At 42.8% G+C, this 132,142-nt stretch overlaps 1 long non-coding RNA gene across 1 annotated transcript; it reads left to right on the forward strand.

Moving 5' to 3' along the window:
• Positions 1–33,660: 33,660 nt before the first annotated feature.
• Positions 33,661–98,008, forward strand: LOC142819173 (uncharacterized). Its single transcript, XR_012896973.1, has 3 exons — positions 33,661–33,823; positions 95,550–95,662; positions 97,644–98,008. It is a non-coding gene; the product is annotated as an uncharacterized LOC142819173 (long non-coding RNA).
• The last annotated feature ends 34,134 nt before the right edge of the window (positions 98,009–132,142 follow it).

The raw sequence follows: 132,142 nt of genomic DNA on the forward strand, positions 1-132,142 counted from the left end.
GTTGGATATATGGAAACTGACATTGTTCTTTTTGGGGTGGAACCACCAATGACCAGCTGTAGCACAGACAGGCACAACTGTGCATGTTCAATTTACTGGATTTGTTTTAACAATGCGTACTCCTGCATGGAAAATTTCAGCCCAAGCGGTTAGTGGGAAAGTTATAAATCGCTTAAAACAAGGTCTTAAAAGGAAAGTGTTACTCAACTTTAACTCTAGACAGCATTAGCAACTGCACATATAATAAACAGAAAGTATTTAACCTAACCAAAGGTATCTTCTTAACAGGCCTGAATTTTGACATTCAGTGCAGCCATTTTTGTGAACCTTGCACTTTTTCAGAAGTGCTGCTGTTGTGTGTAGACAAATGTAGCTGTCATGCATTGCCTAACAACTTGAACATGGGAATCTTGTAGTCAGGAATCTGGGAGTTCAATTAGCACCTCAAATAAACCCTGGCAAGGGTGTGTCTAGGCAGCACCCTTCTGTAGGTATAAACTACACAATTTGTGTTGCGCAAATTGCCTAGCTTATTCTGAGTCTAAATTGAAAGAACTTATTTTGAATTTGGCGCTGTCTACATAGCACAATATTTCAAAATAAGGCACTATTCTGGTATCCCAGAAAAACCGTGCAGTGTAGACATAGCCTTCCGGTATCGCAAAAAAACAATGCAGTCTAGACATATCCCAAGATATCAATAAATCTGACCGAAAACACAAAGGAGGCTGTTTCCAACTCTGATACTGACTCTCCGGGTGACCTCATGCATGCTTTTTAAGTTATCTGGTCTCAGCGTCTCATCCACACACATACTTCTCTTTTCAGAAAAAAGTGTGCATGGAAAATATGCCATTGCTTTGCTTTTTATAATTACTCTAAATGACGGGACTATATTGTACATGAATCTGACTATTGGATAATTTTCATCCTGAGTTGGACGTCATTCCTTTTTTCCCATCCTCAAAATAAAGCCTTGCAGTTGTTTTGTTTGTTAAGGAATTTAGTTTTGGGACCAAGTGCAAATGTAAAAAAGACAAGTTCCAGGTAAAAAAAATGATATATATATATATGACTACATGTTATGAATGTTAATACATCCTGCATACAGCCACAGTTAGAGGAAAGCAGAAATGCCTCATGACTAAAATTTAATGAACACAGGGGTAGGATAAATACTGATGTCCAAGGAAATTCATTAGCTAATCTGCTCTAAAGAGCATATCTAAATGTGTAGGTGATAAAAGGCTAGACCAGCTCACACTGGCTCTCTCTTAAAGATGCCTGCCTATTTGAGCCATGGAAAGAATGAAGATGCATGTACTGGATTATATGTCACCCAATCCATGTACAGGGCACATTAAACAGCAGGGAATAGAGGAAAGATGACAGAAACAGCAGATTGCATTTGACAAAAGTCTCAGACGCGTAGCAGATGGAACTGTCAAAAAGTCTCATGAGGTCTATTTCTTTCCCTTAGTGCAGTTTTGGATTAAGTGAATGATATTTCACATGGGAAACCAGTTAGAAGAAAACAATACTGCAGTACTTTGGAAGAAGCTAGTGTTTATTACAGAGTATGCAACTCTGAAATTGGTGGCATTGTGTGACCCTGCTGACATCAGTGAAATTGCTTGAGTTTAGTGCAAGGCAATATCTGGCTCTCTACATTCTGGGGCGTGTTATCATTACGGTTTGGGTTGGGAAAGTGCTCTGCAGCGCAGCTACTTTCCGACATAAATGTAGTTGACGCCTGATTACCAAGCCAACAGAGTGGACTCCTTCCTCCGCCCAATGCCCCTGTGAAAGCAATTCTCCACCGGGACACAGAGCTCTTCTGTCTGTGAGATTTCATGGGGGCTGTCATAGGGCAGATCTCACGGCTGCAGCGCCTCCTGCTGGTTGCTTTGGGGAGTTAGTTCTTACTCAGCAGGGCATCCCTTTCTGGCAGTGTCTTCACTCCATGCTCTCACTCTGGACCTGTGTCGCTCCTGGACCACGGGACCCTCTGCTAGTGTCCTCTACAGTGGTCTCTCGTCCCCCTTCCGGGGTTGTATCAACAGTTCTCAGCTTCTACTGCCTCTGTGACCAGCTGTGGCCTCCAAGCCCAGCCCCTTTGTCTCAGAGGCAAGCCACAGTTTGTGTGGGTCATGCCTCCCTTCAAAGGGGGAGAGGGAACAGCAGTTCCCAATTTCACCTGCCACTGTGGCTATCCATGGTCCTAAGGCCTAGCCCCTGTGTCTCAGGGGCAAGTCACAGTCTGTATTGGCTACGCCTTGGCACCAAAGTGTGGTGCAAGGGGGAAGGAGGAGACCCAGGCCTGTCTACTACTCCGGGTCCCGACCCAGGGATCCTCTAGCAGCAGCCTTGTCCTGCACTTCTCAACTCCCCTGTATTGACTCTTGTTCCCTGGGCCTTTGTGCCCTCCTGTCCCTTGTAGTAAGTATGGCAGCCTGGCAGCCTCCCTCTCTAGCCCCCCGAGCGTGCCTAGCACTGCTCTCCAGTGCTTCTCAAAGAACTAATCTTGTACCCTCCCTGGTCAGGACCCAACTTTCTCTGCTGGGCAGCTTCTTATATACAGGGCTGCCCCAGCAAGCTGCCCTTTGGTTGGCTTCTTAAAAGCCTCTCCCTGATTGGCCAGGGCTCTGCATAGGCTCCCTCAGGCCTGCTTTAACCCCTCCCAGCCAGTGGGGGGCAGCTGCCCCAGCACAAAGGCCTACACCAATTGAATTGCAGGCTTGGGGCCACAGATTGTGTGCTTTACTGAATATACTGGCAGGCACCTGGGAAGTTCAGCTGGGCCAAACTAATGATTTTTCAGTCCACGCACATTTCCCTTCGGTACCTAAGATGTTCACAGGGGCTCTCAAGAACTAGCAAATTTCGTAAAATGTCCATTTTCACAAGTGCACAGTTTTCTGTGGAATGAAATTAGGGATGGCAGCAAAAGGGTTGTCCAGAAGTGACAATAAAAACCTACGGACAATTATATGTCCTTTCTATAGGCTTCTTTGAGTCTATCATCCCATCTCCAGTTAAACTGAAGGAACGCACTCATGTTGACAGCCTTTGTTTAGCATTGTTTGTTTTGAAGTCACTTAGATGTGGCTAGTGTTTTGTCACTATCAAGTGCCTAGACTATCTTTTCAAGATGGCCATGTTATGTCTTCCAGAATGCATATACAATCATAGAATACTAGAACTGGAAGGGACAATGAAAAATCCTGAAGTCCAGTCACCAGCTCTAACGGCAGGACCAAGCACCATCTAGATCAGGGTGGCCAACCCATGGCTCTCGAGCTTCATGTGGCTTTTTGATTAAGGACATGCAGCTCCTGGGTTCTGAGCCGCAGGCCCAGACTGCTCATGGGCAGCCACTCTGAGCATGCAACCCAGCGCCTGGAGGGAGAAGCACATGGTAGCGGTGGTGGTGTTAGGTTAGAGTGGGGGGTGGGAGGGGATCTGGCTCTGGGGGAGGGGAGGGAGATTGGGTTAGAGCGAGGGGGGTGCCTGGATCTGGGGGAGAGAAGAGGGATTAGGTTAGAGCTGGGGGGATGGTAGGCTGAAGCATCTTAAACTCAAAGTCTTCATGGATGCAGAATAAGGCAGCCAACAAAGATGTCATATTTAAGTTCCAGGGCAAAAAAAGAATCAGCATGTACCTGGTTTACACTGTGTTTCTTTAAAGAAAATTCAAAGGCTATTGTTTGCCAGGCTGAAGCAATTAGACTTTTTATTAGTTTTGTCTGAAATGTCCTGTAATGTTATTTTTATCACTACATTTTGTGTACTATATCTATCTATCTATAGATATACAAAAATAAATATATAATACGTGGCTCTTTGCATTCTATCCACAGCTATTTTGGCTCTTCGTCTCTAACTGGTCGGCCACCCTGATCTAGACCATCCCTGATAGATATTTGTTTAACCTGCTCTTAAATATCTTTGGTGATGGAAATTCCACAAACTCAGGAGCGACATTCCAGATTTTGGTAGGAGGGGGCTGTCCTTTGCATGTCATGATGAGGGGAGGGAGAGTAACAGTACGGGGGGGGCGGGTAGACTGAGAACAGCCTCTTCAGCAGCGGTACTGAGCATGCTCTGTACAAACCAGGCAGCAAATGGGGGGGGAGGGGTGATACCATACACCGACCTCCCCACACTACTCCCAGGGGCTACTAAGGCACTGGAAAACTCTAGTTTTTTGGCAAATAACGTAACAATTAGCTGACAGGAGCACTGTATCTAATTCCTATGTAAAAGAAAGATAATTAAATAAATATTAGACCATTCAGCTCTAATACTAACACGTTCTGACATCGTGTGGCAAGTCACTTAAGCGACGCTGGTTAGCCTTAACATTTTAATATCTATATTCTTACTTTGTTGCTAACTCTGCAGGGAGAGGGGAAGACCATCCAGACTCCTGTGCTCGCTCTCAGCTCTGGAAGAGGAGTGAGGTGAAGTGGGTTACAGCAGGGGAAGATACATTTAGGCTCTATATAAGAACATCAAACGGCCAAACTGGGTCAGACTAAAGGTCCATCTAGCCCAGTATCCTGTCTGCCGACAGTGGCCAATACCAGGTGCTTAAGAAGGCATGAACAGAAGGGCAAATCATCAAATAATCCCTCCCCTGTCATCCATTTCCAGCCTCTGGCAAACAAGCTAGAAACACTATTCTTGCCCATTCTGGTTAGTAGCCATTAATGGAACTATCCTCCAAAAAAAGACTTATTTTGTTCCTTTTTGGACCCTTGTTAGGCTACGTCTACACTGTAATGCTATTTTGGGATACCAGAGTATCCCAAAATAGCTATCCCGTATCTTCAAAGGAGGCCGTTATTTCAAAATATAAGAGGCTCACTATTCCAACGTCCCTGTAAACCTCGTTCTCCGAGGAGTAATGGGCATTTCAGAATAGCGAGTTATTTTTAAATTTGGCACTGTGTTGACAGTGCCAGAGCACGAAATAAGCTATTTTGAAATAAGATCAAAAGAAGATATACAGTTTGCATACTTCAAATTGTGAATCTTATTTTGAGCTATTGTGCAGTGTAGTCACACCCTCACAGTTTGGGCCTTTCCATCATCCTCTGGCAAAGAGTTCCACAGGTAGACTGTGAAGATATAATTTCTTTTGTTTGTTTTAAATCTGCTGCCTATACATTTTCAGCGTCTTGTGTTATGTTAGTAAAGGGGGAAATAACATTTCCTTATTCTATTTTTCCACACCATGCATGGCTTTCTAGACCTCTAACATATCGTCTACCCTTTAGTCATTTCTTTTCTGAGCTGAAAAGTTCCAGTCTTGTTATTCTCGTCTTATATGGAAGATGTTCCGTACCTCTAATCATTTCTATTGCCCTTTCTGTACCTTTCTAAATCCAGTATATCTTTTTTTAGATGGGGTGACCAGATCTGCATCCACTATGCAAGCTGGGAGCATACCATGACTTTATATAGAGGCAATATGATATTTTCTGTCTTATTATCTATTCCTTTCCTAATGATTCCCAATAGTCTATTCACTTTTTATCTTTTAGATTGCCACTGCACACTGAGCAGATGTTTTCTGGGAACTATCTGTAATGATTCCAAGATCTCTTTCTTGAGTGGCAACAGCTATCTGAGACTCTATCAGTTTTGTATGGATAGTTGGGATTCAACTTTTCCATGGGCATTACTTTGCATTTATCAACACTGAATTGCCTCTGCCCTTGTGTTGCCTACTCACCCTGTATTGTGAGATCCCACTATAACTCTTTGCAGCCATCTTTGGACTTAACTATTTTGAATCATTTTGTAGCATCTGCAAATTTTGCCACCTTGTTGTTTACCCCTATTTCAAGAACACCCGCCTTCCTCACCCTCCTCAGGATTGGCATGTCCTCTTGATAGCTGGATTCTGCGTCACCAGCCACTCACCCACCAGCGGGGAGTGGATCCTCCAAGGCTGACGATGGGGGTGGGAGGGCATGGCTGATGGAGGGGCAACGCTACAGCCCATGGGGCTGGATTGCTCTCCCTTGTCTGCTTGTCTGTCAGTGCAGCCCCCACTGTGGGTCACACTGGAGTGGGAGGGGAAATGATTTCCAGCCTGTGCCCATCCTGAGCCTGAAGGCTCTACAGCCGTCCTTTGGGCTGTAGAGGCTTAGCACCCTCGTCCTCCACCAAACCTGCATCCTCAGTCACCCTGGGTACGTCTAGACTACAGGCTTTTGTCGACAGAAGTTTTGTTGACAGATATTGTCGACAAAACTTCTGTCGACAAAGAGCTTCTAGACTACATTCAGTTCTGTCGACAAAGCAAGCCTCTTTGTCGACATAACAGTGTGGACGCAAAGGACAGTTTAGATGCAATTATGCCTTCTATCGACAGAACTCTGTCAACAAAAGGCGTTATTCCTCGTAGAATGAGGTTTACCAGCGTCGACAAAACTGCTGAGTTTTGTCGACGTTATGTCGACATAACTCAAAGGCAGTGTGGACGCAGGTATAGTTTTGTCGACAAAAGTCCACTTTTGTCAACAAAACTCTGTAGTCTAGACACACCCCCTGAGTCTTGCTTTTAGGAAGCACAGGTTTACTCCATCTCATGGGCCCCACCTCTCTGGTCAGGCTCTGTGACCGCTGACGCCCCTGGAGTCAGGTCACCTTCTTGCACACTGTAGCTGAGGGACAGGAGGCATCTGAATTATTCCAGTGACCAGCAGCAGCCTGGAGGAGTTACCTGCATGTCTACACTGCAGTAAGGAAGGGGCAAGCTGCTTCTGGCCATGGAGGAATGGGGAGAAGGCATGAGGTCCCCTGTGTCTGGCAGCAGCTCCCATCCCTCTCACAGCGTCAAAAGGCTGTTCCAGGCCATGTTCTGGTGTAAATCCTGACAGAATTTTTTTTTTGGGGGGGAGGCGGGGGTCAGTAATCTGTAACCCCACATGCCCATCACCTCAGAAAGATGCAGTGGCAGGCACTGGGAGAGATGGGTCCATCTTAGGCGACTAGCTAGGCATGGCAGTTGGAGAACAACGGGCAGAAAGGTTTGGTCAGTTGGTCACCCACCCATGTGAGAGTGGTGAATGGGAGTGTGTGTCTCATCTCTCCCCATAAGTAGGAGTGAGGCGGGGGTATATCACTCTTCCCCAGGTGAGTGAGGCCGGGTGTGTCACTCCTCCTCATGTGAACCCTAAGGCCTTTAAGATAAGAAGGTAAATAAAAAGGCTCCAACTACATACTACAGCTTTTTAACAGGAGTTCAGTGAACTTCAGGTTAATTTGAACATTTGTACTGCACAGTTTTAATCAATTGCCTTTGAACTCACTTGAATAATTAGTAAATTTACTAGGTGTCCTATATTCAGTATAGGGAAATATGATTCTCGCTTGCTGGGCACCTTCATACTACATATGTAATATCTTGTTTTCCTCCTTAAGCAGTTGTCAGGAGTGTCTTTAAGTGCATCTACACAGCAGGGCTTAATTTGAAATAAGCTATGCAAATTGAGCTACGTCAACTAGCTTATTTTGAAATTGGAAGTCTCTAACACAGAACTTATTTCGAAATAGAGCACCTTTCCTTTGACTTCTCTTACTCCTCGTACAATGAGGGTTACAGGAGTTGGAGTAAGAAGTCCTCCAGCTTGACAGTATTTCGACATTATTTCAAAATAACTGCCTGCAGTGTAGGGGTACATTTAGACTACAGGCTTTTGTCGAAAGAAGTTTTGTCGACAGATACTGTCGACAAAGATTCTGTCGACAAAAGTGTCTAGACTACATCCAGTTCTGTCGACAAAGCAAGTCGCTTTGTCAACATGACAGTGTAGACGCAAAGGACAGTGTAGGTGCAACAACACCTTCTGTTGACAGCACTCTATTGACAGCTGATCAGCTGTTTGTCGGCTCAGCGCGGCAGCCATGTAAATTAAAATGAAGCGGCGATTATTTAAATCGCCGCTTCATTTTCCTATGCCTGGTAGCCTGATCTACATGCCTCTGGCAACAGAGGCATGTAGTCTAGATGTACCCTTAGTCTAAAGCAGCAATTTGCCTTGTTTTCACAACACTGTGGTACAAGGGGTTTGTCAACAAAAATGGTTTCTTTCCGGATCAGATGCCAGTCCCTATTTTATAGCTGATGGCTTGGTTGTGGACCTCGTGTGGGTACAGATTTTCTTGTAGGTGGATGCACGGTGGGGGAATGCAAGAAACACAAACATCTAGCCCAATGGTTACTCACCAGTAGATTGGGATCTACTGGGAGATCTTGGAGCCTCTGACAGGTGATCCTGATGGGTTTGGCCAAGATGCTATCAAATACCTGAACTTCAGCTTCCCTTCTCCACACTGCAGTGCACCTCCTGCCTTTGCTTGGAGCTGCCTCCCCCCGGAGCCTCCGGCTTGCTGTGCAAGGCAGGAGAGGGAGAAGAGGGGCACAGAAGTCAGAGCCCCCTCTCCTACCCTGTATCCTGTCCCCTCTCCCACCCTGTATCCTATCTCCACAGAGCAGAGTGGGGGGCACAACAGGACTTGGGATGGAGTTTGCTGTCTGCTTTGGGGAGTGCTGCAGGGCCTGGGTAGGGGTGAACCTGCCTTAGCCCCACTGCACCCCCACCCAGAAGCAGCCTGAGGTAAGCAGGCCCTGTCAGAGCCCACATCCTGAAACCCTACCCCAGTCATGAACCCCCTCCTGCACCTCATTGCCTCTGCACTAGCCCCGAGCACCTAGAACCCAAACACCCTCCCAGAGCCCCTGCACCTAGAACCCCCTCTGGCCCCTCAGCTGCCTCCCTCACTCTCAGCTCAGAGCCCCTCTCGCACGCCAAATCCCTTAATCCAAGACCAGAACCTGCACCCAACTATCTGCCCCTGCCTGGTGAAAGTGAGGGAGGATGGGGGAGGGAGGATGGAGTGAGTAGGTACAGGGCCTCAGAGATGGGGCAGGAAGGAGGCGGGCCCAGGGTATTTGGGTTTGAGGTAGATCTTGGATTGCACCTCAATTCAAAAAGTGATCTCATGCTCAAAAAGGTTGGAGACCTCTGATCTAGCCTTTGCATATCACAGAGAAAGCCTCAGGAGGGTGTTAGAAATAGAGCAGCCTTTTCCCCCCACAGATTGCCCATCCTTCTGGGGAGTTAATCTTTCGTTCAGTCTCTAGCTGCAAAACGCCCGGGTAGGTGTCTCAGAATAGCGCGCTGCCTGGCTATCAGGTCTCAGATGACCACACGTGTTTGCTGTCAGCTCTTTCCAACTAGGAGCAAGAGCCTATTTTAAGAGCTTCCTTCCCTCACGCACAAACTGTTGCCATAGTTGCAAAACTAATGCACATGGAAAGAAAGGTTCCTACACTATTGACTCAGCAGAGAGGTATGTTGCTGAATCTCTCCGTTTCTTAACGCGTGTAAGTGAAAAAGAGAGTGGGCCAGGCGCTCAGCTGATGTTCATTGGCATAACTCTGTTGACTTTCATGGAGCTGTGCTAATCTAGACCAGCTGAAGTACTGGCCATCTGTTTTTCCGTTCCTATGCCTTCCAGGTTTTTCTCCTTATACTTTATAGTTACGACTTTGGCTTCCATGTCTGTACCACCCAGTTTAAACTATCGCAGACTGGTGGGGATGAAAGTGCTTTTCCCTCTTTAACCATGCTACTTCCTAGCTACCTGAATATGCAGGGAGAAAATATAAATGTCAAGAGTCAGGTATATTTTGGCCCTTCACGTCCATCGTATGTACAGGGTCACAGAGAGAGGCGTGGCACATTTTTGATGGAAATGCCCTCACGGTCAACTTCAGTTCAAAACCTGGCCTAGGTCTGCACACCAGCAGCAGCTTGCATTCATTCCATTCACATCCATAGATTTTTCCTCAAGCCTAGTTTTAAAGAGGTTTACATTTGGAAATACATTTACGCGGTGGCTTGCCAATGTATTTCAAGATGGAATGCAAAGTCACCGTTCTGCACCTCATTTCAGATTTGGTTTTAATTTGGAGTGGATTTTTCTTTCAGGTGAAATTTCCAGCCCGTTCCTAATCTTAAACAGTGATCGAGACCCAAAGGGCTCACTGGATGCATGAGGAAATTGATGGAAGGGTTTGCATGCAGGTGTGTTATTTTTCCCTTGGTCACTAATGCCTGTATTTTTCTATGAGGACAGTATGTAAAGTCATTCCTTTGCAAATTCCATCTATTACTTGCTTTCACTGTCATATAGTTCCTGAAGTTTTACATTGCAAACTGGAGTATCCAGGAAGTCAGAGCTTGAAGGAAGGCATGTGTAAGCTATTGCAGAGACTTGACATGTCAGCACTGTTAGGAGCCGGACAGCAGGTCCCTGCTTCTGAAGAAGAGGTGCTGGACAGATGTCTCTCAGGCGTGTGCCAAAGACTTTGGATACTGCTCAAACACAGTAAGGCTTGGAAGCATGTGGGATGCAGAGGTTCAGAGCAATACAGCAGTGTTTGAACCCAAGGGAGATATCAGCCAGAGCGAGTGAGGTTCTGTGGTCCGCCCTGTGAAGGTCAGACTACCGCAGGTCCCCAAGTTATGAACGGGTTATGGACCAAACACTTGGCCGTAACTCGAAATGTTCATTGAGTCGGACCCCATTGAGTTACATTGTGACCATGCTGTTCATAAGTGTGGGTCACGTTCGTAACTCGGAGACTGCCTTTACGACCGCTTAATGGGAGGGTTGGTCGTAAATGCAAACGGTTGTAAATCGACTGTTCATAACTCGGGGACTGGCTGTAAATCCTTGGTCACCAACCAGTGACTCGGGATCTACTGGTAGATCGTGGAGCCTCTGACAGGGGATCCTGACTGGTTTGGCCAAGAGGCTATTATCAAGTGCAGCACTACAGCTGCCTCTCCTCCACTGCTGTGCATCTCCTGCCCTTTGCCTTGGAACTGCCCCTGCCCCTGCCCCCCGGCCAGGATCCTCCTGCTTGCTATGCAGAACAGGGAAGGAAGAGGAGGGGGCACTGATGTCAGGGTGCCCCCTCTCTCATCCTGTATTCTGTCTCCAGTGAATGGGGGGGGGGCAAAACAGGGCTTGGGATGGAGGGAGTTTGCTGGCTCCTTTGGAGAGTGGTGCAGGGCCAGGGCAGGACCGAGCCTGCCTTAGCCCCACTGCACCACCACCCAGGAGCCACCTGAGGTAAGCAGTGTCTAGCTGGAGCCAGAATCCCAAACCCCTGCTCTATTCATGAACCCCCTCCTGTACCCCAACTCCCTGCCCCAGCCCCAGCTCAGAGCCCCTCTCACACTCCAAATCCTTAAGCCCAAGTCCACAGCCTGTGCCCGGCGTGATGAAAGGGAGGAAAGATGAGAGGAGGGAGGATGCAGTGAGCAGGAGCAGAGCCTCAGAGAAGGGACACAAAGGAGGCGGGGCCAGGGTATTTGGGTTGAGGTACATCCTGGATTACACTTAAATTTAAAAAGTGATCTTGTGCTTAAAAAGGTTCGAGACCCCTGGCCTAGAAGGACCCTTCTAACCTTTAAGTCTATGAAATATAACTTATCACACAGAAAAGGGGTCTCGCAACCCCATGTTCACTGATGCCACCTCATTCACTGAGTGACTTGACTCCAGAGAAGCTGAATTACTGTTGCCTAGATATTTTGGAAAGTTGGTTGGGTAACATGGTGCGATGCGCCCCCGTGGGTCTCACTGGGAATTAGCTCAACTCATGGCTGAAGCGCCCTCTTCTAGCTGGTGTCTCACCTGCTGTTACTTGTTTTCAGTTAATGGCTCCAGTGCCTTATGTTAGGACCCGCATCCCTCCCAGACCTTTGCTTTGGGTACTGCCCGGCCACAGCACCCCCATGCTCTGCGGTCTTCCCCCTCAGGGAAACCCCCAGCATCCTATACCCATCTTGCCTCAGTGACCCTAATGCCAGTCATCATCTAGCCCCTTACCTCAGGGGCAAGCTGCAGTCTGACACAGCCACTCATACGGCAAAGGGATGTGGGCTTGCTGCCTTTGCCTGCCCTGGCTGCCTCCCTGCAGCCCTAGTATCTTCAGGACCCTGTCACTGGGCCCCAGCCTGGGACTACTCAGGCTGGAGCTCCCCTGGCTCACCCTGCCTTTCCCCAGCACTACTCTGTTGATAGCACCCTGGCTAGTAGGCAGCTAGGTCCTTCCCCCTCCAGGCTTGGAGCAAGAGTGTGCTCAGTCAGGCCAGCCCTCTCTTTTATACAGCCCTCCTGGGTTCTGATTGGCTGCCACAAGGCCTCTCATGATTGGCCCCTAGCTTCAGCCCTCTCCTGGGGCTCTTTACTCCTTTTTATGCCTGAAGCAGAGGGACCACCCCACTATAGTCTATCTTACCTATTTTTCAGCAACATGTGCCATTTTTCTAGGCCTCTGTTTAGTCCAGAGGATCCAGACCTGCAGACTGAAACAGACCCAAACTTTTTTTTAAATAAACATGGAAGTGAATTTGACAAATGGACATCACTGATGTAACAGGCTTTCCTCAAATTCCAAATCCAAATATTGACAAGAATGGCAGCCCAACTCTGATTCTAAGAGGTGTTGTGAGACAGATAGCAGTGGGAGACATTCTCCAGAAATCAAAGGAGATTATAAAATTATATATAGGAAAAATATTTTGAGGCAAACAGCTAGAATTAGTTACAGTTCATTCTCCAACTATTTCATTCCGAATGGAGACATTTTCCACCCTAGGCAGATGATCCGTGTCTTTATTCAGAATGTTTGCTTGTGTGTGTAAGAATAGAAGTGCATATATGGATTATTTGCTAAATAAACTATAATGATTACTGCTGAACTTAAAAAAAATCCCATGCATCTGGAATCACCAGCAGGCAGATTAGAACCTGGGACCTCAAGGTGGGAGCCTCTACAGCTTGACCTATAAAGCCAACTAGTGTTCAAGCTAGCCTGTAGAGCTCCTTTGTTCTTATGTGTTGCTGTTAGTGTTCTAAGTGCCACTACATGGGACAGCGAGCCACACTAGGGCTATGTCTACACTGGCAGGTTCTTGCACAAGAACATCTTGCACAAGGGTCCTTGTGCAAGAACTCTTGAGCAAGAACACATCCACACTGCCATTTGGCAGTGTGGATGCTCTCTTGTGCAAGAAAGCTCTCATGGCTATTTTAGCCATAGGGCTTTCTTGCACAAGAAACCCCTGCTGCACGTTCACACTGCCCTCTTGCACAAGAGCCCTGTCTTCCGACGCCGTACTATAAATCTTCTTGCACAGGAGCGGGAGGGCAGTGTGGATGCTCTGCGGGTTCTTGCGCAAGAACAGCCATTCTTGAGCAAGAACCGCCAGTGTAGACATAGCCTAGGGGCGCATCCACATAGCAGGGCTTAACTCAGAATACGTTATGCAAATTGAGCTACGCCAATTGCATAGCTTATTTCGAAATAGCGTATTTAGAGTTTTGGTGCTATCTACACGGCACTTATTTCGAAATAGAGCACTCTTCCTCTGACTTCCCTTACGCCTCATAAAATGAGGGCTACAGGAGTAAGAGTAAGAATTCCTCCAGCTTGATAGTATTTTGACATGATGTCCATTATTTCAAAATAAGGCTGCTGTGTAGACATAGCCTCCAGGTACAGGTTACATACGTCTCCTAACTGAGGAAGCATAGCTGCAGCTTCAGGGACTCAGTTGAGATCCCAGACAAACCCAACACAAGACAGCTTTGAATTTGGGACTTCAGGAGCTTAGCGGAGGAACGCCTACAACACGAGCTATAGAGCCAGCTGGCTCACAAAAAGTAGGAATAAGGGATCTTCCGGAAAAGGGCTTATTTTCCGCAAGATCCCGTCTAGACTGGCGCTTTTCTCCGGCAAAACCCCGAGCCGGAAAAAAGCGGCAGCCATGTTCATGCAAATGCCGCGGGGGATATTTAAATCCCCCGCGGAATTTGAAATTCCGAAGTGTCTCATTAGCATCCCTTTTCCGGAAAGGGGTGCCAATGTAGACACAGCCCTGTTGTCCATCCACACACTGTGCAAAAAGGCTGATTCCTTGTAGAAAGAGGAATAACTCTTGCACAAAAAGCCCTGTCTTCTGTCGATCTACTGTATTTTTTCTTGCACGAAAACATGCTTGTAGTGTGGACGCTCCACGAGTTTTTGCACAAAAACTCTGCAGTGTAGATGTAGCCTAGGTGTGTGTGTTACACATCCAAGTTTCCTGAAACCATCCACCAGGATTGGGAAGCTCCTGCCACAGGAATGAAGAGCAGAAAGCTAATCAAAATTGTGTTCCTCTTTTTTTGTTTTGGATTTTTTTGGGGTGTGTGTGTCTTTTGTTTTAGCACATGGATAAAAAGGTCTTTTGGAAGGCCATGTGTTTGTTACAGTACATTAGACAACAGGAGTCTATTGTACATGGGGCATATGCCATTTTTTGATAGTACACTTTGTGCTTTGTGATCTCGGGAATAATTCAAGAGTGAGATTGGTAAATGAGATCTGGAGGCAGATGTACCATCAATTATTATTTTAGCTGTACCATCAATTATTATGATTTATTAAAATCATAGGACCGAAATCAATAAATTACTTATATACCTGTTCCACGTTAGCACATACTTCTATCCACTCACATCAGGGAGACTTACACATGTGTTTTGTTGAATTAGGCCAGTAATAATTTGAAAAACTTTAACCAGCATCAGACCTTAGCCCTCATTAGGATTTGAACCCAACCACCAATGTTCCCTCTAATCTTTTCCATCCATGTGCAGAATAATTTTTCCCATGCACTGACGCATGTGTGAATGTGCACCACAAGTAGAAACACAAACCTAGCTGTGGGAGCTCTGCTAGTCAGCTGGGTGACATGTGAATCTCTCCTCACTGGCCACACAAGTGTGCAGCTTATAGGAAACACTGTCAGCTACTATACTTTAAATTCATTAGCATTGATCTAAATACCATCAGTAGAACTGAATCCTAGTTATTATTGATGTTAAAATTATCTGGCCTTTAAAAAATTAATTTCATGACTGTGCTAAAAATTCATTCCACGGGTCTTTTATGTAGGAAGGTGTTTTTCTTTTGGCATGCTTTAAATGTACTTGTTATTAAGTTTGATCTCTTGTCTGCTTCTGGAAGAACAATGAACTGAGTAGGCATCTGTCCCCTTTATAATATTTAACACCTTAATTAAATCCCCTTTCAAACTTTTTCACTTCTAATCTTTCTTGAACAGCCTAAGAGATATGATCTCAATTTTACATGAAAACACTGGAAATCATGGACAGATAACTGTGCCTAAATAACTCCTCTCCACCAAGGTGCATTAAAATCTAATTTCAGGAAGAATTAATCAGAGATCTGTTTATTTTTAATTAGTACTCTTTTTAAAGTTCCTTTGCTTTTGGCCTGACTTACCCAACTATTAACATAAGTGTAAGACTTCAGAAAGACGCTTGTAGGAGACTGAGTTTAAACGCTGCGTCTTCCATCCCTTAACAAGACAATGATCTTTATAACTTTAACTGACAAAAGCAGCTGATCTGCACCTATAATGACCTTTACATGAGAATGGTAACAGATTTGGCTCCTGGATTAAAATCTCCATCAGTTTATTATCCTCATCTCTTGTTTTATATCCAACCATTGGTGTTTGGTATTTACTGGCATGTATAGCAACTGTCAAAAATGTCAGTGAATTGGCAAATGGTAAATACCACTGACACAAGGAGTGGAAAAAATAATCTTCCACTGCCTCAGAGTTTCCATTAAGACACTGACATAAGCTAATGTCTTTCTTGACTCCCTAGCTTCTCTGAGTAAGGATTAAAACAGAATCTAGAAGGAAATAGACACGTTGTGAAATTGCCTTACATTATTTGTACTGTATATGTCAAGTGAGAGTTTCTGGTTTGGAGCTTCCTCTTATTCCAATTGAAGTTCATGGGAAAAAGGACTTCAGCGAGTGGTGGTATTAGGCACTTGATCTGTAGATTTATAAGTGCAGAACCAATTCATATCTCACATTTTGGATGCTTCCTTCTCCAAACTCTTTGAGCCTATCTGACTGGCTTTGGGTGTTGCTGCAAATTTGAAGTACAGATCAAGTGCGCTGAAAATCAACTAAGGTTTCTAACACTTTCCTGCCAACCTAGGGCAATTTATCATACTGTGTTGCAATTGCATGTTCACAGTTTCATATGCTGGTGTTGTGAAGCCAGGGAAAACAGAGTGGTTCCAGTTGGGTTTTGATGCAGGGTTTTTTTAGGGTCATTGCAACCAGGGCCAGCCCGAGCCATTTTGGCACTGTTTTAACCAATGCCGCTCAGTTTTAACCAATTCCGGCGCTGTTTTAACCAATGCCGCTCAGAAGCATCATGGTGGAATGCGAGTGGAGGGGGAAGAATTAGTATGTGAGTGAGAACAGCCAAGGGATGATGGCTGCAGCATGTTGGAGTCTCTTCACCTGTGATCTGACGGGGCAGCATGTTCTCTATTGCAAGAATGATCCATTCTGTTCTAAATCAGATGGGTGAATATTGCTGGGGTTGCAGGGTGTGGACAAGGATCTCATCCAAGAGAGCAGAGGCGGGAATAACATGGCTAGGGCAGGGAAGGAGAGGCAGAGATAAAATAAAATCCCTCAGAATGTCAGCACATGGTGATTTTATTTTCCCCTTTCATTATTTAGACTGGAGTGTTGCGAAACACCCTGTAGCTTAAAAAAACTGCTAATGGACAACAGCTGTGGGGATGAATTGAATGATCAATTTTAATGGCTGGGGGAGGCAATTCAGTGAATGTTTATGGGTCTAGTAGGAAGAGATGTTTGACAGTTGCAATTTGCCATAAAACTAGAGAGAATGTGCGTTACTGGGATTCCTAACTCAGTACTAAAGAAAAGTTATAAACGGGATGTCTGAAGGGATTCTGAACCCCCTTATTGACACAATTTGCCAGGTGACATTTGGGAAACTTACCTTGGGCTTGATATTTCCCTGCCTTGAACCTTATAATCATTTACACCCGTGGATAAGTCTGAATTCACATCTAAACCCATGACCGGGATCTGTTTTGTTATTGGCAAGAAATCTGATCGTTCAGACAAATTGATGAACCTGTAGCCAGCTACGGAATGTCTTTACTTTTTGGTGTGTAACTGATCTGATCCATATCCAGCTTATAACTGTCTTAAAATTGTACATTATATGATTTATGTAATTACTCATGCTAACTTGTATACTTGGCTATGTCTAGACTAGCATAATTTTCCGCAAATGCTTTTAACGGAAAAGTTTTTCTGTTAAAAGCATTTGCGGAAAAGAGCATCTAGATTGGCACAGATGCTTTTGCGCAAAAGCACTTTTTCCAGAAAAGCATCTGTGCCAATCTAGATGTGGTTTTGCGCAAGAAAGCCTCGATCGCCATTTTCGCCATCGGGGCTTTTTTGTGCAAAACAATACCGCATTGTCTACACTAGCCCTCTTGCACAAAAGCATTTGCACAAGAGGGCTTTTGCCCGAACGGGAGCAGCATAGCATTTCCGCAAGAACACTGACAATCTTACATCTTCAAGCGGCCAGTGTAGACAGCTGGCAAGTTTTCTGCAAAAGCACTTGCTTTTGCGAAAAAACTTGCCAGTCTAGATGAAGCTATGATGAATAGTCAAGGGATAAAGATTTTAAGAGCATGTGTGTAGCTGAGATGCTTTTGAAAATCCCAGGCTGTGTCTAGACTGGCAAGTTTTTCCGCAAAAGCAAGTGTTTTTGCGGAAAAACTTGCCAGCTGTCTACACTGACCATTTGAATTTCCACAAGGACACTGACGATCTCATGTAAGAAATCAGTGCTTCTTGCGGAAATACTATGCTGCTCCCATTCGGGGCTTTTTTGCGCAAAAGCGCGTCTAGATTGGACATGGATGCTTTTGCGCAAAAGTGCTTTTGCGGAAAAGTGTCCGTGCCAGTCTAGATGCTCTTTTCCACAAATGCTTTTAACGGAAAACTTTTCCGTTAAAAGCATTTGCGGAAAATCATGCCAGTCTAGACATAGCCCCCATGTTTGCCCATGGACATATATATGCCTAAATATATTTGAAAATATTGTCTCCGGGCACTTAGGCACTTAAATCTCATTGAAAATATATCACATTTGGGTTGCTAAATCTCTAGGTAACCTTTGGAAATAAGATTTAAGTTCCTAAATCAGTTAAGTGTTACAATGCTGAGCAAAGTAATACCTAATAACCTATAAACGTTAGGTCTAAAGGCTCCAGTGTCAATTAGGAAGTTTTGAAAACTGACATCTTGAATGCTGTTTACAGACATAATCACCTTATCTCAAAAAAGATATCTTAGCGAGGGGAAAAGTTCAGGAAAAGGACAACAGAAGTTGTTAGGGGTTTGGAATGGGTGCCATATGAAAAGAGATTAAAAAGACTGGGACTTTTCAGCTTAGAAAAGAAGAGACTAAAGGGAAATATGATAGAGGTCTATAAAATCATGACTGGTGTGGAGAAAGTGAATAAGGAAAAGTTATTTACCTCTTCCCATAACATAAGAACTAAAGGTCACCAAATAAAATTAATAGGTAGCAGGTTTAAAACAAATTAAAGGAAGTATTTCTTCATATGACTTACAGTCAACCTGTGGAACTCCTTGCCAGAGGATGTTGTGAAGGCCAGGATTTTAACAGGGTTAAAAAAAGAACTAGATAAATTCATGGAGGATAGCTCCATCAATGTCTATTAGCCAGGATGGGTACGAATGGTGCCCTAGTCTCTGTTTGTCAGAAGATGGGAATGAGTGACAGGGGTGGAATCACTAGATGGTTCCCTGGTCTGTTCATTCCCTCTGGGCTACCTGGCATTGGCCACTCTTGGATGACAGGATACTGGGCTAGATGGAGCTTTGGTCTGACCTAATATGGCTGCTCTTAGGTAAGTTGAGTCTCCAAAGGGTAGCCATGTTAGTCTGTACCTGCAAAAACAATGAGTCCTGTGGCGTCTTAGAAACTAACCGATTTATTAGGGCAGTAGCTTATGTGGGTAAAACCCACCTTATTAGATGAATGGGAGAGGGACTTACAGAAGCAGGAGTATAGATAACGAATAAGCTGCTTGTGTTAATGAAGCTAATTAAGTCATTTGGTGTGGAGATGTTATGAATGACCCACTTCCACTCTGCCTTAGCTTAACACAAGCAACTTCTTCCTTATCTATACTCCTGCTTCTTTAACCTCCACTCCCATTCGTCCGATGAAGTGGGTTTTACCTACGCAAGCTTCTGCCCTAGCAAGTCTGTTGGTTTCTAAGGTGCCACAGGGCTCCTCGTGGTTTTTGAAAGTGAGTGAAAATCTGAGCTGCGATGTTTTGTTGGCTGAGCCTGCAATGCCTCAACATCAGCGTAATGGCATTTTGCTATTTGCAAAGGCATAACAATTGAACCGTGCAGTCCAAATCCATAATATCAAGAGATTTTCTCAGCGGGAAAGAACCTTGTCGATTTTGGTGAGAACTGGAATCTCAGAAGGAGAAAATGGAGACCACAACAGTTTCTGACATCTGGTTACCATCTTTAATGAAGTCTACATTGTACATAAGTCAAGGGATCTGGAGATGGCAGCCATTAACACTTCTCAGCCTAACAATGAGAGCTGGCTGAGAAGTAGTTTCCATGTGCCAGGAAAAAAATTGAGATTTTGAAATTTTTTCCTGTCTCCAGTTGGGATGAAGAGTTGAAATCTTTGACAAATCAACATTTTTGAGGGAAAAAAAACATTTTAACAAGAAATTCCTAGCCCCCAAATCTACCCAGTCACTCACAGTGACCCTCAGAACAACTTATTTTCCCAACAACATCGAAAAAAAGGAGATGGAGTGGGGGTACCATGACAAGGACAAAGACCCCTTGGCACAGAGAGCGGGGGTGGGAAAATGAGGGTTACAAAGAGGCCTTGGCAATGGGGCAGACAGAACAAGGATTCCCATAGGATCCCTAGTGATGCAGGATCCTGGTTTGGAGATAAGGCTGAATGAGAGACACATAGACCATCGACATACGGCATGAGGAAATGGGGAGCACACATAACTCATGGTATAAGGGAAGATGGGTGTGCAGAGTCTGTGAAATAGAAGGGAATACGAGAGGGGCCATAGCTTGGTCAAGGGGGTTGGGAATGGAGGAATGAATGGAGCTTCCAATGTGAGCAATGAGCTTGACTAAAGTTTGCTTTTCTTTCGCTAGGAAATGCTCTTGTAAGTAACATAGGATGAAATCCAAGCTCTAAAGGCTGGGCACCACATTCCAGCAGCGCTGAGAGCCAGCTGCCCTTGACCCCACCCCTTCTGCCCTTGGCCACGCCCCTTCTTCCCTCAGCCCCATTCCTTCTGGGAGCATGGAGGCAGGGCCTCTCCAGCTAGGCCCGGGGCCCGTGGAGGTTGTCGGCTCCATTGCACCGCTGCCTTCAATGGGAGCAGGATTTCATCTGCTGTATTTTGTCTGCTCATTGGCTAGGTGATTGGGAGCTTGGTTTGGCGCCAGCACTGGAACTCACTTTGCAAGGCACAAGCATTTGTTCTAGCAAAACTGGCGCTATAGCCTATTTCCAGTAAACAGCTCCAAAGGAATGTGAGGAGCTGAGACAAACTCACTGAAAGAAAAAGCTTGAATACATATTGATGAGCTATGCCTTGTGTTTTTTGTTGAAATCAACAAAGGGCTTCTTCGTGGCTTTCAGATTCAGGTGCTAAACTGAGGCTCAGTGAGATCTACATTTAATTGCTGCCTCTGCCACCGATTTCCTGTGTGATCTTGGGCAAGTCATTTGATCTCTGTGTCTCTCCATTTCTGATCGATAAAATAAACATGGCTCATCCTTCCCTTTGTCTTTTCTGTCCAAATAGATAGTAAGCCCTTCAGCACAATAACCCTATCGTGTCATGTATAATACCTAGCAGTCAGGGGTCCCAATCTTGGCTGGGCTTTCTAGGCACTACAGAGAAATAACAAACAATGCACAGTTCTTATGCAAGGCTTCCATTAATAGGTGGGAAAACATTTAGAGAGGAGGTAGGTAGACATAATTATTCCTAATTTACAGTTGGGGAAACTGAGGCACAGGGGCTAAAGTGACATGTCCAAGATCAACCAGCAGGCCAGTGACAGAATAGAACCGGAGTCTTCTGAAGCTATGTCTATACTACAGGCTAGGGGTGAGATGTCCCTGCTCCTGTATACATACTCACATTAGCACTCATCAATTAGCGAGCATATAAATAGCAGTGCAGCCACAGTGGGCGGAGGTGCACAGTTAAACCATGTTGAGTACACACTCAACAGATATAGGTAGGATTCTTCTTGGCACAACTCAGACATGCATCTGCTGCCATACATCTGCAGTTACACCCGTATTTATACATTCACGAGTCTGATTCAGCATCTTACTGTTGGTGTACATGAGCAGGAGAATAATACCTCTAAATGGCCATATAGACATAATCTGAGTCCCATTCCTGTGCTCCACATTGAGCATTGTGATGTATTTAACTACCACTGTGATGGAAGCAGCAGCAGACCCCAAAACACATGGATGTGTCTACACAACAGCGTTATTTCGGGAAAACAGAGATTATTCCAAAATAACATAGTGCGCGATTACACTACAAGCCTTTATTTTGAAATAATGTCGAGCTGGAATACTTCTTACTCTGACTCCTGTAACCCTCATTTCACAAGGAACAAGGGAAGTTGAAGGAAGAGTGTTCTTCCTTCCACTTCCTGCTGTGTAGACAGCGCCAAAAGCCGAATTAAGTTATTTCGACTTCAACTATGGAAGTGATATAGCTGAAGCTGTGCAGCTGAATTCGACTTTTTCCCTGCTGTGTAGATGTACCCATGAAGAACAGTATTCCCTGTAAGCTAAGCTGAGTGCTTGTGTGGCCACTCAGGAGATTCGAGGCATGTCTACACTGGGGAGTTATTTTGGAATAACAAGGTGAGCATCCAGACTGTCAAACCTGTTGTTTTGGAATAATGGGCGTGTTCTTTCAAAATAATTACTCCTGCTTGTGAAGAGGAATAAGCTTATTTCTAAATAGTAATTTGGGGAGTTATGATTTTGAAATAACTTACTTTAAAATAACCTGGTAGTGTAGAATAGGAATAGAGATGTAGCCGTGTTAGTCTGGTCTTGCTGAAACAAAATACAGGACTATGCAGCACTTTAAAGACTAACAAGATGGTTTATTAGGTGATGAGCTTTCGTGGGCCAGACCCACTTCCTCAGATCAAATTGTGGAAGAAAATTGGCATGACCATATATACCAAAGGGATACAATCAAAAAAAGTGAACACATATAAAATTGACAAATCAGATTTTAGAATAGAGGGGAGGTTAGGGGGGCAGGTTAGTGTCTATGTGATAATGATATTAGGGGTGATAATTGGGGAAACTATCTTTGTAATGAATAAGGTAGTTAGCATCTTTGTTAAGGCCCTTTGTCAAATTTAAGCATGAATGACAGTTCTGAGGTTTCCCTTTGTAGTCCGGTGTTAAAGTCTCTTTGGAGTAATATATTTGTAGTGAGGTCATTGAGACAATGCCCAGTCTAGTTGAAATGACAGGAAACTGTTTTTTCTTTGTGAAACTGTCTGATGTCTGATTTATGGGCATTAATTCTTTGGCGAAGTGTCTGAGAAGTTTGTCCGATATACATAGCAGACGGACACTGTTGGCACATGATGGCATACATTATATTTCTGGATGAACAGGAATATGTGTTCAAATGCCTCCCATCTGATTAGCACAGCACCTACAGGACATCCCCCTGTACATCACTCCAGTATAAATCCATTCCACACTAGAGTAGTGTTTCTCAACATTTTTTTATAAAGTACCCCTTTAAAAAATTGTAAGTACCCCCAGTACTTACAGTTTTCAGATACACATTTTTTTTTTTAACCATTGCAACCCATTTGTTTAAACAACTTAATTGTAGCTGGGTGGACGATGAAATTTTTGGGTGTAAAACGTACGAAAATAATAAAGCGCTGTAAAACTTAAAACAAAAATTCAGTTTTCTCCAAATTTCAGTTGTGTTGATGTACCCCTCGACTTCTCTCAAGTACCCCTAAGGGTACTTGTACCACTGGTTGAGAAACACTGCACTAGAATCATTGACGCTTGTAGGAATTGATGCATTGTAAGTCCCCCTTTTCCCCTCTCTTAAGTTGTGTGGAAAAAAAAATAATTATGCAAATGGAAGTTAGCCACGGAGAAAAATGTCCCTGCTTTAAGTTGTTTTGTATAAGTCCAAGTTTTTTGAAACGTATCGTGGACTTATAGCAAGTTTCAACAGGTGGTGCACATTTGCACATGCCTCCGTGCATATAAAATTATTCCACCCCAGATGGAAAAAAAATGACTCGTGGCTGGAAAAGACTGGAGGAAACATTGTTGAGGAATGAAGAGTCAAAAGCTCTTGTCTCATATAAACTATGGGGTGACTTCCAGAGATAAAAAACAACAAATGATCTGGTAGCACTTTATAGACTAACAAAACATGTAGATAGTAACATGAGCTTTTGTGGGCACAGCCCACTTCTTCAGATGACCAGAGTGGGCTGTGCCCACGAAAGCTCATGATACCATCTACATGTTTTGTTAGTCTGTAAAGTGCTATCAGACCATTTGTTGTTGTTTTTTTCTGTAACAGACTAACTCGGCTATCCCCTGAAGCTTCCAGAGATAAATTAGGCAGAATTATACAGTCTGTGGGAATAATGCCTTTCAAAGATATTGGAGGAAATTGATAAACAATAAAGTATTCCTGCTAGCATTCACTTTCTGTTCTTTTTTCTGCACAAACTGGTTCGCACTTTAAAAGGCATGAACTCACTAACGGTGATTTTCACTTGCTAAAATATATCGGAAAGTTGACCTACTGTATTAGATAAACAGGTTTGTTCAATGATTACATTTTCCATCTGCAAAATGAAAACATATAAAACAGCACGATTCAAGAGCTTTGTATATACTTTTCCCCCCCAGAACAGCACAATGGAAATTGTTTGTACTCTTGGCCAAAACAGTAAGGCTCTGTAGCTTTGAGGTTGGCAGGAACCGTGTATTTCAAATCGCATTTCAGTGATGACTATAAGAGACAGTCTGATGACTTGTTTTTAAGCTTGTCATGTACAGCACAAATGGACCCTAACTATGTTTAACTAGCGATGTTCCTTCTGATGTCCCTTCATGAGTATTGGAAATAATAGAAGTTATTTGAATCAAGACTCATCCATAGCAACACAGTTAAAACACAGGCGTGAGTGAGCTGTGTTATAATGTAATCAGAAAGAGCACAATGATTGGATGGGGGGAGTAGAAGATGTGATATGTCTTGCATGGCCTTCTCATAAAGAAACTATAGAAATTGCAGATGGAATGGAAATAAAAAGAACCCAACCACACAATATTTCTTTTCAACAGTCAACTTGATGTTGACGGGAACGTTTGTACTGCAGAGTTCTGATTGCTTACCGTTGAACTTACTTGAATACAAGTAATTTTCCCAGGTGTCCCGTATACAGTATAGGGAATTATGGTCACCAAACATATGCAAACAGTATAAAATTCATAGATTCCAAGGCCAGAAGGAACCATTGTGGTGATCTAGTCTGATCTACTGCATTACCTAGAATGTCCCCAGAACAACTCCTAGTTCAGTGGTTTCCAGACTACAGGTTGTGACCTGCGACTGGGTGGTGGAATGTCAGGCACAGAGTCTCTTTGCTGCAGGGGGATCAGTTGACCCGTGGGGGTGCTAAGGCAGCTACCTACCTCTCCTGGCACCGCAGACTGTGCTGCATGCCAGAAGCAGCCAGCAGCAGGCCTGGCTGAGTGACTGACTGACTTCTTGTTGCCATGCACTTTAGAGTCGGTCATTTTCAAAAGCCGTTCCTTTCTGAAACTTGGTATTTTCCTGTAATGTTGAAGACAATCTGTTCTAGGTGGAGGGTAGGAAGGGGTAAGGGGAGAGCGCACAGGTCTCTGTGCACTGCCCCTGCCCTGAGAACTAGCTCCTCACTCCCATGGGTTGGGAACTTGCTGCTGGCTGCTTCTGGGGCGCAGCACAGTCTGCAGTGCCAGGAGAGGCAGGAAACTACCTTAGCCCCCCTGCTGTACCGCTACCCGAGAGCTGCTCAAGGTAAGTCCCTCCTGTACCAGCCCTGACTCTGCCCAAGCTGGAAGCCCCTCCTACAGCCCAAAGCTCTCATCCTCAGCCCCACTTCGGAGCCCACGCTCCAGTCAAAGTAGGTTGAGCATCAACAATTGTCTTCAACTGGGGCATGAGAAAAAAATGTTTGAAAACCGCTGGACTAGAGTGTAGAGTGATTCTGAGAGCATACGGGATATTTCCATTGTCATTGATTTGTTTTCTAGCCTCTATGATACTCCGTGATTATATTCGTTTGATTGTCCATTTCCTTTTGCTAACCAGACATATAGTAAATGATATGCAAAGTTGGTAGGTTTTTCTACCGAAACAATCTTACAGAGAGCACGTATGTTGGTTTGCTTTCAAGTTTCAAGTGTGGATCAAGACTTCGAATCCACACACTCTCAGGGCATGACTAGACTGCAGTTAAATACCCGTGGCTGGCTCCAGCAGCTGACTTGGGATCACCTTGGGTTACAGGTGCTCGAGTAAATCTTTTAGTCTATAAGGTGCCACAGGACTTGTTGTTTATGCAGATTCAGACTAACACAGCTACCTCTCTCATACTTGGGTTAAAGGTCTATTTAGTTAAGCTAAAGCCCAAGTTCTCAGATCCTGGGACCATCTGTCAGGGTCCTACAGATTGGGCTCCAGCCCCAGGTTCAAATATCTACACTGCAATTAAACAGGTCCATAGCCCAAGCTCTGTGGACCTAAGTCAGCTGGCATAGGCCAGCCTCAGGTTTCTAACTGCCGTGTAGACATACATGTTGGTACACACACGTGTTCTTAGTTAGACACATGCTTTTCAATTCCCCCTCCCACTCCTTTGGATGCATTATTTTCAACCACAGAAGTTGAACCCCTTTTTTAACAATTTTTTTTTCCAATCAAAATGAAATTTTGCGTGGGAATGGTAGGCTTTCTTCAAAAAAGTAGCAACTGTTTTTTTTCAACGGCAAAACTTCCACTGATTTCCAAAGGGGCTAGGATATCACTCATGAATCTAGACTGTTACAAATCATTAGTGATAGCTTACTTGTCACCATTTTTCTTCCATATACGTGCAAGAATAAAATTTAAATCAACTTATATTACAGCTAATTGCAAAATTGTCACCTGTCAAGCAATCGATCTTGCAAAAGCTTATTTATCATGGCAACAGCTACATTTCTCTAACCACAATCATTGACACCTATCAAGTGCGGCAAGAAAAGATTGCTCTTTATGGAAAATAAAGCGATTTTTATACACTGCAAGCACAGGTATGTAGGTTAAATACTGAGTGTGATTTTAGTTTACCAACTGGTAGCGTAGCTCAATAACATATTGAGCCTTGTAAAGTACTGAATTAGCAACTGTTGATGCACTTAACACCAAAATAGTTTATTGATGGTATTCTTTATGAGAGTACTGACTGAAATTATCATTTGGTGTACTGGAAATTCTGAAATAGCACCTAACAACAGTGCCCTAATAATAAACGGAGTGATTCTCAGAGACTTGAATGATGACCTTTGCCAGTGCCTATTGCTGGGAAGGAATTGTGTCGGATAGAATATTAGTGAGCTGGTTGGGGATTTTCCTATATTTGTTTTCCGTTGCTCATTATAATTACCAGCTCAGGCAGTTTGCTGCACTTCTAGACTGATTTTGGGGGGGATTTTTTTTTGTCACAATTCTGGGCAACTGCAACGGTATTCCCAGGCCTTCCAGCAGGGGGCACCAAGGGGGCAATTGCCTGGGGGCACAGCGATTTAGCAGTAATGGCTGGGGCCCCAGCCCTTTGAATCAGCATTTGCGGCACTGTAAGGGCTGCCTGGGTGGAGTGATGCGCTCTGGGTACTGTTGAGGACTAGGCCCACCCCTTCCAGGAGTGTGGTGCCACCCCCTCCACCTTGCCCAGGGGCCCACAAGTCTGTCTCAACCAGGCTGCTTCCCTTCTCGCCACAGAGACAGTACATAGTGTAATAACAGAGCTACATGAGCCCATGGGGGAGGGATAGCTCAGTGGTTTGAGCATTGGCTTGCTAAACTGAGGGTTGTGAGTTCAGTCCTTGAGGAGCCCATCCAGGGATCTGGGACAAAATCTTCCAGGGACAGTTCTTAGTCCTACTGTGAAGACAGGGGATTGGGCTCATTGACCTTTCAGGGTCCCTTCCAGTCCTAAGAAATAGGCATCTCCATTCAGGGCTCTTTCTGAGGAAAGCCCATTTCTTCCAAAGGTAAACCCATCACAGAGGAAATGTATTAGAAGAGCAAAAGAACCTACACATGCTTATAAGATAGCCAGGGTTCCCTCCCTTGCTCAAAGAAGGGCTGTGATTGGTCCTTCAAACACCACACAACATGTTTTCTTGTGATCACAAGTTCAGCGCAGCTTTCGCTCGGCAGCAGAAAGACCTTCCAGGTTTTCCCTAAGGATTGGGGCCCACCTTAGGCCATGAGCTCTTCCCATTAGATGGATCAGAAGGCGGATCAGAAGGCCCTGAGGCAGGTTTAACTCTGGCTATTTAGGCATCTATCTTTGGCTGGTCCTTGGAAAAATCCAGGTTGACTCATATGCAAGACCCTCTCCCCTCTCCCGTTGATGGTGGGAGCTCTCCAGGATGGTACAACCTGAGTGAATTTGCCTAACCAGCCCCACATGGTTCCTAGTTCGTGGACGTCTGTGATCACCCCTCCCTCTTGGAAACACAGGTAATCCCACAATAGTACCGAAACCACTTGTATTTTTTATACAAAGAACTCTTAAAATTCTTAAACTGAATTCAGCCAGGTTTGTCCAAGAGACTGTCCTGTCCCACTGACAACCTGCAGATATATTTCAATTCCATGGGAGCAGTCAATGCTCAGTACCTTTGAATATCATGCCCTTAATGGAACTGGTAATTGACTGTTACAGGTTTTCTAGAATGGTGTTTTCAATGAGAAATAGAAACTGACTAATGTCTGTGCCTTGCCCATTCCTAAAATCCACTTCTTTGTACCCGATGGTCAGGGCAATGTAGTTCCATGTGCATGAGGTTACGCTTGGAAGCAACGGGTTTCTATCCCTGGTTATGAAGCTTGGCGAATACCAATTTTTTGTTCAGTTCCTTGGCAATTCTAAAAAAGAAAAAAAAATGTTTTGGGTTGAATGAAATGACATGTGTAATTCAGACTTTCCACATTTTTATTGTATTTTATTTAGAATGAAATTAAAGGAAATTGCCAAATAAAAAGTAGTTTTGAAATAATAATTGAAATAGGGGATTTCAAAAATGTAAACGTGATCTGTTCAGGTTTTTTCAGGTTTCTCTTCTTACTGAAACTATTTGGTTGAACTGACATGCGTTCAACCAAATAGTGTGGTTTTGCCTATTCTGCAATTTATGCTGGGGTGGAGAGGAAACCAAATTTCAATGGGAAGATTTCTTCCAGCTGTACCTGGGTATAAATAAGGGTACCTCATTCTGGAGACATAGAACCTGACCGTGCAAATTCTGTGAGGTGCCTAGGCCCCTGCAACTTTCATTCACAAAGAACCACAAGTGGGGCCCTAAATTGTATTTTACGCCTTCTTCTTTTATGCCATCTGCACTACAGAGTTTTTTCAGAAAAACAGCCAATTTCCCGAAAAAAAACTTCAATTACGTCCACACTGCAATCGCGTACTTCTGGAAGAAAATCGAAAGAACAGAGATGTTTTCCCAACGTTATTAATCCTCATTCTATGAGGGACAAGCCTTTTTCCAAAAGAGCTCTTTCAGAAAACGGCATGTGTGGATGGGGAAGAGGGAGTTCTTTTGAAAGAAGAGGAAAGAGGAAAAAGCACAGGTGCCCTGGCGGCCTCTACATCCATATTAATCACAGCTGAAATACGAGATAGTGTCCATTCAGTGTAGATGCTATCTTTCGAAAAAGCAGATCGCTTTTTTTATGAGCTTTGACTGTGTGGACGCTCTCTTTCGGAAAAAGATTGTCCGGAAGATCTCTTCCGGAAAAGCTTCTTCCGAAAGAAGCCTGTAGTCTAGACATAGTCCGAAAGGGTGATCTATGAACAAGTGACAGCTTTGAGTATCTTTCCTCAGTTACACTCAATAGGAATGAAGCATCTACCACCCAAGCCCAAGAATGTGTAAATAGCTGCAGAAATTGACTACCAGGACTTCCGTTGGGGTCATTATTGTGGGTTATCATAGCTGCAAACCAATCAAAGCATAAACTTCTAATTTGACTTTAATGGGGTGTCCATTGATGGAGCACCTGGGTAAGTTTCCAATTTAACACAACACCACTCGCAAGACGAATATTTTCCACGAAAAACTAGCATGCTGCATTTTCTCCATTTTTCATTCAGTGAACAAAATTACTCTTGTTCCACCCATGCTGTGTTTTTAATGGTCAAAAGAAAAAAAACAACACATTGTGTTCCTGCCCTTTATTAAGGCTCCAGGCAAAAGTAATTTATTTTGCATTGTCTGGCCAAATTGATTATATGGCGGCAGCTTCATAAAAAAGGGATTCTGGTGCAAGAGGTGTGCAAAACCAAAGGATCCCATTCTTTCCATCATAATGCATAGGACTATAAAAATTCTGATAGCAAGATATTTTCATTTGAACAGCAATACAAGAGTGAGGGGGCACAACCAGAAAGTTTTGGTAAGTGCGGCAAGCTCATGAAACCTCTATAGATTACAGTGGGATCATTCAGAATAAGCCCACCCATAGGTTATTCTTACAAATGGTTATTTTCTTTGATTTCAGCATCATGTGTGAAGCAATAGAAAAGTAAAGAAGAAGCTTGGATCCTGTGAAGATTTGCCCTGTGCCTATCATCCTAGTCTAAAAATTATTTCCAACGTACAGAGAGAAAAGAAAAAAATGGTCCGCTGGAGTTGAAATTGGTCCTTGCCACCTTTCTAGCGATAAATGTTTATTTTAAAAAGCTTAACAACATTAATATTGGCCTCGGTTCAGTGGCTGTTCCTTTTTAATAAGACAACCTGCTTATGCATGTTTCAAACTTTAACCGCCTTCCTAAGTTCCAAAGAGACTTAAGCAAACGGTTATAGTTAAGCACGTACTTAAGTGCTGTTTGGGATGGGGATGAATTTATGAACATGCCTAAACATTTGGGGCCTTTGGGGAAGATTCTATTTTGTCAGTTAACAACCAAAGAACCCTCCCTCAACTATCATACGGTATTTGGAATCGGAATAAACACTTCTGCCCTGAAGGACAGGGTACTTTTGTCTCAACAGCTGCAATCAGGCAGCTGTTGTTCTAAAGAGAAATGACATTGTTCCTTTTCTAATCTTTGTTCTGAGCAATAGTATCACTTGCTCTCTATCCAGAACTCTGGTTTATTTGCGGTCCAGATGTCTAATGACCCACTTATGGAAAATACTTTACCAGGTTCAGTGCATGTATTCAGAGAAAAATGTTTCTGTTGTCTTATAGGGCCTAGTTCCCAAACCACTGAAGTCAATGTGAAGCCATGACATCACTCTGCAGAAGATCGATGCTGCTGTGATCGATCTTCCAGAGTTTGATTTGGTGAGTCTAGTTAAGACTTGCTAAATCAAACTCAGAGGGCACCCCCACCAGCGGCCTGTATGCCTGCTTTTGCCAGGAGAAGGGGAAGCCAACATGAATGCTTGCTCCCATCGGCTTCCCGTGATGGGGATGTGCCACGCTCAGCTTAAGCTAAGCCAACTCCAGTTACATATTCTATGTAAGTGAGCTGCCAGGTCTACTGTAGACCTGGCTTGAGTCTTTCCACTGATATCCCTGACTTTAGATTGAGCCCATAGGCCTTAAGCAAGCAAAACTGACTGCTTATGGGGTGAATAAAGACTGCAGTACAAATCCTTAAGGCCCAATCCTACAATTCTTATTTGGGCTAAGCTTCATTAATGGGTCATAAAGTGATTTGATAATACTTTAGCTAATTGTATCCAAAGTCCTGAAGCACCTGTTCAGCTGGAGAAAAGAAGTAAGGTGACGAATGACACTCGGCTGATACGGTGTCATGGCCTCACAGGACTATAAGCCACCCTTAGTTTTCATTCACAACTCAATCAGGCTTGTTCAGGAAGGATAGGTGAGAAAAAAGAGAGGAGGTGTTGCTTATATATTAAAAATGTGTATATTTGGACCGAGGTGGAAATGGACATAGGAAACAGACTTGTTGAGATTCTCTGGGTAAGGTTAAAGGGATAAAAAACAAGGGTGATATCATGGTAGGGGACTATTACAGACCACCTAACTAGGAAGAAGAGGTGGATGAAACTTTTTTTAAACAAGGAATAAAATCATCCAAAGCACAGGACTTGGTGGTGTCAACTATCCAGACATCTGTTGGGAAAATCACACAGCAGGGCACAGATTATCCATCAAGATCTTGGAATGTATTAGAGACAATTTTTTATTTTGGAAGGTGTCAACAGCTACTGGGGGGAGGATGTTCTAGATATGATTTTAACAAAAAGAGAAGAATTGGTTGAGAATTTGAAAAACAGCCATCTGTCTTCAATTGTTTTTCCTTTTAGTCTTGCTTTCTATGGGACTCTAACTACCAGATCTCTGAGTTTACTAAAGTCTGCCTTATGAAAACCCATTGTCTTTATTTTTCTATTCTCCCTTCTATACCATTCCTTAGAGTCATGAACTCTGTGATTTCATGATCACTTTCACCCAAGCTGCCTTCCACTTTCAAAGGGACTTTTTAGGGGTTCAAGAGCACACAATAATGACTAGAGACCACTCTGGCTTAACTAGGAGATTTTGAAGAGTACAGGATCTGCCAAAAAAGCTCCCCGCTGTCAGCAGAGCTGTGGCTACACACTTTACTTTCACTTTTGACATTGAGCCTGATCGGCACAGCGTCGGAATGTGAGTATGCAAATGAAGCCCGGGATATTTAAATCCCAGGCTCCTTTTCACTTTGGAAGTGCTTGATTTGCATCCCTCTGTCTGCAGAGGGATTCAGTCTAGACGCAGCCTATCTGTCTACATTGTCGTAGGCCATTTACCTACGTTACCCAACTTCAGCTACATGAATAACGTAGCTCAAGTCAATGTACTTAGGTCAATGAACTTAGGTCTCCTTTCTATGGCATTTTCACAGCAGTACGGTGACAGCTGACTCTCTCCTGTGGACTCCACTTACACTTTTCATTTTGGTGGAGTACAACAGTCAACAGGCGAGCATTCAGCAGTCAATTTATCACACATGGAACAGATGCGATAAATTAATCCCCATTGGATCGATCACTGCCCATTGATCCATCCTGTAGTGAAGACAAGCCCGATGTAATGGAGGACCTGGGACCTTGTCATGGAAAGCATGTCATGCCATATACAGAGTTATATAAGTGCTAAATATTTATCCCATATCTTGTCAAGTTGTCCATTGCAAGCTTTTCAGGATGGAGACCTTGGCTTCCTACTTGCGTGTCAAATGCCACACTCATCATATGATGAGTCCTTAATTCAGTTGTACTTGGTTGTGGTGGAGACACAACTCCTGTGTTCAGCTTGTCTGTTCCCATGACATTGCCCATTGTAGAGCACTCAGGTAACCTCTGCTTGTGGATAGAAAGGACATATGTGGCAGGGAAATGAAGGATGATTCAGTGGTTGGGATGGCAGTGTGGGGCTTAGATGACTCAGGTTCTATTGCAAACTGGGCCACAGCCTTTGTGTGACCTAAACAAATCACTTACTTTCTGTGCCTCAGTTTCCATTTATAAAATTAAAGAAGACACTTTCCTGTGTCTCTCAGAGCAGATGTCGGGAGACATGCATCCAATTTTGTGAAGTGCTCAGGACCCATGATAATGAAGGCTGAATAAGTGCCTCTGTTGGGTTACAACTGAAATTTGGACTCAAAATATTTTTAACAGAGAAAAGTCATGAATCAAAATTTTCAGACATAGGTACTCCACATCTAAACACCTAGGGCATATCTACACTGCGCAGAAGACTGATACTTTCATGGTTGATCTTCTGGGGTTCTATTTTGTGGGTCTAGTACAGACCTGCTAAATCGAACTAAGAGGGTGTACCCATTGGCACTGGTACTCCCGATCCTCATAAAGAGTAAGGGAAGCTGATGGGAGCATTTGCTCCCTTCAGCCTCTTGCTGTGTGGATAATATGGAAACATGATGTAAGATATGTCGACTCCAGCTATGTAATTTACCAAGCTAGAGTTGTGTATCTTACTTTGACCTTCTGATGTAGTGTAGACAAGGCCCTAAAGGAGTTCTCTGGCTCTTCTGGGAGTGTGAACACGCAGCAGCTATGAAAATCAGATCACTTATTTTGATAACTTTTGGATTATGTAGCATTTTGCATGGAACTTGGAGGGAGGAGCACAAAAAATTTCCATTAGCCCTGGTGATGCATGCTGTCCATGAAACAGATTTTCCACATAACAATAGGCAGATAAATCTGACTTTGTTTTTGGCCTTGCTATTTAGGAGTAGAAATGAAAGTCCAGCACCGGATTCCCTGCTTCCTAACCAAAGAAAGTCATTGGCTTGAAGAGTGCAGGGAGTGACCAACATGAACACGAGTCTGGAAAATTCCTGTCAGCAGAGAGTCACAGAAAACCATTGCGAAATCCAGTAAGGAAGAGTCGAATAAGGTATTTTGTGACAACTGGGCCTACAAAATGTAGCCTGATTGTGAGTTTAGCTGTAAAAAGTGAATGGAAGTTCATAAGGTGTTACGGTAGCCTTTAGTGACAAATGTTGATGGGAACGGACGCAAGAAAACCTGAGAGATAAACTGCATTAGTCTAAATCAAAAAAGCCACTTGGATTTAAAGCCAGGACTGTGGAAATTGTGCATGTTAAAAACTGATGATTTGGAGACCGGAATTAATGAACCAAAATTGTTTTTAGTGAACAAAATAATGAGAGGGTGGGGTATTTTAACCCAGAAAGGATAACGGTTACCACAGTGAGTTTCACTGTTGTGGCTGCCACCCCCACCATAACTCTTGTCTTCAGTGTGCTGACCCGGAGAGATGTCATCACCATCTCTACTAGCTAATGGCTGAATCCCTGACACCACCTGGGTTTTCACAGCAACAGCTGCGCCAGGTTCTCTCAACTAATTTATTTTATTCCCCCCACCCTCCACCGCAAAAGGCATCTACTAATGATAGTTTTATGTAATCCAGAGGCACTGAGACCACTGAGAAAGTGAGAGTGATGTTTGTTGGACTCTGAGAGTGAACCAGTTGGGAGAACTCAGAATTCAACTCATTTCTTTTCTCCCCGCCCATCTTTACTACCCTCTGTATCAGTGGTGGGCAACCTGCAACCCCTGGGACCCCTCAGAGTTCTGTTCGTGACCCATGAGACATTTTGCTTTCCATTGGCCATGCATAGGGTTGCCAGAGTCTGCTAGTTTCTATCCACATAGTTTTTTTCCTGCTGGAATTACAAAAGTGGCATGTACCTAAATAAAAAGCACGTGAAGTGAGGTGCATGCTGATTGCATAGAACGGTGGGAGTGAGAGCCAGGAACTCCCTCTGCATCCAATCACAGTGCTGCAAATTCTATGTACACAAGCGCAGTGAGCAAAACTACCCTATCCCAGGTGACCATCTTGGGATATATCTACACTGCATGCTTATTTCAGAATAAGTCCACATTACAGGGAAGCCTCAAAATTAATTTGAGGCAGACTTCCCTAACGAGAATGTGCTATTTCAATTTAGAGGCCCAGGAAGCACTGGGGACAAATTACTTAGAATGGCCCTGGTGAGGGGCTATTTTGGAATAGCAGCAGTGGATCATCCACACTGCAGCTATTTCGAAATAGCTATTTTGGGAGAGGAGTTATTCCTCATGGAATGAAGTTTGCAGAAGTCAGAATAAGCCACCCGTTATGTCGATAGTATTTTGCAAAAAACGGAATTCCTGTGTAGACGCTCGCATTGTTATTTTGGAATAACTCTGATTATTTCGAAATAACGGTGCAGTGTAGATGCACCTTTGGTTATGATAGACTTGCCGTCTAGATTGCTCGCCACATCTCTACAAAATGGTCAGACTAGCAGTTCTGCCTTCCAAACACATGCTCTAGAGAAAAGGCACCAGAAATGTTATGAAAGTGAAAGTCTTATGTCATACTTTCCCTTTCAAAAGGCTTTAACTCGTTCCCCTTCTTTTCTGGACTTTTAACTGAAGGTCAAATGAGTTTAATGATATTATGAAGCCTAAAGTCCTGGTATATCGACCCCTGGAGCTTAACATTGTTTCGTGTTGGACAGCGACTGGGTTATGTAAAAACCTTTCCTTCTAAATGAACACCACGGGGTTGATTCCAACCCCCCTGGCATGAGCCATTTGTACAGGGAAAAATCACTAGGAAAAACAAAATGCTGGAAATCGACACTGGAAGCCTCATTCCAAGCAGGTCTTTTGTATCTGTCTAGCTCTTTCCATTTGTTGTTACCAGGCCAATGTATTGCCGCTTAGTTGAAAGGTAGTTGCCCTCTAGGAAATATTTTTTGTGCTAGACACCTGACACAGCTGTTTCCAGTCCTCCTACTCATGGTAGTCTGTCCTTGAATGAAAGTATCTGCTCTCAGGCATTTAGCAGACAGAAATTGGAGCATACATGTGAAGCGTGCACAACTTTGACAGTTTTTCTTACATAGAATCTTAGAATCCTAGGGTTGGAAGAGAACTCCGGAGGTCATTGAGTCCAACCTTCTGCTAAAAGCAGGACCAATCCCAACTAAATCATTCCAGACAGGGCTTTGTGAAGCCAGGACTTCAAAACCGCTAGGGATTGAGATTCCACCACCTGCTTAGGGAACCCATTCTAGTGCTTCACCACCCTCCTAAGGAAATAGTTTTTCCTAATATCCCACCTAGACCTCCCTCGCTGTGACTTGAGACCATTGCTCCTCGTTCTGCTATCTCTCACCACTGAGAACAGGCATTTCCCTCCTCTTTGGAAGCCCCTTCAGCTAGTTGAAGGCTGCTATCAAATCCCCCCTCACTCTTCTCTTCTGTTGACTAAATAAGCCCAAGTCCCTCAGTCTCTTCTCAAAAGTCATGTGCTCCAGCCCCCTAATCATTTTTTGTTGCCCTCTGCTGGATTCTCTCCAATGCATCCACATTCTTTCTGTAATGGGGGGCTCAGAATTGGACACAGTCATTTCAAGGAATCCTGGAATGGAACATTCCATTGTATTTACCCCAGTGGAAAAATTGATCTCTGCGCTGTTAACCAGAGAAATGCATGACAGTTTGAAGTCTATGCATACATCTCATTATATTTAGACAGCTCCTAATCTTCCCCAGCTGCGATAGTCAAGGGTTATTAGACTCTGATAGAGGGAACCAGTCAGGGGAACTAAAAACTTTTGTAGCATTAGCGCAAATCAGCTGCATTCAAGTGGAAAATTCACTTAGGTCAAAAGTCGGAATCTTAAGATTCCAACTTTTGACCTATGTGAATTTTCCACTATATATATATATATATATATATATATATATATATATATATATATATATATATATATTAAGATTCCAACTTTTGATCTATGTGATTTTTCCACTTGAATGCAGCTGATTTGTGCTAATGCTCCAAAAGTTTTGAGTTCCCCTGTCTGGTTCACTTATATATATATATATCATGTAGAGCTGTACAAATTCATCCTGCGAGGTGCTAAATAGAACTGGGAGAAGATTTGGTTTTGGAGTTCAGTGGCAGTTCCAAAATGTAGTATGAGTAATAAACAAAATCATCTTGAATTAGAATCACAATGCTGTTGGTATTTTCTGGGAATTAAAAAAGTCTATTTGGGGTTGGTTACAGAGTGGAAGTTCAAAGCTGGTTTTTTTTACCTCCCTGGGTGAATGGCCTTCCTGGAGGGCTAAAACTCATGAAGGTGGCAAAAAATAGTACTATCATATCCTCCTTAATGTGAATGACCAAAAATACTTGTGTGAAGCTCACCACTAGTTTGGGATTGATCCAAACTGCATTTTTTTTGTCAAATAAACTATTTGTCCAAAACCATGTCACCCATCTGTAGGGACCATGAATTTCCTGAAATGTACAAAACACATTGTCATCAAATGACTTTGTTAGACTCCTAGGCTATGTCTACACTGGCATGATTTTCTGGAAATGCTTTTAATGGAAACGTTTTCCGTTAAAAGCATTTGCGGAAAAGCGTGTCTAGATTGGCAGGACGCTTTTCCGCAAAAGCACTTTTTGCGGAAAAGCGTCCGTGGCCAATCTAGATGCGCTTTTCCGCAAAAAAGCCCCAATCGCCATTTTCGCGATCGGGGTTTTTTTGCGGAAAACAGTACTGTGCTCTTTACACTGGCCCTCTTGCGCAAATGATTTGCGCAAGAGGGCTTTTGCCCGAACGGGAGCAACACAGTATTTACGTAAGAACACTGACGATCTTACATGAGATCGTCAGTGTTCTTGCGGAAATTCAAGTGGCCAGTGTAGACAGCTGGCAAGTTTTTCCACAAAAGCAGATGATTTTGCGGAAAAACTTGCCAGTCTAGACACAGCCCTACTGACTAGGAACCAGAAAGCACATGGGTAAATGTTCATAGGGGGTAAAGGCTGAAGTGTTCAATACATGGCAGAAATAGAACACTGATAGGGAGCATATCCCCTGTGCACAAGGCACATACTCTTGTAGTGCAGGGGAAAATCATGTTAATCAGAGTCTAACTCACTGGTTCCCTACCTTTTTGAGCATAGGGACCCCTTTTTAATCAATTAAAATTTCACGGACCCCCCTTCCTGTGGGAGAAAAAAAAGAAAAGGAAACGAAAATTAAGGAAAGAAAAAGAAAAGGATAGTGCCCATCACAGTGGGCCCAATCCTTATTTTAAAATTTTCCACGAACCCCATGCAGTACCATCACAGATAACCAAGGGTCAGCAGACCACAGGTTAGGAACCACTAGTCTAAATGCTTTTTATTTTGGGTTTTCTCTTCTTTTTCTCTGCCCAACCTGGTTCTTTGCAAAAACAGATTATGGCTAGAAATATCAAGGCATGAGTCAATTTTGTGGATAAACTAACCACAAACCTTAAAAAAAAAAGTTTTGGAATTGCAAACTATGTTTTGCAAAAGATTGTTACCTGAAAAAAAGAAAGCTCCTCCTGTCATCTCTTCATACCCTTTCAAAACACACTAGACATGTGGTTTTCATGAGATTTTTTTTGGGGGGGTGAGATATTATCCTTACAGACAAGTAAATTTATCTGGAAAAATTAAGGATACTCTCCCACCTGAACCTTCCCTCACTTTTACAAACATAACTTTCTCCACTTCTATTGTTGATTGGGACCAGAATTGATAGTTCCAGACTACTGTACTAAAGTCTTGAAAAATTCAAAAAGGGTCAGAAACAGAAATTACAGGCCATAGCTATACTTTCCACACCGGAGATCCATCTTCTGCATTCGATTTAGCAAGTCTAGTTAAGACCCACTAAATCAAATGCTGATGGAGGCTCCAGTCGGGGCTGGTACTCCTGGCAGTCATGAGGAGTAAGGGAAGTTGACGGGAACTTGGCTCAAGGTAAGCCAACTTCAGCTACACATTTTATGTAGCTTGAGTTGCATATCTTAACCCAGCCTTCCAGGTCTAGTAAAAACCCAGCCACAGAAGTATCAGGAAAAAAGCTTTTTATTTTGTTCTTGAGACTTCAAACCCAGTCTGGCAGACACAAGGGATTCAAAAAAGCAAGCAAAATGTTGAATCCTTCTCCAAATTGAAGCAAACTCTGATAACGTTGACATTAACTTGCAGCAGCTAGTAAAATACTGTTTTTCATCGTGTATCATTTAATGGGATCTGGTACCACTCTTAAAACAATGTACATTCTAATATGTGAGGATTGTGATGACAGGATGATTAAGATGAAGGAAGCCATATGATCTCACAAAGAAATTAAACAAAATATTAAATACAATTATTGTGATTATATTATCGCAGCACATATTATGTGCTAAGCACTTTCCAAAAATCAGAAAGGATGCTGCATGCTCCAAGGTAATCATGATCTAAGGGAAAATGAAAAATCCAACCTTCATCTTAGAAAACATTAATATTTAGAGATTGCATCTTAAATATCTACATATTAATGGTTAGATAAAAAATGAAAATACACCATTCTTCTAAAGTTACCTGAAGAAACCAAATATTTACAAAGTAACCCAACTATTGGCCATCTAAACATCTGTCTCTAGATCTAAATACCTGTCTTGCTATACATTACATTTATCTCAATATCTCTCTCTCTTATATGCAGCCAGTTACACTCAGGGCACAGCTACACTGCTGCGATCAATTTTCCCACTAAATCGAACTCAGTGGGTGCCCCCATCAGTGATAGTCCTGATGTAGGAGGAGTAAGGGAAGCTGATGGGAGCATTTACTCCCTTTGACCACCGCTGTGTGCGATTTAAGATACGTCGACTCCAGCTATACAATTTACTTGTTGTATCTCACTTCGACCTTCCGCTGTGGTGTAGACCAGGCCTCAGTGCACAAAAACTACACAGAGTTTTGCTGAAAATATGAAAACTTCTGTAAATGAGCAGAGAACGTGACCCAAAATAACCATCATATTGCTACGGAGACAAATTAAGATATGTAGCATCGTTAACACTTCTGAAAATCAGATTAGCTGGCTTGGTTCTTAGTATTTGTGCATATGTCGAATATGCCTTTCAATATCTGCCTGAATGGGAGGTTATTTTATTATGAGTACATTTCTAATGTTTGGTTCCACGACCTAACAACAATTTGGAAGTGAAATTAATCATTCACTTCGGATGTTTTACAAATAACTGGCATATTTTACCCCCTCCTTCCAAATAGGACTTATTTTTCATAGTTCATGGACCTATGCACTGATCTGAAAAAAACAAATGTACTTCCAGATTTCTGAAAGACAACCCCTGTTCTTAGACTGTCATTTTTCCATCCACTATTCCAAGATTTCTTTCTAAAATTATCCTGTTAGCTGCTAGTGGTAGCCAGCTTCCACTGTCTTTAGGTGGTGAGCATGTGCACTTCCCCTTCCAAAAACTTCTCTTGCATAGAAAATATAAAATCATACTGCAGCTGATGGGAACAGAAGATGTAACCTGTCCTGTGAGGGGAAAGCTGGATTAATGGTCTTCATTCCCTCTAATCCCTTGCTACTTTAACCCACCCTAGGCTTTACCAGAAGTCTAGAGACTTGAATTTGATATTGAGCTTGTGAGCCAGGTGGTTGGGAACTTTGCTTTTTTCCATTCCTATTTTTGCTAATGTGCCATTTTAAGTCTATTTGTAAATATAGATCAAAGAGTGAACAGTGATAAGATACAGAACACGCGTCGGGATTCAATTTCCAGCAACAATAGTTTTCGCCTCTCTTTTATACAAGCTTTGTTCTCTCTTTCAAATGGCGGACTAATAAACATTTCTCTATATTCTTGCCAAAGGCCAGAGTTCAGGGAGTAGAACTGTTTAGTTTTCACCTGCAGGCAAAATATACATGCACATGGGGATTTTATTTCCAAATCCAATTCATGTGAATCCAGGTGATGCATGTTAGATATACCAGTGCACATTATCATTAATTGTAATAAATTATAAGCAATACTCAGGTCCGCCTATAGGGAAGTCAAAGGGGGCAACTGCCCCAGGGGTTGCTAATACAGCAATGGAAGCAGCTGCGGCTCCAAGCCCTTGCAATCACCATCGGAGCCCCAAGTGGTACACTCCAGGAAGTAGTGAGGACTGCCGGGGGAGGGGGGGGGGAGGCTAGCCCCTGCCTCCTCTCTTCTACCTGAAGCCCCACCCCTTCCAGGGACATGGAGCTGGCCCCCTAGGGGCCCGGCACGTCTGTCGTCCCCTCTGGTACTAGTATTTGTATTTGAGGACAAAGGGCAAAATTTAGAAATCTACCCAAGTGATTTATGAGCCTAGGCCCCACTTTCAAAAGGGCTACGGCCTGGTCTGCACTAGAAAATTAGGTCTTACCTACACGAGACAGAAGATCGCCACTGCTGCAATCCATCTTGCAGAGTTCGATTTAGTGAGTGTAGTTAGAATCGCTAAATTGAACTCAGAGAGCACCCTTGCCGGCTACCGGTAATCCTGCTTTTGTGAGGAGTGAGAGACATTGATGGGGAAGTTGCCAAGCTTGGCTTCAGGTAAACCAGCTCCAGCTATGTATTCTGTATAGCTGGAGTTGTGTACCTTAAGCCAAACTGTCGGGTATAGTGTAGACCTAGCCTTAGACAAGTTTGACTATGCCTATTAAAGGTGTGAAAAATCCATACCCTGGAGGAACATGATCCAAATCCCTGTGGATAGTATTAAGTTGACCAGAAGAATTCTTCTGTGGACTACATATTGCCTCTCAGGAGGTGGCTTAACTACACTAGTAAGAAAAATCACTCCTGTTGGCACAGAGAGTGTCTACTTTGAAGCACCGCAGCAGCACATTTGTAACCCTCAGGCCCTACACAAGGCCCTGGATACAGAGGGACAGATTTTCAAAAGCATTGAAAGGAATTGAAAAATGCAGGTATGTGCTTTTGAAAACCCTATTAGACACCTAAGATCACTAGGGGTCTACATCCTATTGCAATCAATGAGATGATTAAAATAATTATGATTATTAATCATAGAATGTGTAGAAAGAAACAGTATTCAGACAGGGGTGAATTTTTTTAAGCAATACTTTGCTGCAGGACTATAATAAATGACTAGTTGCTTACATCTTTAGTAGAGCTAACTGAGAATTTTTCATTGAAACGCACTCCCATCCCTCCTCTCTTGAGAAAAGATGCTTGACTCAGCAATCATTTTTGACAAAAAAAAAATCTCATTCATCAAAATGTTGCAGGATTCATTAACCCCACCCCCCACAACACAAGAACTAAAACATTAAGAGAAACGTCAACAAAAAATGATGCTTTTGTTTTTCTGGGAACAAAACCACAATTCCTGGCAAGATCTAATGTTGGGCATTGAGGATGAGATTTTTCAAAACCCTTCAGCAATTATCTCAGTATGAGAGCAGTTAGGCTAATGATGAGTTTCCTTAAAGATCAATTTATTTAACATGCAAAACTCTCATGTTTGTGAACTGACAGCAACATCTGTAGCTCAGAATGGATTTTTACTTCCCTTTAGGAATTTCCGAGTACAGCACAAGCTTTCTTATCCGGCACTTTAAAATCTGGATAACTTGATTAAACAACATTTGTCACAGATGGCAACACAATTCCCCCTTCAGTTCACTTGAAAAATTCCGATAGCCATTCGGAAGCATTTTTCAACATTTTCCGGTGCTTGTGGAAGTCATTTCACACTGAGATTTGTAAACTTGCGACAGTGTAAAGTTTGTTTGTGTCATGCTTCTGTGCTTAATACCGTTATCGGATATAATCTAACCCATCCTGCAACTATGGCTAGTGCAAGGTGAAAAATTCATGAACCATTGATGTAAAGCTCAAGTAACTGACAAATTTGATTAACCGGAAACCCCCATTTTCAGTGAATGCTAGATAACAAAGCTTGGATTGTATTAGTTGTGAACATCTAAGAGCACAGCAACTTTTCACAGAGAATACTGCAATACTGGTGTGGATTTTCCATAGGATCTTTTGGCAAAAGAGGGAATATCATACTGGACCAAATTCACTTGCTGCAATTCTGCTGATGTTCAGTGCACCACCAGAGGTAAATTCAGCTCCTGCTTTTACCTTTGTTGTTGCATGTTTCTTGACTAGATGCAACTTGCCAAGGCAGTTTATGTCTATGGATCAGATGTCTCACATTCTGACTGATGTCCAGTATAAAGAATATAACCGTGTTCCTTTTTTAAATGAATGCTTTGTTCTACATGTTGCTATTTTCCTCCTAAACAAGAGGTTGAAGCTAAATGGCCAGCTAGTGCAAATCAATAGAACTCTAACAGAGGGCTCCATCTTCAATTGCTGTTTCATTTGTAGACCTCATCTCTGAATGTAGATCTCAAAATCTAGTCAAGATGAGTTCCATTTCAGTTCAGGAACAGCCCGATGCCCACCTTAGTAACAGTGACAACCAAGAACCAAATCTGATCTTCCTTACACTTTAAAAATAAAGAGCAGGCCTGAATTATGCATGGAATAGCGGGCATAACATGGTGTTAAGGATTGCATCTGGTGTGTGTGCATCAGAATGAACAGAATCAGCTTATTTATAAACTCCCAGGAAGATAAAAATAGAGCCAATCCTTTGCATTCTGTGTTATAAATAAAGAACATATTGTAATAATGCATTAAACAACAGGCTTTAACCTTTTTTTAAATGGCTCTGCACGGTGTGTGTCAGACGAAAGAGTCTGCCCCCCCTCCAAAAAAAATTATGTGAATTAAGAGTAGGCTGTTAATTTATTTAAACACTGGACATATGTAGGTCTATGGAATTTCAAATAAAATAGCCTGTAGGCCTTATTAATTAAATACGTGTGTTGAAATAGCTTCAAAGAGTGGGATATTTTATTTGGATTAACAAACACCCAGAAGTCATAAGAACATAAGAATGGCTATACTGGGTCAGACTAATGGTCCATCTAGCCCAGTATCCTGTCTGCCGACAGTGCCCAATGCCAGGTGCCCCACAGGGAATGAATACAACCGGTAATTATCAAATGATCCATCCCCTGTCACCGATTCCCAGCTTCTGACAAACAGGCTAGGGACACCATCCCTGCCCATCCTGGCTAATAGCCATTGGTGGTCCTGTCTTCCATGAATTTATCTAGTTCTTTTTTGAACCCTGTTAAAGTCCTGGTCTCCTCTTGCAAGGAGTTCCACAGGTTGAGTATGCTCTGCATGAAGGGAAGTCAGTGGGAATGAGTCGGATTTTGAAATGTCTATACAACTAGGTGTCAACCTGTCTAGCTAGGCACCTAAATGCTTTTCAAAACCTGGTCACTTATGAAAATGGGACATGGGCTCTTAAGTATTTTTGAAAAATCGTACCCTACATTGCTATCCTTGGGCAATCGTTTTCTGTTCAATTCAAAGCCAAGGAGAGCTCCTGCTGATACATCAGCAAGTGCAGTATAAACCCAACGAATAAATGATGGTAAAAGAAGGACAAAACAAAATGGTGAATTGTTCCTCTCTGGACAATAGGCACAGCAGATGCACACACAGAAGCAAGGGAAGGGAAAGGGTAGCTTATTCCGTGGCAGCCATGCTTAATTTGACAGTTGTCGAAAAGGACTTTTTGTCTGTATCAAAACAATAAGTCAATAATATGAATCCTTCCCTGGACATTCTGAAAGCCTCTTTTAGAGCAGTGACTCTTTCAACATGTATTTAGGCCAGTTGTTGAAATCTTTTTTGCAAAGGTTGTGGGGATAGAGCGACATATTTACTTTGTAATGCAGCACTGGGCACATTGTGTGAATTGGTCCTTGTTCTTCCAATATCCAATTGGCAAGTTCAGCTGTCCCCCTGTAATATAAACATGTTCTGATAACACAATCCCAACCACTAGTGACATGGATTTGATAGCTATAACATCAGTTTTAAAATCTCTACATTCACACCAGTGGACTGTGTTAAAGAAGACTGATATTCAATATAGCTTTCAATGTTTAAAAAAAATTATACAGAATGGTACACAGTCAGCTCTATGCACGCTTATTAACCACCAGGCTAATGGGAACTCATATGTATACGTCAGCACTATTCATTTTCTAGAGTTACTTTCTGTAATGTACCACCTGGGTCAAACTCTGTCCTCCATTGATTTCACTGGAATCTCATGAGTGAAAAGGATTGGGCCCATTCCTGAGATTAAGGACTGAAAGGAGCCACGTAATTAACCATATCCAAGGGGAAAATTGTTCTCCTTGGCCTCTGATGATAGGACAAGAAGCAATGGGCTTAAACTGTGGTAAGGGGGGTTTAGATTGGACATTAGGAAAAACTTCCCACCTTTCAGGGTGGTTAAACACAGGAATAGGTTGTCTAGGGAGGATGTGGAATCTCCATCTCTGGAGATATTTAAAAGCAGGTTAGATAGGCATCGATCAGGGATAATAATGATAATATTTTCGGAGAACTACTGGGCAAACAGAACTCACTGGCTACGTCTAGACTGGCATGATTTTCCGGAAATGGTTTTAACGGAAAAGTTTTCCGTTAAAAGCATTTGCGGAAAAGAGCGTCTAGATTGGCACGGATGCTTTTCCTCAAAAGCACTTTTTGCAGAAAAGCGTCCGTGCTAATCTAGACGCGCTTTTGCGCAAAAAAGCCCCGATTGCTATTTTTGTGATCGTGGCTTTTTTGCGCAAAACAAATCTGAGCTGTCTACACTGGCTCTTTTGCGCAAAAGCTTTGCGCAAAAGGACTTTTGCCCGAACGGGAGCAGCATAGTATTTCTGCAAGAAGCACTGATTTCAGACAGTAGGAAGTCAGTGTTCTTGCGGAAATTCAAGTGGCCAATGTAGACAGCTGGCAAGTTTTTCTGCAAAAGCAGCTGCTTTTGTGGAAAAACTTGCCAGTCTAGACACAGCCACTGTGGGCAGAATCAGTTTTGGGTAATAGGTGTGAAAATCCCTTAGGCAGCTTTGAAAGTATTAACATAAATATCTATAGGAATATTATTTTTCTCTCTAACATTTGGGTACATACATGTACACACACAAACATTAGATTTTCCACCCCTTCTCTGGATGGCTTGTGCTGTGAAGTTCATGCCATTAAATTAAATGCAAAATAACTCCATCGTTCCCAAACTGTGAAGAGTTGAGGAGAGGTTAAAAGAAAAGAGAGAAAACCCCTAGGCTATGTCTAGACTGCAGGCTTCTTTCGAAAAAAGCTCCTTCGAAAGCATCTTTCGAAAGAGCCTCTTTCGAAAGATCGCATCTAGACTGCAGGCGGATCTTTCGAAAGAGCAATCCGCTTTTTCGAAAGAGAGCACCCAGCGAGTCTGGATGCTCTCTTTCGAGGAAGCCCTATTTACATTGAAGAACGCCTTCTTTCGAAAGAGGAACTTTCGAAAAAAGGCGTTCTTCCTCGTGAAACGAGGTTTACCATCATCGAAAGAAAAGCCGCGTTCTTTCGAAATTATTTCGAAAGAACGCGGCTTGAGTCTGGACGCAGGGAAAGTTTTTTCGGGAAAAGGCTACTTTTCCCGAAAAAACCCCTGAGTCTGGACACAGCCCTAGTTTGTAGCACCGCCTGAAACAGCTAGTATTGATAATAATATTGACATTTGCCTGCTGTAATGTACTGGGTACAGCCTTCAAACATTAGCATCCATTTACTCACTTCTCTTATTAAATAAATTAAAGAGGAATCGGCAGCCAAATCACCGGATCAGACCTGACTTCTACTCTAGTGTCTGCATGATTTATATCTGATCAGGTATCTCATCAGAGATAGCACTGTATTTCCCCATCATCTTGAAAAACACCTGCAGTGCCTCAGATACCATTTTATGGTAACTGTAAATTCAGAAGATTTGACAGTTCACTCCTGAACTGAATAAGGACTTGCATTTTTAAGGAAGTGCCGAGGACCACTTGGAACTAGATGTTTCCCTGTACCATAATATCCCCAGTGTCCATAGAATGGGAAATTCTATCCTACCTAAATACGGCTGTCAATTTAGATGCTGGAGCTGGTAACTGGCCAGTTTTTGTTGGTTCCTGCTCTTTATACGTGCACTGGTTTGTATTTCCCAGCATGTCTTAAGTGTCTACTTCTGTATGAACGCAGTTGTGCACTGTAAATATAGAAGATTTTTTAACACAGAACTCATTCCAAATCTTTCCCCCCCTAATATACTTTTAAGGAGAAAAGGTCAGAGTATTCCAGTGAACTGACGCACTCAGTCTAATTTATACAGCAAGAAGCTTAAAATTGTGCGTCATTTGACCATTTTCCATTTGTCCATGCTGAGATTAAGAGATGGGCTTATTGTTGAGTTTATGGCTGAAATTACTACTAAGAGGGGGGAAAGGGTTAGGAGAGAGCTGTAGCTACAGCTGGGCTTTGATTTAGTGCTGCCCAGTTGCGGGCATACGAAACCGGAAGCCTTGAAAACATCAGCGACAGGGGACTCAGAGGAGCCAAGTAATTAACCATTTATAAGGTCATATTTTCAGAGCTGAAGTGGGCAACCAGAAGCCACTGGGAGCACAAACTGCCTGTGTAATTGCCAAGAAACAGCTGTGACCATTGAGGTGCAAGCACAGGAGCGCTGGGATTGTCAAGGTGGCAAACCCAGGTGTTCCTCAGAATTAGTTCTGCCCATTGGAAAGTACGGGAGTCAGCTGCTTCACCTGGGGCTCATCTAGACTACGCGGAAGATTCGAAAGACGACATGCAAATTCAGCGGAATTTGCACATCTTCTTCCGATCTCACTTTCGAAAGCGGAGCTTTGAAAGCAAAAGTAAGCAGGACGCTGGTTTTTGACAACCCCCTCTTTTCGAAAAGCCGCTTTTCCTCAAAAAATGAGGTTTATGAGGCTTTTCGAAAAAGGAGGGGGGGTGCCGAAAAAATCATCTTGATGACTTTCCCTTTCGAAAACTCTGCTTCCGAAAGTGAGATCAGAAGAAGCTATGCAAATTCCGCAGGATCTTTCGAATCTTCCGTGTAGTCTAGATGAACCCTTGGATTCAGGATGAGGAGTACAGGCTCTTTCGAAAAAGGTTTTTTTTTTTTTCAAAAGAACCGTGTCTAGACCGCGGTATCACTTTCGAAAAGCCCATTTTTGAAAGAATGCGCGGCTGCCATTATGCAAATGAAGCACAGGAAATTCAAATCCCAGCTTCATTTGCAATTTTGATCTTTCCAATTTACATCCCTTTTTTGAAAGAGGGGTGTCGTCTAGACATAGTCAGTGAGACTACCAGCAGGGGAAGATATAGGGCAGGGTGAGCGGGGCGGCTGCCCCGGGCCCCGCGCTTCAAGAAGCCCCGCGCATGCGCTGTGGTGCCACCGCGCATGCGCATGGCACCACTGTACATGCACCGTGGCAAAGGGGGGACCAGCGAAATTGTGCTGCCCTGGGCCCCGCAAAATGGTCATCTGCCCCTGACTACCAGCACTATACTGCAAGAGTGTGAGGAGGAGTGGGGGCCGTCCCATGACCCACAAGAAAAAGGCTGTGGAGTTAGATGCAGAAGTGCTTATGTTAACTGGCTTGATGATTATTTTAGGCATGTGGCCCAGGGATCAAAGTGGTCTCATGACAAATAAATAGGGAGCCAACCCTAGAGCTAGTACTGTTAAAATTGATGCTGCTCAATTGTAATCCAGAGAACAAAAGCAAACAGAATGTTGGAATCATTGAAAAAGGGATTGAGGATAAAACAGAAAATATCTTATTGCCTCGGTGTAAATCCATGGTACGCCCACACCATGAAAATGGTGTACAGATGTGGTTGCCTCATGTGAAAAAAGATATTTTAGCACTGGAAAAAGTTCAGAAAAGGGCAACAAAAATGAGAAGGGGTTTGCAACAGGTCCCATTATGAAGTGAGATTAAAAAGACTGGGATTTTTCAGCTTACAAGACTAAGGGGGGATATGATAGAAGTCTGTAAAACCATGACTGGTGTGAAGAAAGTGAACACAGGAAAGTTATTTACTTGTTCCCATAACATAAGAACTGGGGAGGAGGGGCACCAAATGAAATTAACCAGTGGAACTCCTTGCCAGAAGATGTTGTGAAGGCCAGGACCTTAACGGGGTTTAAAAAAGAGTTAGATAAATTCACAGAGGGTAGTTCCATCAATGGCTATTAGCCGGGATGGGTAGGAATAGTGTCCCTAGCTTCTGTTTGTCAGAAGCTGGGAATAGATGACAGGGGTGTGATCGCTTCCTGATTACCTGTTCTGTTTATTCCCTCTGGGAGCACCTTGCATTGGCTACTGTCAGAAGACAGGATACTGGGCTAGCTGGACCTTTAGTCTGAGACAGTCTGGCTGTTCTTATGTCCTAGTATTAAAATGTGCATATTTACAAAGGTAGAGCCAGAAATGGTGAAAAGATGGCATTGAAATCAATGCAGCTAGATTGATTTACACCAGCCAATAATTTGGCCCATATTAATAAATGGTTTGAAATTAGTTTTGCTGGTATTTGTGAGATATTTCTCAGTATTCAGATACCTATTGGAAAGTTAGAATGTTTGCAAACACCAACATTTCACAGATTCATATCATTTTTATACATTTTGAAATTCATTATTTACACATCATTAGTCATTGTTCTGTTAAAAAAAGTCAGCTAATCATAAATAGCATAAAAATTGCATGTCTTTGATTTCAAACACCATTTTGTCCAAAATAGGATTCCCTGTATAACCTATTGGAAAACATTCTCTGGTTAGGATAAAATACAAATACATAAGACAAGTAGATCTGAGCAAAATATATTTTATATCTGGTACAAGCAGCAAGCATGACAGTAGGAAATAGGGTAATATAACCAAATCATATTTCTATTCCTACAAATATGGTTGCTGGCAAAGGCATTTTCCATTTTCATCTCAGATCTTTTCACAAGAATGAAAGCAAATACTTTGTAAGCTAAAAATAATAATATTGCCACTTAACTGAGAAAAAATATTAACTTTTTTGCTAACTTGTCACAGAGAACATGAAACATTTAACTGAATATTACTATTTTCACCACCAAATAAAAAACACCAACTTGAAAAAGACATTAGATTTCAATCTGGAGCAAACGTGTGACTACCCATGCAAAATTAAAATGTGAAAGTTAATAGTTTCACATGGCTGTAATGACAAAGCCTCTGTAACTGGTTAGTACTTGCGTGAGTCACAGATAGTTGTAAAATTGCAGACAAGGGGGAAGTTCAGTTTATAGTTTACTCTGTGATACCTACTTAAAATATTTTTTATAATTTTAAAATAATGTACCTTTAGATTACACAAGCAACAGTAAAAATGTAGACTGAAGTACTACAGGCATAAAAAAGTGAAGATGCAAAAAGACATAACAGTTAATCTAGTCCACCCCACACACGCTAAAAGATTACTGTAGAAATGCTCTCATCCCCAAGCAGTTAGAACTTATGAACTGTTTCTTTAAAGAAGCAAATATGATATGCTTAAAAACAATATGATTTTTTTTGTGTGTGGGGGTGGGGTGTCCTTTCTTATTTCTAGCATTTGAGCCTTTACAGTTCAATGTTTTCCAGATTTTTTTTCCATGGTAAAGAAAGAAAGAAAGAAAGAAAGAAAGAAAGAAAGAAAGAAAGAAAGAAAGAAAGAAAGAAAGAAAGAAAGAAAGAAAGAAAGAAAGAAAGAAAGAAAGAAAGAAAGAAAGAAAGAAAGATTCTCACTTCTGTGGAAAACTTTAGGAACATGGGCTATTAAGAAAAACCTCACAAATATTGTGAAATTGTCAAAAAAAACCATGAGAATTAGCACCATTGTATAATCGACTTTATCCTTTCTTATTTCAAAGGGGACTCTATGACTTCCTTGGGGTGACTATATTACTTTCTAAAGTCCCAATTCAACATTGTAGTTAGGGAGAGACCTCTAGTTAGACTCACTGAGTTTGATAGGGCCACTGAACTGAGCAAAACCCCCTGGGATACACGATTGGACCACTGGAGTTTATTTTTATCCTCTTGTTCAGCCTAATTTTTCTCTTTTCCAAATCATTCCATTAAATAACAGTACTGAACAGAATATCTATATCTGCAAAGATTATTTTGACTGCCAGATAAGTTTTTTATCTTCCTTTTTGCTGGTTAGACCCTGGCGGTTAGCAAGCCTTGGAAAGAGGCGGCTAGCTATGGATGCACCAGTGCAAAAAAAAAAAAAAAAAACCAACAAAACCTACCCACCTTATTCAGACTGAATATGATGACATTGATCATATATTGTGCCGATTTTCTAACTTGAGTGAACATACTAATTGTCATTGTTTTTCTAAGAAGACAGGATTTAGTCATTTCATATTGACTGAGGAGGATTAAGGGTAATCTCACTAAATCCTAACCCACCCCACATGGTGATTTATAGGGTTTTTTGTTTTTTTTAAACAGTGCTGAGTCATTGCCGAATATTACACTCAAATCATTTAGACAATTATTTCTCTATTTATATCCTTTGTACTTCCTCCAAAAGATTCCATCTGCAGCTCCTCCCCTTTTGCCAGTCAGTGAGACTAATTTGAATTTGGCATTGAGCAGCGAATGGCCAAGGTCATCATATTTTACTTTAATTACTAAGGGTATGTCTACACAGCCATATTATTTCTAAATAACTTAGTCCGTGTCTACCCAGCAGGCAGTTATTTCGAAATAATGTTGACAAACTGTCAAGCTGGAGGACTGTTTACTCTGACTCCTGTAACCCTCGTTGTATGAGGAGTAAGGGAAGTCAGAGAAAGGGGGTCCTATTTCGAAATAAGGGCTGTGTAGACGCAATTGACGTAGCTCAATTTTCATAGCTTATTTTGAGTTAAGTCCTGCTGTGTGGATGCACCCTAAGACACACCCAAAAAGGAAAACAGCTGACAGCAAGACATTTCCTTCCTGCTTTAGCTTCAGGGTAGAAAGTCAAATTAAATCTGCCTGATTAGACTCTCTCTCTCTCTTTCCCCGCCGCAATAAAAATTAAAATTGAAAAGCGAACGGACAATTCCCCAGAACCAAGCAGTTGCATTTAACACCTCATTTGTACATCAAAAACTGAGTATGGGACACTTCCAGCCCACTTAATTAGCCCCATTAACGCTGGTCCTGCAATGGAGAGGTACTCCCCATCATTCTTTTTCCGCTGTAAATTCTGGGTTTCTTTTTTTGCTTTCCAGCTCATCTGATGAAATGGGTTTTACCCACAAAAGCTCATGATTCTATATATTTTATTAGTCTTTAAGGCTATGTCTACACTGCAGCTCTATTTCAGGGTACCAGAGGTATCCGGAAATAGCTATTCCACGTCTTTTGAGTGGGCCCATTATTTTGAAATATAGCAGGCTTGCTATTCCAACATCCCTGTAAACCTCATTCCATGAGGAGTAAGGGACGTTTTGGAATAGTGCTGTGTAGGCAGTGCCAAATTTTGAAATAAGCTATTTTGAAATTAACTCGAAATAAGCTACGCATTTTATAGACCAGGGGTCAGCAACGTATGGCTCTGAAGCCAAATATGGCTCAGTAGGGAATCAAATATGGCTCTTTTGTCATTCCCAAAACACATGCAACTTTTAAAATTAAAATGAAAAATACCAACTCTGGCACACAGTAGGCTGTGAGGTGGCTGCCCCATTGGTCCTATGCTGGTGACAGCTCCAGATGAAGATGGAGGACTTGAGCCTGCAACCCCATTGGTCCACTGGAGGGCACACCCCACCACTATATCTCCAACTGTTTACTTATCCTGCCTACCTTCACCTGCCCCCACCAACAGCCCTGTGTCCTGAGTCCATCATATGCTCGAACTCAGACTCTTATACCCTTCTAGTCCCGTCATAACACTCCTTCACCTCCCATACCCCAACACTGAGCTCTCAGTCCATCATACACCTGAGCCACTTGCCCTGAGCCCCTCAGACACCTCAGTCCAGCCTCCTGCACCCCCACATCTCGAACCCCCTGCCAAAAGATTGACAGAAGACAGTCTCAGCGTTCACATAATTAGACCAGTTATGATGCAAACGTCAAAGACATGTGCAAAAATACGCAGCAGCAGAAGTCCCATTAAATAAAGTCCACGAGTACAATGCTTCATTTATGCTATTATTAATCATCATGTCAATTATCAATAATATTAAGTGGCTTATTTTCAGTCACATGAAAGGGCATTCTTATACGGCTTTTTGTTGACCACTTGTTCTGAATTTGGATGTAATTTGGCTCTTTGGTTTGAAAAGGATGCCAAACCCTGTTAGGGTATGTCTACACTGCCACCCTAGTTTGAACTAGGGTGGCTAATGTAGGCATTCAAACTTGCAAATGAAGCTTGGGATTTAAATATCCCGGGCTTTATTTGCATGTTCCCAGGCGGGAGCCATTTTTAAATGCCTGTAGTTCGAACTACACACGGCACGGACTTAGTAGTTCGAATTAAAGCTCCTAATTCGAACTACCCTTAAACCTGCTTGCAGGAGGAATAACGGTAGTTTGAATTAGGAGCTCTAATTCAAACTACCTAGTCCGTGCCGTGTGTAACCGCGGGCAGGTAGTTCGAACTACGGGCATTTAAAAATGGCACCCACCCGGGAACATGCAAATGAAGCCGAGGATATTTAAATTCCGGGCTTCGTTTGCAAGTTCAAATGCCTACATTAGCCACCCTAGTTCGAACGAGGGTGGAAGTGTAGACATACCCTTAGAGACTAACATGGTGACCTCTCTAAGACCAAGTAAGAGGTTTTAGCTGTGCTCGAGGATGGCTTAAATTACCCTCCTCTTTGTCTTTGTGGCTGCGTACTTCAATTGCACCGGGAAATATCACACAAAGCCAAGATTTGTTGGCGACCCAAATATCTGGGATGACAACTGATGACCTCATTACAGAGAACTGGGAATGGCAATGCTCCACCATAATCAATCAAAGGAATAGGCAGATGTGTTGTGACATCATGCAAACACTAGTAACATAGGGATACTATTAATTATGATTATACTTTGACTTCAGACATAAACCGGGAATCAGTTAATGCTAGAGCAGATTCTTTCAGAACATTTGGATTTGTTCAGTGTTTTACTTTGTCTTCCAGTTCACAGAATGGGCCAAATCGTTTACTCTCATAAAAAAACTCACTTGACCTCACTCGTCTGGCATGTGGTCATGCCCATACTCTGCATTTCTGAATGATTCCTTAAGTATCTTATAAAGGCCTGATCTAAGGGCTGTTGAGTCTTTCCAAATGACCTCAATGGGCTTTGGATCAGGCTCTAAGTCAGGGGGCAGGAGGGAACCTCAGGCCCAGGGGTCAGATCTGGCCCCTGGCTTGCCTGGATCTGGCCCTTGAGGCTCAGGGGTCCCCCCAGCATGGGGGAAGCCTGTGCTGGCACTCCAGCCTCCTGCTACTTCCCTGTGGGGCACATGAAATCTACTAGCCTGGGTCCCCCTAGGCTCTGGTGTATGAGGGAAATGTGAGGAGCGTCACTCATGTCATTAGGGATTCCATTATAGGAAAGAATTGTTGGGTTCCCACTTCAAGTTAAGAGGAAACACTCCTACCCTCTCACCCCGATTTACTTCAGCTGGAGGAAGATAAGGGTTAGCATCTGCCCCATGCTCACAGTAAGAACAAGACGGTTAAAAGTCGCTACCATTTCCGGCCAACCATTTCTGGAACTTAGACGACAGGCTGGAGACATGATCTATCAGAGCCTCCCCAGATCATTTGAAATATAAACCTTTGTAGAGAGACCCCAGGTAACTTGTTTTCTTTAAAAGCTGAAGCCGCACAACTTTCTGCTGAGATGTCGAGAGCCAGGCAAACAGTGCCACTTTCCAATGAGGAAGAAGAAAAGCGACCTTCCTCTCTGGAGTTATTTTAAACAAACAAAAGAAAGCTGCTTCCTCTTAGAAGGAACCACTTGACTTGAAAGTCTAGCATCCCGACACATGAGCCATGTACTGACTAAGTAGTGCAGCTTTTATGATTCACAACCAGTAAAGGATGACAGAGTCTTCCCTTGTGAGTGTATTTAGCTAGAGGATTGAGAGATGTGTGGTAGGAAGGTGACTTCATGTCTCCATTATATCCTGTAGAGTCAGGTGTTTGGTTATGGTAACACTCTCCGCATTTGCGATCCCCTGGGTCCAGCCTGAAACCATCTTATACAACAGTGGTGTTCGCACCAGGAGCGGCCCGAGGTGGGCTATGGCAGCTGGCACCCCAAGTGGAAGGTGCGATCGGTGCCCCCGCCTCCATTGCCGTCATTGGGCCATCAATGGGATGATGTCATCATTGGGCGCCCCGGGCGCCCCGTGACATCATCATTGGGCACCGTTGAAGGCGGAGCCCTAGGCAACGGCCGAGTCGGCCTATAGCCACGGGCTGCCCCTGGTTCACACTATGGGTCACATCCCAGTACTGAGTTGTAGAATGCCAGGCACTGGGTCTCGTGGCTGCAGGGGCATCAGCTGACCAGTGGGAGCACTAAGGCAGGCTACCTACCTGTCCTGGTATCATAGACTGCGCTGCACCATAGAAATGGCCGGTAGCAGGCCCGGCTGACTGACTGACTGACTGACTGACTTCTTGTTGTCACACACTTTAGAGTCAGTCAGTTAAAGAAGTTATTCCTTCCGGAAACGTGGTATTTTCCTGTAATTTCCAATCTGTTCTAAGTTGGGGGCAGGGGGAGAGCACACAGGACCCCACGCACCGCCCCAGCCCCGAGCACTAGCTTCACACTCCCACTGCCTGAGAACCTGCTGCCAAATGTTTCTGTGGCGCAGCATCGTTTGCAGTGCCAGGAGAGGCTGCATTAGCACCTCCACTGCACCTCTGACCAGGAGCAGCTCAAGATAAGCCCCTTCTGCCCTACCTCTGACCCCCCCACATCAAGCCAGAATCCCCTCCTATACCCCAAAACTCTCCTCCTCAGCCCTACCCCACAGCCCACACCCTAGTCAAATTATGTTGGGCCATGGTCATCAACAATTTTCTTTAACCGGGTCATGAGGAAAAAAGTTTGAAAGCCACTGCTGTGACGTGGTTAGCTGCAGTTCTGGGCCTTGTGCCCAGTTCTGGGCACCACATTTCAAGAAAGATTGAAAAATTGGAGAAATTGGAGAAATTGGAGAAGGTCCAGATAAGAGCAAGAAGAATGATTAAAGGTCTACAGAACATGACCTATGAGGGAAGACTGAAAGAACTGGGCTTGTTTAGTTTGGAAAGGAGAAGACTGAGAGGGAACATGATAGCAGTTTTCAGGTATCTAAAAGGGTGTCACAAGGAGGAGGGATAAAAATTGTTCTCCTTGGCCTCTGTGGATAGAACAAGAAGCAATGGGCTTAAACGGCAGCAAGGGAGGTTTAAGATGGACATTAGGGAAAACTTCCTGTCGGGGTGGTTAAACACTGGAATAAGCCGCCTAGGGAAGTTGTGGAATCTCCATCTCTGAAGATATTTAAGAGCAAGTTAGATAGACATCTATCAGGGATGGTCTAGATGGTACTGGGTCTTGCCGTGATGGCAGGGGACTGGACTTGATGACCTCTAAAGGTCCCTTCCAGTTTTAGTATTCTATGATTCTACGATTATCATAGAATCATAGAATCATAGAACTGGAAGAGACCTCAGAAGGTCATCAAGTCCAGCCCCCTGCTCTAGGCAGGACCAATTCCAACTAAATCAACCCGGCCAGGGCTTTGTCAAGCCAAGACTTAAACACCTCTAGGGATGGAGACTCCACTACTTCCCTAGGTAACCCATCCCAGTGCTTCACCACTCTCCTAGTGAAATAGTTTTTCCTAATACCCAACCTGGACCTCTCCCACCACAACTTGAGACCATTGCTCCTTGTTCTGCCATCCCTCACTACTGTGAACAGCCTCTCTCCATCCTCTTTGGAACCTCCCTTCAGGAAGTTGAAGGCTGCTATCAAATCCCCCCTCACTCTTCGCTTCTGCAGACTAAACAGACCCAAGTCCCTCAGCCCTACCCCTGATTCTATGATTGACTTTACTGTGACTTGATGGCAGTCAATAACTCCTAAAAATTTTGCCTGGCTACCCAAAATGCATAGCTAAAATGAGGATGTTGCTGTGTACATTGCTCCTTGCCCACCTGAACAGTCCTTACTCATGGGAGATGTTCCATTGAGTTCAGTGGGCCTACTTTTATGTGAATAAGCAACCGGCAGGTGTGCTCAGGCTTTTCAGCATCAGGCTTTTTATTTTTGTACCCAAAATAAGCAGGTGTTCCACCATTTTTTATACTGTCCAGACATTATTTGTGTTCCTATTTGTATTCCGCTGGCTTTGTTTTTCTTCAGTCATACTAATATTTGCTTTCATGGTATACGGGGCTTACTGGAACAGTCTCAATGCCTGTTCACCTCAGATTACACTCATATTTTTACTGCAGGTATTTGTTTTTGTCTGCTGCTTTATATAAGTTCACCCGAAGGACAAAAGCCTTATCATGATAGCTCAGTCAGTACGGATATAGTGCTCATGCTTTAATAATAAACTGTTGATTTATGCACTGAATGATGAAAAATGGACACTGATATTGGAGAAGCGCAATAAGGCCAATGATATCTATCATAAAACATGTAGGCTGTGTCTACACTGGGCCACTTATTCCGGAAAAGCAGCTGCTTTTCCGGAATAAGCTGCGAGCTGTCTACACTAGCCCCTTGAATTTCCGGAAAAGCACTGACGATCTACTGTAAGAAATCAGCTGCTTTTCCGGAAATACTATGCTGCTCCTGCTCGGGCAAAAGTCCTTTTTCCGGAAAACTGTTCTGGAAAAGGGCCAGTGTAGACAGCCCAGTAGTCTTTTCCGCAAAAAAGCCCTGATCGCGAAAATGACGATCGGGGCTTTTTTCCGGAAAAGCGTGTCTACATTGGCCACGGACTCTTTTCCGGAAAAAGGGCTTTTCTGGAAAAGCATCCTGCCAATGTAGACGCTCTTTTTCCGGAAATACTTATAACGGAAAACTGTTCCGTTTTAAGCATTTCCGGAAAAAGGTGCCAGTGTAGACGTAGACGTAGGGTATTACAACTGCGTATTCATGATGAATTCACCTGCCCTACTATAAAAGAAATAATAGACTCAGTAATGTTTGGCAGCTTGGATTCAATTGGAGAAACACCTGAAGTCTGAATGGTTTGGGGCATCTGGCATTGGCCACTGTTGGAAGAGAGGATACTGAGCTAGATGGACCTTTTGTATGACCCAGAACAGCCGTTCCTATGTTCTTAGTTATCCAGTGAAGACGTTTGACGGCAAACACACAAATCGTTGAACATATTGGAAGAATATCACATTTATGAGCAAAAGTCAACTTGCACCAACACCATAGATGAGATCATGATGTGCGGTCCACATGACTGGCTCTTCTGCTATTTTGTGGGTTGGAATGAAAGGGAAGGAGTGGAGGATCATGGGAGAGGGCAACAGAAAGGGAGAAATCATAACTTAGATTGAAGGGAGAGAGCAGCTTATAGTAGCAATATGGGTGATGGAGAAAAAGAAGATGTAGATGCATTTTGTAGGATAAACCTCCTTGCCCACCTGAACAGTCCTTACTCATGGAAGAAGTTCAATATCTCAGCCTCAAAATTTGGAGTACATGTTAGTATCAGGGTAGGAGTGGAAAACAAGAAAATCCCAATAAACTGTTCTAAAGTTTTGGTCCACCTCAGTTACAGGTGATTTATTTTTATAGAATTTTTCTAATACAGCTCAACAAATAAGTCTCAGTAGCAGCCAGATCTTCGGAGAACCCTTTCAGAAATTCATTTAAAGCAGCGTACACATTTATTTGCCAATGGTCATTCCAAATCTCATCCTGTTAGCTAAGAATTTGACATGTAGGTGAGATATGGTCATCTTGACAGCCATTCCAACTTGATTTCATTCCAGTATATAAAATCACCTGGATATTTATGTGCTATAGGACAGGGGACGGCATACGCCAGAGCCGGTTGTCATGCTCTTCCTATGTCATTTCCCCATTTGTGGCTGCTTAGCCTTGCCTAGACTCTAAAACCACATGAAATTACATTGAAACTCATTACAGCCTTGCGAGTTTAATTACTTAAGGCATTCCCCATCCCCTTCTAGATTAACAGAGCACCCTCCCTTTTACGGAGCCTTTCTTTGGATTGGTTGTGAACAACAGCCTCTTTAAAAAGGTTATATAAGGAATAAATCTCAGAGATTGCATTTCAAGTTGCCTTGCTTCTTCCATGTTTTTTTTTAAATAGGAGTAAAGGGACAACCGAGTAGCTGAACCAACCCATTGTAATGCAAGTATAGAATCCACACCTGTCGTGACCGTTAACACTTTGGTGTTTACACATTTTGCCTGAGATGTTTATCCAAAACATGCTGCTTTGAGGAAAGGATTACCAATGGACAGACCCTGTATCATGACATCTCCTTGGCTGCAGCAGTTATTCTTGCAGTCCAACCAATAAAGGGGCAGGAGGGAAGTTGTGAATTAAAGATAGAATGAAACCAGAATCATAAGTCACTGGTAGCAGATGGTCTGGAAATTTCAGAGCTATTAACAGCATCTTTGAGCCACGAGGCCGCAAATGTACAAAGACCCTCATTCAGGAAACTTAGAGATGCCCCAATTTAAATGTTAGAGGCAAGCTGGATGAGGTGTGTCTCTCACCTACAGAAGTTGGTCCAATAAAAAAAATTATTCACCCTCCTTGTCTCTCTAATACTTTTGTCATCATTTGACTTACCCTTTAGTTGGAAATAAGATGGCAGTACCATTGCTTGAAACTCAGAGATGCCTATAGGGAACAGGGCCATCTTCAGTGAAGACCAAGTTTCTCCCAAAGTCCCTTGGCCTTTTGAAGTTACTAACATTGGCCATTCTCCCTACCTTAGGTACCAAAGTGTTGAACACTTCACATGCATTAATACATTTATCCTCACTCCTGAGAGGTAGAAATTTTTCATGAATCCCATTATGCAGAGAAATAACTGAGGCACAGAGACCCGAAGAGTCAGCCTGTCAGAGGCTCCTAATTTCTATGGAAATCAGATTATTTAGTAGCTTGCCCAAGGACCCACAGGAAATCTGGGGTGGAGCTAGGAACTGTGCGAAGGACTTCCACGTCCCACGGTAGCAACCTGAGCAGCACTTAGTTCCCCATAGCATAGGGTACAATGTAGCCCAATTTGGTTCTTCCATAATATTATCTAATTAAATGATGGCTTGCTGATTTGTGTTTTGATCCTACTTGTCCTTGAAGAGCCTCATTTCCCATCCAGTAGTTTAAATTCCTAATATAAACAGATACAAAATAATACATGGTAAGAAGTTCAGGGAAGGTACCAGTCCATGTTACCACATCTGTTCATGCTACCACAGTAGTAGTAACTATAATAAAGACATTTTGTAAAAGATGAGCATTTAACCTTCCAAACCAACTGCAGAGTCACTTTGCAGCTTCTCTAGACTGGGGAGTACAAGTGATGCTTGCTATTTGGAATCAGCTTCCAAACAGTCACCTACATTCCCAGCTAGTGGTAGGTATCTAATTTTTTGGAATTGTGAAGTTTTTGGCATATTGCAATTAATCACTTTAGCTGGGATCATTGAAACCCTGCATGGAAGAACATGCACAGGCTTCTGGGGATGGAAAAGCTTCTTTCTTTCTTTCTTTCTTTCTTTCTTTCTTTCTTTCTTTCTTTCTTTCTTTCTTTCTTTCTTTCTTTCTTTCTTTCTTTCTTTCTTTCTCTTTCATTTCCAGCCTCTGAAAACAGAGGCCAGAGACACCAAACAGTCCTATATTATGAGCTGGACTTCCTATCTCTAATGACGTAGACAAGGAAGAGCACTGACAATCTGAACTTGCTGATAAGGTATGGGAATGGATGGGTAGTAAAACAAAAGGAAATAGAATAGAAATGTTGCCTGCAGATTGGGAAATATTTAATCTGCTACTTAGCTGGGGAATGACCCATGGCAAAATAATATTAAAAAAATAAGTCTCTCAGCACAGTATTTATCCCTAGATTTCAAAAAGACAAATAGCAACTTCAAATATTTATTGGCCTGAAAATAAAAGAATCTGTCAAAGAAGGATTAAATGGACACATCTAATAGCCTCAATGATGTAAGCTAATGTCAATACCGTAACATGGTTTTCTTTTTCTCTCAGAGGTATAGGGGAATATGAATCCAAAGATAAATACACAAATAAAAGAAAGCAAAATCAAGTTCAAAGCCCAGATCAGGAAACATTTCACATAGCAAATAATAAATATTTTATTGAGGCAGAATTGTTGTTTTATTCAGGAAACAATTTGATGCCGCCCAGGGTGAATAAAGTTGGATGTAGGGAATAAGACCTGACAAGCTGAGTGGATTTATTTATTATCAAAACCAGACCACTTTATCTAAATCAGCTCCCACCACAGTCTCCATAACATGCACGATTTTCGTATTTTGGCAGTGCAATATTACAACACTGAAGATTTTTTAATTTGTGTTATCTTATGCAGAGTATGTTGAGGGGCATATTGGCTAAGATTTGAAGGGATTTCGACACACATCTTGCATTAAGTTCAATGGCAGATGACTTATGGGATCTCTGCTGTTACTTACATAGTAACATGTAATAATTATGCTTAGAACACATATAGCACCACAAACCATGAACCTCTGATCTCTGTACATGTAAGGATTCTGTTCATGCATCTGGACCAATTACCTTTACTTAACCAATTACCCTTACATATGCAAATAATATGTATCCCACAAGGTAGTGTCTCCACGCACAAGCAATACCTATGCCTAAAGCTAGTGTCTATTTTCAATTCCCTGTGACTTGACTGGGGGTGCTAGTTTCTAAACACCCATCTAGATTAGAGTTTATGTAGTCAAGAAGCATATAGCTGGGGATATTGACATACAGCGAGGTGTAGGGAATCTGCAACTCAAGCCAGTTTAATGAGGTTTATACCACCCAGTCTTCCAGCAGCTGGCATTTGTCTACCGACAGTAAAAAGGCCATTGGCTGGGGTTTCCCTTTGTTGTGTCAACACCCAGCTGCCATCTTTACCCCTTAATGTTTTATATCCCTTTGAATATCACTCCTCAGCCCCATGCTCTGGGTGTGCGTGCAGTCACCAAGGCTGTGCTCTATAGTGTTGTTGGCTTGAATAGGTGATCTTTGTGAAGCGGACCCAGGGTGACTGATGAAGGGGGACACAGAAGTTTATTGGCCAAACCGGAGAGTCTCTACAACTAAGGATAAATGGACACAAGTCAGACATCAGAAATGGCAACAAATCTGTAGGGGAACATTTTAATCTGCCTGGGAACTCATTAATGCAGTGGTTCCTGCAGACTGGAAAACTATTCACAAACATTTGGCGGACCGGTAACATTTTATTTGCATATTTGCATATTCATTATGGTAATTAATTTGAAGCGGTCACGTGATTTTACATTGCATCTGCATGCACACAATACATGTCGTTGTAATTGATCAGAGTTTGCAGTGTTTAGTCTTCAACACTAAAAAAAATTCTGTTAAAAGAATCCTTTCCATTTTTATCTTGAGCCATTAACTTTGTTTGAAATGTAATCACGCAAATGTCTTGAGTGAGGCCTTTTGTTCTGCCTGCAGCCCAGAGGTAAACAAGTTAGACACCACAAACTCTCCTCTGTCCCCACCTCTCTGCATTAGTCCCCACCTCTGGAGAGAGAGAGACACGCAGAGTGAGGCCCCTCCCGGTCTGCATGCCCTAAACGTGAACCGGGCAGAGCAGCTCCAATCTACCTGGCACCCCCAGAGAAGGCAGGAGCAGCTGCAGTGTGAGAAGCTAGGATGCTCTCACCCGCCTCCAGGACCAGGGGACGCACACGGGGCAGGCAGGAAGATCTCACATATCATCCCCTGGCAGTCCCCCACAGCTCCCCCGGCAACAGCTGGGTCTGTTCCACCCTGGCTGTGACCTCCAAGACAGGGAAGAGGAGCCGAGGGAACCGCTCGGCTGATGAGCAGAGCCGTGGCAGCTAGTGCCCTGGGGGGCAGGCAAGATGCTGTGAGCCAGCCTCCTCCTCTTACCCTCTGGCAGCCCTTACCCCCTGCTGACCTGGACAAAGGGGGGAAGGTGGCCAAGAGCATGGCACCCCCATCAGCCATGGGAGAGACCAGCACAGGGACCATGGGAGGGTGTGCATTCACACCCTTCCCCTTTCATATGGGCCTGTCAAGGCACAGACATGGCCTGGGGGCTCTTAGCATTGGCCACTGTCAGAAGTCAGGATACTGAGCTGGATGGACCTTTGGTCTGACCCAGTCTAACCCGTCTTATGTTCCCATGTTCTTAAGCAAGTCCAGTCTGTGGGCAACTTTTGCCCACACCCACTTCAGCTAATAGCCTTTAAGGACAGAAAGGAACACCACGATCATCTCTTCTGACATATTGCACATTGTAGGTCACGGAACCTCACCCATCCACTCCTGGAATACATCCCCACCACCCGGCTGAGTCACTGAATTCCTCAAATATTGATTTAAAGACCTTGAGCTATAGAGAATCCATCTACGCTAGTTCCAATCAGCAAGGGTATGTCTAGACTACATGCCTCTGCTGACAGAGGCATGTAAATTAGACATACCGACATAGTCAATGAAGTGGGGATTTAAATATCCCCCGCATCATTAGAATAAAAATGGCTGCCGCGTTGTGCCAACTCAACTGTTTGTCGGCACAAAGCGGCAGTCAAACCTTAGCCTACTGATCCCTTATGCCTCATGCAACGAGGTTTACAGGATCGGTCAGCAAAGGCTTTCTTTGCCGACCAATACCCGTCTTGACTTCCGCTTTGCGCCAACAAACAGCTGAGCCGACACAACACGGTGGCCATTTTTATTCTAATGAAGCGGGGGATATTTAAATCCCCACTTCATTGACTATGTTGATATGTCTAATTTACATGCCTCTGTCGGCAGAGACATGTAGTCTAGACATACCCCAAGTGACCTGTGATCCATGCTGCGGAAGAAGGCAACTCACCCACTCCCTAACTATTCTGACCTACAGGAAGATTCCTTCTCAACCCCAAATATGGCAACAAGCTAGACCCTGAGCATGTGAGTGAGACCTAGTAGCCAGATACCTGGGAAAAAGTTCTCTACGGAAATTCAGAGTTCTCCACATCTAGTGTCCTGCCTCTGGCCATTGGATATCTTTGCTAGTAACCATCAAAGATGGGCGATATGCCACCGTAGACAAACTCATCAGACCACTTCCTCCATATATTTGGCAGGTGCCACCGTATCATAGAATCCTACAACTGGAAGGGATTTCAAAAGATCAATGAGTCCAGTCCCCTGCCCTCACGGCAGGACAAAGCACCATCTAGATCATCCCTGATAGATGTCTATCCAACCTGCTCTTAAATATCTCCAGTGATGGATATTCTACAACCTCCCTAGGAAATTTATTCTAGTGTCTAATCACCGTAACAGATAAGAAGTTTTTCCTAATGTCTAAACTAAACCTCCTTTCCTGCAATTTAAGCCCATTGCTTCTTGTCCTATCATCAGAGGCCAAGGAGAACAATTTTTCTCCCTCCTCCTTATAACGCCCTTTTAGATACTTGAAAACTTCTATCATGTCCCCTCTCAGTCTTCTCCTTTCCAAACTAAACAAGCCCAATTCTTTCAGTCTTCTCTCATAGCTCATGTTTTCTAGACCTTTAATCCTTTTTGTTGCTCTTCTCTGGACCTTCTCCAGTTTCTCCACATCTTTCTTGAGATGTGGTGCCCAAAACTGGACACCAGAACTGACCTAATCTGTGCAGAAACAAGTGAGTTTTTCTTCCCCTCCTCTCCCACCACACTGCTTCTCCTTGGAAGGCTGTTCCAGAACTACATTCTTCTGATGGTTAGAGATCTTCATTTAATTTCAGGTCTGTACTTACTGATGGCCAGTTTATACCCATTTGTCCTTTCAGGAAGCTTTTGAGTTGTTTGGTCAATTTTATTATAAACTGTGTAGCAATAGTGTATTGGGGTGAGGACAAGAGATTGGACAGCGAATGCAGCTGTTGCCCTGGCAGAAAGTCAGAGGTGACTGGGGTGTTCTGGGAAATGTACTCAAGAAACAGTGAAAGGTTAATAAGCAGCTCATGATATTTAGATTTCCCCTGTTTAAAAAGGGTTTTGCTGCCAACTGCTTCTTCTTACGTTGAAGCATGAATTCTCCCCTCCCCCCCCCCCCCCGCTGACATTAAGAATCACATGCTCATTTCCCAAGTGGACTTTTCCAGATGCTGTTTATTATATTCTCTTTGACTCTATGAAATTATTGAGACCCTTGGGGACCATTCTCTGCCATGCAATATTCCAGTAACGGACATTTGGCTGGATAACTGCAAAACAAAGTTACAAGACGATGCAGGGAAGCCTGTGATTGGAACCTCTCACCTATTTTTCCAACACCTGGTGCGGCCAAGAAACATTCAGGTACAATTCAACTCTGGAGACCAAATTTACCAGCATTCAAGAAGTGTGAGATCCAGGGTATTTTTTCTCCCTGCTAGTGGCAAAGAGGCCAAATTTAAGGGCACTGTCAGAAGGGAGAGCAGTGAGGGGAAACAAAAATAGTTTTCATTTGCCTCTGATGTACAACCTTTCCATATGGTCCCAAAAGGGCCATTCCAGCAGCTGGGAATGGCAAGGTATTCAGGATTCCTGATACATCTCCTATCCCATGTACAGGCTGTCTATATCAAGGGTTGGAATTAGCATAAATAATGCACTGTCAAGGTGGCCCAATACAACTTAAGGAATCTCCTACAAAACGGCCAGACACCAAGGCTACGTCTACACTGGCACGCTTTTCCGGAAATGCTTAAAACGGAACAGTTTTCCGTTATAAGTATTTCCGGAAAAAGAGCATCTACATAGGCAGGATGCTTTTCCGGAAAAGCCCTTTTTCCAGAAAAGCTTCCGTGGCCAATGTAGACGCACTTTTCCGGAAAAAAGCCCCGATCGCCATTTTCGCGATCGGGGCTTTCTTGCAGAAAAGACTACTGTGCTGTCTACACTGGCCCTTTTCCGGAACAGTTTTCCAGAAAAAGGACTTTTGCCCGAGTGGGAGCAGCATAGTTTTTCCGGAAAAGCAGCTGATTTCTTACAGTAGATCGTCAGTGCTTTTCCTGAAATTCAAGGGGCCAGTGTAGACAGCTCTCAGCTTATTCTGGTAAAGTGGCTGATTTTCTGGAATAAGTGGCCTAGTGTAGATACAGCCCAAGGGTATGTCTACATTGCACAGTTATTTCAGAATAAGTTATTCCGGAATAGTTATTCCAAAATAGCTTATTTTGAAATAGTACGTCTAAACTTCAGGGAAGCCTCTAAATTAGTTTGAGGCAGGCTTCCCTAATATAGATGTGCTATCTTGATTTAGAGTCCCAGGAGGAATAATTTAGAATGGTCCTGGTGAGGGGATATTTAGCAGAAGTAGAGCATCTACACACGTCGGCTATGTCTACACTGGCATTATTTTCCGGAAATGCTTTTAACGTAAAACTTTTCCGTTAAAAGCATTTTCAGAAAAGCATGTCTAGATCGGCAGGTCGTTTTTCCGGAAAAGCACTTTTTGTGGAAAAGAGTCCGTGGCCAATCTAGACGTGCTTTTCCGCAAAAATGCCCCGATCGCCATTTTCGCGATCAGGGCTTTTTTGCGGAAAACACTACTGTACTGTCTACACTGGCCCCTTTGCGCAGAAGTCTTTCGGAAAAAGACTTTTGCCCGAATGGGAGCAGCATAGTTTTTCCGGAAAAGCACTGATGATTTTACATGAGATCGTCAGTGCTTTTCTGGAAATTTAAGCGGCCAGTGTAGACAGCTGGCAAGTTTTTCCGGAAAAGCGGCTGATTTTCCGGAAAAACTTGCCAGTGTAGACACAGCCGCCTTGTTTCAAAATAGCTATTTTGGAATAGGTGTTATTCTTCATAAAATGAGGTTTACAGAAGTCGGAATAAGCCTTCTGTTATTTTGAAATTATTTCAAAATAATGGAATTGCTGTACAGACACTCACATAGTTATTTCTGAATAATGGCTGCTATTTCAGAATAACTTTGCTATGTAGACACAGCCTCAAGTGCCAATCAGAATTTGAACTCACCCAAAGTACTGTACATGGCTGCTTGGAAATGGGAGGGTTTGTTCAGATCCATCTGAAATACTGCATTAGTCAGAATATTACAGGTATAAAAAAATGCTATAAATGTCTCCTGCCGGTGACTTCTCATCCTTAACTAGTGCAAAACCAAGAGAGTACTCCACTGAAATCAGTTGAGTTACTCCACTCTTAGGGTATGTCTAGACTACATGCCTCTGCTGACAGAGGCATGTAAAATAGGCTACCCGACATAGTCAGTGAAGTGGGGATTTAAATATCCCTGGCTTCATTAAAATAAAAATGGCCACCACGCTGTGCTGGCTCAGCTGATCATCGGAACAGCGCATGAGTCAAGACGCAGATCGGTCAACAAGGGAAGTCTTCATTGAACGCTCCCTTATGCCTCCTGAAAGAGCCACTTGCCGCCGCTTGCTTCCCCGCTGGGGCCCGGAAGGAGGGGAAAGGGGCGGGGCTGGCCGGAAGGGGAGTGGTAAGCAGAGATGGGGGAGTTTGGGGGCTGTAGGGCCGGAGGAAGGGGAGAGGGAAGCAGCGCTGGTGGGTGGAGGGTATCCGGGGGGCCATGGGGCTGGCCGAACATGGAGGGAGGGGAAGGGGGGCGGGGCGCTGACATACACGGCCAGGGGGCGTGGCCATGTACGTCAGCATTACAGATGCACAGACACTGGGCTGCTATATATATGATAAGGCACTTTAAGACAGGTCTACAGTAGATCGGGCAGCTGGGCTTAAGGTACACAACTCCAGCTATGTATTTTAAGGTAAGCTGGAGTCGGCTTACCTTAAGCCGAGCTTGATGTCATCCCCACAATGGGAGGCTGACAGGAGCAAAGACTCCTATTGGCTTCCCTTACTCTTTGCAAAAGGAGCAGCTCCAGATGCCAGCGGGGGCACACCTCTGAGTTCAATTTAAAGAGTCTTATCTAGACTTGCTAAATCGAACTCCGGAAGATTGATCGCGTCAGCAGTGATCTTCTCTGTAGTGAAGACAAGCCCTTAGAGACAAACAGATTTATTAGGACAAGCTTTCATGAGTATAACCCACTTCATCAACAGAATGGGAATGGAAGTTACAGAAGCGAAGTGTAGATAAGAAAGAAGTTGCTTGTGTTAGTGATGCTAATCAAATCAGGGTGAAAGTGGGTCATTCACAGCATTTGGACTGGAGATGTGAATATTGAGAGAGGGGAAATTGCCTTTGTTCTGTGTTAACCAGTTGAGATCCTTATTCAATCCTAAACTGACAGTGTTGAATTTGCAAAGGAATCCCAGTTCAGCTGTCTCCCTTTGTAACCAGTTTTTGACATTCTTTTGCAAAAGGATGGCTGCTTTCAAATCCATTACTGAATGTCAGGGAGGTTAAAATGTTCTCCTTCAGGTTTACGTGTGTTACCATTCCTGATGCCTGATTTGTGTCCATTTATCCTTTGTACTTAGTATAAGTGAAAGGCAGATGAATCAGGCACTAGAAGTTATTTTCATTAGAGCCGTTTAATAGATGGGAAACATTGTGTACCCTGAGGCCTGCAGTTAGAATTAAGGAACAAATTACACCCCCAGTTCTTTAGCAAAGAGCATCAACTCTGCCATAATAATTGGCTGCAAGTCCAAGTGTTTAAGTATAGTGAGTGAGAATACAGCACTCCAGAGTGAGTACAAGAAAGTTAACTTACCAACCATAAGAAGTCAAAGATTGCACATTCAGCTTCCTGCTTAAACTGAATGAAGCATTATCAAGATATGGCAGGAAATTACGGTATTTTCTACCCAAACAGAAAATCCTGACACTTGGAAAGCCACTGCTTCTGAAGTTTCCACCACAAGGAGACACAAATAAATTCCACGTTTATCCCAACTGACCAGCCAATTCCATTGAAGTTCATCCAACATGGTCATTTGATCAGAGTATGTGAATGGGAGTCGGAAGATCTTATCGATTTACCACTGATCATTCATTGCCTGGTCACATCTCTTCCCATCATACGTTTAAGTTTCAGACTGTGTAATTTGGCCTTGCTGTATCCACCCTTGTAAAGTGCTTTTAGGTGGTAGGATTAAAGGTACCGTACATTCCAGTTCTCTATAAGAAAACAAAGTTGCAATTACTGTAAATCCCATTTGCTTTGGGATGGGGTGTGTATACTTGCCTATTCTTGCTAGAACGGCTTGCCCTTTCAGTCTTTATTGTACCATTTTCCAGACTCAAATTATAGCCACCACATGATGAGCACAAGGCATACCTGGCATAATCTAATTGTCGTTGTGGTTGCTTTTTCATTATCTTTTCCAAGGGAATAGTCTCTATTTTTGTCTCCTTCCTTTGACAACTACACATATGCTCAGAATTGTGTTAGGAAGGTAAACAATTGGCCCTGGTGTTGTCTGATATCACTATGAATGTATAAAACAGAATCAGAGATAAAAACATTCAAATGCTTATTAATTAGTTCTATTCTTAAATACATGCAGTATATAAAGCTGGTCAAAATTTTTCCATTAAACACATTTCCCACCACCCCGTGGAATATGGCTTTTTTTTCTGAAATGGAAACTTTTATAGGAAAAAAAATATGGTTTTGTCAAATAAAAAGTGTGTTCATTTGTGTTACAAAATAAAAGTGCACCTTTTTCACTATTTCACTCTGTGTGATTTCACACTCAAAATTGTGATTGCTTTTGTACATGTGAAATACTGAATGTCTAGAAGTATTTTTACATGGAAACATCACAGCATTTTTCCTTGCAAGTTTGCACTCACATGTTTTTTTGACCCCAAGCGTGCGCAGTTGAAATTAGTGGGAGCATTTCCATTGACATCAGTGGCCTTTGGAATAGGCACTTGGAAAACACATATTCGAAGTGGGTCAACCAAAAGGCTGGGAGTCAGGAATTCTTGGCTTTCATTCCTACTTCTGCCACTTATCAGCCTTAATAACACTTATATAGGACTTTAAACACATCACTCACTTAGGTAGATGACAGACGGATTCGTGACCATTCATTGCTGTCTCAGACACACACACACACACACACACACACACACACACACACACAAGCAGTATTTGGACATATAGAAGGCAGGATACAAAGGGACTTCCCAATATGAGTTTTCAATCTGCCAGGATCTATTATATAACGTGCTTTACAAGCCTTTACACTCCCATTTCCAGACACATTAAATTATGTTTCCTTCTTGCTTACAAAGAACATAATGAGCTTCTAGGTAAGATTAAAATACAGACACAGTAGGAAAAGGCAGGTATACACACAGTCCTACCATGGAATAAACTTGAAACTCTATTAATTGCCCTTACCCCATTTGCTTGGAGAAAACTGGAACGAATGGTTACCTTAACGGGGGAAGAGGGAAAAGTCAAATTGCAGCTACTGCAGAGTTTGACCTGTAACAGTGCCCTCTGCTGCCTGATGATACGAAACCACTTTTAAAATATTGCACTGTCCGGGTTTAAAAAGCAATAGGAGCTTGGAAGTGAAAATGAAACTTCAGTGTGAAAAAGCTCAACACAAGCCACTTGAAGAGACACTGGACATGGTCCAAACAAAGAATGATGGGAACTGTACTTCATTAATAAAAGGGTTAGTCCTTGACCAACCGGTAGTTGACTGATACAGTGCAGCTGTTTACTGATTTCTGGGATTTCCAATTCTTCGTATATTTTTGTAACTTCCTTGCTGCTAAAATCCTGACCATAAGAAGGGATTTCCCCCACACGTCACGTTGTGCTGAGAAATAAAGCCCCCACGTTCCAGTTTATCTTCATTAAATAAAAGCAGTTCATTCCAAATAAATTAGGAAGGAAAAGAAACTGTGAAATGCAAAATTGCCGTGTAAATGCCATCTTCGCCTTAGAAATTGAGACAGCTGAACAAAATAGTGATGAATAAAGAACTGTGCTGAATTCAGTCAAAAATTGTTTCTGTGAGGCCGGCCTAAAAGTTAATGATATTACACACTTTAAATGACCCAGTGTTCTGTCGTCCTCCATGCAGACGACAAGTTTATGAAAGCAGCCACGTAAAATGATGCTTATTGGACCTGATTCAAAGCCCACATGCATGTACAATTCTAATGACTCCTGATTTACTTTCATGTCAAGAAAGTCAGAGGGAGGCCCACCATATTGCAACATATGAAGTGTCAAAAGCCAGGAAGTTCTGACCCAGGCTGCTTCCCGCAGCTCCTATTGGCTGGAAATGGTGAACTATAGCCAATGGGATCTGCAAGGCTCCCTGCTAATGGACACTTAGGCTGTGTCCAGACTCAGGGGTTTTTTCGGGAAAAGTAGCCTTTTTCCGAAAAAACTTCACCTGCGTCTAGACTGCAGCCGCGTTCTTTCAAAATTAAATCGAAAGAACGCGGCTTTTCTTTCGACGGCGGTAAACCTCATTTCACGAGGAAGAACGCCTTCTTTCGAAAGTGCTTCTTTCGAAAGAAGGTGTTCTTGAATGTAAATAGGGCTTCTTCGAAAGAGAGCATCCAGACTCACTGGGTGCTTTCTTTCGAAAAAGCGGCTTGCTCTTTCGAAAGTTCCGCATGCAGTCTAGACGCTCTCTTTCGAAAAAGGCTTGCAGTCTAGACATAGCCTCAGATAAACAAAGCATTGTGGGCCCAGCTGCAGCTTAAACGGGTGTGCCCACAACTCAACTTTGAAAACCACTGCAATAGAGCTGAAACATCGCTCGTTGCTTTGTTCAATTAAGCTCCTCTGAAGCGCTGGCAAAAGCTGCCATTTTCTTAAGTTTGGAGCAGGACTCTCTCTCTCCGTTAGATTGTGCCTTAGCCAAGGGCTGGTAGACTTTCCCTCTGTGAGTGAAGTATTTTGCCTTCTATTTCACTGCGTGGAACCCTGCAGCACCTTTATGCAGGATGCTATGCAGACAGCCTCTCCTCTATCTCATGGCACTTTCAGCATATGACATCAGAGCTTGTTCCACTTTGCTTTCAGTTCAATAGATAATTCATTTGGCACTTAATTTTAGTGCAGACAAACAGGATCTGAGTCCTTCATGGATCCTGTTTGTACTGATGCACTGAGCTCCTCAGTCACAGTCAATGTGAACTAATGTTTGCAGCTGAGCAATTAAAGTGAAAAATAACAGAGATAGCATGACAACTATGCAACTCTTCAATCCCCCGTAATCCTTCCAAATAGGGTTTGTTTTGGCCATTGGCTTTGGAGTAAATTTCACCTATAAAATAATTGTGGAAGACTCTTCAAGTTTCCTGATTATAGATGCTCATTTGTGTACAAGTTGTGCTGATAGATTAGTGCCTTAAGCACACATTCAGGATGGAGTCTCATTACACTATGCACAAATATATGGTAAGGGAATAGGGAGAGAAATATATCAGTGTCTACATTTGCTTTTCTTCTCCAATCAGCAGAAAAAAAATTAATTGTGAAGCATTTTCTACAGCCTTCAAATAATGTTTGTGTCTCTTTTCTGCATCTTCTCCAATTTTTCAAGCTCCATACTAAACTCCACAACAATATTGGTTTCACTCACACCATGACAGTCTACAGAAGAAAATGTGGGCTTATTTAGCCTGCAGAAGGGAAGAGTGAGGGGGGATTTGATAGCAGCCTTCAGCTAACTGAAGAGGGTTTCCAACTACCTGAAGGCAGGTTCCAAAAAGGATGGAGAGAGGCTGTTCTCAATAATGACAGAAGGCAGAATGAGGAGCAATGGTCTTAAGTTGCAGTGGAAGAGGTCTAGGTTGGATATCAGGAAAAACTGTTTCCCTACGTGGGTGCAGAAGTACTGGAATGGGTTCTGTAGGGAGGGGGTGGAATCTCCATCCTTCAGGTTTTTAAGTCCCAGCTTGGCAAAGACCTGGCTGGGTTGATTTAGAGGGGGTTGGTCCTGCTTTGGGCAGGGGGCTGGACTCGATGACCTCCTGAGGTCTCTTCCAGCCCTAGGCTTCTATGGATTTAGTGAAAATCATCTTCCAACTTAGTTTTACTGACTAGTAAATGTCTGTTAATTCAAAGTTGTTTCTGATTTAAATATAGTGGAAATCTTGCAAACTTACGTAAGATTTCTTCCCAAAATGTCACATGATCACAATTGATTGAGTGGAATTTCCACAAGTCAGCAGCTCAGGGGCAGACAACCTGTGGCCCATGGGCAACACGCAGCCCATCATGGTAATCTGCTGGCGGGCTGTCAGATTTTGTTCATGTTGACCATCCGCAGGCATGGCCCTCCGCAGTTTCCAGTTGCCATGGTTGACCAATGAGAGCTGGAGGAAGCCAAATCCCGGTGGCCCACACAAATTCCTGCAACTCCCATTGTCCAAGAATACCACACCATAGCCACTAGGAGCTGTGTGTGTGTGATTGTGCCGGTGGACAGTCAACATCAGCAAAATGTCTCATGGCCCACCAGTAAATTACCCTCATGGGCCACAGGTTGCCCACCACTGCCCTAGATTGTGATCTTGAAAGATTTTTATCAGTATGGCCCCAAATCTTGTAGGAACAGCATCTATTTTGTCAGTGAGATAGTTAAGAACATAATATGAGAACAGTCATACTGGGTCAGGACAAAGGCCCTTCTAGTCCAGTATCTTCTCTGCCGACAGTGGCCAATACCAGATGCCCCAGAGGGTGGGAACACAACAGGAAATCATCACGTGATCCCTCTCCTGTCATCCATTTCCAGACAAACAGAGGCTAGCGATACCATTTCTACCTATCCTGGCTAATAGCCATTGATGGACATAACTTCTATGAATTTATCTAACTCTTTTTTGGATCCTGTTAAAGTCCTAGTATTAACAACATCCTGTGACAAGGAGTTCCATAGGTTGACTGTGCTCTGTATGAAGAAAAACTTCCTGTGTTTCAAAACCTGCTACCTATTATTTTCATTTGGTGACCCCTAGTTCTTATATTATAGGAACAAGTAAATAACTTTTCCTTATTTACTTTTACCACACCAGTCATTTTATAGATCTCTGTCATATCCTCCCTTAGTCTCCTCTTTTCTAAGCTGAAAATTCCAAGTCTTTTTAAACTCTCTTCATACGGGACCCGTTCCAAACCCCTAATAATTTTTGTTGCCCTTGTCTGAACCTTTTCCAATGCCAATATATCTTTTTTGAGATGAAGCGAACACATCTGTACACAGTATTCAAGATGTGGGTGTACTATGGTTTTAGATAGAGTCAATAAGATATTATCTGTCTTATTCTCTATGGGTATGTCTACACTACCCCGCTAGTTCGAACTAGCGGGATAATGTAGGCATACCGCACTTGCAAATGAAGCCCGGGATTTGAATTTCCCGGGCTTCATTTGCATAAGCCGGGCACCGCCATTTTTAAATCCCGGCTAGTTCGAACCCCGTGCCACGCGGCTACACGCGGCACGGAGTAGCTAGTTCGGATTAGGCTTCCTAATCCGAACTAGCTGTACTCCTCGTGGAATGAGGAGTACAGCTAGTTCGGATTAGGAAGCCTAATCCGAACTAGCTACTCCGTGCCGCGTGTAGCCGCGCGGCACGGGGTTCAAACTAGCCGGGATTTAAAAATGGCGGCGCCCGGCTTATGCAAATGAAGCCCGGGAAATTCAAATCCCGGGCTTCATTTGCAAATGCGGTATGCCTACATTATCCCGCTAGTTCGAACTAGCGGGGTAGTGTAGACATACCCTATCTCTTTTTTAATTATTCCTAATATTCTGTTTGCTTTTTTTGACTGCCTCTATACACTGAGTGGATGTTTTCAGAGAAAACATTCCCCATGATGGCTCACAGACACAGATTGAAATCCACACACAAATTGTAGCCTTCTCCCACATCAGCCTGGATACCAGCACCATCGCCTAGCCTGATTCTTCAATGCCTGCATTTGTATGTTCATTTACCCCTCTGTAACATGTGAACAGAATGATGATAAAATCAACTCATTTCTAGTTTGAAGTCACAATAAACCTGATCTAATACTCAGACCAGAAGAGATAAAGCAGATTGGTCGTAACCCAACAGAATTTTGGACCACTCATATCCAGTAAGGTAGGTACAGGTTAAATCTCTTTAGTCCAGCACCCTCTGGTCTGGCAACATCTGAGGTCCGGCATGACGTTAGTTAGCCGGATGTCCATTTATAATGAGTGTGGCCAAGTTTCCTATGGTCCCATAGTTTCTTTACAGCCACCAGTCCAGGGTCTCAGTGTTCTGTGCTGTTATTTAGCTCTAATTTACCCTTAAATGTCTTCTAAGAGCCCAGTAAGCAGGGGATGTGTTGGTAATGCTGCTAGACAAAATTGATCTCCCGTGGTCGGACAAATTCTCTGTTTTTTCACTGGTTGGGTCTTGTGAGGGCTGAATTAGAGAGATTCAACCTGTATATTATTAAAGGTGCCAAGTGGTCACTTGTATGGGTTATGCAGCTCTAACCAGAACACTGAACAGTGTGCGTCATTGGAACAAGAATGTAAAACAAATGTAGAGTATCTGTATTTGGAATGGGATCATTTTGTCACTACCAAGTTCCTTATCTAGTACATCACCCCTCACATTCTGGTTTTACTATTTTCCATACAAACTTTGAACTGAAAATTACATGGCTAGTTGACTGACAAATTAGGAGGGAACCCCTGGAATCATTACCACCTCCACCAGCAGATTTGTCTGATACAGTGACAGTCAAGTTCCTACATTTCAGAAAGGAAGATTTTAGTAAACTCAGAGACCTGGTAGATAAGATCCCATGGGAAGAAAGACCAAGAGGAAAAATAACTGAAGAGAATTGGCAGTTTTTCCAAAGGGACATTATTAAGGTCCCCAAAACAAACTATTCCACTGTGTAGAAAAGATAGAAAGGATGGCAGGAGACCCCCTTGGATCAACCAGGAGATCTTACATGTTCCAAAAACCAAAAAGGAGTTGTATAAAAAGTGGAAACTAGGTTAAATAACAAAGGATGAATATAATCAAACAACATAAGTATTCTGGGGAGATGATTAGAAAGACGAAGGCACAAAACGAGCTCAATCTAGCTAGAGACATAAAGAGTAACAAGAAGACATTCTATAAATATATTAGAAGCAAGAGGAAAACCAAGGACAGGGTAGGCCCATTGCTCAGTGAAGAGGAAGAAACAATCAATAATAGGGAACTTGGAAATGGCAGAGGTGCTTAATGACTTCTTTGTTTCAGTTTTTGTCAAGAAGATGGATGGTGATGGGATGCCTAACATAGTGAATGCTAGGGCATTCGAAGTTGCAAATGAAGCCTGGGATTTAAATATCCCGGGCTTTATTTGTGTGTTCCCGTATGGTTGCCATTTTTAAATTCCACTAGCCCGAAGTAACTGCCCGCGGCTACATGCGGCAGTGAAACGGTAATTCGAACTAAGTTGAATGAGGTGTAACAGTTAATTTAAACTAAGGACTTAGTTGAATTACCATTTCACTATCACGTGTAGCTGTGGGCAGTTACTTCAGGCTAGTGGAATTTAAAAATGGCAATCGGACAGGAACATGCAAATAAAGCCCGGGATATTTAAATCCCGGGCTTCATTTGCAAATTTGAATGCCTACATTAGCCTCCCTAGTTCGACCTAGGGGGCTAGTGTAGACATACCCGAAGATAATAAGGTGATAGGTAACAGCCCTCATAGATTTGTAAAGAACAAATCATCTCAAACCAATCTGTTAGCTTTCTTTGATAGTATAACAAGCCTTGTGGATAAGGGAGAAGAGGTGGACGTGATATACCTAGATTTTAGTAAGACATTTGACATAGTCTCGTATGACCTTCTTACCAATAAACTAGGGAAATGCAACCTAGATGGGGCTACTATAATCTGGGTGCATATCTGGCTGGATAATAACTACTCTCTCAGAATGATTAGCAGTTCACAATCATGCTGGAAGGGCACAACAAGTGGGGTTCCACAGGACTCTGTTTTGGGACTTGTTCTGTTCAATATCTTCATCAGTTATTTAGATGATGGCATGGAGAGTATGTTTATTAAGTTTGCAGATACCACGAAGCTGGGAGAGGTTACAAGTGCTTTGGAGGATAGGGTCATAATTCAAAATGGTCTGGACAAACTAGAGAAATGGTCTGAGGCAAATAGAACGAAGTTTAATAAGGACAAATGCTAAGTGCTTCATAATGAAGGAACAATCAGTTTCACACATACAGAATGGGAAGTGATTGTCTAGGAAGGTGTCCTGCAGAAATGGATCTACGGGTCATAGTAGATTATAAGTTAAATATGAGTCAATAGTGTGACACTGTTGTAAAAAAAGCAAACATGATTCTGGGATGCATTAACAGGAGTGTTATGAACAAGATACAGGAAGTCATTCTTCTGCTCTACTCTGTGCTGATTAGCCCTCAATTGGAGTATTGTGTCCAGTTCTGGGTACCACATTTCAAGAACAATATGGAAAAATTGGAGAAGGTCTAGAGAAGAGCAACAAAAATGATTAAAGGTCCAGAAAACATGTGCTATGAGGGAAGACTGAAAGAATGGGGCTTGTTTAGTTTAGAAAAGAGAAGACTGAGAGGGGACATGATGCGTACGTCTAGACTACAGACTTTTGTCCACAGAGGCTTTGTCAACAGATACTATCAACAAACCTTCTGTCGACAAAGAGCGTCTAGACTACATCCAGTTCTGTCGACAAAGAGCGTCTAGACTACATCCAGTTCTGTCGACAAAGCAAGTCGCTTTGTCAACATGAGAGTGTAGATGCAAAGGACAGTGTAGATGCAATAACGCCTTCTATCGACAGAACTCTGTTGACAAAAGGCGTTATTCCTTATAGAATGAGGTTTACCGGCGTCGACAAAACTGCCAAGTTCTGTCAACGTTATGTCAACAGAACTCATCGGTAGTGTAGGCGCAGATATAGTTTTGTTGACAAAAGTCCACTTTTGTCTACAAAACCCTGTTGTCTAGACACACCCAATAACAGTTTTCAAGTATATAAAAGGGTGTTACAAGGAGGAGGGAAAAAAATTTTCTCCTTGGTCTCTGATAATAGGACAAGCAGCAATGGGCCTAAACTGCAGCAAGGGAGGTTCAGGTTGGACATTAGGAATAACTTCCTAACTGTCAGTGTGGTGAAACATTGGAATAAATTGCCTAGGGAGGTTGTGGAATCTCCATCATTGGAGATATTTAAGAGGAGATAGGATAGACATCTATTAGGGATGATCTAGATGGTGCTTGGTCCTGCTGTGAGGGCAGGGGATTGGACTTGATGACCTCTCAAGGTCCCTTCCATTTCTCTGATTCTCTGAGTCTCGGACTGCGTTAGGCATAACTGTTGCCATCCACCTTTTTAGAGTGACCCCTGCAGTCCCATTTCATTACTGGCTGGGCGTCATCTTCTCTCACACACTGAAGGAAAGTATTGCTGGCACTCTGCTTGGCTCCGAGTCAGTCCCTTTCCTTGCCATAAGGAGTTCATACAACTTGATTTTCCATCAGTTGCCTTAACTGCCCAAAAGTGGGAAGCTATATTTTGACAGACTTAAAAATATTGCAGACAGATTTTTTCCCTCTATGAAAAAAAAAGGAAACCGAAACGCCTTTCCCCTCTAACTTTATTCATCATTAAAAATTCACTGTCCTTCACTTTCCTAATTTTTTAATGTAGAACAGTTGTTCCGCAGTGAATGGCTGACCTGATTTGTTTTGACCTTAAGTCATAGTTGATTATATTTGAACTTAAGCTACAGTCTGAGCCTGCCAATGCTACTTAGAAGAGGCCTTGCTACCACGCACAGGGTTATTGCTGTCAGTGGGAGGGTGCATGACAGGAAGCATTGCTCTTGATTTCTAGGGTCATTCCCTATCAGGAGAGTTAAATGATTTCTTATTCACCAAAGTAGTAGCTGTGGGCTGAAGACTGAAATCCTTTCCTTCTTTTTATCTACCCTGGCAACTGAGCGACAAATATTTTGTCATTTGCAGAGGCCTAACACTGTCCCCTCACTGAAAGGCAAAAGATGGGCTTAAATTGCAGCAAGGGAGGTTTAGATTGGACATTAGGAAAAATTTCCTGTCAAGGTGATTAGACACTGGAATAAATTGTCTTGGGAGGTTGAGGAATCTCCATCATTGGAGATATTTAAGAAAAGGCTAAAGAAACACCTATCAGGGATAGAGATGGTGCTTGTTCCTGCCGTGAGGGCAGGGGACTGGACTTGATGACCTTTCGAAGTCCTTCAAGTGTGTGTACAGTGCACTGTAGGTCAAAATAAGATACGCAGTTTGGTCTAAAAAATTACATATCTTAGGGTATGTCTACACTAGCTCGGTAGCTCAAGCTAGGTAGGCAAATGAGGGCAACCGGAGTTGCAAATGAAGCCCGGGATTTAAATATCTCGGGCTTCATTTGCATCTTCCCGGGCGCCGCCATTTTTAAATCCCCCTTAGTCCAAACTCCGTGCCCCCAGCTACATGCGGCATCGAGTAGGTAGTTCGAATTAGGATCTCTAATTCAAACTACCAGTACACCTCGTTCCACAAGGAGTATAGAAGCATAGAATCATAGGACTGGAAGGGACCTCGAGTGGTCATCGAGTCCAGCCCCCCGCCCTCAAGGCAGGACCAAGCTCCATCTACACCATCCCTGACAGATGTCTATCTAACCTGTTCTTAAATATCTCCAGAGAGGGAGATTCCACCACCTCACATGGCAATTTATTCCAATATTTGACCACCCTGACAATTAGGAATTTTTTCCTAATGTCCAATCTAAACTTCCCTTGCTGCACTTTAAGCCCATTACTCCTTGTCCTGTCCTCAGAAACCAAGAGGAACAAATTTTCGCCTTCCTCCTTGTGACACCCTTTTAGATATTTGAAAACCGCTATCATGTCCCCCCTTAATCTTCTTTTTTCCAAACTAAACAAGCCCAGTTCATGAAGCCTGGCTTCATAGGTCATGTTCTCTAGATCTTTAATCATTCTTGTCGCTCTTCTCTGTAACCTTTCCAATTTCTCCACATCTTTCTTGAAATGTGGCGCCCAGAACTGGACACAGTATTCCAGCTGAGGCCTAACTAGTGCAGAGTAGAGCGGCAGAATGACTTCACGAGTTTTGCTTACAACACACCTGTTGATACAACCTAGAATCATATTTGCTTTTTTTGCAACAGCATCACACCGTTGACTCATATTCAACTTGTGGTCCACTATGACCCCTAGATCCCTTTCCGCCATGCTCCTTCCTAGACAGTCGCTTCCCATCTTGTATGTATGGAACTGATTGTTCCTTCCTAAGTGGAGAACTTTGCATTTCTCTTTATTAAACTTCATCCTGTTTACCTCTGACCATTTCTCTAACTTGCTACGGTCATTTTGAATTATGTCCCTATCCTCCAAAGAAGTTGCAACCCCACCCAGTTTGGTATCATCTGCAAACTTAATAAGCGTATTCTCTATCCCAATATCTACATCATTGATGAAGTAAGGGTAATTCCAATTAGAGATCCTAATTCGAACTACCTACTCCGTGCCGCGTGTAGCCGGGGGCACGGAGTTCGGACTAAGGGGGATTTAAAAATGGCGGCACCCGGGAAGATGCAAATGAAGCCCAGGATATTTAAATCCTGAGCTTCATTTGCAACTCCAGTTGCCCTCATTTGCCTACCTAGCTCGAACTACCAAGCTAGTGTAGACATATCCCCATTCCGATGTTACACAGCCCTTATTTCAAAATAAATCGTTATTTCAAAATTTCCCTTACTCCTCGTGGAATGAGGTTTACAGGGAAGTCAGAATAGTGAGTCTGTTGTATTTCAAAATAAGAGGCGCACTCAAAAGAGGTGGAATAGCGATTTTGGGATACCTCCAGTATCCTGAAAAAGCACTGCATCCTAGACGTGGCCTTCCAGTTCTAGTGTTCTATGATTCGATGAAGATTTTCCTCAGCAATTACTAGTCTAAGCAGTGCTTTGTCGGCAGGAGTGCAATCGCCACTCATAGGGGATAGAAGTTATTTATCGGCAAAAGTGCCAACACACAGGGTACGTCTATACTATATGCCTCTGTCGGCAGAGGCATGTAGATTTGTTTGTTCAGCAAAGGTAAATGAAGCCGCGATTTAAATGATCGCGGCTTCATTTACATTTACATGGCTGCCACGAGGAATAACGGGGCTGCCGACAAAGGGCTTTGATGTCGGCAGGGGAGCGTCCAGACTAGCGGCGAGCCGACAAACAGCTAATCAGCTGTTTGTCGGCTCAGCGCGGCAGCCATGTAAATGTAAATGAAGCCGCGATCATTTAAATCGCGGCTTCATTTACCTTTGCCTACAACCCTAATCTACATGCCTCTGCCGACAGAGGCATGTAGTCTAGACACAGCCACAGTGTTTACGCTGTCTCACTTGTGGTCACATGGTTGTTTTCACCAAAAGCTGTAAACTGTATCCATATGCTTAGGGATTTGATTGTGATATCCTTATTCACACTACATAGTGCTTTACTTTGCAAACAGGCCCATCAATTTCAATTGGACTACTTGTGCTGGTAAGTACTACTGAGCATCAGTAAAGGTTACAAAAGCTGGCCAGCAGACAGTCTTTGCTTTTCACTAAGCTGCCAAATTATACTTGAAGCTTAATTGGCATTGAGAAACACTTTGCTTATTTTACTTTACATCTTCCCAGTAGATCCCTGGAGAATGTAGTAGCTTGTATAAATTAAAAAGGGCTGGTAAATAGTGGGGTAAATTCTATTCCCGTTACTCAAGTGAGTAGCCTCTCTGCAAACATTTTCCAATGGAATATCGGCCGTTCTGACACCGTGTACATCCATAAATCAGTGAAGCCACGGCACTGTGCTAACACTGCACATAAGTTGTGTTACTGGTGGTTAATTTCCATAGGTTCCATTTCTTTCAGAGTGTGCACTCCCCTTTGTGAGACTTTTTCTATTTCTGAAATGCACATGTCAACTTAGTCATAATATAGGAGGATCTTAAAATCACATTCATAACTAATATTAACATCAGAGAGAATTATATGTACAGGTCAAAAGTGATCTATGGCCATGAGAAGAAAAAGGACTATAGTTATGATGGGACAGTTAAGGGACAGAGTGCTCAGGTCATTACATAGGGTACGTCTAGACTACAGGGTTTTGTCGACAGAAGTTTTGTCGACAGATACTGTCGACAAAGCTTCTGTCAACAAAGAGTGTCTACACTACATTCAGTTCTGTCGACAAAGCAAGCTGCTTTGTCAACATGGCAGCGTAGACGCAAGGACAGTTTACATGCAATAACACCTTCTGTCGACAGAACTCTGTCGACAGAAGGCGTTATGCCTTGTAAAATGAGGTTTACTAGCGTTGACAAAACTGCTGAGTTCTGTTGACATTATGTCGACAGAACTCAGCGGTAGTGTAGACGCAGATATAGTTTTGTCGACAAAAGTCCACTTTTGTCGACAAAACTCTGTAGTCTAGACATACCCATAGTTCTACTGACCTCATTGAACATGTCTCGTGTCCTGTTTACACCAGCAGAAATAATAATTCAATTGCAATGTGGCACTGGAGTCCTGAGACCCAAATAAGGAGCATGACCCCATTGTAAGAGGTACTGGCCAAACACAGAGAAAGTCAGAGCCTGAAGAGGATAAAATCTCTCATCTACTCTGAAGTAACATACAGCAGAGTCTGCCCTCCTTACACCTTTTTGACCCAGCCAATGCTTCTGCCATTTAGTTATTAAAAAAAAACCATTAAACTCTTCACTGGAAGATTAACACCTGCCATAGTTTATTACTTAAAATAGTCATTCTAATTAGATATCAGCCACGTCTAAAAGTTACAAATTGCACCAGACTACATTCTAAAAGCAACAACTTTTGGCGGCACACAGTACCAGCTGCTGAAGGTATTGAGGTCCTGCTTCAACAAAATTTAACCATATGCGAAAGTCTTAGTGAAGTGGGACTCACTGTGTTTCAGTGCTATGCTCAATCTGGACGAAGCCATTCATGCATGCTCTTGAATCAGAGCCATGAAGATGAAGTGATTTCAAAAGTTCTAAGCACCCACAATTCACTCTAGTTTAATCTTGTCTATATTTTAGAAGGTTTGTCTGTCTGTCTGTCTGATCAAGAACTTCTCCTAAATAGTAAGAGCTAGGCTCACCAAATTCGATTTACAGTTCCCTTTTATCATAACTTGAAGCAACCTAAAGGTTTGGTTGTGCCAGGAAAAAGGGATGTGCCTGTAATGGGATTGCCTTTCCTAAAACCAAACAGAAAAGAGACAGAATCACCAAAGCAAGCAGACTTCTCAGAATTGACATACCTGAACAGATGTTGAAAAAGACTGAACCAAGATGAGCCAAGAAAAATTGGATGGAATAGGATTGCTTCTCAATAAATCTTACAGAAAAGAGATAAAATGGAAAAATTGGGAGTAGTACTTTGGTTTCCAATAACATTTTCTTCTAGTTTGTAAACCTTAATGTAACCCACACACCTAGGGTGTGTCTAAACTACATGGCTCCATCAATGGAGCCATGTAGATTAGGCAGGACAGCAAAGGAAAATGAAGCTGCGATTTACATAATCGCCGCTTCATTTAAATCAAAATGGTCACTGCGCTGTGCTGATCAGCTGATTGTTGGCACAGAGAGGCAGTCTAGGCAGGGATCTGCCGACCCCAAAGCTCTTCGTCAAAGGATCATAGGATCTGCGGACGAAGGGTTCTGGGGTTGGCAGATCTCCATCTAGACTGCCGCTTTGTGCCGACAATCAGCTGATCGGCACAGTGAGGTGGCCATTTTGATTTAAATGAACTGGCAATTATTTAAATCACAGCTTCATTTCCCTTTTTCACGTAAACTAATCTACATGGCTCCATCAAAGGAGCCATGTAGTTTAGACTTATCCCTAGTGTGGTTCACTGTCCCATGCAGTGGCACATATACCACAGCAACAGATAAGATGAAGAGACCTCTACAGCATGGGCTGGGAGCCAGCTGGCTTTTAGCTCAGCGGGTAGACGCTCCTATATCCAGCTCCAGAGGTCCCAGGTTCAAATCCACCTGGTGGTGGTTACATTAACGCTGATTTAGCTGTGCCAAAACAAATGGCCTATAGCCTTTTTTTGTTAAAACATGGCGAATGATAAGAGCATCTAGGGATGAAGCATACACTTTGTGGAATTCCCATTAAAAATCACTAAAATTAACTACATCAAAATAACACTATTCTTGAAAAAATTCAATCATTTCAATAAAGCATATGCTTTTTCCTTTTATTTTCATAAAAAAATCAATTGAGTTAAGGACGCAAGCAATGCTGGGTAACTCTGCTAGTATTTTATAATCATTAAACCTAAAAAAGGCCACTTTGTGGAAATTCGTAATCCCATGGGGTGCCAAATATTCTCATCCCCAAGGACAGTCATTGACAATGACTCTTAAATAGGAAATTTTGGATCCTAAGACATTTATGGCATCCATCTTTTGTGCACCGAATACTCCTGTGGATTTCAGCCACAGATTTGGGAAGCCCTACCACTGATGTCAAGAGAAAAAGCACCATGGATTACAATTGGAGTTGGATTCGTCCGTGGGTGAAAAAACGAAACGTAAGATGAATATGATCATTTTTTTCTCGCATCATGACATTGAGGGCATAGTAAATTTAGTCCCGCCAAGCCACTCTCACCCAGTTCATGGCAAGCGATGATATAATTGCTGGCAGCCTGCTGCTGCAACAATCTCCAATTTCTCTCAGCAAACATTTCATTTGGAACCGGCTAATTAACTGACATGTTTTGCAAAACGCGACAGCATGGAGCACAGGCGATTTCTTAAGCCCTTCAGGCTGGTGTCTGTTTTAAATCTGATGATGTTCAGTGACTACTTCTGAGCTCCAGAAGGAAAGGGGGGAGAACCACCCCACTCAACTAGGCTGGCAGGAATTCTACCCTTTCATGTGTACTGACAAGCTGGACGAAGTCTTGTCGCACAGATACATTGGCAGGCTTGAATAGCTTGTTTTGGTTGGTTGAACTTTAAAGCATTTAAGAAACTTGCTGTCTTTTAATTTCTATATTTCTCTTCTTAAAATATACCATGCATGCTCTTAGGTATCACCTTACATTGCCCCTTCAATAAATACATTTCATCTGTTCTCCATTAGGAAAGACAGTTTAGATTAGTAGCCGAGAAATGAGTATTATTTCAATGGAGCTCTTTTTTTTCAAAGATCTGTCATGGAAAATATCTGACTTGATTTATATAGATTTGTAAACGGTGCCTAACTAAATCCAGCTAGACACATCACATTTTAATTGGCAGGTTTGGTTCAGGGAGGCTATTTCAAGTTCTTAGTTTCCTAATATTTTATCTTTAGGGTTTGTCCATGATTTGATGGAAGAATAATCCATGTGTTATATAACACAAGTAAACGTGAATTATCCTCTGAATTAAAGGAGTTCTGTTGCCCTTTTTGCCCCTGATCAGTTTTAATCAGCAGATGACATAATGAGTGCCAGACAGTACGCTGTTGAGTCTTTTCGTTTCCCAGTTACTGAAATAACTGGGAAGGAAGCAGAACTGATATGAAATGTCCCTGTGGCTTGCAATGGCAAATCCACAACACAGCATGGAATCCATGGTTTTTCTCAAAACCTAAGGGGAAAAAAACGGAAACAAAATCTATGCACAACTGAACAAACCCCTACATTAATGGATGCTTTGTTCAGTGTCTTGGTACACAGAAACAGAAAAGAAAAGATTTATATTATAAACCAATTGTCTGTGTCAAATGCTTTCTTTGTTGCCTTTGTTATTACACCTATCTCTGTTTGAATAAGAGCGTCCCCTCTTGTAGTCCAGCCTCACCCAGCAGTGAAGTTGTATTATCCTGAGCTCGTGGCTTAACAATCTCCTGCCATGTATTTAGCATCTTTCATCAGAAGTTCTCAAAACGCATCACACATTTTAAAATGAAACCATGCAGGACCTCGGGAAGATGGGAAAGATGAAGATGAAGATGAAGAAACCAAGGCAAAGGATGGGTTGAACGAGTTGCTCATGGTCAGAGCCAGGAATAGGACATAAAATCTGTCCTTGAGTCTCATGCACTAACTCCTAGTTCAAGGTCTGCTTTAGGATTTCACTTTAGAGTTCTGCTATGTCTACACTGGATATGTCTACACTGCACAGTTACTTCAAAATAAGCTATTCCGGAATAGTTATTCCAAAATAGCACATCTACACTGCAGGGGAACCTCAAAATTAGTCTGAGGCAGGCTTCCCTAATCATAGAATCATAGAATAATAGGACTGGAAGGGACCTCGAGAAGTCATCGAGTCCAACCCCCCGCCCTCAAGGCAGGACCAAGCTCCGTCTACACCATCCCTGACAGATGTCTATCTAACCTGTTCTTAAATATCTCCAGAGAGGGAGATTCCACCACCTCCCTTGGCAATTTATTCCAATATTTGACCACCCTGACAGTTAGGAATTTTTTCCTAATGTCCAATCTAAACCTCCCCTGCTGCACTTTAAGCCCATTACTCCTTGTCCTGTCCTCAGTAACCAAGAATGTAGATGTGCTATCTCGATTTAGAGCCCCAGGAGGAATAACTTAGAATGGTCCCAGTGAGAGGCTATTTCGAAACAGCAGAAGTGGAATATCTACACATGACTTATTTTGAAATAGCTATTTTGGAAGAGGAGTTATTCTTTGTAGAATGAGGTTTACAGAAGTCGGAATAAGCTGTCTGTTATTTCAAAATTATTGCAACATAACAGAATTGCTGTGTAGATGCTCACATAGTTATTTCAGAATAACAGCTGTTATTCTGAAATAACTTTGCTGCGTAGACATACCCAAATGGCCCCAGGGGTGCTCAGATCTGAGACCACATTGGCAGAGATGGCCCTGTCTGCATTAAGTACAGGCTATCTCTATACTCAGACTAATTACAAGGCTTCTCCATTGTGCGGACATGCTAGTTTGATTTTGTTACATTGGGAGTTATTAAGTTGGAATTAGTAATTTGGAAATAAATTCCCAGTGTAGATATGGCCTAAGAGACTTTACAGACAAAAAACGACAACAACAAACAACAACAACAACAACTCCCACCACCCCAAGAAAGTACAAGGGATTAGGGATAAAAATATATTTGTTTTTCTTCACTCAGTGCACAGTCAACCTGTGGAACTCCTTGCCAGAGGATGTAGTGAAGACTAGGACCTTAACAGGGTTTTAAAAAGAGCTAGATAGATTCATGGAGGTTAGGTCCATCAATGGCTATTAGCCAGGATGGGTAGGAATGGTATCCCTAGCCTCTGTTTCTCTGGAAATGGGTAACAGGGGAGGGATCACGTGAGGATTACCTGTTGTGTTCCCTCCCTGTGGAGCATCTGGTATTGGCCACTGTCAACAGACAGGACAATTGTGCTTCACCTTCCTTTGCATATGCCACCGTGCATGTGTGACAGTCTCTGTTATTAACTTTCTCTGCATGAGTAAATAAATACAAGGCGTATTTGCGTACTGTAGACTAATAGTCCTGGCATTTTAGAACAGTCAGTTAATAGCTGCGTGTGACATTATCATGATTATAAACCTGATTGCATTAAAAGCTGAGATTCACCCACTAAGAAACACTGACTGCACCTGTTCATTTAATTGCTGCGGCAAATGTATTAAGCAGTTTGAGCCAGAATTGGTTCCCAGCCTTTGAAATGGAGATGTACGACCTCCTTCCATCTCATTCCTGGCAGCGGAACCAGGGTTCATAACACTACCAGCTGATTTTGCTTTGTTGCAAAAAGTTCTTAATTGGGGATGCATCTAATGGGCAAGTTAGTCATTAATGTTTAGCCCACATATGATTTAAGTATTGATGTTTGGATAATTTGAGAAGTGTGGTAACTTTTTCCATGTAAATTGATACAGGAAAATACATCAGATTTCAAGTTGTTTCACCTTTATTGTGAGAAGCACATATAGCCTGTCCATGCCTGTCTTCTCCACTGTCTACCGTCCTGTCGATAGATAATAGATCTTATCTATTTAGCCTGTAATCTCTGCAGTGTAGGGACTGTCTCTTATGATTGGTATGTACAGCACTGAGCACAATCTGACCCCAGACTCAGCTGAGTTTTCTAGGAGCTACCACAATGCAACACTCCGCAACTATGTGGTTTCATTTGTGCAATGGAATTTTACTGGGTGCGTCTAGACTGGCAATATTTTGCGCAAAAGCAACTGCTTTTGCGCAAAATCTTGCCAGCTGTCTAAACTGGCCACGAGAATTTGCGCAAGAACACTGACGATCTAATGTAAGATTGTCAGTTTTCTTGTGCAAGAACTCTGACGCTCCCGCTCGGGAAAAAGCCCTCTTGCACAAGTGTTCTTGCGCAAGAGGCCAGTGTAGACAGGGACAGGATTTTTTTGTGTAAGAAAGCCCCGATGGCGAAAATGGCTGCCGGAGCTTTCTTGCGCAAAACTGCATCTATACTGGGCACAGATGCTTTTGCGCAAAAGCAAATCTTTTGCGCAAAGGCTCTTGCCAATATAGATGCTCTTTTGCGGAAATACTTTTAACAGAAAAACTTTTCCGTTAAAAGTATTTCCGCAAAATCATGCCAGTCTAGATGCAGCCACTGGGTTTAGTGAGAGTAGCAGACTTCAGTTCATTGTTTTGCTGTCATTGTTCCAACATCAGGAGTCCCAGCGGAGATGCTCAAGAAAGAATAAAACAGATTGATGCCAAAGGTGTGTTGCTGAGCCTCCTTCACAGCTGGCGAGTGGCAAGCTGAGCAAATCTAACTGCAGATTTGTGAGTCTCAAACTGACAGCACAGAACATAGAAACCAATTATAATTGGGGGTACTTTTTAAACCTGTGTATTAGCTGTGCAAGCAGGGAAAGTTTACACATTCAGCTGCATTACCGTAAGATAAATCCTCCTCCCACCGAGCAACTTGTAATAGGATTTAGACGGTGTTATTAGCAGAGGGGTCTTAGATTCAGCTCCAGATGCTTAACAAAAGTAACCAGCCCTGCAGTGATGTTAACATTGGAAAGGTCTCAGTGGAAAGCTCCCCCTTTTTTTTTTATTTCCTCACTGGAACACAAGATGACTCCAAGGCTACGTCTAGACTGGCATGGTTTTCCAGAAATGCTTTAAACGGAAAAGGACTAGATTGGCAGGACGCTTTTCTGCAAAAGCACTTTTTGTGGAAAAGCGTTCGTGGCCAATCTAGACGCGCTTTTCCGCAAAAAAGCCCCGATCGCCATTTTCGCAATCGGGGCTTTTTTGTGGAAAACAAATCTCTGCTGTCTACACTGGCCCTTTTTGTGCAAAAGTTTTTCAGAAAAAGACTTTTGCCCGAATAGAAGCAGCATAGTATTTCCGCAAAAGCACTGACAATCTTACATGAAATCGTTAGAGCTTTTGTGGAAATTCAAGCGGCCAGTGTAGACAGCTGGCAAGTTTTTTCGCAAAAGCAGGTGATTTTGTGGAAAAACGTGCCAGTCTAGACACAGCCCAAGTGGTTTATTTCACCATACAGTTAAATATAGGTAAGTAAATTTTGTGAGGAATATACTCAAGTTTTTGTTTTCTGGGGTATGTTCTAAGTGCAACATGGTTTCATGACCCATGTACATTAGTCTCAGAACAGAGATGTGCACAACCGGTCCATAGGCAACTCTGTTTTCCAGGAATCTCAGCTCAAAGCATTGTTCCCAGGGAGCAACTCTGCTCCAAAAGTTGACTTTAGAGACCACAGCAGAAAGGAGACTGCCCTGCTGCTTACGCTGTTTGCTCTACCCAAAATCTACCTCCAGCCAAACCTGGCATAACCAACAGCTGACAACACCACCCAAGATAGAACATTTATTGCATACTTAAAAAAACCCCCACCCCATACAATGTGGAAAACAATGAGTAGTCCTGTAGCACCTTAGGGTGTGTCTCCATTACACTGTAACTCAAAATAAGATACAAGTTTTGAGCTCTGCAAATCGTGTATCTCATTTTGACACTATTTAAAAATAGCTTATTTTGTCATTTGGAGATGTCTGCTAAGCACCAAATTTCAAAACAAAGCGCTATTCCGAAATGTCCCTTACTTCTAGTAGAATGAGGTTTACAGGGGCGTCGGAATAGCAAGCCCAAAATAATGGGCTTGCTGTGAAGACGCGGGATAGCTATTTCAGGATACTCTGGTATCTCGAAAGAGTGTTGCAGTGTAGACATAGCCTTAGAGAGTAACCAAAATATATAGGATCATGAACTTTTGTGGGTAGGCCCCATTTAATCAGATGAGATGGAATGGAAATAATAGAAACCAAGATATGTATACCAGCAGAAGAAGTACCTGTCAATTGTAGGACCTATGTTAATGAGGCTAATGAAGTGGGCGGATGTGTCCCATCCATAGCTTTTGAGACAGAAATGCAGATTTAGGACATGCTAAAGCCCAGGGTAACAATGTCAAATTTGCATACTCTCTGGGTATGTCTAGACTACAAGCTTCTTCCAACCGAGGCATGTAAATTAGACATACCAACATAGTCAATGAAGCGGGGATTTAAATGTAAAATATAAATATAAAACTAGTCGCCACATTGTGCCAGATCAGCTGTTTGTCAGCACGAAGAGGCAGTCAAGATGGGGATCGGTCGGCAAGGAAAGCCTTTGCCGACCGATCCTGTAAACTTCGTTGCAGGAGGCATAAGGGATCGGTCAGCAAAGGCTTTCCTTGCCGACCAATCTCCGTCTTGACTACCGCTTTGCGCTGACAAACAGCTGAGCTGGCACAATGCGGCGGCCATTTTTATTCTAATGAAGCGGGGGATATTTAAATCCCCGCTTCATTGACTATATCGGCATGTCTAATTTACATGCCTCGGTCGGCAGAGACATATAGTCTAGACATACCCTTTCTGTAACTGGCTGGTGAAATTCCTTTGTGAAAGAATGGCTACTTTTAAATCCATGATTGAGTGACCAGGCAGGCTAAAATGTTCCCTTATAGGTTTGGTGTGTTACTATTTTTTATATTTTGTACTTGTGTCCATTTATCCTTTGGCACATGTATCCTTTGGCCAACATACATGGCAGAGGGGCATTGCTGGCACTTGATGGCATATACCACATGGCGACGTCTATACTACATGCCTTTTTCGTAAAAGGGATGTAAATTAGACGTATCGCAATTGCTAATGAAGCAGGGATTTAAATCTCCTCCGCTTCATTAGCATAAAAATAGCTGCCGCTTTTTTTCGGCATGGAGCTTTGCCGGAAAAAAGCGCCAGTCTAGATGCGGATCTTGCGGAAAATAAAGCTTTTCCTGAAAGATCCCTTATCCCTCTATAATTTCATATACCATGGCTCATATACCAACAGGAGATACTCACTGTTTGCATTATTTCTTGCTGACAAGTTAAAAGTATTTGCGCAAAATCATGCCAGTCTAGATGCAGCCTATGGGTTTTAGACCATTATTCATTTCTCTGTAAGTGCCTTGAATTTCACAGTCTGTACTGCAAGAAAGTTTTTGATGCCAGACTCTCAGCTGGGATGTTGGCATATATGCCTAGTTGTACCAGAGAATGATATGCCCCCATATGTTTTATATACACACAAGTCATCTGTGGTTAATGACACCTCATTGGCTCTATATTAATTGTGGCTGTGCATTTCAAGAAATATACCATCAAGAAAAAACAATGTGGATTACATAAAGAAGGAAGGCCGTTTCTGCAGTCCTTTGGTTTTTCTTCAGTTCTTTTGCTCTGAAGTTTCTACTGTATAAAATAAAAATACCCTCTGGCTTTTCTGGTTGGAAAGTCAGTTATTGTGAGGGAAATCAATGCACTTCTGGCTTAGCGAGCTGGCAGCCAAATTGATTAGGGTGCCAAGTGAATTGTAAACCAGATATCCCATTCATCTCACTGGCATGTTAACAAGAAAGAGGTTCAGAAAAGAAACACCCACCGCCTGAGTCTCTGAAACACAATTAATATTTTATAATTATGTTCCATAAATACCGCTATGAACACCAGCGTCGAAACTTAACCTAAACTTTCCTGGCCTCCTGATATTCAAGACATTGCGTAAAGTAAGTGTAGAGCTAAATTCACTTTGCTGCACATATATTGGTCTTATTTTTATGCAAATGCTGCCAATGTGCAACAATCTAATGCAGCAAATTCTGCCAGGTCCAATGTGCTGCTTTTGTGATCAATGACGGGAACCTACATAAGATTGTACCTGGTCGCATAGACATCTAGGACATGGGGAAGCCAGACACTCCTAAAATCATGTGACTTGTGACTGAAATTGAACAGACTGTAGCTTTGCAGATATACTAAACTCTGTGCTGTCACAGTCTGCCATCTGTCTAATAATCAGATGTTCTTTTCACTTAGCCTGTGATTGACTATGCTTCTTCATGCTACTCATGGATGAAGCAGGAGCTCTAATTACAGCACTTAAGGACAAATTTTAATATTGTTGACGCCAGTAAAATTCAAGGACCGCCATTAATGTCAATGGACTGATCCAGCTATGTTTCCATATTGTGTTTATGACTGTGGTGTTAGGTTCAGAGAAGAAACACTGACTTTATTATGTGCACACTTTGCTACCCCAACATCACTTCATTAGCTGTTCTAGGTCCTTAGTAAAGTTTGTTACTCCATTAACCTAACTGAGCTAAGTCCATGTCCACACTACAGGACAAGGTAGAATTAAGATACACAACTCCAGCTACGTTAATTATGTCGCTGGAGTTCACGTACCTTAATTTGAATTTCCACTCCATCTCCACAGTGGGATGCTTCCTTTACTCCTCATGTGGAGCAGGAGTACTTGGGTTGATGGGGGCACCCTCTGAGTTAGATTTAGCTGGTCTCTACTAGACTTGCTAAGTCGAACTCTGGAAGATTGATCGTGGCAGCAATCGTTTCTGTAGTGAAGGTAAGGCCTAAAATAGTCCCCATCAAAGCCGCATAAAACAATCTGACAAATTTATTGCCTGCACCAAGAAGAACTTCTCTGGGACTCTACTATAGCAAATGAGCATTGACAATAGGGATGGGCAAGCAAACCAGTTTGAGGAAAATCAAATTTCAAACTGAAATGAATATCTGCTTCAGTTTCTCAAAATTGGGCTATATATTTCCCAGAAGAGACATGAAAGAGCCTGAATTCTTACCAGAAAGCCTACTTATCTCAGCTGCCCTGTCCACTTTCACAAATTCCAGGGGTTTGAATAATTTGGATGCATGGTCTAAACTTGGGCCATGCATTCATACTGAATCCAGTTTCTAAATTTTCTTTGATCACCCATCATTCATTTAACAGCAGAGCCACATGAATACAGGTCAAACTTATTTAGTCCAGCACCTTTGGTACCTGACCAGCGCCGAACCAGAGAATTTGTTTGACCACGGGAGGTCAATATTGTCTAGCAGCGTTATCAACACTTCCACTCCTTATTGGGCTCATAGAAGACATTTATGGACAAATCAGAGCTAAATAAGTTCACAAAACCAGGACTGGTGGCTGTAAATAAATTTTATGGGACCACGGGAAACCTGGCCACACATATAAGTGGACATCTGTCTAGCTAAAATCATGCCGGACTACAGATGCTCCCAGAACAGAGAGTGCTGGATTAGAGAGGTTCAATCTCTATCCGTATTATTGTATATTCACAGTTAATTTATACAGAGAGAACATCAACAGTGGGCTAATTTCTTTAGAGATAAGTACAAAGAAAATGGGGCACAAAAGGGCCATGCCCAAGCCACCAATTCCTAACAGAGGATTTCCCTTTGAGAAGGGACCTCCTTGTTTGCTCAAATGTGCTGGATATGGCACAGTGCCTGGTAGCCTGTGGAATGAGTGTCTGCTATGAGAGGTGACATAGCAGAGTGGCACGGTATTAAATCCTCCACTGCTTGTGGCCCATTAAAGGACACTAAAGACCATAATATTAGCAGCACAACTCACATCAGCCCTGCAGCAGCTCTACATTGTGATGGGGCCAGAACGAGGTCTGAGAACCAGCGAGCTATAACTGGCTCCCCAATGCTCCCTCTCCACCTCTATGCTGGAATCGAACCCACGGTCCCTGCCCCAAGGAGTTTACAATCCTATGGAATGCTATAGAAGTGATGAAACAAAAGACAGGACTATGCAGCTCTTTAAAGACTAACAGGACGGTTTATTAGGTGATGAGCTTTCGTGGGCCAGACCCACTTCCTCAGATCAAATTGTGGAAGAAAATTGGCATGACCATATATACCAAAGGGATACAATAAAAAAAAGTGAACACATATAAAATTGACAAATCATATTTTAGAACAAAGGAGGAGTGTGTGTGGGGGGGAGGTTAGTGTCTATGAGATAATGATATTAGGGGTGATAATTGGGGAAGCTATCTTTGTAATGGGTAAGATAATTAGCATCTTTGTTAAGGCCCATTCGTAAAGTGTCAAATTTAAGCATGAATGACAGTTCTGAGACTTCCCTTTGTAGTCTGGTGTTAAAGTCTCTTTGAAGCAGGATGCATGTAGTAAGGTCATTGAGACAATGCCCAGTCTGGTTGAAATGGCAAGAAACTGTTTTTTCTTTGTGAAACTGTTTGGCCCACGAAAACTCATCACCTAATAAACCATCCTGTTAGACTTTAAAGTGCTGCATAGTCCTGTCTTTTGTTTCAGCAAGACCAGACTAACACGGCTACATCTCTATTACTATAGAAGTGATAGCACTAATGGAAAATAGTAACTATGACTGGGACTTTTGTCATTGCTGCGTCATGGTTGAAATGGGAACACAATCATCTGTCATTTACCAGTTGCCCAGTTTATGTCCTGGTTAAATCTTTCCATGTGTGACCTACTTTTACTTGTGCTCTTGCCTTTCCTCCTCTTCCCCTTCCCAGCCATGCAATATGGAATCTGTATATCCCTTTTCTCCGCTTGCAAACAATAGACGTAACCAGCTTCCCAGAGAGTTGATTAGGCCATTGTTGCCATCCAACTCCTCCCACTCCAGTCACCCCAATATAAAATGGGTCCATTCAAAGATTGATCTGGGGGAGGAATAAACAGTTTCCATTAGCTGGGGTGGTCTCACTTCCTACGTAAACTACAGTAGCAAACTTACATGAGAAAGAGAAACTTGGCCTTCATAGGGAAACCCGAGTTTCTGTGGAAAGTCTTCTGGAAGGCAAACAACAACAAACCAGGGTCTGAAGGTCATTCTGAGGCTTAAGTTTCCATGACTACACTACAGTCAAACTGGATGTACCCTGGCTAGGGGCCCAATTAACTGCTGGCTCTGAAAATAAGTCACAAGGACCATCTACAGGCTCAAAGAGCAGGGTGGGGTTCTTGTTTTTAATCTCCAATTCTTTTGGAGTCCAAACCACGTTTTCCTGCTCTCTCATTGTATATTTTTGTTTTACAGTATCAAGCTTTTCCCAACTGCAAGCAGCTGAGAATAGCAGTTCATGAACTGGCCAGGCCTGGAAGCGTCTCTCCAGTCAGCAGAACGTCATCAAGACCTGCCTCCGCAGAATGGTGAGTGGATTGAAGGTCCCTTGAGAGGTGTGGCCACAATGCTCGCTCGTCACGAACACTTGCAAAATAAAAGAGAGAAGAAAAAGCTATTTGAACCTCTCCACCCCCACTCTGATTGGGAACACGTAGGGGTCTGTAACTGAACATTGCAAATTCTCAGAAAGGATGTAGTTCATGTTTGGTTAAGGAGTAAGCAAAGGTTTGGGGTGGGAAGAAACCTTGTCTTTCTTAATCAGTTTGTTTATTTCAGGGCTCTGCATCCACTCTGCATGCTGAGTTGTGGTTTGGCCTTGCTCAGCTCACTCAGTTTCCTTGTCTGGAAATATAGGGATGACTTCATTGGCCTTGCACTGGTGCCAATAATACCTGCCTAATGCATCAGGATGTTGATAATAGATTCTTTATTAGAGCTACAAGATCAGGTATCGGCATGCGAGGTATCAATTCCACATGAACTCTCATTCTGATCCAGTGGCTCGTACCTTTTGTACTGGTGAGCCCTTTCACGTGGCAAGCCTCTGTGTGTGACCTCCTGTATAAATTATTAACACCATTATTAATGCTAGAGGCAAAGTGTGGTTTAGGGTGAAGGCTGTCAGCACACAACCCCCATATAATAAATCTGGAACCTCCTCAGGAGTCCCAACCACCAATTTGAGAACCCCTGTTCTAAACCAAGAAATATCAGTTAGTGTGAGGGAAATCTTTCAAGCAGATACAAAATGAAAATAAGACACACATTTTTACTAAAATTTGATAAAATTTTTCCCATTTTTGATCAGTCCTAGAAATCAGAGGGTTTCACTTAGAAAAATACCTGTAATACTATACACCACTAAACACAGCAACGCAATATATCTGCATAGAACATGGAAAGCCCTTGAAATGTGCCAGCACTGTGTACAATAGTTTCTGGAGCACCATCTTAGAAAATAATGGAATCACATTTGAAAAAAATGTGGTATTGTGGGTAGATGGAGGAGAGCCCAAAAGAGATTAAAAAGAGTGCTCTCAATTCTTGAATTATGGCATCACACACTAACTGAACACCACTTACACAAGTTGAACCTCTCTAGTCCGGCATTCTTTGATCCGGCAACATCCATGGTCTGGCATGATTTTAGTTAGTGAGATTTCCACTTATCATGGGTGTGGCCAAATTTCCCATCGTCCCATAAAGTTTGTTTACAGCCAGCCATTCCGGCTATCAATCCTCTGTGCTGTTACTTAACTCTAATTTTCCCTTGAATGTCTTCTAAGAGCCCAGTAAGCAGTGGAAGTGTTGGCAATTCTACTAGACAATATTGATCTCCCATGGTTCAGCAAAGTCTCTGGTTTGACACTGATCAGGTCCTGAGAGTGCTGAACTAGAGAGGTTTAACCTGTAGTCAATGTGGCAAATCGATATGGTTGTAGCCAAAGCTCTTTGTTCAGTAACTCAGAGGGAAAAGGTAAGGTTAGCACATAGGGGCTGTGTCTACACTGGCATGAATTTCCGGAAATGCTTAAAACGGAATACTATTCTGTTTTCAGTTTTTCTGGAAAAGGAGCGTCTACATTGGCAGGCTGTTTTTCCGGAAAAGCCCTTCTTCCGGAAAAGCGTCTGTGGCCAATGTAGACACACTTTTCTGGAAAAGAGCCCCGATCGCCATTTTCGTGATCGGGGCTTTTTTCCGGAAAAGACTACTGGGCTGTCTACACTGGCCCTTTTCCGGAACAGTGTTCCGGAATAAGGACTTATACCCGAGCGGGAGCAGAATAGTTTTTCCGGAATAGCGGCTGATTTTGTACAGTAGAGCATCGTTGCTTTTCCGGAAATTCAAGGACCAGTGTAGACAGCTCGCAGCTTATTCCGGAAAAGCGGCTGATTTCAGCCAACTGGAGTCAGAAATGTAAAATTAACATTGGATGAAAGTTTTCACAAACATTTTTTCCTCTCTGAAAATATTGCTTACTTATTATACACATTTTGTGTTTGAAGGAGGCAGGGGGAAAGGAGAGAAAGAGAAGGAGGGAAACCCTGAAACATTCCAAATGGAAAACTACAATGTCGTGTTTTACAAAAATTGGAATAAAATGCATTTTATTTTACTCAACTTGAAACAAAATGAAAATGTTGTTTCTCTTCAAAATGTTGAAAAAAAAAGTTTTGTTTTGAAAATCCCTCTGGAAAACCAAAAATGTTCTGGTAAAAAAATGTTCAGAGGGTTTCCCCACAAAATTATCTATAAAGGAAAACAAATCTGATCTGCTTGAGCATCCACTTTTTAAAAAGGGCAGGGTCTTCTAGATACAATGTCTGTCTGACTAATCAATCTATTGTACCTTGTCCCAATAGCCATAATATCTGAGCACTTTGCAGACAACAAGACTGTCTCCTCAAAAAAAAAAAAAATCAATATTATCTTTGAAAGAAAACTTTTAAAAAAGGTTGTGGCAATCAAAGCCTTTCATTTTCACAAAATGTATTATGTGTTATTTCAATTTTGATTTATTAAAATGTTGTATATATTTTAATAGGGAATCCATAATTTTAAAACACTTGAAATGACAAGTCATTTCAAAACAAAATCAAAATTAAACCACTCCATTGCAAAAAATGTCAAAACTAGACAGTTCAACATAATCATAATGCTTCCTTTAATTTTTAAAGCATTTAATTTTATTTATTTATTTATGGAAACCAGTATTTGTAGAAAATATTTAAATTTCAACAAAAACAACCATTTTTGTTGTTTTGATGAAAAAATTCCAGCTAGCTCTATTTATTACTTGAACACATGTGTATTCTATGCTATAAAGGAGGTGTCCTTTTTCCATCCCACCTATCTGAGATTAGAGAATTCACTATGGTCATTATTTTTCTCTTATTTTTGCAAAGTGCAATATAAAGAAAATGAACATGGAACACCCTAACTGGCAGGAAACAGAGCAAAGTACTAGAAAATTATTCCAATGTGATCCTGCCTTTATGTGTATGGAGTGAAGAACAATACACATAGATGGAACATGTGTTGCAAGTGTTGTGTAAAAGTGGGTGTGAGCTCTAAAAGAGGTGTGGTCACAGCTATATCCATTCCTCCACTTGCTGCTGTCTTAATAAAGGAGTGAGTGAAGTGTTAGTAATTATGTTGTCCTATCTCCTATGTCCTCTGGACTACCACCAAAAGGAGCCACATGATCAGTCTCTTACTTATAGCTATGTTCACATTTCCTTCTATACTGACTCCAGTGTCCTGTCCTTTTCATCCCTTTGTGGATAAGTGTTACACAAATTAATGCTGTAGAGTAGTTACAATGAAAATGTGCTTCACTCATCCTGAAAGTTTCTCTCAGTTTCAGACACATTCCATGTACTTGGAATGGGTGTCAACAATAGATTCAAGAATCTCTCTCATAAATGGAAATAACTTTTTAATCTAGTCATGCTTCCTGAAAGTAGTTAAAATAAGCCTAATTTGAAGTGGTAAGCCAAGACATGATAGCAGTTTTCAAGTATCTAAAAGGGTGTCACAAGAAGATGTGAGAAAAATTGTTTTCCTTGGCTGCTGCTGATAGGACAAGAAGCAATGGGCTTAAACTGGATGGACATTAGGAAAAACTTCTTAACTGTTAGAGTGGATAAACACTACAATAAATTACCTAGGGAGGTTGTGAAATCTCCATCGCTGGAAATTTTTATGAGTGGTTTGGATAGACATCTATCAGGGATGATCTAGACAGTGCTTGGTCCTGCAATGAGGGCAAGGGACTGGACTTGATGATCTCTTAAGGTCCCTTCCAGTTCTAGTATTCTATGATTCTACGACTTAATGGAAATAGCAGGTGCATTGTCTTATGTGACTAATGCCTTCCCCCCACATCTTCCAGATAGATGAATCAAGGCATAAATTGGCCATTTTTACCTTTGTTACTAATACATCATAAATTACCATGACATACTATGCTGTCAATGTGCTATTTTAGATGGGTCATCCAGAACTCAGGAAGGAAATTGCATATTCACTAAAATTAAATGAAATATAACAAATATTGCTGGGGCATCCAAAGTCACTAAATGTACCCTCTGGGGGACATATAAAGGTTTCCATGTGTAGACAGATCTGAATAATGAATAAGGATCCACAGACACATACAAAAAAAAAACTTACTACAGAAATGAACACCAGAAGCCAAATGGCATGCAACATACTTGAACCAGAGATTAGTAAGTGCAGAATATGCTGGGAATTAATCAAACCTGTAAATAAATACAGGTCCTGAACGTCCTCTCCCCAAGGCCAGAAAAATACTTGAAACTTGATTTTGGAAGAGGAGAACAATGCATGAAACTACTAAAACTTCCAAATTAATTCAAGAAATAGATTCCATCTTGATGCCCTATAAATCAATGAGTCTAGATGGACAGGTTCAAACAAACTACACTTTAAAGAAATTAACAAGGCCATTTTCTACTTTTGGCCTGTGTATAGTTGATGTGCAAGAACAGAAGTTCTAACACTGAATGAAGAAGAGCTTGAATTGATGCAGTAGGAATGAGTCAAAGAAGGAACTATTAGGCTGTGTGTACACTGGTGCGATCTCGCGCAAAAGCGGCCGCTCTTGCGCAAAATCTTGCTTCCTGTCTACACTGGCCGCGTGTTCTTGCGCAAATAAACTGATGTTCTAATGTATAAAATCAGGGCTTCTTGCATGAGAACTCTGATACTCCCACTCAGGAATAAGCCCTCTTGCGCAAGAGCTCTTCCAGAAGAGGCCAATGTAGACAGGCAACAGGAATTTCTTGTGCAAAAAATCCCTATGGTTAAAATGGCCATCAGAGCTTTCTTGCACAAGAGAGAGTCTACACTGGCACGGATGCTCTTGCGCAAAAGCACATGCCAGTGTAGACGCGCTCTTCTAGAAGAGCTTTTGCAGAAAACACGCCAGTGTAGACGTAGCCTTAGAGCTCACTTTCAGAGCAGATTTTTAAACTAACAGTCATTCAATGCTATGCCCAAATCAGAGAGAAGTCAGAGAAGGACAACATATGCTTTTTACTCTTTGTTGAACGATGTGCTACTCAAGATTCCAAAACATGACATCATGTTGACTAGGGTTGATTTGGATGCAAAGGTTGACCATAACAAGGCTAGGTTGGAGAAAGTTATGGGTAAGTGTGGCAGGGATTTGGACGTGAACCAAAATGGTGAATGATCAGTAGAAATATGTAGATGACTTCTATATTTCAAGATTTCATTGATTATTGGCAGCTGTACATGGCTACAGAGGAGCAGAGGTAGGTCAAGACCATAACCGCTGTAACAAAAGAGATAATGAAGGTCAGATGACACATTGAGAGTGAACACTTAAATGATTGAAAACACAGAAAAGTGGGGGGGGTTTAGGATTAACTGAGGAATAGGCGCCAATGTTCTAGAGAGGGTAAATTGAAAGAAAATCAAGACATTAATACATTATGGGAAATATTAGAGAGTGCTGCATATCCTATGTACACATATAATCTATATCCATAGATAATGATCCCCCGAGGAACACAATCACGGAGAACAAGTAATCTGGCTTTATATTTAGTTATAGGATTTTATTTGCTTCAAAAAATCTATTCATGTAACTATTTTACCATCTGGAATGTCAACTGAAGAAGAGATGAAAACGTATGTGGAAGTGGAATTTTGTGGTGGAGGAGTGCAAGTTTAGCATTAATATTCTGTCCAAATATAGGACTGAAATTTATTTTTACCTGTGCAAATCTAGAGCAACCATTAGCTTCAGCAGACTAATGCTGTGTTTTTACCCTGGCAACTGAACAGAATCTAGCCCATCTGTAGCAATATAAGTACACAAAAATAGCCTGGATTTCTAAACTTGAACAAGAATTGCTTTAAATAAATCGGTATGCAAAGTAACTCTCCAACAACTGAAGATGAGGAAACCTTTGTTAGTTATCCCTGGTCTACACTAGGGAGTTATTTCAAAATATGACCCTTATTTCAAAATAAGAACCCACACTAAGCCCACACTACCAAGCCCGTTATTTCGAAATAACAGGCTGGTTAATTCAAAGTCTGTACTCCTTTCTTTGGGGAATAAACTTATTTCAAAATAGTTATTTTGGGAGTTTTTTTAAATTTAGTTATTTCAAAATAATGTCCTAGTATAGACATGCTATTATCATATTCCTCTGTGTCTCGCTTGGGTTGATAGCGTCACTGTTGAAAATCTTGCCTTCTAGTATATTTGTCGGGAACTGCAAAGAGTTTGGTCCGACAAGGAGTGTTCACCAAATACTCTGACAATAAAAGGACCCTAGGTCAACCCTTGTTTAGCTCTCCTTGCATGGCTCAGCTGGAGTTCTGTTAAGTAGTGGTAATGTCACCCTTTCTTTCAGTGACATTTAAAAGCACAGGTAGTGAGAATGTTAAAATCAGTCTGAAATGCCATCCCTCTATTTTTCTTATTTGAATGTGAGATGGAACAGCACACTCTGGCTAACCCTCTTACCTCTGCTGAGCTCTCAGGGTGTTGCTGACCTTTGTTTCAAATCGTGGACTGCTTAATTACAGAACCCTATGGGGTGGAAACAAATCTGAGATGGCAGTAAGAAATTACATCGGGTTTCTGCGTAAGAAAAGCACAGACCAATTATTATAAACCACTCTCTCTCATCTACAATACCACACCTTTGGTGAAATGAATTTGATTTGAAACAGCTGGGTGATATGTGACCTCTGATGATATGAACGTCCCACCATTGAACCATGAGGTGGCATCTTTACCCAAGAGGAGCAAACTGAGTTTACTTGTAGATTGATTTATTCTCTTCCAACCTCCCCAGACTATGCCAATGGCCAGGCCATGCTGAAACTTGGTGTCTTTGGTGAGCAATTACGTAGACACCAAGTCGTTTTGTGCATTGTAACTATTAATGTATCAATGTCCTCTTTTCCATTTGAAATAAAAATTTACTCTCGCACCCCACTGAGCTCTTAGATTTTTTTCCAGGAATTATTTATTGCTCTGCCCTCAAAGGTGTTCATGGCATTTGAAGATACACGTAGACTGTGAGCCTTATAACCTTATGAAATCTCCTTGCAGTCGGACTGATGCTGCAGTAGAAGTGCTAAGAGAAAAGCTGACCAAGCTTCTAAGTTTTTTTTAACTTCTGATGTTAAGCAAATAAGCTAAGTTGGAGAAAGATGTCCTTTTATACATTATATGATTTAATACATTTAAATTCATCATATTAGTACATTGGTTTTCAACCTGGGAATTGCAACTGGCTTTCCGATAAACCCACCACCCTCTATTTCTTTAGGCTAGAGGAGAGAAGGAGGGGTGTCAAAATTTAGGAGAGATTTTGAAACTCCCCTTTCTCCCCATGATTGGGTAACGGTATGGAGATCACTCAGAAACACAAGGATGATTGCACAACATGGAGGAGGAATTACATAACTGAACACTAAGAAAGCCTAATCAATGGCTGACTGTCTCTCCGTATCCTTCTGCAAAGGGCATGAAATGTTCTAATGTTCCCGTTTCATGGCACTTTTAAAGTATCTAATTCTGCTATAACTGGCCAAATAGAAATTACATTAAGAACCAGGAGAATTCAGGGAACATTTGGTTCTCACTCTCCTGGAAGAGTCTTCATGAAAATTTGAAAGACTAAAGATCTTTCTAAAGAAGGTGGAAAAAAAAAAGGGGGGGGGGGGAGGGTGAACAAAAGGTTATTTTCACCAGCTAGTTGTTTTTGGCTCTTTCTCTGGAGTGCACCTCCAAATATCAGAGAAGCAAGAAGTCCCTGAATAGTAATACGAGAAGGATATTAACACCATTAGACACACAAGGAAATGTGCTGCAGGTCCCATTGCACAGCAGCATACAAGTTGCAGAACAAAGACTATAAAGATTTCCTGTCCTTTGTGTACAGTATTTTTGAAGTCTCCTGATTTATTTTGGAACACACAATCTGAATATGTTTGATGTCACACAGAGCCCATGTGACTAAGCTATTTCAAAAGGTTAACAACAACCTCTTATACAATGAGGGAGGGATAGCTCAGTGGTTTGGATGGTACTTGGTCCTGTTGTGAGGGCAGGACACTGAATTGGATGACCTCACAAGGTCCCTTCCAGTTCTATGAGATAGATATATAAAGATTTGTAAAACCCGATGTTTCTTTGAACAGTACTTAAATCAGTGCAGAAGACATAAGAATCTCACCTAGAAGGAGATTATTTGGTCATAACTGTAGTTAAACTACCTCAGTGGTAGATGTCATTTGCACTATTATTTGATTTAAAGAGGAATCATGTACAGACTGTACCTCTCCAGTCCAGCACCCTTGGAGCCTGACCAGTCCTGAACCAGACAATTTGCTGGAACACGGAAGGTCAATATTGTCTAGCAGCATTACCAACACTCCGACCTCTGACTGGGTTTTTAGAAGACATTTTGGGGTAAATTAGAGCGAAAGAATAGCACAAAACACTGAACGTTCCAGGATTAGTGGCTGTAAACAAACTTTATGGGACTGTGGGAAGCTTGGCCAAGCTCATGATAAGTGGACATTCAACTAACAAAAATCATGCCGGACCACGGATGTCACCAGACCAGAGAGTGCCGAATTAGAAATGTTCAACCTGTAATGAATATCCATTCCCAAACTGGATTTAATTTTCTTACCGAGAATATTCCATCAGTCAAAAGACTCACCAATACTAAAGTATATTGTTTCTTTCAGTAACCTATAAGCATTGCAACCCTGACATGTATAACGCTAACGAATGTCTCCTCCATAAAGATATAATCAAATAGACCCTTGAGTTGCTTTACCTCTAGAGTGTCGGTTTGAATCCAACTCACACCAGAGAGTATGTCTGATGGCATTAAATAGCTGGTGGATCCCACTAGCCTAAAAACCATAAAAAGCCTTCACCACCAGAATGGCCCTGATGAACACCAAGCAGCCAAGGACTAAATAGGCCATAGGAACTTCAGTTCCTTCTCACATTTCAAACATATTCTTCTTCACCAGGATTTAGATACACTACTGGGTGGATTCTAGGAAATGGTGCATGCCAATTGTTTGTGCTGTACCAATTCTGAGGATACATGAAGTAGGGCAATTTCCAGAGTCTTTCATTGGCATTAATTCTCCTTAAAATTGCTTTTAAAAAATACAATTTGTTTGTTGCTGTAGTGGCTTAAGCATTTCTTTCTATTCTGTACTGTCAGTGCCCACGTTTGCAGCATAACTTGCTTTTGGAAATCACCCATGTCTGGAGTGTGCAATCCCTTGGAGCAAGAAAAATAGATGATCAACCGAAAGGGTGACCTTATTATTTGGAAATGACCAGGCTCATTTCACACTAATCTACACTGATAACAACTGCCTTAGAGGGAGAGGCCCCAGTCTCTAAATAGGGAGTATAGTGACATGGACATCTTGCATACTTGCCAGGGTAGAATGCTGGCAAATGGATTAGAATATCTAATCAGACCCTGACCTTTAAATTAAATGCACCCAGTCAACTACCTTCAAATTCTTCAGTGATTTGCTTTCCTTATGCAGTTTTATCTGTATGTGTAAATGCAAATAGTAGAGAACCTCTCCCCTTTGGCAATTAATAACTTAGGGGATTTTCTAGTCCATTGGGTAAGTAGAACAGAATGGAGGAAAAGCTGTTTAGGGAGCAGGGAGAAAGGAATATCAATCTCTGAAATAGCAGGAAAATATTTTTAAGTGCCCTCTGGTTTTGCATGGCTCAATTTTTAATTGGACTCTTGAGGCACCTGAAATTCCCAGTAACTTCAGATGGAGTTGGGAATGCCCATTGCTTTGGAAAAACCAACCCATGGATTTTCCTAAAAAAAACCAAGTCATCAAAAACCAGAGACCAGTGATGAAAAAGTTTGCTCTAATGTAGCGATCTATAAGGATATCTGCTATATACGCTGGTTTTTGACATATTTGCAATTCCGTCAGCATTTAAATCTAAATAAGGAGTATTTTAAAAGGGTAACAAATACCATGTGATGGCAGTGCGGCAGTATTCTGGCAAATAGAAAAAGCCTATTCAATAATGCTTCATTTCAGAGCCTCTCATGGAAAACTGGGGATTTGTTGACAAGCACGTATCTGTGAATGGAAGCTTAGCTCACACTATTTAATGCCATTATGATTACAACTGTGAGCAGCTGGAAAAAATGTTAAAAGTTTTCATGGATCAGTGAATCAGAAATTTTTCCTCTTAACTGTTTAACCTGGTTCAATTTACTGTATATAATCCAACATTTTGTCATTCTGCAATCCATTAAAGTCATTTAGCTGCCCACAGAAATGGATCTATAAAAAAAATCTGCTCTAATAAACACTAATCTCTGTTTGATTTCACATGCATTGCTCATGACATTTTTGTTTTATTTAGCCCCAATAACTATGGCCTGAATTTTGGTGTTTGTGGTCTGGAAGGAAATATTTCCATCACACTAATTTATAGCTGGCATAGGAGTGGGATTTATTTATTGTTTTTATTTGAGGTTGCCACAAAGAATGGAGATCAATTCTCATTGTCCACTCCAGATATTCACAGAAGCTGGAAGCCAAGTTAGAGGTTCTCAGAGACCAAACTAAGAAACTTCCTTGCTATTGTAAGTAACGAGTGTTAAAATGAAGCCCCATGCCACATTAGCCAGCGTTGTTTTGTCAAGCAACAGGTAACCCAAAGAGACCTACAGAATTATCTGAAAAAAAATTAGTTGCTCGACCAAGGCCTTATAACTTTAAGAAAAATGAGAATATTGTTGTAAGCCACTCTTTGCAGAGAGTCATACTGCATTATTTCTAGTTTGGCACATTATAAACTCATACCTCCTGCAAAAAACAGCAAGGAGTCCCATAGAACCTTAGGGTACGTCTAGACTACAGGCTTTTGTCGACAGAAGTTTTGTCGACAGATACTGTCGACAAAGCTTCTGTCAACAAAGCAGCTTGCTCTGTCGAAAGAATTGAATGTAGTCTAGACGCTTTTTGTCGACATGGCAGTGTAGACACAAAGGACAGTTTAGATGCAATAATGCCTTCTGTCAACAGAACTTTGTCGACAAAAGACGTTATTCCTCGTAAAATGAGGTTTACCAGCGTCGACAAAACTTCTGAGTTCTGTCGACGTTATGTCGACAGAACTCAGTGGTAGTGTAGACGCAGGTTTAGTTTTGTCGACAAAAGTCAACTGTAGTCTCGACACACCCTTAGGCCTGGTCTACTCTAGACCAGGCAGGTCAGCGTAAGGTATGCTACCCAGCTACACAAAATGAGAAGCTGGATTTAGCTTACCTTAAGCCGAGCCTGCAGTGTAGATGCTGTGGCGGAGGCTAGCAGGAGCACACACTCTTGTTGGCTTCCTTTACTCCTCACAGAATGAGGAGTACAGGACACCGGGGGAGAAAGGGTGCTGCTCTCAGCATTTGATTTGGGTATCGAAGGCTAGAAGATTGATCTCCGGAGGGTTGATCTTCTCTGTAGTGCAGACAAGTCCTTAGAGACTAACAGATTTTCTAGGGCATAAGCTTTCATGAGTAAAACCCACTTCATCAGCTGATTTGTAGTGGTGCATATATATGCACACACACACACATACACATGCCTCCATAAACTCCACTCCATTCACCTGATGGACCACATCCAGGTACTGGTTACACCTTTAATACGTGGCTACCCCTCTCAGACTTCATACCTCCTGAAAGTTATTAATTCATCTTCATTCTGCCTACTAAAGATGTGTGTATGTGTGTATTTTTGTGGCACAAGAGGCATTGTCTCTGGGCTAGACCAGCAGACATAATCATGACTCCTGGCTACTTGGTGCAGTAATGTGTTGGGTCAGAGCTCACCTTTCAGGTTCCTCTTCTGCAATAATACTTATCTGATGGCCAGGCTGGGAGGATAAATTCATTAATGTTTTCAAAATGTTCTCAAAGTGAAAGGCACTAAATAAAAGTAATTCAATAAGCTTCGGATTTGACCTCTCCTTGCACTATTTATTCTTGGAAAAACACCTTTACAAAGCTACAAAATGCTCCTAGGCTTCCCTCTCTGTCCCATTACGGTCTCAGCACTTCTCCTCCCACCCTCGCCTCCTCCTATTGCTGCTGCTCTTTGATTGTGCTGCCAATTGTATCTATGAAGTTGGATATCACCCCTCCGGGTTTAAAATCCCATGCTACCCAGATTAACCGGGCGGGACATAGATTTGTCCAGGACTTTGTACACGCCTCTCTGTATCTTTTAGAAATGAAATGTCTACCTGTCTGTCCTTCTCTTTGTGCAAGAACTCCTCCACAACATCTAGGGACACCAAATTTGGTAGGTTGCATTCTCTCACCCTGACAAAGCAAGGTCAGGGTTTGGCTGTGCCAGGAACGCAGAAGGTAGTGGGGATGGAGCTTTTCTCCAATGCATGGAAAGAGAGGGGCAGAGAGAGGAGGGTCGTAATCTTCACACTCGCCCCGGGGGACGACGAGCAGGGGCGGGATACTGTAGTGTGAGCACTGGAGACGGCCACACCAGCGCGAGACTGACCGGCTTCATGTTGCCAGCCAGGCTACTTTCTATGGGTAAGTGTCTCCTCACCACTCCATAGCTACAGGGCCTGGGCATTTCCCCATCACCATGCTGTGGGGCCTAGGAATTCCCTCCCCCTCACTTATGGGGGCCTGCGCAGTCTCCCTCCCACATCCCTCCACACAGGTGTGTGAAAATCCCCCCCACCACCACCACTGCTGTGAGGCTCCTGTGGAGCCTAGTGATTTCCCCCTCCCTCCCCGCCACTTCACCCAGAGCATTGGGATCCCCTTCCATCACCCCCACACAGAGTCTAGGAACGTCCTGCTACCCCCCTCCCTCACACCCGCCGCTCCTCTTGAAGCCTGGGGATTCCTTCCCTGTCCCTGTGTGCTCACAAGGGCTGGGTGTGCTCTTACACACCCCAGCAATGCCAAGTTAACCTGCTAGTAGGATATAAACTCCTTTCTCATGCTGCTTTGTAGCAAGCTGTGTCTCACTGCTGCACTGCTGCTGCTGGACACTCAGGGTATGTCTATACTACCACCCTAGTTCGAACTAGGGTGGTAATGTAGTCAACCGGAGTTGCAAATGAAGCCCGGGATTTGAATTTCCCGGGCTTCATTTGCATGTTGCCGGGCGCCGCCATTTTTAAATGTCCGCTAGTTCGGACTCCGTGCCGCGCAGCTACACGCGGCACGAACTAGGTAGTTCGGATTAGGCTTCCTATTCTGAACTACCGTTACACCTCGTGCTTTCAATTACTAATCGTAGAACACTAGAATGGGAAAGGACCCATTCAAATCCAGTCCCCTGCCCTCACGACAGGACCAAGCACCATCTAGATTACCCCTGACCGGCGTCTGTCTAAACTACTCTTAAAAATCTCTAATGTTGGAGATTTCAAAGCCTCCGTAAGCAATTTACTCCAGTGCTTAACCATCCTGACAGGAAGTTTTTCCTTATGTCCAACCTAAACCTCCCTTGCTGCAATTTAAGTCCATTGCTTCTTGTCCTATCCTCAGAGGTTAAGGGGAATAATTTTTCTACCTCCCTGTTGTAACACCCTTTTAGGTACTCGAAAGCAGCTATTATGTCCTCTCTCAGTCTTCTCTTTTCCAAACTAAACAAACCCAATTGTTTCAGTCTTCCCTCATGGGAGGTGTTTTCTAGACCTTTCATATACCTTTTCATAGACCATTCATAGAATCATAGAATCATAGAATAATAGGACTGGAAGGGACCTCGAGAGGTCATCGAGTCCAGCCCCCCGCCCTCAAGGCAGGATCAAGCTCTGTCTACACCATCCCTGACAGATGTCTATCTAACCTGTTCTTAAATATCTCCAGAGAGGGAGATTCCACCACCTCCCTTGGCAATTTATTCCAATATTTGACCACCCTGACAGTTAGAAATTTTTTCCTAATGTCCAATCTAAACCTCCCCTGCTGCACTTTAAGCCCATTACTCCTTGTCCTGTCCTCAGTAACCAAGAGGAACAAATTTTCTCCTTCCTCCTTGTGACACCCTTTTAGATATTTGAAAACCGCTATCATGTCCCCCCTTAATCTTCTTTTTTCCAAACTAAACAAGCCCAGTTCATGAAGCCTGGCTTCATAGGTCATGTTCTCTAAACTTTTAATCATTCTTGTCGCTCTTCTCTGTACCCTTTCCAATTTCTCCACATCTTTCTTGAAATGTGGCGCCCAGAACTGGACACAGTACTCCAGCTGAGGCCTAACTAATGCAGAGTAGAGCGGCAGAACGACTTCACGAGTTTTGCTTACAACACACCTGTTGATACAACCTAGAATCATATTTGCTTTTTTTGCAACAGCATCACACTGTTGACTCATATTCAACTTGTGGTCCACTATGACCCCTAGATCCCTTTCCGCCATGCTCCTTCCTAGACAGTCGCTTCCCATCTTGTATGTATGGAACTGATTGTTCCTTCCTAAGTGGAGCACTTTGCATTTCTCTTTATTAAACTTCATCCTGTTTACCTCTGACCATATGAAGAGAAATAAAATCAAGTTGGTGCTTAAGGAAACAAACGTTTACATGACAAGAAAAATGTGGGTGTCCTTTTTCAATTCCTTTGTACAAAGTATAAGAATGATTTACATTACATTTTGGTCTGTGTAACACTGCGCCTCTCACCAACAAAGGCGCCTCCTGCTGGACACTCTAGAAATTAGCTTGTCAGCTCTGGAGTGCCCCCTTCAGGCTGGTGTCTTGCCCTATGTTACCTCTTTTTCTTCCACTTTTGTGTTAGGACCCATGTCCCTCCCAGACTGTGGTGTCCTCCCCTCTGAGTACTGCCCTGCCACAGTGCCCCCACACTTTGGGGTCCTCCCCCTCTGAGAACCCTCTATACCCATCTTGCCTCAGTGACCCACTGCCAGTCTTCATCTAGCGCAGTGTTTCTTAAACTTTTTAAGACCGAGGAACACCAAACAATATTTTTTTGTATGGGGAACACCAAGGATTTTTTGTTGAGCCTTTAAGGGCAGCCATTCCCCAGGGAAAAGGTTTTTTTTTTTTTTTTTTAAAGGAGGCTTGTCCGTTTAAGGATGGCCATTTTGAATTCTGTGCTCTCCACGGCACACCTCTGACTTCTCCAGTGTGCCGTGGAACACACTTTAAGAAATGCTGTTCTAGTGCTTGCCACAGAGGCAAACTGCAGTCTGAAATGGCCATTCATCATTGGCAAGGGGGTGTGGACTGGCTGCTTTGGCCTACCCTGGCTGGTTCTCTGCAGCCCTAGTAGTTTCATGCCTTGCTTCAGGCCCTGAAGCCTGGGAGCTTACCTGGCCAGGGCTTCCCCAGCTCTGCCTGCCTCCTCCCCAGCCCTGCCTGCCTTCTCCCCAGCCTTGCTCTAAGTCATGAAACATCCAGTTTTCCTAGCAGCCAGTACCCTCATACAACACAGCTGGAGCAAGGATGAGCCATTCTCCACCCCTCCAGAAGTTTTTATTTATACTGCCCTCAGCTGGGCCCTGATTGGCTAATACCTGCTACAGCTGCTAGCTTCATAGCTCCACCCCTCCAGCCCTCTCCCAGGTTTTAACCCTTAAAGGTTAAGGCTGGGTTTTAACCCTTAAAGGGCCAGTGCAAGACAGACACCCCATCACAGTCTGACTGTTGCTATATGTAAATCTCTTTTCGGGATAACTCCAGTACAGCATAACCTGTAGGTACATATTTTGTATGTCTCTCTAACCTTATAAAAAATGTTTGATTTGGATACAGAAAGATGTTTGGTCTCTATGATCATTTTCATTTCAATTTCATTTGTCCCAAACTCAGTTCTATTTCTCAGAACTTAGCTCCTTTTCAAAGAAAAACTCATAGGCTGCGTCTAGACTGCATGCCTTTTTCAACAGAGGCTTTGTTGACAGGTCGACAAAGCCTCTATTGAAAAAGAAGGTCTAGCCTACGATCAGTATTGTCAACAAAGCAAGCCACTTTTTTGAAAGAGAGTCTAGATGCTCTTTCGAAAAAGCACAGCTTGCATGCAATAGCGCCTTTTTACAAAAGAGTACTTTCGAAAAAAGGCGTTATTCCTCATAAAATGAAGTTTACTGCTGTCGACAAAACTGCCACATTCTGTCGACTTACTGTCGACAGAACGCGGTGGTAGTGTAGACGCAGGTATAGTTTTGTCGACAAAATCCAACTTTTGTTGACAAAATCCCGTAGTCTAGACACACCCACAGTGTTCTTACATTACTGACTGTGTGTTGTTCACTCTGTACGTTGCCAGCAAAATTTGTCACCTAGCCTGGAATCCCTCTATCAGGTTGTGAACTTGGAAAGACTTGGGTTCTGTTCCCTCTTTTACGGCACAATTCAACAGGTCATTTTGACTCAGTTTCCCTTTCCACTTTTTGCCTCTCCTGTCTATTTAGACAGTGAGCGGGGGGGGGGGGGAGGGGGGGCAAGGATTTTCTCTTACTGTGTGTTTGTATAGCACTTAGCGCACTGTGGTATTATTGTTATTTATTTAAACACAGACCAGGACTCCCTTTGGCCAGCTGCTGTACAAACCCAGAGCAAAAAACAAAGCTTACTATCTACATGAGCCTGAGGCTTCGGAATGCACACACAATACAAATAATAAATATTATGTATAATGAAACAGCGATTACTGTTAGTGCTCAAGCCAGACAGTCATGAGGGACTCAGCCACTGAGGAATGTGGTGAAAGCATGGTGGATTTTCGTTTAATTCGCCCACTAGAATCCCATTAACAGCTTTAAAGCTTGCTATTAACCCTCCCTACCTCTCCAGTACCATAGCATCCAGTCCCAACTGCTACCCTGGTGTTTCTTTTGGACCTATGGCTTCATAATTTGGGATGATTTTTCAGAAGACATTCCGATTAAATTGACACAACGCAGTGCGCAAAAATAATGATTTCCCTTTGTGCAAGGAAAGGTATTAGACCAGCCTCCTTTAAAAGAGGCTTCTAAAAGTAGCATGAGTTTCAGAAGAGGCATATTTGCATTTTGAAGGCATCGAGTAAGGAGGAGGGAAGAGAGATAGAATGTGGGAGAAGAAAGAAGAGAGCACGCACCTCCACATGACGTATTTATTGGGGGCAGTAGCAGGCATGTAGATTATAGTATTACCAAAAGAAAGAAAGAAAGAAAGAAAAGGATTATTTTAATAATTATGAGATTGAAAAATAACAGTTTTCAAATGAAAATTCAGGTTTTCATGTAATCAATAACTTCCAGAAGATTTAAAGAATATATTTATATAGAGGCACTTAAAATAAAATCATGCATGGGCAATATTATTTATTTCAAATAAGGATGATAATTTCAGTGTAATTATTCTAACTCTGATGAGTTGGTGGTTCACCTATGTGTCATAATCCCCACACACCTAACTGCTAATGAAGAGTCTCCTTTAACTCAGTTCCTTTTTTTGGAACAGAAACTCCACTGTCAATTCAGAGTGCCCAATGGCCACCTTTTTCAGTGCCGTGACTACTGTTGTACCACAGATTTATTATTTTAGAGAAGAAAAGAGAGTGAGTGAATGAGATAGTTGGAAAATTGAATTTCTATCCTGCAGGAAATTCTAATATTTTGGATTTTTGTTTTCTGAATCAGAACAAAAATTTGAAATGTTGACATTTCCAGCAGGACAGAAATAAAAAGAACCTGCTGTACCACAAAGCATTTTGGTCCAAGAATGTTGACATATTATAATATAAAATATAAAACATTAAGTATTAATTACCTACAGTATTGTATTACAATTAATAATAAAATACAATATAAAAGTAGAAAAAAATTATCGGTTGTTAAAATGAAATGTGCAACAAAAATGAAATATGTCCCCGAAATGTTTTGATTTCAATAACACAGCATTTCTCCATGGAAAATTACTTAGCTCATTTTTTTGCTACCGGCTCTAATACCACTTGCGATGAATTCTTCTGTTTTGTCACAGGTCAGATTGAATAGCGACAATGACTGTACAGCGTTCCAGCTTGTCATCTGACCTTTGTAACTCAATACTCTCCCACCTATCTAGAGGTGGGCAATCTGCAGCCTACCAGCAGTAGGTGACCCATTGTGGTTCTATGTGTAACCCATGAGACATTTTGTTTACTGTTGCCAATGCACGAGAGTGGCCAGATTCTGCTGGTTTCCCTGCGCTTCATGTTTTTCCTACCGGTATTACCACAGTGATACGCACGGAAAGCAAGAGCACATGAAGTGAGGTGAGTTCTGATTGCATACAGTAGTGATTGTGAGAGCTAGCGCTGCTATGGTTCAATCAACACAACCCACAAATTCTAGGTACGCCAGTGCAGTGAGCAACACTTCCCTATCCTGGGAGACCATCTTGGTTATGACAATCTTGTGGCCCCCTGAGATGAAGAAGGGCTATTCATTTGGCCCCCTTCCATGGCCTAGCTTGCCCATCACTGACCTACATGCCACAAAGACCACCAGCACTAGCTAGTGGTCTTTGTGGCACATAGGTCAGTGACAGTTGTGGTGCTTGGTTTTTGATGAGGCCCTGGATGGAGACCTCACACTAATGTCACACTGACCCAGCAAGCCGTTCTCAATAGTAATCATATTTCTGGGTCCGATTTGAATCACCATAACCACAGCTGAGAGGTTCTCTAATTCCCAGTACTCATGTCACATGCCACCATATCCCTCCTTTCTTCCCTCCCTCTCATTCTGTATGTATAAACTAGAACATTTGTTCTCCACTGGGTAAGTCTCATTAGAGCCAGCAAAACTTTTGAGTGTGCAGTTTCTTTGTCAAAAAAGGCACTTTCTATGGGGCAAAAGCAAGTTGAAGCACTGTCAACCACTTGAGGAATTTCAGGCTTGTGTATTTACCTGGGCAACCCAAGTTCAAATTACCACTGTGGAGCACACGTTTGTACCCAAAACTTTTCCTTCACTAGTATTGGCCCTGACCACCAGGCAATTTTCTGGTGGAGGAATCTCAAGGCATGTCTACACTACAGGGGATATTGATACGGCTGCAGTCAATCTTCTGGGGTTCAATTTAGCGAGTGCAGTATAGACCTGCTAGATCAAACGCAAAGGGCACCCCCGTTGGTGCCAGTACTCCTATTCCTCACAAGGAGAAAGGGAAGTCGATGGGAGCATTTGCTCCCCTTGACTTCCTGCTGTGTGGATGGGGATTTAAGATATGTTGATTCCAGCTACGTAGCAGGAGTTGTGTCTCTTACTTCACCCTTCCTATCTGCTGTAGATCAGGCCTCAATGTCTCCTGTTAAAGCTGTATCATTTTGTGTAACTAATTAAATTGTCGTTAGTACAAGGACTCAATCTTGCATCTTCCACCTCTCATACAACTGCTATAACCAGAGGATAGAGGGTCTCTGAGGGTATGGCTACACTGCTGCTTTTTTCGATCCTTTTGTCAGAAGAGGTTTTTTCGACATTTGGCATGTCTAGACTGGGCCAAACGTCAGAAAAAAAAAACCTTTTTCGAAAGCCCCCATATTCCTAGTAGAATGAAGAATACAGGGGCTTCCAAAAGAGTGTGTTTGCTCGTCCAGAAAAAAACTGGAAGAGCAAATGCATCCCTGGATGCGGAAGAATTTTTCTGGGATACCTCTGGTATTCCGAGAAAACTCTTGTTGTCTAGCCGTACCTTGAGGCTCAATAACCTTCTTTCTCTTCTGGTGAGGCTGTTCCATTTATGCAAAACACTTGCATAGTCATTGGGCCAGAGACAGTGAGAAGAACCACACAGCCTGCTCCTCTCACAATTTTATAGATTTAGACCATCGGGGGAGGGATAGCTCAGTGGTTTGAGCATTGGCCTGCTAAACCCAGGGTTGTGAGCTCAAACCTTGTAGAGGCCATTTGGGGCAAAAATTCATCAAGGATGGTATTTGGTCCTGCTGTAGAGGCAGGGGACTGGACTCAATGACATTTCAAGGTCCCCTCCAGTTCTAGGAGATAGGCAATCTCCATTTAAAAAAAAAACATCTGGAAACAAAATGATTTGGGTCTAAAGAAAGTTTTCTTTGACCTGACATGGACTTTTTTGATTCACCATTTTCCCCCCGGACTTTTCTGACTCAGTTTGACCCAAAGAGAATTGTTTGTGTCTGTGGCCCTGCCGTGAAACTGAAAAAAATCCATTATCTTTTGAGTTCTATTCCTCATTCCTACCAGCTTTAGTTATTTATTTGGCTATTGCAAAGCATGAAAACATAGTTGCCATCAGAGAAATTAGATCTAATCTGATTTCTTTAGCATTTATCTTTTCATTAAGAACCAATTTGCCAATAGTTCCAGCTTTCTGGACAAAACAGAGAAATGGTCTGAGGTAAATAGGAGAAGTTTAATAAGGACAAATGCAAAATACTTCACTTAGGAAGGAACCATCAGATTCATACATACAGAATGGGAAGTGGATGGATCCCTGTTCACTACAGAAAGGGATCTAAGGATCATAGTGGACCACAAGCTAAACATGAGTCAACAGTGTGACACTGTTGCAAAAAACCCAACCATAATTCTGGGCTGCATTAACGGGAATTTGGTAAGCAAGACACGAGAAGTCATTCTTCTGCTATACGCTGCACTGATTAGGCCTCAATTGGAGTATTGTGTCCAATTCAGGGCACCACATTTCAGGAAAGATGTAGAGAAACTGGAGAAGAGCCACAGAAGATCTACAAAAATGATTAAAGGTCTAGAGGACATGAGCTATGAGGGAAGACTGAAGGAATGGGGCTTGTTTAGTTTAGAAAAGAGAAGACTGAGAAGGGACACGATAGCAGTTTTCGAGTATATAAAATGGTATTACAAGGAGGAGGGAAAAAATTGTTCTCCTAGACCTCTGAGGATAGGACAGGAAGCAATGGGCTTAAATTGCAGCCAGAGAGGTTTAGGTTGAACATTAAAAAAAACTTCCTGTCAGTGTGGTGAAACACTGGAATAAATTGCCTAGGGAAGTTGTGGAATCTCTAACACTGGAAATATTTGAGAGCAGATTGGACAGACATCTATCAGGGACGATCTAGACTCATGTTTCCCAATTTTATTTGGCCATGGAACCCTTTTAAACTCGAAAGAATTTTGCGGAACCCTTATAACGGTCTTATATATGGAGATGAAAAAGTAGACCACTGAGAGTGAGTCTGGGGATTTATGGTGGTATATAACAGGTGATCACACCACTGACCATGCACAGCACTGAGTAGTGACATCATCATCCCCACTCTCTGGAGCTGGCATTACACAGGGACACTTATCATGGCAAACACAAATAAAATGGTTTTCAGTAAAATTCATAAATGCTTAAATATTAATTAGTTTTTAAAAATCATAACATTTTATTGTATTGGAATTTTCTCGCAGAACCCTTATTTTCACTTTGCGGAACCCCAGGCTTCCGCGGAACACCGTTTTGGAATCTATGATCTAGACGGTGGTTGGCTCTGCACTGAGGGCAGGGGTCTGGACTTGATGACTTCTTGAGGTCCTGTCCAGTTCTAGTGTTCAAAAATTCTATGAAGAGCTCACACCACTGAAACGGAGGTTTGTATGTTTCACAGAAGCCAGGGAAAAGTTTTTCATGAACATGCTTTCCTTCTTCAAAATGTATGTCTAGTTCTGAGGATAGCAGTTTCTTGCTGTCATTAGCTTGGGCTCTCTCCAGGACAGCCAGCCTGAAAGAAAGCATATGACAAAGTGATACAGAAGGGAAATATGGTAAGATGTTCACCATTCCCGTAAAGCACAATGGAACAAATCCTTCCTTATACAGCAGAAATGCACAGCAAGGGACCTGCAAGTGAAATGGTACATCTAAGGTGACGATATGTCCCTTTTTGGCCAGGGCAATTCCTTTTTTAAGCCCTGTCCTGGCCATCCTGACTTTTTTTTGGCAAAATTGGGCATTTTTCCTATTTGCTCTTTCTGATTTTGATCAGTTGGCAGGAGCAATGGGGGGGGGGAATACCCAGTTTGCCCCAAAGAAGTGGGGTGTGGTGGGGAGGAATGTGTGGGAGGAGACGTTCCTGGAACTGTGTGCCTGGCTCGCCCCTACCCTTCTGAGCTGCGACACCCATCTGCAGCCCGCCATCCCCGTTGGTGGACAATCAGTTCTATGTGGGCAAGTTCTATGTTGGGGCCCTCCTTATGCAGGTAAGGCCTTCTGGGGCTGCAGTCCTGGAAGACGGAGAGGCAGGAATGGAGGGGAAAGAGAGAGAGGTAGCATACCCGCATGCAAGAGGGACAACAACCTCTTTGGGGAGGCCATGAAGAGTTCCAGTGATGGGCAACAACCTTGAGGAGGGGGTCCAAGGTTCCAGCAAGTATATTGGAGTGGATTCTGGGTTTACAATGGTGGGTAGAAAACCTGTTTTCTCTTTGGGAAATATGATCCCCTCAAGTTATATCCCTGCAATTGTACCCAGGCTTGGCTCTCAGGTGTGGCAGGTTCTCATCCTCGCTTTGTCTGCATCTTACTAGGTGCCCATGGATAAGTCACTTCCTGCTTGCAAAAGAGAAACAATTCTCTCGACTTCCTTTGCAAAGCGATTTGAGATGACGGACACAAAATGCTGCATAGGAGCTAAGCCTTGTGGTTATTATCCTCATGTTGAAAGCAAGAAACTGACATTCATGACTGTTGATTTTTTTCCATGATAATGTATCAGTGACAGACCGTTGGGACAAAAATAACATCAGTCTCTCTCTGCAGTTCCAGTATCTTTTTTCTTCAAAGAAAATACAATCTCTCAGAGTAGAGAAATAAAAGGCAAGTCAGAGAGAAAGCTCACACTAAGGGCAGGGAGAGTTTCACAAGGAGACATTTGAGCAAATGAAATTCCACAGTGTGTTTTGTGATGATTTCTTGTCCTGTGTTATATAGAAGGGGAAAAAAAGTGAGAGGCTGACTAAAGAGGATCTGATGGAATGTCATAAAAGGAAGCACTTTGGCATGTGATATCATACAGCAGGAGTTCTGAAACTTTTTGGCCTGTGGTCCATCCCACTCAACCCAGATCTTTCTGTGGACCACCAGACAACCACTCATGATGACAAAAATGGTGCAGGAAGAGATGAGGGTGCAGGGTCTAGACAGGAGGTAGGGTGCAGATGCAGGCTGGAGGTGGGAGGTAGGGTGCAGGAGTGGGGTTGTGGTGAGAATCTGTGAGGGAGGGTGAAGAAGTACAGTGGAGGGGTGTGATGGAGATGGAGTGTGGCATCTGAGCAGGAGGAGGGTGATGGATGCTTACCTGGCTTCATGACACATGCCAGTCCCAAGCACCACCCCCTGCTGCTCCTGTTGGCCGTGATTCTGGCCAATGGGAGCTGCGGGGAAAGCCTCATGTGAATTGACACATTTGCCTTGAGTTCAGGAATCAGCATGCTAAATATTCTTGCTTTGTTGAGTTTCATCTTGACCATAACACTTTAATCCTGTTACTTTCTGTAACTTGATTTATTAAAAAAAAAAACTAATTTTCTTTTCTTGCTATTTGCTCCCCTCACCCCAACTTCCTTTCAATTAAATCTATCACCTTAATATTAATCCAAACGGATGTTGTTCTGAGACTCAATGCGTCTCATTCTGCAATCAATATATGATAAACACAGATTCAGTCTATAGTCTTCCAATGCTGCATTTTGCAAAACATCTCTTTGAGCTATCTGATCACGCAGCCAGTGTTTTCTAATTCCATCTACTCTCGACATTTTAGCAGCTAAATGGAGTCCAACCACCAGCAGAGAAAGGAAAAGAACCTCCAAACTTCTCCACTTTAAGATATTCAGCTGCAAATTTACCTATATGATGGTTTTCATTTTCTAAATGGGTGGAAACAGTTTAGAAAATGTTGGTTTCTGAAGTACAAGGGCCTACTAATATTTTTAGCTCTACCCACTCTCTTCCCACCTCTGCACAGTGCAGAAATAGCTGCACATGTATTGATTGACATCCGAAATGGCATGCAAAGATGGGCAAAAGAAATAAAATGTAGAGGGAGGGGTGGATGTGGATTTCAGAACACTTCCAATGATGGAGGGGTTTGGTTCAGGTGTCATATTTGGAATATTGGGCAGATAGATAGGTGCATGAGCAGTATTTATATCTAGCTCTGGGTCAGGAATTTAAATGTCACTAGCACAATACTTATGGGACAGTCTATACCCAGACTTAGCAACTGCCTGTTCAATGTCTCCTTGACAACTTGAATGGCTCTTTCACAGGTTCAATGGCTGCTAATAGGTCTAACCGGCTTTTTCACTTTTAAGTTAACTAGATCGTTTCTGGAGGAAGTAGAGCCACAGACCAGGGATAAAGGTTGGTGGACATTAAGACCCAGTGGGGCCCCAACTTTTCAGGTGCCCTATATAACTGCATATTCTGTGTATGCTAAGGACAGCTCAGCTGTATGTGGTCACATGTCTGTATGGACATATGGATGCTTTCACTTGTACCAGTGCATGGGAGGCAGAGTGGTACAGTGGAGGGGATCTATTTCTAGCTCTTCCACTGACCTACTCTGGGATCTTGGGCAAGTCCCTTCCTCTCTCTCTGCTTTGGTTTCTGCAGCTGTAAAATGGGGATCATAGAATCATAGAATACTAGGACTGGAAGGGACCTCGAGAGGTCATCGAGTCCAGTCCCCTGCCCTCATGGCAGGACCAAATACTGCCTAGTCTATCCCTGATAAACATTTATCTAACTTACTCTTAAATATCTCCACAGATGGGGATTCCACACCCTCCCTGGGCAATTTATTCCAGTGTTTGACCACCCTGACAGTTAGGAACTTTGTCCTAATATTCAACCTAAACCTCCCTTGCTGCAGTTTAAGCCCATTGCTTCTTGTTCTTTCCTCAGAGGCTAAGATGAACAAGTTTTCTCCCTCCTCCTTATGACACCCTTTTAGATACCTGAAAACTGCTATCATGTCCCCCCTCAGTCTTCTCTTTTCTAAACTAAATAAACCCAATTCTTTCAGCCTTCCCTCATAGGCCATGTTCTCTAGACCTTTAACCATTCTTGTTGCTCTTCTCTGGACCCTCTCCAATTTCTCCACATCTTTCCTGAAATGTGGTGCCCAGAACTGGACACACTACTCCAACTGAGGCCTAACCAGCAAAGAGTAGAGTGGAAGAATGATGGTCCTGATCTCTCCTGGTAGACCAAGTGTGTCCATTTTGCCATGTTGATTTCTGCTCGTGAACTTTTCTACACTGCAATTTAGCATGAACGTTTTTGAAATTTTATCCTATTGTTATTAACATTGCCAAACACCCATCCCTGTGACCACAGGACCTTATTCTCCGCTGTAGTGGGACCAAGGGGCCTGAGCCATCACCCTGTCCAGTTCGGTATTGTTTCTGGCAGTACATTCCCAGAAAGAATTGAAACATTATCTACCCCCAGCAAACACCAGAAGCCTTTTGCATGCATCAGGGAAGGGAATAAACATATCACGACTGAGCTTCAGTCACTGTAGCTGTTTAAAAGAATAATATGGCCAGCAAATCCCCTTGCATTCCCATTGTGGATTCAATTTGAAGCAGAATGATTTCCTATTTAATGTGGATAAGTGTAAAGTAATGCACATTGGAAAAAATAACCCCAACTATACATGCAATATGAGGAGGGCTACTTTAGCTACAACTAGTCAGGAAAGAGATCTTGGAGTTATCGTGGATAGTTCTCTGAAAACGTCCACACAGCGTGCAGCAGCAGTCAAAAAAGCCAATAGGATGCTAGGAATTATTTAAAAAGGGATAGAAAATAAGACAAAGAATATCTTACTGCCCCTGTATAAAATTATAGTACGCCCACATCTTGAATATCGTGTACAGATGTGGTCTCCTAATCTCAAAAAAGACATTTTGGCATTAGAAAAGATTCAGAAAAGAGCAACTCAAATGATCAGGGGTTTGGAACGAGTCCCATATGAGGAGAGGCTAAAGAGACTGGAACTTTTCAGTTTAGAAAAGAGGAGACTGAGGGGGGGATATGATAGAGGTATATAAAATCATGGGTGGTGTGGAGAGGGTGAATGAAGAAACATTATTTACTTGTTCCCATAATATAAGAACTAGAGAACACAAAATGAAATTAATAGATGGTAGGTTTAAAACTAATAAAAGAAAGTTCTTCTTCACACAGCGCACAGTCAACCTGTGGAACTCCTTGCCAGAGGAGGCTGTGAAGGCTAGGACTATAATAGAGTTTAAAAAAAAGCTAGATAAATTCATGGAGGTTAGGTCCATAAAAGGATATTAGCCAGGGAGTAAGGAATGGTGCCCCTGGCCTGTTTGTCAAAGGCTGGAGAAGGATGGCAGGAGACAAATTTCTTGATCATTGTCTTCGGTCCTCCCCTTCTGGGGCACCTGGTACTGTCCACTGTTGGAAGACAGGATACTGGGCTAGATGGATCTTTGGTCTGACCCAGTATGGCCATTCTTATGTTCTTATTTCTTCCATCAGTTCATACCCCAAATCAGTATATGGAATAAAATAATCAAGCAGAAATATCAGACTAAAAAGTCCATTATTCCAATACAAAGAAATGGACCTTTTGGATTTATGGTACGTTTCTTCTCCCTCCCGCTCTTCCCCCCCCCCCAAAAAAAAAGAATAGAACAGAATGATAGACTGATATCTTTTAAGTGTTCACAAATCTAGGAAAGAACTTTTTTTTCTAAGCACGAGTAGCTAATTGCAATCTCTTTACAAGTGTTGCCACAGCCTTAGTGTAACTGGCTTTTTCTTCAATTGGATATAGCACATGGAATAGTCAGAAATACTACAAAAGAGGAGAGTTGGATTTAGTTTTGCATTTGTAAATCTCCATTTGGATTTTCCAGATGCAAAATCTAAAACTTCGAGAAAAACCTTCCAAATCCTGGCTATCCTGGTGAGGAATACATTGTACATGTGAACGGACGACTGTCAAAAGACCATTACTGGTCATTCCGGCCTACGAGATAAATAACGAAATTGTCACACTACCTGTGCCTTATTGGAATGGCGAGACTTGTTGAAGGTTCTGAAATGTTCCGTTTACATTGTGGGTGTGCCATTGGAGTTCCCCTGTCGCCTCCCTCTGCAGATTCTGCTAGAGGTGGGACGTCCCTGGTCTGGCACTCTTGGGACCTGAGCAGTCCTGAACCATGGAGTTTGCCAGGTCAGAGGAGGTCAAGTATTCCCTCCTGGCTGTCGGCCCTGTGCCCAAGTGCCAGCCCCAGCCACTGAACCTTGCTGGGGTTGTGCTCCCTGCTGCCAGCCATGCTGCCTCCAGACCTGCCCGGCCTGTGCTCCCCACCATGCTTGCCCCTGGCCCTGGGGGCTGTGCCTCCCACAGCCAGCTTGGCCTCGGCTGCACTACTGAGCCTGGCCAGCCAAAGGTCTCTGGTCCAGAAATATCCATGGTTCTGCTGGACCACAGATATTGCTGGACCAGAGAGTCTCAGATTTTAGAGGTTCAACCTGTAGTCCCTGAAGTGCCAGAATGCTGTCAACTCTTGGTCAGCTTCTGTCATGGGTACGTCAAATGCCTCTTCCTGAATGATTCACAGCCAAAATGGTTTCAATCTCTTTTGTTCATCATCCACCTGGGCATTTATCTCATTACCAAATCTGAACCAAACTCCTGATTTCCAGGCAGCACTAAATAGGATCAGGCAAAGACCGGAGATGCAAAGCTTCCTCCATGTGTGAAGTATTTGGGATCGGAGCTGTGTGTTTGGAGCGACCTGTAATCAGCAGACTAAAATACCTTTCCTGTGCCATTCTGTGCCTTCTAGATAGGTGCACTGTTTCATAAATGAATTGCTTTTATTTGTATTGAGGTAGTGCCGTGTGCCTTGACTCAGTGATCAGGCACCCAACATGGTAGAAACTATCCACATTAGGAGAAGATGGTCCTTTTCCCCAATAGTTTACTATCCAAGACTAAATCTACACTGTCACGCTATTTCGGTATACTGAAGTATCCCAAAATAGCTATCCCGTATCTTAACAACAAACCCATTATTTCGGGCTCACGATTCCAACGTCCCTGTAAACCTCATTCCACAAGGAGTAAGGGACCTTTTGGACTAGTGGGTTAGTTTAAAATTTGGTGCTGTGTAAACAGCGTCAAATGACAAAATAAGCAATTTCGAAATAAGATCAAAAGAAGATAAACAATTTGCATAGCTCAAATATCTTATTTCAAACTACAGTGCAGTGTAGATGTAGCCTATGGCACCAATCTTGGAATGATTTACACAGGAGTTCAAAGGTATGCTCTGTAAGTTGTGCTATTGAGACTACAGTGTACAAAGTCAAGTATATGCATAAGACTTTGCAGGATTGGATTCTAATTATAGGCAACGTGCCAAATGGTTATAACAAACATTGCAGGAACAGGGGGGAAATACTGAAAGACTTATGATTAGTAGAATAAGCAGTGCTTTGATGATTAGTGATTTCATTCTATTCCCCTTCCCTCTTATTTTGATCTGAAATGGCCCCCTGAATCATGATTTTCCAGTTTTCTCTATGGAAAACATAACCCCCTTCTTCCCGCCCAAAAAACAGCTAGCTTTTTGCTTTTCCAGAGATATCTGGATTTGGCTGGATATGTCAGCTGGATTCTCCCTCTATCAAACAGCAATATACACCAAAGGACTTGTGTTCGGCTCATTGAACCGAATGACTGCCAGGTCTTGTACCTAAAATATGCTTGTAAATAGCATCTTTAGTTCTAAGGCTTTAATCTCAGTGATTCAAAATGAGAGAGCAGTTCAATTAACTCATTAGTAGGATAATGAGAGTTCTTCTTATTATTATTCTTCTAACAAAGACAAAAGAGCCATGGGACTTTCCAATCTTCTGGGAAGTACTGGCAAGACAGGAGCCCATAGTGTGACCATATGACATGCTAACACTGGACATTTTTTTAAACACACAAATTATTTCATGAAAGGTGGTTCCTGCTCTCAGTGACCAAGCATCCAACATCCATGGGCTTTACTGGGAGATGGGTTGTGATTATGCCTCAGATTATTACCCAGAAAGGAAGAAGTTAAAGGCACAGAGGGTGTTCTGACAGGATATACCTGGCTCACAATCATCGTTCATTGTACGATACTCAGAAATCGGTTTCTTTTTAGCTGTTCCTTTCCATTTGGTAACTGGGTGGATGTGTCTGCTTCCTTGCTTTTCCTTTCAAATGGCAGCCAGCCAGCTTCTTATGAGAAGGAGCGGAGGCCGTTGGTATTTATTCGCGGCTGCAGATTCCTGATCAAAGACAGACAGGTACCCATTAATCTAAATCCATTGGATTTAATGTACTAGGCAGGATCTGGAATGCTTGATTTGTATTAATATCACCCCCTTCTCATCTCACACCCCTCTCCCTCATCATGAGAGAATCATGCGGCACAGTTTGTCCTTCTCCATTTCAACTTGGCAGTGCCCTTGGAGGAGCATCTGACGCTGCACGTAACCCTACTCCTTGAAGACTTATGCACATGCCAAGGAACTCTTTTCAGAGGGTCATGGGCCCTCATATTGGACACAGCACTGAAGGGCGTATTTATAATGTGACCTTTTGCCAGAGCTGCATCTATTGATCTTATGTGACAGTTGCCAACCATGCCAACAATGTAGCATCTCGGCTAAGGATGTTCTAGCATCTCTGCCAATAGAAAAGAGACAGGACATAGTTTTAATTAGCTTAGGGGCAATTTTCAGTTGAGGCTGCAGGAAGTGGATAGGACCAGATAGCACTTTGTAAACTCTCAGCTAGTTCAACACATCACTTATCACATAGGATTTCCCTTTCCTTACTTCTTGGCCCAGTTATAAGTAGTCAGGGAAGGAACTGTTGAGTACGGTACAGAGAAAAGATACCCAGACCCCACCATCCATATATGAAAACACTGAGGCTTAGCACTGAAAAAATTCCGTCAGGTTGCCACCATGATAGCAGTATCTGGCCTTGTTGTAGGTGGCCAAAATTTCTGCTTCTTGGTCGGGGGTTGGGAGCTGGTGGTCGTGGTGTGTGTGTGTGTGTGCGCGCGTGCATGTGTGTGATCATGCACAGTTAAGCTAGGTCTACACCCATGTTCCCTCTAATCTTTTCCATCAATGTGTGGAATAATTTTTTTCATCCATGTGTGGAATAATTTTCATGTGCAAGGAGGCATGTGCAAATGTGCACCATCAGGACAAACACAAAACCTAGCTGTGGGTGTTCTGCTAATCAGTGGGGTGACATTCGAATTACTCCTGAATGGCCGCACAAGCCCACGGCTTACAGGGAACACAGATCTACATGTATGGTCATGCAAAGACTATATACATTGCACCCCTTCTCTCTCCAATATATAAACAATGGTGAAGATAGTGAAGCACTGATTAGGCGAGTAAATAGCCTGTATGGCTCTCAGTGTTTCTTAACAGTGCCTCCCACAACTATGGAGGTGTGACGTAGTGGGGGTGCTGTCTGCTCTGTAACCCAGGGTCCCCCAGTGCTGTGATGTGTGATTCCCCTTGACTCACCTACATGTGTATTGGCCCAGACATGAGCAGATAACACTGCTCTTCTTAGGGGGAGAGACAAAGGAAGGGAACTGGAGACGAACACCTGGCTGGGGGCAGGATCTGGGAGTGAGGCGATTTTGGGAAAGAAAACATGAAGGGAACAGACTAACGTGGGTGCTGAGGGTTGAGGGGGGGCGATGGACCCCCTAACTCAACGGGTCTGAGGCATCTGGGCCCTGACTCCTGTAATCACATTGCGTCTGTGCTGTGCTGTTTCCTGGAGGAGCAATAACCCCCCTCTATTCTACTGGCTGGTGGAGCCTGTTCTTGCTGTTCACTCCGTCTGGGGGCACCTGACATTAGCCACTGTCGACAGACTGGATAATGGGCTATATGGACCTTTGGTCTGATCCGGTATGGCTGTTCTTATGCATAGCAGCGTAATGGAGCCTCTCCCCACTACAGATAAACCTCTGGCATCAGAGAAAGGCTCTGGCAGAGGAAAGCAGCGAGGAATGAGTCTGGAAGCTCCCCACTTCTGGAGTGTGGACACAGCTTGGCTGCGTCTAGACTGGCATGATTTTGTGGAAATACTTTTTACGGAAAAGTTTTTCCGTTAAAAGTATTTCCGCAAAAGAGCGTCTAGATTGGCAAGGATGCTTTTGCGCAAAAAGTGCTTTTGCGCAAAAGCATCCGTGGCCAGTCTAGACGCTATTTGGCACAAGAAAGCCCCGATCGCCATTTTAGCCATCGGGGCTTTTTTGCGCAAAACTATTCTTCCCTGTCTACACTGGCAATAACACTGGCAAGTATTCTTGCGCAAGAGGGCTTTTTCCCAAGCGGGAGCGTGAAAGTATTTGCACAAGAAGCACTGATTTTGTACATTACAAAGTCAGTGTTGTTGTGCAAATACTCGCGGCCGGTGTAGACAGGCGGCAAGATTTTGCGCAAAAACGGCTGCTTTTGTGCAAAATCATGCCAGTCTAGATGTAGCTGTAGAGCGAAGCAATTAATTTGTTTTCATTGTGTCAGCTGATTGAAAAGAAAAATCTGTTGCGGTTTTTCTTAATGGATAGGCTGTGATGCCAGACATCATGACAAGCAGTCCCGGGGGATGCAACACATTAGAAATATTATTACTATTCTAAAATCATGCCAGTCTAGATGCAGCCCTTGTGTTTTCAGTCCGGCGCATAGCTGCATGGACCCTGTGCCCTGCCACTGATGGAGATAAGACCTTAGTCTCTGAGGGGATGGAAAGGACCATCCATTGCCAGGGGAAGCAATCGATCCATTTCACTACTGAACTGAAAAAGCAAAGAAGCGGGCAGTGAGGGGAGTCAGTGGTGTTATTATTGATGAAGGGATTCTCTTATTGACCTAAATGTGCCTGCTCAGCAAAGGATGCTGAGTGACAGAAATAGAGCACACCTGGGGGGGAGAAAATGTCACAAGTTAAAGTTGATTATCTCTAGTGCGAGAGGAGAATGAAATGGAAAAGCCAATTCTGTCTAAATGGAACCTCATAGAAACTTCTCCTTTACCAAACCTGCTCCCGGTACCCAATATCAGCCTGGCACTTAAACCCTCAAAGGGGTTGAAATCAACACGAGTCAGGATCATAAGAACATCAGAACGGCCACACTGTGTCAGACCAAGGGTCCATCTAGCCCAGTGTCCTGTCTTCCAAAAGTGGCCAATGCCAGGTGCCTCAGAGGAAGTGAAGTGAACAGAACAGGGAATCATCAAGAGATCCATCCCCTGTTGCCCATTCCCAGCTTCTGACAAACAGGCTCGGGACACCAATGGCTAATAGCCATTGATGGATCTGTCCTCCATGAATCTATCTAACTTTTTTTGAACCTTGTTACAGTCTTGGACTTCACAACATCCTCTGGCAAGGAGTTCCACGGGTTGGTTATGTGTTATAGGAAGAAATACTTTTTTTTTTTAAACTTGCTACCCATTCATTTCATTTGGTGAACCACTAGTTCTTGTGTTATGGGAAGGAATGAATAACTCTTCTTTCTCCACCCCAGTCATGATTTTATTATATATCCTTGGAAATAGCTGTGATCCTACTCATCATCCCTCACTTCCAGAGTTTAAACGAGCATCTGACATAAAAAGAATAAAGGAAATTAAATGTTTTGGATTTACAAATGCTGAACAGCAATGGGGGTTTAGGCAGCAACCAGGACCCCTTGCACGGGTCTAATGAAGGGTTGATCCCTATCAATATCAATATTTTCATCTACTACAGTAATTAGGCAGTAGTGGTTGAGTAAGGGAAGGAAGCATCCAGGAATAAACATCCAACCCTGGACACCATTCAAGAGAACTGTCCGAAGGGTTATGATAAAGGCCATGGGACTGGACAGGTGGTTTCATCCAAGGTTGCAAAGTGGCAGCAGGTTACACAAATGCACAAGGAACAAGGAATCTAGCTAGAATGCCCTGCGCATTTGTGGTGTGTGACTGTGGAAGGGAATAGGCAATGCGTCCTGGGAGACCATTTTCCAGAGCCAGACTAGAACACCTTATGCCACATGCTGATTCATTCTGTAAATGCGTGAACGATTCCTGCAAGAAAAAAACCAGGGGACTAACACTGGCAAGTGCTTTGCTCTACAAAGCTTGCAAAAGCTGCAATAATGTGCTGCCCTCTTGTGTCGAAAAGGATACAATTTCCTCCCTCGAAGTGCATTTGCAAAAGCAATGACCCATTTTTGGGTTGGTATGGTGAGACACCTTGCAGAAAGGCTTGATTTTCCAAAAATACCGAGGTCCTTTCAAGGTGTTCCAAGAGCCACAGACAAAACCCCAAGTACACAACATCGCTTCTGAAAAGGAAAGACTGTTTCTGTCCTATTTAGCAGAGGAAAGGAACACCACCTCCCCACCCACACCTGCACTTGCTTGCTCTTCTCTGAATTCTTACGAAAGGAAAGTTTCAGATCTTCGCACAGGTAAACATAGATCTAAATGAGCCAGTCTCTGTTAGCAGCAGCAAATATGAGAGGAAGGTAATAACAAGCTTGATCCACAAAGGGAATTTGGAAGCACCATCACAAGACCTAGCATTAGGTGTCCAGCTGCCCTGAGGAATTCTCCGCCTTCACTTAGGTGCCCGGTTCTCCATACAATGGGCAGAATTATGTGCCTAATAAAAGGGACCCTCAAATGCGAGTACACTCAGTGAGGGATCAGCCAGGGCTAGGCAAAAGGAAATGCTGAGGAGAGAGGTATGGCCTAAATTCCACCAAGCGTATGTCTACACTTGCACCCTCTTTTGAGAGAGGGCTGCAAATGAAGACATTCGAAATGGCAAATGAAGTTGGGATTTAAATATCCCGCACTTCATTTGCATAATTGTGTTATGGCGCTATTTCAAAATAACAGACCCTGTTAAGACACGGTTATTTCAAGAGAAAACCCTTCTCTTGAAATAACTGGTAAATCTCATTGTATGAGGAATGTGGGTTATTTCAAGAGAAGGGTTTTCTCTCGAAATAACCATGTCTTAACAGCGTCTGTTATTTCAAAATAGTGCTATTTCGAAATAGCGCCATAGCGTGAATATGCAAATGAAGCATGGGATATTTAAATCCTGGCTTCATTTGCAATTCCGAATGTCTTCATTTGCATCCCTCTCTCGAAAGAGAGTGCAAGTGTAGACATACCCCAGAGAGTTAAGCAGTGATACTTGTCTCCACTTGGGATTCGCGGCTGAGATCCTTTTCCCAAGGGTCATGCCTACGCCAGTTCAGTCCATTCAAGCAACAGAAAAGGGGGGGTGGCATCAACTTTTCTGCAGCCCAGTGGCTGGCTACACTCATCTGTCATGAAGGAAATCCAGCCTCAAATCCCCACTGCCTGAGTCAGAGAAGGGGTATGAACCCATCTCTTTCTACCCCCTTGTGAGTGCCCTGACCACTGGACTATGGGGTAGGGTGAGGTTTGACCTTCACTCTCTCCTGTTGGTGATAGGGATATAAAGCATTAACCAATTACCCAGGAAGCATTCGCCTTATTGGCATCCTTACCATGGTAACCAGCTAACCAATGCCTGGCCAGAGCAGGCCACTGCCCGTGACGTGGTATGGTAGGTCTTGCCCACCCTGGCTGGTACAGCCCTCAGTCTGGTAGGTCCAGATGGGCTGGAGCAGCCCCCTGACAGTGCTGTGCTGCTCCAGTGGCCCTTGGCAATGCAGAGGGCCAGTTAACCGGTAAACATATAGTTTAACTGGTTAACATTTTAAATGGGATTTTATATCCCCAGTTAACCATGCTCCATTGTTCATAAACATTTTTCTTGCCATTAGCTTAGGGGCAGGAACCTGGGTCTCCCAGGAGAATACCTTGACCCTTGACTATAGAGAGTACTCATAGTATTGTCTATCACTCTCTATAAGTTGCACGCCTATGAATATCCAAGCTGTTTTGTCATGAGAGTTTGGATTGGTCACTGAAAGATCCATACAGAATGTGCCCTAAGTAGGGATTGGTCACTTAAGTCACATGGTATATTTTCTGTTCTTTGATTGGAAGATCTAAGCCCTAACTCCCAGCCACTCTCCCCACCCCCACCAGGCTTCTTCGCAATCACAGGCTCCCAGCGCCGATGGCGGCCCCGCCTCCCAGCCTGGGAGTCCCAGCTGGTAGGCGGGGCCGCGATCACCGCTCTGGATGCTTCAGAAGCCTAGCCGGGGTGGGGGGACTGGCTGGGAGTCCCAGCCACTCCCCCCATCCCCGCAAGGCTTCTGTGCAATCACAGGCTCCCAGCGCTGGTGCAATCACAGGAGTCCCATCTGGGAGGCGGGGTTGCGATCGCCATTCTGGGTGCCCCAGAACGGTGTGGTGTCCGGTATTTTTTGGGAGACGATCTGGCAACCTATACGGTGGGAGAAATATATAACACAGATTCATTGTTTGTTTTCTATGCTCTATATTCAATTTTCTGTTATCATGTCTTCCTTATGTGTACAGGTGAGCACTAATAAGTCTCTTTGCACAAGGGTATCCCCCTAAACACAAATACATGTTCTCAAATGGATGAAGGATCTCTTTGTGCTGAACTAGATGTGCTGGGGGAGTGGCAGCACCCATTGGCTTGACGTGGCTGTCATCATACCCAAGGTTTGCACTTTGGTGTAATGGTCCTTGGTACCCACACAATGCATACTGTGACAGCCCCCTGGAGGGTTCCTCCCCAAACATTCAGAGGAACAGGGTGAACGTTTGCAGAGAAGCAACAACCACAACAAAAGTATAGTGTGAACTGGAGAAACTATGCAAACAATATTCAAAGAAACCCTTTGGGAGCATTAAAGATGTTGCGAGCTTTCTGCCTGAAGAATTCCTCAGAAATCTTGTTGTCTGTGAACTGGAAACACTCAGAATATTTAGCATGCACAGGTCTTTAGTGGCATGCTCCTTGCTGAATCTGAGCCTACATCATGTTGTTGCCACATTGCTAAAATCTATGGCTACGTCTACACTGGCATGATTTTCCGGAAATACTTTTAACGGAAAAGGTTTTCCGTTAAAAGTATTTCCAGAAATGCACATCTAGACTGGTCCCAGAGTTATCGTTATAACGATGTGCTTTTCCGGAAAAGCGGCTGATTTCTTACAGTAGATTGTCATTGCTTTTACGGAAAATCAAGCGGCCAGTGTAGACAGCTGGCAAGTTTTTCTGGAAAAGCGGCTGATTTTGCGGAAAAACTTGCCAGTCTAGGCACAGCCTATGGGTACATCTAGACTACATTCATCTGTCGAAACAAGAGATGCAAATTCGGAGCTAATTTGCATATCTTTTTCCGATCGTGTTATTGGAAGAGGTTTTTTTTTTTTAAGTGAAAGCAGT

The sequence above is a fragment of the Pelodiscus sinensis genome, chromosome 20 (assembly GCF_049634645.1).
Source record: "Pelodiscus sinensis isolate JC-2024 chromosome 20, ASM4963464v1, whole genome shotgun sequence".
NCBI classification, from domain to species: Eukaryota; Metazoa; Chordata; order Testudines; family Trionychidae; genus Pelodiscus; species Pelodiscus sinensis.